Source organism: Esox lucius, chromosome 17 (assembly GCF_011004845.1).
Source record: "Esox lucius isolate fEsoLuc1 chromosome 17, fEsoLuc1.pri, whole genome shotgun sequence".
Classification (NCBI taxonomy): Eukaryota; Metazoa; Chordata; class Actinopteri; order Esociformes; family Esocidae; genus Esox; species Esox lucius.
The window spans coordinates 31,249,325-31,356,243 of record NC_047585.1 but is presented as its reverse complement, the minus strand read 5'-3'; the positions used below and the strand labels follow the sequence as shown (position 1 = coordinate 31,356,243).

Below are 106,919 nucleotides of genomic sequence, written 5' to 3'. Positions count from 1 at the left end.
ATTAAATGTTCTTGTGGGCCCTCTTATTGGCTGACATTCACCCATTCAAACTGTGGTTCTGTATGGGACTACAGAAGGCAATTGGCTGCACCATAACTTAAGTGTGCCAAACAAGTGAATGCATATGAGAGGATAGTGAAGTTAATGGGCTTCATCTCAAATCCTTATTTTAATTGTGCTATAAAAAGATGTGGTTGAATGGGTTTGAATTGAAGCGTGTGCAGAGAGTAACAGGTAGATATCAGTTTCCATGAATAACATAGTAGATGTCACCTCAGAAGGTAGAGTGAAAGAGTAGTGATAATTAATCTGAGATCATGTGACACTTTAATTTCATTCATTCTATTCAATGAATTATGTCACTTCTGAAAGCAGTTGGCAACACCACAGCTTATTTGTGTCAAAAACAGGGTGAATACTTATGCAATAAAAACAATTCGGATTTCTGTTTCTAGTTAATTAAATAAAGATAATTTCCCTCCCAACATTTATATTATGTATTACTTTCTGTACATCAGTGACAGCAAATGTCAGTTAAATCTCTTATTTTCCACACTCCAAAATGTACAATAGTCCTTGGGGGTAGATACTTACGAGATAAAATACATTTATTTTAGGGATGTAGCCGGTCTGATCTGACTGAACTGGGCAATAGAGAGTTGTTTGTGTCAGAAATATAGAACGCATGGATTCTTTGTGGATATTAAATACAGCAGATGAACATTTACCAAGGCACATTCAATCAAGAGACTTAAAGAATGTCAGAGAAAGATTTTTATTTGTTGGGTTCTTGCATTTGTTCAGAGCCATAAATTAACATATTCCTTATCACTGTGTTTTTACTGCCTTTATAAAATGCATTACGCTTTATGGCTTAATTTGAGTTCTGGTGGAATTGCTATGTACAAAACAACTTGAAATACTATTCACAAAATCAGAGTAATCAAATTAGTATACCCTAGGCAACAGAACAACACAAAAGACAGATTTTGCTCATGAGAAAAAAAAAATCATTTATTATTATAAAATAAGAAGAGTATAGTACAAAAATAACGGTAATCAGAATACAAATAGAAATAACATCAACACCATCAACAAGTTAATTTGAATATGATTTGCCCTAAAAAATAAATAAGTAAATAAATACAACAAGTAGAGATTGAGCTGCAACAACCTTGAATGACAGGAGAAGAGAAATGATGAGTCCATAAAGCAAACGCTTCAATGCCACATCACTTCATCCACTGTTCAGCATCGACTTGGTTACTGTACATGGTGGGGCTAAAATCCCTCAGCGGGGCTTGACCCTTATTGGACTGTACGAGGGGCAACCCAGAGAGGCATCTGCCCAGATGACAAGTTTAACCATATGGAAACCCAGTCAGTTGCAGAACAATACAGAATATACTATGATAAAGTTTTAGCTTGGCGTTATTAGGAACTATATGAGAGATATCAGGTGAAATTAGAAACGCAACCATGTGGGCCGTGGTTTGGCCGCAACTTATAGCACAGTATTTCAAGTTATTGTATCTTAAATATGTCCCAAGAAAGCAATGAGTCATGAGATGATTATTGTGAATGAGTGAATGGTCTTCTTGTCAAACAATTGTTTTCATTGAGCAATGGTCAAGATGGAGTTCAAAGGAAGGAAAGCCGTACATATTCTGGAAGACAACCACTTCAACTCAAATGGATCACAGAGGAGTGTATATAGACAGTTACAGTAAGATTTCCATGAAATAACACAGTTGTTATTTATGTTCCTTCAGAGGGTGGAGTGGACAAGAACTGCAGAACAGGCAAAGTGAGATTCTAAAGAACAGGAATGAATTCCAAACCATGTCAGTTTTTACAGATCACACATTTAGGAAAGCTAAGCATTTGGAAGCACAAGGATGTCCAATCCGGGAAGGGGTTTGTGGGGAGTTATGAAACAGAAGGAACTGCTTATGAGGACATAATCAAGCACCCGGTAGGGAGGAGCCCATGTCCTTTTGAGTGTTTATTTCAAAGGTTGCCATTTAAATACAAGTTGCAAAACAAATATGGCCCACTATACATGTATAGCGAATGGAGTTTGATTGACGATGCAGAAAAGTTCCTCGATCTGCTATGTTCTCAGCTTATATTATGTTGACCAAAAGAAATCTGAGATAACTGTACAAAAACAGTATTGCTTACCGGTGTCCCTGCTTTAATTTAGATTTTGTTTAGCTTATAGGTTGACATCCTTGCAGTATTTAGCAATATGTATATGACAATGGACAGGGCAGCCACAACATGAAACAACAAGCAGATTAACTTAAATAAAAGGTGTTTTTTTTTAAGATCAGATCCAACAGCAATACAGTGAAATTATTTTCATGTGTAACCTTTTTTAAATGTCGGATATGTACGCATGTTGTCTTTTTGTATGTAACATTTATACATAATGTTTTTCACTTCCCCGAAAATTAAATAAAGCTGGTGCAACGTATAAATTCTCACTTTAAAAATGAATGTGTTTTTTGTACATTGTCCCTGTCCAAATACACATCATAAATAAACACTGGCAACATCAGTGAAGTATCTGCATGGCAATGGTGACTGAACAATGATCCCTGCCTTTTCTAACAGTTCTATAGCACTGACCAATAAATGTTGTCTTAATTGTAAAACAGCACATTTTTGTGATGGTGTGTCTGTTTGGGTGCAAGAACAACATTGGCCCATTTTGCAGAAGAAATTCAGTGGGTCTAGATTGCTACACAAGAAAGTAGAGTTTTTTTTCTAGGAGCAGAACAACGTTGTGGGTTTAGTTGTTACTGGCAGGGTAAAGATGGACCCTAACTGAAACAAGACTGTAGATGGCAGTCAATTGAATGCAGAATAAAGAATGTCTCATCTCAATGAGGACTTCAAGTTTCAAGATCGGCTGTGTTACAGCAGGAAATGCTTTCAGAAAGCAGGATTCCCGTTAGTCAATAACATTATGGCCCTATCTGTGGTAAAAAAAATCATGGATATATTCCAAAAAATTTCTTGCTGATTCTTGAACGGATTACCATCCCACACAGAGTTTCACTGATTATTTGCCCCCTCTATTTCCTCTATTATTGCATATTTGTCACACTGCTAACTAGGAGAGACATTAGTGCTTGTCTCACATTGGCAAAATGCACATTGATGACCGACAAGCGTACAGCAAACACAGCATTTCACAATTAGAACATCATCCTAAACATCCAAACATGGTAGTGTGATGATGTGGGGATGCTTTGCTGTCTTAGGGCATGGAATACTTTGCTGTCTTAGGGCATGGAATACTTTGCTGTCTTAGGGCATGGAATACTTTGCTGTCTTAAGGCATGGAAGACTTTGCTGTCTTAGGGCATGGAACCATGAATTCTGCCCTCTACCAGAAAATTCTGGAAGAGAATGTCTGCTCATCAGTACATGATCTGAAGCTGAAGCTTAATTAGACTATGCAGCAGGACCATGATCCTAAACACAAGAGTAAGTCCACCTACAGTAAGAACATCAACAAAAAAATAATTACTAAATTATGACTGAGAAGTGGCTTGGTCAAGATGCTATGGCAGGACCTTAAACGAGCAGTTCAAGCAGCTCAAAGACCCTCCCATGTCACTGAATTACAGCAATTCTGCAAAGAAGTGTGGGCCATGATTCCTCCACAGCCATGTGAAAGACTGATGTCCAACCATAGGAAGCATTTGGTTGCAGTTGTTGTTGCTAAACGTGGTGCAAGCAGTTAGTAAGTAAGGAGTGCAATCCCTTTATCACACAGGGCCAGCTGGTGTTGGATAACCGTTTTAAATAAATACAACTATCAATTTTAAACTCCGATTTTTGTGTTTACTCGGCTTCTCTTCGGCTTTTAATGCAGTTTGTATTAAGATCTGACACCATTCAGTGAGAAAAATATGCAATAATAGAGGAAATCTGGACGGGACTTTACTGTACATTACTTCTGTGAGCCTTGAAGTTGTGGTACTCAGTTAGGTGAGCAGCATTGAGCTAGCCTGCAGTGTTGGAGGAAACCCCCCCCATGTAGCAAGATGAAGACACACCAAAATGACCCTTCAAGATCATGGAGAGCGTCACTGAGATGTGATGAAATCGTCGATGGCTTTGTCCATTTTTTTCATGGTGCGTTTTAAGCAGTACACTTGACAGCTGACATTTCCCCAGACGTTCAGAGATAGGATTCAGGGTAAACACAATGCAAATCAGATCAAGCATAAATCACTTTTAAAAGTATGTAATAGTGTGCTACACTTCATAAAGGTATAAAGTTCATGGATTCTGTCACCTGATTAGACTCTCTGCTTGTCAAACTCATTTTGAGTATTTTACGGCAGCTCAGCTGAGAACTTCTTTATGAATGGTGGCAGTCACAGACTGCCCATGCTATTGCACTGGCCATATTCCTGACACAACTGTTTCACTGTGTAAAACCGAATCTTACAGTGGACTGAACACATGTAAAACATTTGACTCTTATTGGAATGACTAACCATTTCACTGTTCCTAACACGCATGACCTCTTGGCTGTTGTCCCGACGTGCCTTCTGATGTTAGGACATTTCTGCCAGCGTTACAGTAGGTTGGGAGACATTACAGTACATGGCAGCAGAAAGGAAAGTGTCAACATCTGTCATCCTGCCAAGATATCACTGACATGGTCAAAGCTATTGTGAAGACACGGAGCGTATAAACACACATACACACACACACTGCAGTACATCCAAACCCACACAAACACACCTCTTTCTTTAACTTAAAATGACATGATATACAATATACCATGTAACATGTTAACAACATTTTTATAAAAAAAAAAAACAACAACAACATAAAAACTGAAAAAGGATGTCTATGACATTGTATTTAAGTTCGAACCCCACATTGGGACTCCCTTCAAGTGGGAAATAACACAATCATTTTTTTGGCATGAACACAGACGTCCACATCGGGTGTGGACAAGATAAACCCCTGATTCCAGTCATCTCTTGGGGACGGCCTAAGGGTACATTATTTAACAAGGGTTTTAATGAGCCAGACCGTGGAGGGCGTGCGGCTGTCTAGAACAAAGTGAAGTCCATGCATTTCTTCTGTGTATCTATCTTTGCGTGTGTTTAGTTAACTGGTCTGTCATTGGTTGGTGCCGGCATCCTGTGCAGGGCTGTTGCAGGACTGTTGCGGTGGGAAGACAACAGTGTCCAATTTTGAGTTTGTGTTTGAATGTGAACATGAGTCAACCTGAGAGTGAGTTATCCAGCAGTACTAATCAGATCCCTGTAACAGAGATGGACATCAGAGAGAGGTGTGTGTGTGTTTGTTTCTTTGCGTGCGGGTGTTGTGGAAGAGGGAGGAGTTGCTTCACCCCGGTCTGCCGCTGGGACTGGGCCACCACTACTTGGAGTGATGCATCATTAGTAGCGGTTTAAAGGGTGTCAGTTGGACGGTATCTCTCTACTCCCCATTATGGGTCCTTGGGCCGGTCAGCCCTGGCTTCCACAGGAGGACAGGCTATCATAGAGGGAGTCGCTGAGGGAATCGGGCGTCTCTCTCGGTGACAGGATGTCCTCTGATCTTTCCTTCACCAGCTCCAGGCCTACGTCCTTCCCTGTGTCTGTGGTGCTGGGTGTCCTCCCTTTACCCCGCCAACTGATCCCTGTCTGGGCGGGCGGAGGGAGGTGGCGTGATTCAGCGGCCGGGAGACCCTGGGGGGCACACTGTTTCAAACTCTTGGGGGAGAGGAAAGGGGAGCACATGAAGAGGTGTATGGTGCAGTGGAGTGGGGAGGTATCGATGGTAGGGGGGGACAGGGTGACAGAATGATGCTATAGTTAGTTATTTTAGGACAACAGGAGACTATTTGTTTCTAAGCCTTGGGAAACATGTGCATTGTTGTATTTGCACTTCCCAGTGAAACTCCTCCCTTAAAGTGGCTCTGTGCTCCGGCATTGTGCATCTGAATGCAACTGTTAGTTATGAGCCAACAGAACAAAACATCAACTATTATTTGTGGGCATTTCTATACGTACATATATCAAAAACTATTGATGTACCATTTAGAAATAAAAGCACTTTTTGCATCTAGTCTTCCTACTTAAATTAGAAATACTAAAAGTATTTTCACAAATCAACCTGAAGGGAATAAATGTAGTGATTTTTTTTTCAAGTACTTGTTGTGGGGGTGTAAACAAAGTGCTTTATATTTTCAAGACACCATGAAGCACAACTCATAATTTGCAACAAATCAGTGTTATAGAAACACAACTCCGTTGTAGCTTTTTTGTACTATGTTAAAAAGTTAGCTTGAAAATCTTTAGATGGAAATTTAGATAGCAATATCCCCAGAGAACGTGCAGTTAAACAGGGTGAATTTATAGTCCAGGCTGCTATTAACACAAAGCATTCAGAGGGTGAGTCAAGTTATTCAAAACCCTTCTTGTTTCCAGAGCAACACCCTGCATCCCCCAAACCATTACCCGAGAAGTGGCAGAAATAGCAATTATCTGTATTTAGATCAAAAGACACCTAACGTTATTTTGTTGCAGTGCAGAACTTCTGGATAATACTGCTGGTTAATGGGACTCTGGTCTAAGGTCAAGGGCTGACAAGGCATGAATGGCAGCTGACAGAAGCGAGTGATCAAGGCCCCAACTGTCTTTCTATCAGTCTAATCTCAACATCAGTAGAGTGGAGCTTTAATCATTTCATTTCCCATTGTAGATGATCACACCATGGAATGTCTTGTACATTTCTCATTAGGATGTACTGTAAATGAACTCGGCTCTCAAAATGCACTCACCCTTCTGGAGGGGGTCCCTTGGCTGCCTGGCTCTCCCTGCATGTCCAGGTAAACATCACTGGCTCCCGTAGAACCTTTCAGATTGGGAAAGGTCCAGTTCTTGGTGGTGGGATTTTGCATTTGAGCACCATAGGAATCTATGTCTGCATATGAGCAAAATGCACAAAATGTTTTGCAGGTTTGTTTTGTTAAAGATCAAAGCTTGTGTGGGTAATTGTTTTTTGGGTGATTGACATTGCATTAACACAACTTGCTAACCCATCTGCAAGCACTTACGTAAACTGTCAACAGCGAGTCCAAAGAAGACAAAGAAATACTTACCCTCATGAATAGTGTTGGACACGTGCATGTTGGGCCCCTTTCCTTCCAGCCCTGTGCCATACAGAACAGACGAGTTGACCTCATCCAGAGACGACAGCTCTCTTTCCAGTGTACGGGCCTTACGTGGAACCTTCATTATAGCCCCATGTTTCCCCTGGGAGCCAGGACACCCTTGCTCACCCTGCAGCTTCCCCTTGGGGATGCTCTTCCCTGCTGCACTGCTTGCGTAGTCTGGCATGGGGAACGTGCCAATGCCACTGTCGAGGGTGCGCATGGATGCCCCAGAACCTAAACAGCGAGAAAGGAACAGTCAAGTGAGACTAGAATCAGGGGGAGACGGGGGGGCGGGGGGTTAGTCTAGGGAAATGGATGAAGTGCACATATTATGGTTCAGCACAATCCTGCTCTCACCTGTAAAGTGCTGGGAACTAATGGACTCTGCAAAGCTTTCGTCTGATGCAACCTCATCCTTGCCGATCAAAACGGAACCCTGAAACAATAAGGGTTGAACAGTCCACGTTAGACCGAATCCTGTCACTGAGACTACATGCTCCTTTAAAAGACAATGGGAAGATGGATTACCTGGTCCATCTCATCCCTGCTCTTGGTGTGGCTGATGCCATTCCTCTGGTGACTAAAGATGGGTTGTGACTTCTTTGAGTCAAAGGAGAGGCGTCTGTGTGCCATTCCAAAGGGGGTAGGAATCGCTCCCCTCTCATCCACCCTGTTTCCAGAATAAGACGTCGAGGGACTTAAGAAGGAAGACGTTACAAGAAACTCATAGGGGTCCAATTTGATTAAATATAATCATATGAGAACGCTTTGAATATACCTCTGACCAAGTTAAGTATAAATATTAATTAATCACAATTTATTATGCTTGTGTCATTGGGCAAAATATTAATCCCAGTGTAAATTCTATCCAGGATTTGGAAGTATTCAATTTAATATCAGGGAAATTGTCTAAATACTTCATGATGAACATAACTGTTACCTGTTGAGGAGCTGCTGCATGAAGTTGTCTGTGGTAACACCTCTGTACACGAGGGACAGTTGACCTTGAGCCGGGTCCATGGCGGAGCGCTCCATTCCCACTCCGTTTACATATGCCCGCTCCTCTTCCAGCGCCTTCCGAAGGTCCTCTGCCTTCTCCATCAGCTTGGATATGTTCAGGCTCTCCACCACCTTCCGAGGACCACCTGTCTTAGGGTCCCTAGCCACTCCGCCAGCGGCAGAGGACAACGAAGAAGAGGACGGCATGTTGATTTTGAGCTTGGACACCTCTGGTTTGCGGCTGAGGGCGGGAAGCTTACTCTTCCTCAGGCCAAACCAGCTGGCGATGCCGTTGGATGCCTTATGTTTGGGCTCAGCTACCTGGCCCCGGTCCTGCTCCTGCAGCTTCAGCATATTCTCCTCAATACCGCGCATGACCTTCTGCTCGATGGCTGAGTGGGGCACAGATGGACCAGACGAATACGGCTTCTTGTCCTCTTTAGCGGTGGCTTCTGTAGATGACCGCGGTGGGAGAGGAGGAGGTGGAAGGCTCTCTGCATGGATGAAGGTCTTCTTGCCAGTACTGACCTTGCCTTTGTCCTCTGGCCGAGCCTGGTGTCTCGGAGCTAGGGCGCGCTCCTCGTGAATAGGTTTGACTCCTCTGGGGTAAGAGGAAGCCTGGCCAACCTTCGAAGGTGACTTTGACGGGACTTTAGTGGGACTGTTTTGGGGGCTGGGGGCAGTTTTAATCTGGTGGCTCTGAGTGATAGGGCATTTCCCATAGTTCCGTACCACTGGAGGGGTCTCTGTGTTAGAGGATGATGTGCCCATTTTGATCTTTGGACCCTCTGCTTTCGCTACATACATTCGGGTAGGAAACAATGTCTCCTGCTCCTTGGGTATCGATGATGAGGTAGCTGATGATTTGGTGCCTGATTCATGTATTGCAGCAGGCACCCTAGGGTGAATGCTAAAGCTAGTTTTAGGGTAGGGTTTCCCATCCAGGGAGTCAGTGTATTTCTGATTTTTGTACTGCTCTGCACTAGTTTTCTCACTCTGCCTTTCAGCGGTCTTGCTCTTCTCAATATTGTTAGTGGGAGGTTTACCAACCTTACTTTGTGCATCCTTCTTGTCCATGGACTGTGTACCTCCTGACAGGTCCTCTGTGGTCTTCAGTTTCCCTAAAGCAGCTAGGCGCTCTTTGAAGGGGTGGTGACTGGACTCACCATGGGGTTTGACCTGTCTCTTGGGGGTGGAAGATCCAGGCGATGGGTCACCTCGCCTGGTAGCAGACTGTGTTGGCGGGGCAAGTTCACAGTTCTGCGGGCTCAGCTCCAGAGCTGTGCTGTGCTCCTGCTGCATGTCCCTCATGCTGGAGTAGCTGGGGCGTCTACTGGGCGCTTTACAGACGGCGGATGAAGACAATGGGAGGCTGAAGTGTTGATGGGACTTGTGCCAGACAGGGCTCTCTGAGTCAGTGTCCTGGTCTGTGTCTTGGTCAGAGAAATCCTGGTCAGCCATAACCTGGGATGAGTCAGGGGGCTGTGGAGATGGGGGGCTGAGGAGTTTCTCATCCTGCTGCTGTTCCTTCTCTACAGGCCCCTCGGGTTCGGGATGAATTAGGTACTGAGACGTCCTAAGACCTTCCAGAAACCGAGGCGTCCCATCTGATGGGCAGACATTCTCATAGTGGGGCACCTTCGCTGAGTCCCGGTGTGCCTGAGAGGAGGTGGAGGGGTGTGCCTTTGTGCTGCGGCTGGGTTTAGGAGCAGAGTGGCTGCTGAAAGCAATCTCCTTGGCGGTGGAAGGGAGGCTAGGGCACTCCTCTTGCTTGGGTGGGGAGGTGGGGGCGGAGTGCGTAGCAGGGTAGGGGTCTGTTTTGGAGGCCGAGGAGTAGGATTGCTTCTCCCTCTCCATGGTGGTGGCTTTGCGGTTCAGGATGGGCGAGTGGTACACCTCATAGTTGTTGTTGTTCCTGCAGGGGATCTTGGAGCTGCGCGTGAGCTGGGGACTTAGACGGAGGGGGTTGCCTGGTTGTGGCTGGTTGATTCCTGTTGGGATCTTCAGGAACTTGAGTAGCCGGGATGGAGAGGAGATAGGGGAGGGCTTCACTTCAACCAGGGCTGGGGAGGGAGAGGGAGGGCTGAGCGGAAGCTTGCTCTTTCCAGACGGGGGCAGGACCTGAGCTGAGCTGATCCTATCAGGTACTGGTGCTGGAGAGTATGACTCCACCGCCACCTTCTCTGAGACAGATGTCTCACTGGAGGAGAAGTAGAGCCCGTTGCAGTTCTGTTTGCTCACTTCCTGATCCTCATGGTACCCTGGGTCAGTCTCTGAGGCAATATTGTCTGTGCGTGAGGTGGAGGTGTGCGAGCTGTTGGTCACATTGTGTGCTGCTGCCGCCTCTACTTCCAGGTAGCAGCACTCCTCTGGACTGTCAGCGTTCTGGCTCCGCAACGTTGCTGTAATGGCCTCTCTGTGCTTAACATCTTCACTCTGAGAGAGCTGTACCTCTGCCCGAGGTGGAGGCAGAGGTTTGCTGGACAGATGCTTTTCTTTGTGTCTCTGTGCCTTTCTGGGCTCATCCGCTAGCATCCCATTGAGGTTGGCCTGGATTAGTGAGGAGAAGAATGAGTCGGAAGAACCCAGACATTCTAGAGGATGTTCTACAGAATCCAATGCTGTTTTGTGCATGTAGCACTGGGTTGTGCTGTCAGTAGAGAGGTGGTGGGGGAGAGCTGGTGCGTGGGGAGGTCCTGAGCTCTGTGCTGAAGCCCCCTGGTTCTCTTCCCAGGCCTGGCCATTTAGGCACTCGACTCTGGCTGGCTGCATGACACCATGGCCCTGGGCACACTTCAGAAGGCTGTCCAAGCTGCTCTTCTGGGAGAGCATCCGACACGACTGACAGCCCTTGTTTTGTTGTTGAAGATGCCGGGCATGGTCTTCCTGGACAGCCCCTTCTCCGTTGGCGTAATCTTGGATGTCCGAGTCAGAGCTGGAGTGGCGGCAACGTGATAAGAGGTTTCCAACCTGCTGTGGGGCGAGTAATCCCCCAGGGGACATTTGGTCTCTCTCCATGGAGACCAGTGCCTGACCCAAGTCATGGTGGGGGAACAGGCAGGTGGAGGAGTGAAACTTAAGTGGGTCTGACTCCTCCAGCTGGCGCAGGGCCTCTAGGATGTGTGCTTTCTTCTTGAAGAACGGAGACAGGGCCTCCATGGAGTTTACTGGAGCCCGGGATGAGCTGGCTGTCCTGTTCTCAATGCGGTCCCCATTGCTCTGCATAAGCAAGGAAATTAAGTTGGATCTCATCATCAAACCACAAACTAACAACAACACTTCAAGTTAACTAAAGACGGCTGAAATTTAAAGAATAGAAATAAAGAAATCAACTTTGAACACTTTGAGCACAGCAGTCTTTTCACGGTAATTGGAACCAAATGAAACCTGCTTGGATACTTTTTGAAGGGGCCTGCAAAGCATGTTTCAAGGGAATGTACTACAGTGTTCTTACTGTCCAAGTTGCCCGTGACTCAAAGCACCAGAGGACATGCTAAGAATTCTGAGCAGGCCAGTCCTGATGAGAAGGGGCGGTGGGAGTAAATGATAGACAGATTGAGAATGAGAGAGGAGCAGAGAGACGATGGCCGGCCAACCAGCCAACCTCTGTTACACGTGGGCAGCCAACCTTAGGAAGCTGTCTTTATCTTTAATTAAAGAAGCAATTAATTCTGTAATCAGTGAGAAAATTCTCACTGATTATTCTCCTGTCTTTCCGCCCTCCTCCTCATCCCCACTTCCTGGAAAGCTGCCAATCTGTTAAAGAAAGTAGTTGGGACCTCCAGGGATTCTTAAATTAAGACAGGTGATGAGGGGTGTGGGACAGAGCTCAGTGTTTAGCTAATACAGGCCATTCATTGTCTTCCACTGTCGTTATTCCTACTACTACACCACTGGTGTTTCACAAAGCCTTGGCATGTCAATTTGATTAATCTAGGCGGCAGGCCTGGTTTCTACAGGAGGGACATTTTGATTACCTAAGCATAAACCGCACATTGTTTTCGCCTTTTCAATCTCCTTTCGTCTCTGCCAAGTGGAGCCATTGCGTGTCAATTTGACAAATCCAGTCAAGTGGGGTGACTTTGAAAACCCTTCTCTGCCACGTCGCAGAAGTGCCTTTTCTGAAGCAATGATTTACGTCTACCAACTAAATTCAGAGTCTACACCTGGGAGCTCTGATAAGACCATATATATGCAGTATGTATATAGAATCTGTATGGGAGCGCCAATTGGATCAGAGGAGCCTAGGGGGATCTGGGAGTGACGCAGACCTTAGCTCAGGACATGGGGGTGGGAAAACAAACTGTTTGGGATTCAGTCAGGCAGTTAATACATTTCTTTATTCTACTCATGGTTCATTAAGACCACAGACACTGGGGGGGCAAGTAGTACTGCATTAGCTGGTCATCTGAATCTCTGAAAAAATAAATAAAAAATAAAGTAATGGATTGAGATAAAGCTAAATAAAAGAAATACATGATAGTAGTAAATGTAGGGTATAACGTGTCAGAATGGTGATTTATGGGCATGGAGGGTGGGACTTCCAGATTGATGTGACAGGTGGGCGGGACATCCGGTTTGTATGGTGGGACTTCCGTTGTGACGTGTGTTAGGGTGGGACTTCCTGTATGACGTATGTTAGGGCGGGACTTCAGGAGTGACGTATGCATGTCCGGTGACTTTGTGATTCATGATTACATTGATGTGTCGGTGTTTGATGTTTTACAACGTCTGATGCGCAAACCAGACTAGTGTTATAACAGGTGGGTTATGTTTGATGATTAACAAATGGGCCTTAGGGTTCTGACACATTATACCCTACATTTACTACTCATGGTCAATCCTGGGAGAAGCTTTATATTCTAAACCAGCCTTTTGATCATGAACTCCATTAACATGTTTGACAGGTTAGCGTTATGGACTCAAGGGGAAGTGCATTAACCTTAAATTGACCCAAAATGTCCCACATACTATATTCATCCATATGACCCTAGGGATAAATGGAGGGGGCACAAAATGAAATGGAGTCCGTGGAATAGGTTGAGTTTGCTTAAAGACTTTGGGGCAGAGAGAAATCATCACCCGAGGAAAACACATTTGTCTGATTCAACTAAAGCCTCCCTCTTTAAAATGAAGGAAGAGAGGAGATGAATGAAGAAAAAGAAAGGGGGCAAGAGCTTCTTTATAGGTGAAACTAAAATCTATATTCAATTTGACATCTCCTGTTCCTGCCTGACAACAAGATACCAGTGGACCTCAGCTTCGAGTTTACAGGGTCTCTTTCCTTTCTTCCACTTGTTTCTCAGTCGGATTCTACAGTTGCAGAGTTTTTACACCCCTTTGGTATTTTATAAGAAAGTAACTTGCTAAAAGAAAACTATGTTTTATTTCACAGAAATGTTCATACATTATGTTTACTGAAAGAAATCTCAGCCATCTCAAGAGGCTAAATGGGTGACTATTTAATGCCTATTTAATGGATTTTATGAGCCAAAGAGTGTAACAGGTTGACAATTTCATATAAAATCAGCCATTCACTCCTTTCTGAAAGAGGAATGAAAGCTTGTTATTCCTAACAGGGAGTATCGATTGCATGCAGGCTTGCTCCATATAAGCTGCATATAACTGACATTTTTAAATAATTTACAGTTTATTTCTTTTTATCTTTTCATGTGTAACATTCTAGACATATATAGCCTAGTTTACACAAACACTAAGACACAAATACTTTGAGAAGGAACCTTACAGAGGGGCTTGGTTGGGGGAAAATATGAGGAACTTAAACCTGTGGTGTGGTGAAGCAAGAACACTGGACAAGACTCTTAACATTTGTTTGATTTGTGGTTGATTCAAAAATAAGAAATGGGAAGGCCAGTGTTAGATCACTAGGGGAGTTAACATAATAAATAAAATAAAAAATATATATTTTATTCAACGTGTAAAGCAACCAGCTGCTAGAGAATTGTGATTTTGTTTGTTGAAACTTTGATTCAATTGCTATACAAACTCAAAATATAATCCAAGCTTGTTGTAATACAATTGTATGTGGAATTAACCGTAATGCCCTTTGGTCACAATTTCTTGTAATTCCTATTAAAATCTATCTAACAACATGCCACAACCTATATTGAGAATTCCTGCCGGGCCAGCAATGACTGATCATCAAGACTATATCATATAAACTGAATGAGCCATTTCAGTGATTGGTGCTATATGTACAAACACTAGCAGATTGGATTTATCCCAACAAAAAATATTTCTTCTTTTGTTGCATGATGATTGATTAACCATGTCATATGCACTGAGAAAAACAACCCTGAACATCCATTTGCAATAAAGCCTGCTGGTAAATTATGGGTGTGATTTTGACTGATTTGAAGCAACAATACTGTAGCTTTGTAATTTTATTTAATAAGCTTGTTCAAATTTTAGCCTTTTTAAAAAAATATTCAAATGTAAAATTGTTGATATGCTGTACAATCAGCTGCAACAGAATGAGAGTTTGCGCAACATTTTGGAATATCATTGAACCTACTTACAGGGTTGCCTTCCTAAGGCAAATATCAACACGTAATTTTACTGAAGAAGCTTTTTTTTCTAAAACAGTGGTATTTTTGAGTGATGAAAGTAGCGTACCAGACAGAAAACCGGGTGGCATTTAGGACTCCACCAGTGGAGTGGGTTTAGGTTTAGTGGTTTGTTTGTGGGACAGCTGCTCACCTTGAGATCCCCCTGACTCTGGGCCAGCAGCAGTCTGTCACTGCCCGTGGTCAGGGTCTCTGTGCTGGGCTGCTGGACTGACACCACTGGCACCTGGAACAGTACGGAACAGAGAAAAAGGAATGTAAGTAAGCATCATATCGAATACGGTCCATCTCTGGACCCCCTCCGGATTTTCCTTAACCTGTCTCTTAATACGGAGAGAAAATGGAATTACTGGAGTAGGCTGCCGTATTTTCATTCCTATCTCAGCTTGAAGTAATTAAATTGCTTTGGAACGGAGATGGCATTGGGGTTTTCTTATGGTTATAATATTCATCACAAAGAGAGCCGACAGCAGGGGAATAGGCACTCACTCTGAATGAAAGGGGACCTCCCCCCACCCTCCTTTACAGGTAAGAGATGCAAAGAAAGAGCAGCTGAAGGATACACAAAAATGGAGGCAAGGGGGAGAAGGGAGGGAGGGACAGTTTCAATTTTCATTTACAGTAATAGAATGTGCCATTTCGCCCCCTGGCAATTACAGGGCACATTTGTTTAGATTAAATGCTGTATTGAGATTTCTGCAGCAGATTGCTTCTCCCTCTCTGCTATCCCCTCACTAAGGAGGAGCAGTTGGAATACTAAAAGAGCTGATAAGAGAGAGAGAGAGTCGGTGTAAACAAACAGAGCTGTAGAAAGGAGGAGGGGGAGGAGGGGTACAGAGGGGTACAGAGGGGTACAGAGGGGACAGAAATGGGAAGATGCTTTGCGTGTGAGAGAGGTGCCCCATGTCGTTCACTTCTAAGAAATTAAAATATAAGACCAAGGTCACGTCATCAAAGACAAGCTCTGGTCTTTTGTGGACAAATTCACAGAAACCTTTCAGCAGGGGATTCTAAAACCTGGTACAATGCCAATAGTTGTTTTGTCCTTGCTTTTATTAAAGAAGGCCAAAATGGATAGAACGTTACCTCCGAGTTCAGACTCTAAACTCGAGTCCACTTTTACATTTGTACATGTATTATGTTCTGTGTTTGCTATCTATTTGTGTATGTTGTATTTTCAGTTTTGTTGAATGTTTTTGGTGGACCCCAGGAAGAGTAGCTGCTGCTTTTGGATGTAGCTAATGGGGAACATTATACATTTTATTCCTAAATGTTACAATTAATGTTTCAAATTAATCAATTAATTAATTAATCAAAGTTAAGCATTTAACATGCATTAGATTTTTATTGGTCTAAATGTTTTAGTTGCCAATAATCACACTTCCAGTTGTATTTTAATTCATAACTGTGCCCTACAGAAATAATGTCCCACATGTTAAATATGATTAAAAAAGGCTATCCAAATGTAAATAGTTTTTTATCAGCAAAATTTAACTCAAAATATAAAATTCAATATTTAACTGAAGTAGTACTGGCTCCTTTGCATCGAAATTAGCCAGTTGAGGTGGTTCGGGCATCTGGTAAGGATGCCCCCAGGACGTCTCCCTAGGGAGGTGTTCCAGGCACGTCCAGCTGGGAGGAGACCTCGGGGTAGGCCCAGGACTAGGTGGAGAGATTATATTTTGACACTGGCCTGGGAACGCCTCCGGATCCCTCAGTCAGAGCTGGCAAATGTGGCTCAGAAAAGGGAAGTTTGGGGTCCCCTGCTGGAGCTGCTGCCCCCGCGACCCGATACCGGATAAGTGGATGAAGATGAGAGAGTATTGCTCAAAATAATTTTTTTTATATTTTTCTCCAAAACATGATTAGTGTAATTCTTATGAACCAAAACAAATAGTAGTATCATTCCATCTATTTTTTAAATGTTCACCTGAGTCATTAGGAACTATTAAGTGGTCATCCATCATTTCCTGTTTCACTGAGGTATGAATATGAGGTGACACATATGCCAAACCTTATTCATCTATCTACATGGGGAAGGTAAAATAACACAAAAATGAAATCAGATAAATTGTTGTTGACCTTCATAAATTAGGCAATGGCCATGAAATAAAGCCTCAAAATAACCCTGACTATCATGGCAAAAAAGTTTAAACTAAATGAAGCTGTGTAGAATGTGCCTTGAAGAGGACCCCTGTGTATTTAGCCCCAACACATAGCGAAGAGGATGGTTCAAGAGGTAAACAAATTATCCAAGGATAACAGTTGAAGAAATGCAGAAGTTAGATTTCACCTCCAAGCCAACAAGCTATTTACTTCATATGAATTTCCAAGCCAACAAGCACCTACAACCCAACAATCTATTTACTTCATATAAAATTACTAAGATTTTTTTTCAGAACTGTATGTATTCATTGATTACAAAGTTGTTTTTGAACAATTTCACCTCAGTTAAAGATTTGATTTCTTTCATATCTTGAGTTTAAGACCAAGCCTATAAAAAAGTATTTTTTTTATCAGTTTATACAGAGTGGGGCAATAATCCTGGATGGCACTTTTCTATAAAATGAATTGGACTTATTGCCCTTTTCTATAAACCGCAATGTTGTTGGTTGATTCTATCCTCCTTTAATCCCATGTATTATTCTTCTAATTCTGATGTTTGGCACCCACTTGGGGGATGCACTGCTGCCAGTTTGCACCATCAGGTAGCGATAGATGCAGTTAAGGAATGAATAGGTAGCAAAGCGCATTTTCATCCATATACCCCTTTGAAGCGCGCAACACAAAGCATTACTGAAAACCGTGGTTTTGGCCACTATCATTCAAAGCAATTCACACTTCAGCAGAGGCAGTGGTTTTAGACCACTGGACTACCCTAATCCTCTAAGATAACCAATGGACCACCCTAATCCTCTAAGATAACCAATGGACCACCCTAATCCTCTAAGATAACGGCTGAACATGGCTGCAGGAAGATTTTGAGCAGGGGGTGCTGATAATGGATGATTGCGTGGCAGAATTTAACAGTTACTAAACGCACTGGGGACTTGTGCCCATCGGCCACAATGAAATAGGTCAACACAAACAGACCACACATGCCCAGTGGCCCAAAATGATGTGCGTCACTCCAACCAACAAACAGACTACTGGAATGTTGTCAGGGGGGTGCTGAGGCTGCGTCAGTGGTGCTGCAATGCCTATGACGCTATAATAACCACTGGACCACCTTAAAAACACTAGGATAATCATTGGACCACCCTAAGATACTAAAGATAACCACTGGACCACCTTAAAAACACTAAGATAACCACTGGACCACCCTAAAATACTAAAGATAACCACTGGACCACCCTAAGATACTAAAGATAACTACTGGACCACCTTAAAAACACTAGGATAATCACTGGATCACCCTAAGATACTAAAGATAACCACTGGACCACCTTAAAAACACTACGATAACCACTGGACCACCCTAAGTTAGTACATATAACCTCTGAACCACCATAAGATACTAAAGATAACCACTGGACCACCTTAAAAACACTAAGATAACCACCGGACCACCCCAAGTTAGTACATATAACCTCTGGACCACCCCAAGATATTAAGATAACCACTGGATAACCCTAAGATACTAAAGATAACCACTGGACAACCATAAGCTACTAATGCACTTGCAGTGCTTTGGCCTTCTTTCCTGCGAGGTGCATAAACTCACCGACTTTGTATAAACTGTGAGATGCTTTTAGTTGCTTCCCAACAATAAAATACATATTTTTTCAGATTCTGTTTATGGAGCCAGAATGACTTCAAACGTGTTCAACACTCATTCCACTCTAACAAGCATTGAGAGACATACAGTCTTTAGTCCTCAGTAGCCTATCTGTCGGAATAGTAGCCCATGTTACCTCAGTTTTCACAGTTTACATTATCAGAAAGTTACATTATAATATCTGATGCAAATCTGGCAACATGTCTCGTTCATCTAAATAAAACTATTGTAGTGTACAGACGCTCTTATAGCTGGTGGGGGAAAAAAACATTCTTATCTTAATTCTTCACCTCAGATAGTTTCTCATTAACAGCCTGACAAGAGAGGGCAGATGAACCGTCATACAGTAAATCCTTTTTTTGGTTACACTTCCAAATAGTCCGTAATATGATTCATTCTCTTATCTCTAGTCAGATTCTCAAACAAAGCAACTGAAATCAAATGAAAAGCAAGTTGTTCATTAATTCATATTTTGTAAATCCTCACTGAGAAATCTATCATGTACACACACACACACACACGTGCACAAACCATTTGACAAACCGTTTTCATTACTTTTCAACAAACTATTCAAAACCCTAACCTAAAAACTCAATAACATATGTTACAAACGTATACTTACAAATTGAATTAAGAATGTGCATAAGCACAGAAAAAATGGCATTCAATCCTACAACTGTTGAGTTGTAGGATCATCACTGACAAATACAGCTTGTTCTCAGACTCAGTGCTTGTGCACGACCATGGCTGTTTGCATGAAACACGCCTAATTAACCCTACAGTATATGGTCAAAATCACTCCTTCAACCCTGTGGGAAATATATTGCCGAAGCATGAAATACAGCACAACAAAAATATTGAAGAACTTCTTTTTCTGAGATTGACATGTATATATATATATATATATATATATATATATATATATATAGTAGGTGCTAGAGCGTAACATGTTGAATGCATGTCATCAATAATAATTTGGCCCGCTCTGTTGTTGCTCACTTGACTAATAAAAGCTAAAAAGGACAGTTAGAACAAATTAAATGTATTTTGCATTGGGGTATATGTTGTTCTTTAAAAGTGTATTTAGCAATCATGTATTATTTTATTTTATCTCTCTGTAATACCAGAAATATTAGCAAGAATATTGCAAAACCATATCTGCTTTCTGCAAACAGGTCCCGTCTGTCTCTAATAATATAACTCTCTGAAATACATTGTACGGTAAATCTTAAATCAAAGAATCAGCCTCCCACTCCATTTCCCATTGACTCAGTCTGTTAAAATAAATCAGCAATGGTCTAACATGAGGCCAGTATAATTAAACAAATTAACACTTCATATGGATTCTTCTCATTACAAATTAACTGACGTGGTTAAATTACAATGGAGAAAAACAATGACTTCGTAACATGATTTAATTCATTTTCAGAAAATGTAACTCACACATTTCTAAAATATATTCTCCACATTCACAAGACTACATTTCAGTGGCAGTTCCCTTATTCCACCACTTGGCACTGTGCGTATGCACGGTCTCTGCGTAGAAAGGACATGTTGTACCTGGGGCAGGGGGATGGACTGGGGATGTAACTTCTGGGCGAAGAGCTCAGTCAGTGTTCTGTTCTGTCTCTCCAGGTCAAACACACGCATCTTGAGCTTAATGCACTCCTCCCGTAGGTCCTGGTATCAACACGCAAACAACAAACATTAGAAAGACTTCCCACTGACATCCACACAGACTAAACTTGTGTAAGATAAGTCTTGATATACCATGGTTTACCTTTTGATTTAGAAGGGCCTGTACAACATGATTGGCCACCTGAAATAAATGTATATGGTATTAGGTCATAAAACTTCAGAAAATTGTTACGCAGCGTGGACATTTGTCTTTGGCTTCACCAAGCAAAAACAGATTTTTAAGATACTAAGAAACTGGGGTCCAGTTTTTTCATTACTAAGACATTGAGGTACATTTGATCTCCATTATAACAGTTAATCATTTATCACTGCTGTAACACACAATGCAAATGTTAAGCATAGGTTGTAAAACTATGAACACTCTCTACAGAAGAAGCAAAATATAGTTGAGTGTACAGGTCAAACAAAATGAAAATGTTTGGTCATAGCTGATACAAACTACTCCCTTTTGAAAGTATACAGAAATTCTTTGTGCAATTGTCAAATCAGCTATCAGCCCTTATTCATGCATAATAGAGATTTATATTTATTGGGGCATTGTGTAATCATGGATTAAATAACATTTATTGAAATAGCAAGATATACGTTTTGGATGCAAGTAGATGATTTTGTGTCATGAACTTTTGAGAATCTTAGTGCATTTTGCTAATAAAATGTGTCTTTTGGGCCATTGAACCTGCATGATAAATGTTTTTAAACAAGAAACCAGCCAAGCCTCGTTCTGCCGGCCCGTGATTATAATGAATGAATGTTGTTGCCCTGGCAGGATTCGATCCGCAATGTCCTATGTGACAGACTGTGTCTTTAATCACTACGCTATTCAAACAGCGGATGTTATTGCACGTGATACGTGTGTAGAGATGTGGTATCTGTTTACTTCCTGCATTGTCAAACCAATTGGTTGAAACTCCACTGTTCTAGTTCCCTATATTAGCTAACATTCAAACCAACAAGAGGTATAACAGGAATGCAACGCTACATTCAACAAGTTAAATTAGGAGATAACTGTAGATGGGTAGCTAATAGCTATTCTGTACCTATAATGAAAACAATGACTCTGAAATGGTACTTTTCGGTGCAGTTCGTCCACAATATAACTGAACAGCTTTACTTTAGGCTTTCTATAATGTAGCTACTGAAGCTCGTAGTCAGCAAACCTAATGCCTTCTTTGTTTAGTCTGTGATGAGGATCAAATCCTGGTAAGATACATGGCTCAGTCAGTCAGTCAGGCACAAAGAGACATTTGCAGTTCTTAACCGGCTACGCTTACGCGGTCCGGCAAAAAGTGTATGCAGAAAACCTCAAGCAGTCAAGAAAAAACGTAAACACCCTCAGGAGGTTCTTGGTAGAACACTTAAAATTATAAAATGGTTCCTCTGTAGAACCTTTCATTTCACCATATCACTTCATGGAACCAAATAACACTACATGGAGGTACTTAGCACTTAACCACTTGGCTTATGTTTTAAAAACTTACAGGGACAGACAGTGTGAGAATGTCAGTATGACCTTCTATGAAAGTACACTGCAGCTGAGCTCTACATATGAAAACTTACCTCATCTAGACACCTTTCATAGGCCTCTCTCTGGCTCTCATTCGCAAGAGCCAGGGCAGAATTCTCAGCCTAAAAAAGAGAGAAAGAATTGAGAATGAAGAGTAAATAGTGAGGCACCAAATCTGTTTGTCTATCTATTATTTGACAACAAAGATCAACCAAATTAGTTTAATCGCAATGCAATCTCAGTGCATTTTAATGTCTACAAATATAAGAGAAAGCTCATTCTGTGGCCAAAAATGAAACATTCACTCAATCTTATCTTAAAATACATTCTGTTTAATTCGGGGCAGAATTTCTAATTGTGAAAGAATAGTAGAAAAAGCAAAAGATAGATCTCGATGCAGGGGTTTGTGTTTTGACACAACTGAAAAGGAAAAACAAATAGTGTCACCACCTTCTTATTTGCCATGATCAAAACTGGGAACATGTCACCGTGGCAACAATGACATTAAAGGTGTGAGTGAGTGGTGGGAATGGATGAACAAGGGAGGGGCAAAATGGATGGACAATGGATGGACAAAGGGAGGGGTATTCTGAAAGACTGAGAGAGGGTTGAACATGGACGAGATGAAGGGGGTTAGTGTTGAAAGAGAGAAAGAACAAAGATGCTGAGTAGAACAACAGGAAATTGAGAGCAGTAGATGGACAGAGAACTTGAGAAAGAAGGAAAAAATGCCTGCATAGAAACACCGGCACCTCAGCCACCCGTGGTTACACATCAAAACAGCCAGACATTGAACGCTCCCGCTACGCGTCACCATAGCTGTGATCTGTCCAAGTTTTCAAGGAACAGCGGAGGGTGAGGAGGGAAAGGAGACCAAACACTTTCCATGCACTATCGAGTCACATCTCAACCAAGCAGGGGAAACCGTTTTCAATCTGCTTGTCTATGAGGTTTTGAAGCAGAAAAGAAATGAAACCGAGGCTGGCTTATGTGGCTCAATGAGTGTCCCTTAATCAAAAATCATTGCCCTCTCGAGTGAAGGACTAAATTTCGTGTGTGTCTGTGTGTGACAGACAGAAAATAGAGGAAGGGCTGTGGAGATGAGGGCGATAGGAAGGAGAGAAAAAGGATGAAGGGAGAGGAGGAACAACAGGCACACAAAGAAACCCAGGGAGAAAGAGGAAACATCACAAAGAGCATTTTAAACAAGAACCCATATAATATAGCAGTTAACCACCAGCAAGCAAATACTGTCAAAACTATGAAAATCATGCAAAACAGGCTTCAAAGCAAACATTATCTACAAACCAAACACACAGGTTCACTCCAGGGCACTGAAATAATTTGGAGAGAAAGAGTGGGCAAGCCAGTTCAACTCAAGGCAGATCAATGCAATGATTGTTTCACTTTTGGACCGTAGTAAGCCTACCTCCTAAAGAGATGAACAGATTTACATTGTGCTATGTATAATCTTATGGAAATTGGGTTATGCCTCTTATTTACCTCTCATCCATACCGATGACAAAGATACTAGCCAGAGACCCTCCAGTAGGTCAAATATACTAACCAGAGACCCTCCAGTAGGTCAAATATACTAACCAGAGACCCTCCAGCAGACAAAGATACTAACCAGAGACCCTCCAGCAGACAAAGATACTAACCAGAGACCCTCCAGCATACAAAGACACTACCCAGAGACCCTCCAGCAGACAAAGATACTACCCAGAGACCCTCTGGCAGTCAAAGATACTACCCAAAGACCTTCCAGCAGACAAAGATACTACCCAGAGACTCTCTGGCAGTAAACGATACTACCCAGAGACCCTCCAGCAGACAAAGATATTACCCAAAGACCCTCCAGCAGACAAAGATACTACCCAGAGACCCTCCAGCAGACACAGATACTACCCAGAGACCCTCCAGCAGACACAGCCGTGTTCACATGTCAATGTGCTGCTGAGGTAAGGGTAACAGTGTGACTTTCTATTCAATTGAAACTTTGGGTAAAACTGTTTCTGAAGCTAAATCCTTGTAGTGTGTATTTAAACATGCCCATCTGTGCGTTGTTTTCCTAATGGCACGTCTAAAAGTCCATCTGTCACTCTACCCAATCAGACAGAAAGGGGTTAAAATACTCCGAATTTTGTCCTCTATACAAAGTGTAGTCTAGCCGACAGGAAAAAGATAGGATCATCATCTGATTTTGCAACACCTTTGCTGAGGAGATTTAAACGGTAAAAGTGATGGCACACTGTCAGTGCGGCTTGATTATGAAACACTAAATGCTGTTTCTGAGATGGAGAAGAAGCGTTTTAAAGCACTTTCTGTCCCACTTCACATTCTGCCACTCATGAGACAAGGTCAAGAAGAGCTGGGTGACTTCAAGGTGTTGTGAAGACTTTTAAAGTGCAGCAGGGGTCCACTGTGCCACTTTGGAAGACACTTAAGGCTCTAATGGCAGAGCTTTTTAGACTAATCGATAAAGTAAAGGCCTAAAAGTAGGTGCAGGTTACTCAGTCATGTGATATTTCTCCTAGTGCTAAGCTGAGAGAAGGGAGCATGTCATGTGATATCTGTCCTAGTGCTAAGTTGAGAGGGGGGAGCATGTCATGTGATATCTGTCCTAGTGCTAAGTTGAGAGGGGGGAGCATGTCATGTGATATCTGTCCTTGTACTATGTTGAGAGGGGGGAGCACCTCATGTGATATATGTCCTTGTACTAAGTTGAGAGGGGGGAGCATGTCATGTGATATCTGTCCTAGTGCTAAGTTGAGAGGGGGGAGCACCTCATGTGATATCTGTCCTAGTGCTAAGTTGAGAGGGGGGAGCATGTCATGTGATATCTGTCCTAGTGCTAAGTTGAGAGGGGGGAGCATGTCATGTGATATCTGTCCTTGTACTAAGTTGAGAGGGGGGAGCATGTCATGTGATATCTGTCCTTGTACTATGTTGAGAGGGGGGAGCACCTCATGTGATATCTGTCCTTGTACTATGTTGAGAGGGGGGAGCACCTCATGTGATATCTGTCCTTGTACTATGTTGAGAGGGGGGAGCACGTCATGTGATATCTGTCCTTGTACTAAGTTGAGAGGGGGGAGCACCTCATGTGATATCTGTCCTTGTACTAAGTTGAGAGGGGGGAGCACCTCATGTGATATCTGTTCTTGTACTATGTTGAGAGGGGGGAGCACCTCATGTGATATCTGTCCTTGTACTAAGTTGAGAGGGGGGAGCACGTCATGTGATATCTGTCCTTGTACTAAGTTGAGAGGGGGGAGCACGTCATGTGATATCTGTCCTTGTACTAAGTTGAGAGGGGGGAGCACGTCATGTGATATCTGTCCTTGTACTAAGTTGAGAGGGGGGAGCACGTCATGTGATATATGTCCTTGTACTAAGTTGAGAGGGGGGAGCACGTCATGTGATATATGTCCTTGTACTAAGTTGAGAGGGGGGAGCATGTCATGCAACCAAGCTAGTGTACAGTGTATCAATAAACAACCATTTCAAAACCCACCAAGAGTGACAAAATGGTTAATTAGCAAAATGCAGTGAGGGATCCATGAGAAATTAGAAAAACAATCCTTTAACATTATTTAGTAGACACTTAATGACATATTGATTCTCAGCTGACTGCTATAGCCTCCCCACCTATCAGTACAAACAAAAGTGTCCCTTTTATTAGACTCTTATTTTATTGGAAGAGGGAGACACCTAGTGGCCAGTGATCCTTCCAGTTTAAATTCCCACCTGAAAGACAGCACCTTACGCAGGGTGATACAGTGGGGAGAACCAGTATTTGAAACACTTTTGCAGGTTTTCCCACTTACAAAGCATGTAGAGGTCTGTAATTTTTATCATAGGTACTCTTCAACTGTGAGTGACGGAATCTAAAACAAAAATCCAGAAAATCACACTGTATGATTTTTAAGTAATTAATTTGCATTTTATTGCATGACAAGTATTTGATACATCAGAAAAGCAGAACTTAATATTTGGCACAGAAACCTTTGTTTGCAATTACAGAGATCATACGTTTCCTGTAGTTCTTGACCAGGTTTGCACACACTGAAGCAGGGATTTTGGCCCACTCCTCCAAACAGACCTTCTCCAGATCCTTCAGATTTCGGGGCTGTCGCTGGGCAATACAGACTTTCAGCTCCCTCCAAAGATTTTCTATTGGGTTCAGGTCTGGAGACTGGCTAGGCCACTCCAGGACCTTGAGATGCTTCTCACCGAGCCACTCCTTAGTTGCCCTGGCTATGTGTTTCGGGTCGTTGTCATGCTGGAAAACCCAGCCACGACCCATCTTCAATGCTCTTACTGAGGGAAAGAGGTTGTTGGCCAAGATCTGGCGATACATGGCCCCATCCATCCTCCCCTCAATACGGTGCAGTCGTCCTGTCCCCTTTGCAGCAGAAAAGCATCCCCAAAGAATAATGTTTCCACCTCCATGCTTCACGGTTGGGATGGTGTTCTTGGGGTTGTACTCATCCTTCTTCTTCCTCCAAACACGGCGAGTGGAGTTTAAACCAAAAAGCTCTATTTTTGTCTCATCAGACCACATGACCTTCTCCCATTCCTCCTCTGGATCATCCAGATGGTCATTGGCAAACTTCAGACGGGCCTGGACATGCGCTGGCTTGAGAAAGGGGACCTTGCGTGCGCTGCAGGATTTTAATCCTTGACGGCGTAGTGTGTTACTAATGGTTTGCTTTGAGACTGTGGTCCCAGCTCTCTTCAGGTCATTGACCAGGTCCTGCCGTGTAGTTCTGGGCTGATCCCTCACCTTCCTCATGATCATTGATGCCCCACGAGGTGAGATCTTGCATGGAGCCCCAGAACGAGGGAGATTGACCGTCATGTTGAACTTCTTCCATTTTCTAATCATTGCGCCAACAGTTGTTGCCTTCTCATCAAGCTGCTTGCCTATTGTCCTCTAGCCCATTCCAGCCTTGTGCAGGTCTACAATTTTATCCCTGATGTCCTTACACAGCACTCTGGTCTTGGCCATTGTGGAGAGGTTGGAGTCTGTTTGATTGAGTGTGTGGACCGGTGTCTTTTATACAGGTGACAAGTTCAAACAGGTGCAGTTAATACAGGTAATGAGTGGAGAACAGGAGGGCTTCTTAAAGAAAAACTAACAGGTCTGTGAGAGCCGGAATTCTTACTGGTTGGTAGGTGATCAAATACTTATGTCATGCAATAAAATGCAAATAAATTATTTAAAAATCATACAATGTGACTTTCTGGGTTTTTGTTTTAGATTCCGTCTCTCACAATTGAAGTGTACCTATGATAAAAATTACAGACCTCTACATGCTTTATAAGTAGGAAAACCTGCAAAATCGGCAGTGTATCAAATATTTGTTCTCCCCACTGTATCTCTGTCCCATGAATGATTACACAGTACTAGTGATGGTGTTCATTGTAAATATCGCTGCTGCTCCAGCACTCTGCTTTGGAGCATCAAAAAATGAGTTTGTTTGGAGTTTGGTAGGTGCAACTCAGAGACAAAGCAACCAAACGCATCAGTTAAACTAAGTAAACTAAGTTGTTCCTATTGATTGCTTTGGCTGATGCAGCTCTCAGTTGGAACACTGGTGAAGAAGACTCTAAAATCTGTGGGTGTCGAGTAATGTTTGGGTGGGGCAAGGTGCCAGACTAACCAGGCTAACAGGAGCCCTGTGTTCCTCCTCCCTGTTATCCCCCTACCTGGACCTCACCTCCAGCTCCCTGAGCCTCTCCATGAGCTCCCTGCTCCTCTGCGGCTCCAGGTACGGCTCCACATCGCCCTCTTCTGACTCGAAAGGGTCATCACACTCCCTCAGCTCTGAATCCTCAGACTCCATCCCCACCTGCCGTCCAGAAAGAATGTCAGGGCCACGGTTAGTTTTGGTGTGTGCCAGGGGCATCGAACTTATCATCCAAGATCCAAGGCTTTCTGGTCTTCCGTTCAGAGTCGTGTGTGAGGGGTGTAGGGTAAAGCTGCACCGAGGGGAAATGTCACCTTGTGGACATGGATACCATAGTGAAAGTGAGAGGTTGTGGACATGGATACCATAGTGAAAATGAGAGGTTGTGGACATGGATATCATAGTGAAAGTGAGAGGTTGTGGACATGGATATCATAGTGAAAGTGAGAGGTTGTGGACATGGATACCATAGTAAAAGTGAGAGGTTGTGGACATGGTTACCATAGTAAAAGTGAGAGGTTGTGGACATGGTTACCATAGTAAAAGTGAGAGGTTGTGGACATGGCTAACATAGTAAAAGTGAGAGGTTGTGGACATGGTTACCCTAGTAAAAGTGAGAGGTTGCGGACACGGTTACCATTGTAAAAGTGAGAGGTTGCGGACACGGTTACCATTGTAAAAGTGAGAGGTTATGGACACGGTTACCATTGTAAAAGTGAGAGGTTATGGACACGGTTACCATTGTAAAAGTGAGAGGTTGCGGACACGGTTACCATTGTAAAAGTGAGAGGTTATGGACACGGTTACCATTGTAAAAGTGAGAGGTTGTGGACACGGTTACCATAGTAAAAGTGAGAGGTTGTGGACATGGTTACCATAGTAAAAGTGAGAGGTTATGGACATGGTTACCATAGTAAAAGTGAGAGTTTTTGGACATGGTTACCATAGTAAAAGTGAGTGTTTGTGGACCCGGTTACCCTAGTAATCCAGAGAGGTTGTGGACGTGGTTGGTAATGTCAGAGCAACATCATCCTTTTGGGATTCTCTAAAAGTTTTACTCTCGTCTCAGGGAGAAATAAAGAGGCTTTTGTGTTTTCACTCATATTTCTCTACTCTGCTTTAGGTCACAGGATTAACTAATGTAAAGGAAGAATCATACAAATCTGTACATACTGTTTTATTTTTAACATCCCTGAGCAGAGATGTAATGTATAACATGATCACATGAATGAAGAAAGGGACGTTCTCTAGAAATTCCAGTTTGAAACTTGCATTGCCTGTTTTCATTAACATACCAGACTCATTTTTTTCATCAAAGTCCATGTTAATGGAAAGTCTGCTGTGATTTATAACCATTGATAAGGAAATATTCACTAGAAAGAACATTGGGCTTCAGTCTGAGATATGTAAGAAATGGTAGGCCTGAAAACAAATGATACTCACATATTTATATGGAACAGAGGAAATCTCCTTTGATTTCCAAACACTTCCTTTTGAGTCTAGTCCTACCTCTAAATTTAGGCCCTACATTTTAAAATGGGAACCATGTCTTTTCTCCTCTCCCTAGTTTCCCAGGCACACCCCCTCAGGCCACAAACCAACCACTGTATTGTATCGTGAGGACGGCGGGTAGACAGGCCAGTAAATTAAACCACATTCGCCCCAAATCTAACCCCCTTTTGTTGGCCATCCAAAACAACCTATTGACCCCTTTCGGTATGGACCAATGGCTCTGAAGAATGGACTACGTGCTAAAGACTGCCATCTTCTGGTCGGAATGAATTTGTCTTTATTGATGGTAAAGCCTGCAATAAAATGAACAGGGCTTATGAGTGTTGTTATGCAAGTGTTGTTATACAAAGCCTTATTACCACAGACTTTTGAATGCCTTAATTACTAAATGTCACCAAAAAGCACAACAACGATAGTGAACAGAAGATTTAAACAGGGTATGAAATCACTGAGCAGGTAAGAGAAGCTCTCTCAAATTAAACAGAGGCGCAGCTTTAGAAAACACTTTGGAGACAGTGCCGGTCAAATCAGGGCAAGAGTTCTGGGGGCAAATCAGGGCTACGTTTATGAGAGACTGCCATGATTAATTACACAAGTCTTCACAAGATGGCGTTTCACAGTGGCCACATCCATCCATTCTTAATGTGACCTATAATGTGAACAACTCAATTGAAAAACAAACTGAAATCTTTAAGGGGGAAAAATGAAAAATAAAAACCTTACAATAACCTGGTTGCACAAGTGTGCACACTCTCTTATAACTGGCGATGTTGCTGGGTTCAGAATTAACCAATCACATTCAAACTCATGTTAAATATCATTTAAAGTGATTCTGATTAATCACAAATAAAGTTCAGCTGTTCTAGTAGGATTTTCCTGACATTTTCTTAGTTGCATCTCAGAGCAAAAGCCATGGTCCACAGAGAGCTTCCAAAGCATCAGAGGGATCTCATTGTTGAAAGATATCAGTCAGGAGAAGGGTATAAAATAATTTCCAAAGCATAAGATATACCATGGAACACAGTGAAGACAGTCATCACAAGTGGAGAAAATATGGCACAACAGAGACATTACCAAGAACTGGACATCCCTCCAAAATGTATGTAAAGATGAGGAGAAAACTGGTCAGGGAGGGTTCCAAGAGGCCTACTGCAACATCAAAGGAACTGCAGGAATTTCTTGCAAGTACTGACTGTGTGCTACATGTGACAACAATCTCCTGTATTCTTCATATGAATGGGTTATGGGGTAGGGTGGCAAGATGGAAGCCTTTTCTTACAAAGAAAAACATCCATGCCCGGCAGAAGTTTGCAAAAACAAACATCAAGTCCCCCAAAAGCATGTGGGAAAATGTGTTATGGTCTGATGAAACCAAGGTTGAACTTTTTGGCCATAATTATAAAAAGTTATGTTTGGCGCAAAAACAACACTGCACATCACCCAAAGAACACCATACCCACAGTGAAGCATGGTGGTGACAGCATCATGCTTTGGGGTTGTTTTTCTTCAGCTAGAACCTGGGCCTTAGTCCGGGTGGAGGGAATTATGAACCGTTCCAAATACCAGGCAATTTTGGCACAGAAACTTCAGGCATCCATTAAAAAGCTGAAGCTGAAGAGGAAGTTCACCTTTCAGCACGACAACAACCCAAAGCACACATCCAAATCAACAAAAACATGGCTTCACCAGAAAAAGAATAACGTTTTGGCATGGCCCAGCCAAACCCCAGACCTGAATGTATTTGAACATTTGTGGGGAGATCTGAAAAGGGCTGTGCACCGGAGATGTCCTCAAAATCTGACAGATTTGGAGCACTTTTGCAAAGAAGAGTGGGCAAATATTGCGACGTCAAGATGTGGCATGCTAATAGATTCTTACCCAAAAATACTGAGTGCTGTAATAAAATCAAAAGGTGCTTCAACAAAGTATTAGTTTAAGGGTGTGCACAATTATGCAACCAGGTTATTGTGTTTGTTTGTTTTTTCCTCAAAGATTTCAGTTTGTTTTTCAATTGAATTGTTCACGTTATAGGTCACATTAAAGGTGGAAACAGTTCTGACATGACTTATCTTTGTCTCATTCTTTTACATCACAAGAACCTGGCATTTTAACCGGGGTGTGTAGACTTTTTGTATCCACTGTATAAATACACTTTTCTATTTACATTTGCAACACAATTGTATTGCACCAACAAAAATAGTGATGGGTGGAAAACAGCACCTTGGCCAGTCCCAATATTATCTGTTGCTTTGGGCCTTGGGGCCAGATAGCTGGCTAACTTGGTTAAGTTTATTGTCTATTTAATTATATTAATCAAGTGAGGTTTGATTTCAACAGAACTACACGTGACCACAGTTACATGGATTACTGAATCAATCCTAAGAATACAGAAAATGACTGGAGTTTCTGTTCATTGTCTACAGGATACTATCCCAAACACAAAACACAACATTTTTATTTGAGATGTCAATTTAGAAGCAAATTGATATGTGGAATAGTTTTAACGAATGCGTAATCTTTTTTTAAAGTGTAAATAATTGTAAGCAACCTTTTAAATGATGTTGCAGTCATTTATGCTCTTACCACAGAGGGTACATTAATCTTAACATAGCTAGGTGGGACAACCACACAACCTAGTAACAGTACATATACTTTATTCAATGGAGTACCTTTCAGCACAGTCAGTGCCAGAGTTCGGCAAGAACCTGACGTTACTTCATTCCTGTGATAATGCCTAACATTATACCCGGGGTGAAAACACGTTGCTCAACTTATTGGCACAAAATATTTGAAGGAAGAAAAACATAACAATAAGCACAGGACTACCATCCATCAGAATAGACACAGTCAGAAAGACTCAACAGTGCATGTGTGTGTGACATTTGTGTAAGAGAGGGGTACCCACCTGAGAGGATGGCACAATGTGCAGGAAAGTAAAAGGTCAATAATCACACCCTTGAGCCACACTCCGCAATCTACCTGAGAAACACATACAAAAAAATATTATTCTCACAGTAAGTCACAGTTAACACTATTTCCTAAAAACAACATTGTAATCCCCCAAAAGCTTAAGCATGGCATTAACAAAAAAGTCACACAAAAGCTAAACATCCTTACACTACATTTTAAGCTATCCTCATTGAGTGTTTGCCAAACCATAAAGCTAGAAACCCAAGAGATGGGTTTTTATGAGTGAACAGATTGTCGTGACCTGTTAGTACAGCTGAAATGGTCAATCGAGTCAAGAAAATGCAATGCTTCTCAATATCATGAACCTTGTAAAAAGCAGTACCTAACTAATTCAAATCTCCGAGTTTGCTTTTAACCTGCAGGGCAAAATTCCAAGTGATAAGTAAACTAATGGTTATGCGGGTGTGGTAAGTTAGAGATTTAGTTTGAGATTTGATTGGGAGTGTATCAGATGTTTAGGCTTAGGTGTTGGCCCAATGGAATGTACAGCGTTCACTCGTCAGCAAAGAAGAATTTGTAGCAATAAAGCATTGCCAAATATGGTATTATGTTACCTATTGTGAGTGAAAAGCTGATTCATCAGCAATGAAAGCTGATAGACTAGTGTGAAAGGAAAAAGCAAGGAAAAAGCAAGAATCGAAGGAAAACCTGAAAAAATATGCATGTCACACATTTATTTCGACACCCACTCTTGTTCCTTTCAAGGTTTGTTCCATATAATTTCTGACAGACAGTTCCCAGTCAGCCCCCCTCCCCCCCCGGACTCATATTAACCCCATCAGGGGCCAAAATATGATTACCACCCCCACAATAATTAAGATTAGGATTTGAGACCCTGTGTTTATCCACCCAGGGTATCCCTGCCTACAGAGCCTGTCTATCCAAACAGGGTATCCCTGAGGATTGGACGTGTGTCAACACCACCACAACAGGTGCTTCAGAAGAAACTCTCATAACTTCTGTCAGTCTTGACCTCAGCTGCTGTGCCTTGACAGACATTACTATGAATGCCCCCTCTAAGGTCATGTTTTAGGTAGCCCTGTACTTGTGTTACTGCGGTGCTCTCTCTACTACCACTGTCCAGAGATAATTATTACATCTGGAAAGGGCTTAAGTGTAATGATTCCTAAAGTATTTGATACACTGCCGATTCTGCAGGTTTTCCCACTTACAAAGCATGTAGAAGTCTGTAATTTTTATCATAGGTACTCTTCAACTGTGAGTGACGGAATCTAAAACAAAAACCCAGAAAATCACATTGTATGATTTTTAAGTAATTAATTTGCATTTTATTGCATAACATAAGTATTTGATACATCAGAAAAGCAGAACTTAATATTTGGTACAGAAACCTTTGTTTGCAATTACAGAGATCATATGTTTCCTGTAGTTCTTGACCAGGAATGCACACATTGCAGCAGAGATTTTGGCCCACTCCTCCATACAGACCTTCTCCAGATCCTTCAGGTTTCGGGGCTGTCGCTGGGCAATACGGACTTTCAGCTCCCTCCAAAGATTTTCTATTGGGTTCAGGTCTGGAGACTGGCTAGGCCACTCCAGGACCTTGAGATGCTTCTTACGGAGCCACTCCTTACTTGCTCCGGCCGTGTGTTTCGGGTCGTTGTCATGCTGGAAAACCCAGCCACGACCCATGTGCAATGCTCTTACTGAGGGAAGGAGGTTGTTGTCCATGATCTCGCGATACATGGCCCCATCCATCCTCCCCTCAATACGGTGCAGTTGACCTGTCCCCTTTGTGGTTTTAAACCAAAAAAGCTCTATTTTTGTCTCATCAGACCACATGACCCATTCCTCCTCTGGATCATCCAGATGGTCATTGGCAAACTTCAGACGGGCCTGGACATGCGCTGGCTTGAGAAGGGGGACCTTGCGTGCGCTGCAGGATTTTAATCCATGACGGCGTAGTGTGTTACTAATGGTTTTCTTTGAGACTGTGGTCCCAGCTCTCTTCAGGTCATTGACCAGGTCCTACCGTGAAGTTCTGGGCTGATCCCTCACCTTCCTCATGATCATTGATGCCCCACGAGGTGAGATCTGGCATGGAGCCCCAGACCGAGGGAGATTGACCGTCATCTTGAACTTCTTCCATTTTCTAATAATTGCACCAACAGTTGTTGCCTTCTCACCAAGCTGCTTGCCTATTGTCCTGTAGCCCATTCCAGCCTTGTGCAGGTCTACAATTTTATCCCTGATGTCCTTACACAGCTCTCTGGTCTTGGCCATTGTGGAGAGGTTGGTGTTGGTGTCGTTGTGGAGAGGTTGGTGTCAGGCAACGAGTTCAAACAGGTGCAGTTAATACAGGTAATGAGTGGAGAACAGGAGCGTCTCTTAAAGAAAAACTAACAGGTCTGTGAGAGCTGGAATTCTTACTGGTTGGTAGGTGATCAAATACTGGTGGTTGGATTGATTTCCTGCCTGTTGGGCCCTGTCCGGGGCCTCCCCCGGGTAGGGCCACAGTGTCACCGGACCCCCCCGTCTCAGTTTCCACGCTGCTATATTATTGTGCTGGGGGACATGAGGGATGTACTACTAACTTTTCTCAGTTTCCTCCAGTTTTAAATTTTAGAAGGAGATGAGGTCCTGGTCCACACCTGCGGATTACCTGGTTTGGGGGGCCCGTTGCTGTCCCTGTTCTTGTCCACCTGGTCATACTTCTGACCTAGTCTAAAATCAAATAGACTCTGGATTTAGCCCAGAGAAATGTATTTATTATTCCAATTGGACTCTTAATATCTCACCCGGCACAGCCAGAAGAGGACTGGTCACCCCTCTGAGCCTGGGTCCTCTCTAGGTTTCTTCCTAAAATTCGACCTCCTTAAGGAGTTTTTCCTAGCCACTGAAATTCAACACTACTGTTGTTTGCTCCTTGGGGTTTAAGGCCGGGTGTCTCTGTAAAGCAATTTGTGACAACTGCTGTTGTAAAAAGCGCTTTATAAATACATTTTGATTGATTGATTGATTGACTTATGTCATGCAATAAAATGCAAATTCATTACTTAAAAATCATACAATGTGATTTTCAGGATTTTTGTTTGAAATTCCTTCTCTCACAGTTGAAGTATACCTATGATAAAAATTACAGCCCTCTACATGCTTTGCAAGTAGGAAAATCAGCAAAATCGGCAGTGTATCAAATACTTGTTCTCCCCACTGTATGTACCAAGACAATACCGTGAAGTTAATCAATTTGAACATGGTTTTCATGTCTATAAGAGTTATCATCCAGTACTATTAATGAACCACACCCATGTAAGGGGAATCACTTTTTTAAGGAAAGAACAAATTATACAGTAAAACAAATGTTTTGTTTTATCAGCCGTGACGTCTTCATTAAAAACAAATAAACATAATACTACCTACCTACCTATAGCCCATATACCGTAATCTAATCATTAATCTACAAGGTCAAGTCTACAGTGGGCCCTACCTATAGCCCATATACAGTAATCTAGCAGGTCCTATAATCTAGCAGGTCCTATAATGTAATCTGATCAACAAAGAACTTATTTAGACCAATGTGCATCATTTAAATAACATTTACATAATACACCGATCAGCCATAACATTATGACCAGGTGAAGTGAATAACACTGATAATCTTGTTATCATGGCACCTGTCAGTGGGTGGGATATTTGGCAGCAAATTAACATTTTGTCCTCAAAGTTGATGTGTTAGAAGCAGGAAAAATGGGCAAGCATATCTGCGGATCTGAGCAACTTTGACAAATTGTGATGGCAAGATGACTGGGTCAGAGCATCTCCAAAACTGTAGCCCTTGTGGTGTGTTTCCGATCTGCCGTGGTCAGTACCTATCAAAAGTGGTCCAAGGAAGGAAATGTGGTGAACCGGCGACAGGGTCATGGGTGGCCAATGCTCATTGATGCACATGGGGTGTGAAGGCTGGCCCGTGTGGTCCGATCCAACAGATGAGCTACTGTATCTCAAATTGCCGAAAAAGTTAATGGTGGTACTGATAGAGAGGTGTCCGAACACACAGTGCATCGCAGTTTATTGTATAAGTGGCTGCATAGCCGCAGACCAGTCAGGGTGACCCCTGTCCACTCCCAAAAGCACCAACAATGGGCACGTGAGCATCAGAACTAGACCACGGAACAATGGAAGAAGGTGGCCTGGTCTGATGAATCGCGTTTCCTTTAACATCACGTGGATGACCGGTTGCGTGTGCGTCGCTTACCTGGAGAACACATGGCACCCGGATGCACTTTGGGAAGAAGGCAAGCCGGCTGAGGCAGTGTGATGCTTTGGCCAATGTTCTGCTGGGAAACCTTGGGTCCTGCCCCTCATGTGGATGTTACTTTGACATGTACCACCTACCTGAGCATTGTTGCAGACCATGTGCACCGTTTCATGGCAACGGTATTCCCTGATGGCATTGGCCTCTTTCAGCAGGATAATTGGCCCTGCCACAAAGCAAAAATGGTTCAGGAATGGTTTGAGGAACACAACAACGAGTTCAAGGTGTTGACTTGGCCTCCAAATTCCCCAGATCTCAATCCAATCGAGCATCAGTGGGAAGTGCTGGACAAACAGGTCCGATCCATGAGAGGCCCCACCTCGCAACTTACAGGACTTAAAGGAACTGCTGCTAACGTCTTCGTGACAAATACCACAGCACACCTTCAGAGGTCTAGTGGAGTCCATGCCTCTACGGGTCAGGGCTGTTTTGGCGGCAAAAGGGGGACCTACACAATATTATGCAGGTGGTCGTAATGTTATGGCTGATTGGCGTATGTAAATACTATTTTCTATTCACACTTTATAACGAGAATGTCTCCCTGAGCACAGCGCTTTGGCCTCCTGACCTGGGAGGACTAGAAACTCACTAAGTTGTTTTCCTGGTAACTAACATGGAGCTTCACATTGAACAACTGCTATTGCTGGTGAGGTGCCAGTGCAAGATTTTTAGTTGCTTCAAAATATTTTTTTGCGGATTCTGTTTCTACGTGGAGCAGGACCAGACTTCAGACATCACCGCTCATTCCGCTCCAACCCACAATGAGTGAGACATCGTCATGAGAAACCATGGGATTTTCACCCACAATAGTGAGCCCTATGTATAGACAATCTAGTCTCTGATCTACAATGTAAAGTTGACAACCAAAAAATCTAACCTCTGACTTACAAGGTAAGGTCTATAGTGTTTCTGTATCTTGCAAAATACAGACAGCAATTACAAGGGCTGGGCCTCACATGCCAGGTTTCCAGGCTCTCCGACACGCATGGCTGGTGAACAACACTACGTATGAGCTGATTTAAATGCTGGGACCTCATGAATCACTGCAATGGTAATATACCCTCAGGTGTCAGCAGACACTGCAAGAGAATGAGGACCAGACCTACGAGGCTTGCCTTCACCAGCAGCCTCCACAGAGCTGGGCTAGACAATCCGAAACCGCTCTGTGTCACCACCACGCACCTGGAGGCTGGTAAAGGGGGGTAAGGCGGCAGGAGGCGGGACATTCTTTAAGCGTTAGTTTCAGGGAGGGTAATTCCACTATTGTCTGGCATCACAGATGGAGGCTCTGTGGGTTTGCAGCCTTTCAGAAGCAGTCGGTGTGTAGAGTCGCCAAAACAAAAAAGACAGAGAGGAAGAGAAAGATGACACAGAGACAGTTGGAGAAAGGTGACAAGAGTGAAGTGGAAAACAGAAAACGGTTTAGAAGGAGAACATTAACAGGGGACAAGACAAGGAGAAGAAAGAATGAGACGATGAACGGACAATATAAACGGAGTTCGAGGTGGGGGTTGTGGGGTTGGTGAGATAGATTTCTACCAGTCTGAATGCAATCCAAAATAATTCTACCCTCTGGGGCATTTGTAATTTCTTGCCAAGAGCCCCCCCTAAACCGGCTCAGGATCTCCTCTCCCCAAAGACAGGGTTAGGGTACGATCACAGAAACAGGAATATCAATCCACACGCACAAGCATGAGAACTCCCATTCCACCATAATTAGCGCATCAAAACAACTCAAATATATGCAAACGTTAATGAATCAAGTGCTGGGCGGGTAGAAAGGGAGGGGGGGTCATGCCTGAGAAAAGAACAATCTAGCGCTTATAGTGGTAAAAATAGAGCAGATTAAACAGTCAACCAGCCAAACATAAATACATTTGATCCGAAGGTCCTTTGAACATGGCGGGGCAGGAATACTGCACATTCTCCGAAACACATGACAATCAGGACAGAGCAGAGCTGAGCCGAAATAGTACATATACAGGGAAAAGCCACGCAATCACTACTGCAGTAAAATGGCTTTGTCAGTTTGCTAGTAGTCACAGGTTGAATGGCAAAGTTTGCGTAACATGTACACTAAATTATTCCCATCGTTAAACAAAATACAGAGGCCAACATTAATAGAGAATTACAAGGCCTTATCAAAGGCCCATCAGACATCACTCATAAACCCTATGTTTCCCTCTGTTTTGCCAACTCTGCAGTTGGGCACATGAACAGACAACCCCAAGACCATGTTTCTCACAGACCTCAGCCAGATACAGATTACACTCAATAAGCATTCCAAATGCCTCCCTATTCCCTACACATTACATTTCCTTTGACCGGGCCCATAGGGACTATGAATAGTGTCCCATTTGGGACGCATTCTAAAACCAGTTAGCCAGGTCTAAAGTTTCACCATCTCGATCAACTTTACCTTAAAAAAAATAAAAAGAGTTTGATCTCCTCTGAGAGTCACAGCCTCTCTCTGACTTAGCACTGTGACATTGCAGTAGTCAGCAAAGTCACCAGCCAGAGCGTAGCAGAAAAGAACTTTAGGCTGGGCTGCTGAGGAGCTATAAAACCCCCGATGGTCATTAAGAAGACAGATAACCTCATATACCTCAAACTGGCTTCTCGACAGAAAAAGCATCTGTCTGCACTTTGGTGGAATACTCATTGAGTTCTGGCTTCACAGAAAAACTATATTAAAATATGAAACATTTTACAGGCTTTGTAAGAGCCTGGTAAATTCTAAATGTTCATCCTGGGATCAATTTGAGCCATCCCTTTTCTGTGAGTGTTGGTTGGCCATTTGTTAAGGCACATGACCAAGTATGCTGGCATGAACCAAAAAGCAATCTGACAAAACTCAGTCATAAATGGATCATCAAAGGTATGGTTATGATGAGACGTCTAGCTCTGAGACAACACCCAACTACATGGTATAAATACATGGCATGTACTGTACCACACTGGCCAGCCATCTGGCATGAATACTGGAAGCTTAGAGGACTCATGAAAAAGAGCAAATTCTGTGGATTTGGCATCGCATGCATTTGTTAACAAGAGCTCTATGTCTCTTTCTGGTCACTTTGAGGAGACCAGAGCTGGTCTTTTCAAATCTGTGTTTGATGTGGACCGGACTCAGTCTGAGAGCATTTCAAACACCACTAGTCCAGTTGTTATCATGATTCAAAACTCTCAATACCTAGTGAGGACAAAGTAGAAAAAAAGTGTTGAAACATATCTGCAGGAGTTTGAGGTACACACATTTGGGCATGACCTGTTCGAACACATCAACAAACAAGAACAACACTACTGTCCTCATGTCAAGATTGGGTGGATTTTGTTCAGCCCAAAAGTACAGTCATGTCGGAGAATAATTATTATAACGAGCCTGTAGTGTAAACAGAGCATGTCCTAGCCCACCCTACTCAGTAAACAGTAGCTTTAAGCTTTTTACACACAGTATAATTCCCTTCTGCTGACTAAGTAGAACGGCAGCATCAAATGAACCTGACAATTCCACCACCCCAAAGATGGATTAGTCCCCCTGAGTGCGCCTGGTAATGACTACGCTAAGTTAGGTATTTGGGGCTGGTAGCTGATCAATGCCTACGGGTGCCAGCAGCTCCACAGCAGCCCAGCTGTTCTGCCTACTGTCCCGTTATCCTCCCCCCATCATAACGTAGCTTTTGATCACTGCCCGCCACAACAAAACCCCGACCAAAGCCAGCCAGCCTACGGATTAACAGCCCACTGACAGAATTAGACACAGCGAAACAACTGTACACCAACAGAAAGCACGGAAAAACACCAATGTATCAGTATATATGTACGGTACAGGGCTGATCTAGAACACAAAAGCACACTTAATCTAAAAAAATGTATCCATACGCGTACAGTACAGACAGAGAAATGTGCATGAACACAGCAGTAAGCTACACACTTCCCAGGGAAAAAGTAGGCCAGCCTCGTCTACACACCAAATAAATAACTGAAACACACCGGCCCACGTTTCAGAGAGCTCCTCTCCACATTTACAGATCCTTGACCAAATAACATCCAAAGAACACACAGTTGCCTCTCCCTCCTTCCTTCAAGTTTACCTCCTCATTTCTCCCGTCACAAGCTCACAGGGAAAGCATCTGGTCTACATCCCAGACGTTCCGGAGATCCTGTTCCCACTGGGGAATGACTGGGAATAATGTGCAGGTATAGATGATATCCACCGCTCGAGTCCTAGTGTCAGCTGAGCTAGACAGCAGAGATGCCGGCTTCCCTTTTCTCACCGAGACAGTGGGAGCGGGAGGAGAAGTGGCGTGTTTCGTTTCCAGATCTTATATCCGAGTCTCAGGGCTGACATGTCAGGGTGTCCTAGCAGAGCAATAGCAGGGGGAGCAATAGCTACACTGTCGTACTGAGTGTGTCTTCAGAGGCGACTGCCATTGTCTGGCAGGCTGAGTCAACAGACAGAGAAACAGAGTACTAGACTAGCCGGAGCTAAAGCACATAACAGCATGCAATAGAGATAAGAGGAAGAGCAATAACGACAGAGTGAGAGAGAGAGAGAGAGAGAGAGAGAGAGGCAGGCCTTCCTCTACTCACAGACAGACCCTGCCTACCATAACAGCTGCCGTGGACGAGCCCCCCTTCAGCTCCTCCTCTCCTTGTACTCAGAGTTAACTCTGGAGCTCCTGGCTGGCTATGAGGGAGCAGGAATGAAGGAAGGGGGGAGTTAACGATAGAAAAAGGGTTTAATGTTTCCGAAAGGGGACACAGAAAGCCTATAGACAAAGCCTGGGGAGGGGAGCATAGTCTAAATCCACCAAGCTCCCTCCACAGAGGGGAACGGGGGCTGCCAGCTAAGAGGATTTCCAGCCTGCAGTCTTATAGTCACACACAAGGAGCTAAATTGGGAAGTAGAGTACTCCCAATTAACAATCGATAATTTAACATTTCATTTTTATTCTGTTGGGAATTATAAAATGCAGGGGACACGAAAGGGAGTTAGATTAAACCTATAAAGCAAATACCAGGCAGTTACTTTTAAAAGGTGAATGAAATATGTGTTTTATGAGCTGAAGACGTCAGAGGATTTCTCCATGGGTCCGACTTTAAGGGTGCTGAGATGGAACTAGCCTGGTGTGGAGAAGTTTTGTCCTCATCAGGACAGGGGGCTACAACCTGCCACTCTCTTTACCCTAAGTGTGTTTGATTGTGTGTGTGTATGCATGTGTGTCAAAGAGACAGATTGTCAGCCTGTCAGTGTCTGAAAGAGAAGTTCCCACCCCACCAGCCCTTAAACATGCCTGCTTACCACAAACATACTAACTCCTACAAGCACACATCCTCCGACCTAACCACCCTCCCTGTCCTCCTCTACCTAACCACCCTCCCTGTCCTCCTCTACCTAACCACCCTCCCTGTCCTCCTCTACCTAACCACCCTCCCTGTCCTCCTCTACCTAACCACCCTCCCTGTCCTCCTCTACCTAACCACCCTCCCTGTCCTCCTCTACCCAACCACCCTCCCTGTCCTCCTCTACCCAACCACCCTCCCTGTCCTCCTTCTACCTAACCACCCTCCCTGTCCTCCTCTACCCAACCACCCTCCCTGTCCTCCTCTACCCAACCACCCTCCCTGTCCTCCTCTACCCAACCACCCTCCCTGTCCTCCTTCTACCTAACCACCCTCCCTGTCCTCCTCTACCCAACCACCCTCCCTGTCCTCCTCTACCCAACCACCCTCCCTGTCCTCCTCTACCCAACCACCCTCCCTGTCCTCCTCTACCCAACCACCCTCCCTGTCCTCCTCTACCTAACCACCCTCCCTGTCCTCCTCTACCCAACCACCCTCCCTGTCCTCCTCTACCCAACCACCCTCCCTGTCCTCCTCTACCCAACCGCCCTCCCTGTCCTCCTTCTACCTAACCACCCTCCCTGTCCTCCTCTACCCAACCACCCTCCCTGTCCTCCTCTACCCAACCACCCTCCCTGTCCTCCTCTACCCAACCACCCTCCCTGTCCTCCTTCTACCTAACCACCCTCCCTGTCCTCCTCTACCCAACCACCCTCCCTGTCCTCCTCTACCCAACCACCCTCCCTGTCCTCCTCTACCCAACCACCCTCCCTGTCCTCCTCTACCCAACCACCCTCCCTGTCCTCCTTCTACCTAACCACCCTCCCTGTCCTCCTCTACCCAACCACCCTCCCTGTCCTCCTCTACCCAACCACCCTCCCTGTCCTCCTCTACCCAACCGCCCTCCCTGTCCTCCTTCTACCTAACCTGGAGAAGACTGGATCATCATTGATTCTCTGTGTCACCCACCCACAGAGGGCTGCCCTTCCTCCTCCCAGGGAACAATGGCAGGCTACAGCACTCACAATGTTCATAATCTACCTTAAACAAAAACTGCCCCACCAGCTCCATACACACACTCTGAAACAGATATTACATTCCTGTGAAGAGAAGAGTATTCTACTGTGACCCTCGTTTTGGCCTGTTGTCAGACAGCAGCGGTGGGCTGGAATCTTCCCAGTGATTTACAGGCCATGAGGTATGTTGGGATTGGAAAGGGGAGGTAAAGTAATATCTTAGAGCATTGCTGTTGTTATACCGCCCTCCATCTACCTCCTTCCCTCTGGCGGAAAAGAGAATGGAATTTTGCAGGAAATCGTCCAGTGACTAAAGCACCTATTAGGGGTGAGAGGGAGAACTCACTTCTGGGAGAGGAAGAGTGAGGTCAGATTAAACGCATTTAATTTTGGGACACCTTATTTAACACCTGGTTTATCTACCAAAAGAACCACTCAATAGGTGGTCCAGGTCCGCCCAAGACAGGTGTGTGCGTGGTGGGGATTTGGGTGTTCCACATGTTCTCTATTGCTCCTCTACGGTTCTTCAACCAAGAGGAAGACGATGACATCAGCAGGGACCATCAGACCAACTTATCAAATGCCCTTTTCCGTGTTCAGTCGTGTCTAAAATCTTCAACGATTTTGAAAATATACATATATATCCCATTTATTGCGGTTCATTTTCTGTACTTGTTATATTGCTTTTCAATAGGTAAAGAGAATACTAGCTGGATGATATTTTTCAAAGAAGCAACCTATAGTTTCTAAATGCAAACAATGGTTCTCTGTTCTTTCAGAGTTGAGTGTTCCACATACGGTTGGCGTGTGACTTACACTGTCCTAATGCTTAAAGACCCTCTTCAATACACACAGTAGACTCACTAAAGGAAAAACGGTTCAGAGCTAGAGTAGACAGCATACCACATCTGAGACCAGTATAGTTGATTAAATAGGCTAATAAAAGTAGCTGCTCTGGAGCTGATTAAAAGTATTTAAATGCTGATCCCCAAAAATAACTACATAAAAACTATGATTAAAGATCTCAGAAAGTGACTACTTCTCGAAAACAAATTAATTACAGATCCGAGTTTGTCCTTTTTGAAATATCAATTCTCACAGTGAACATTCTGCAATTCATGTTGCTCGTGAAAATGTACTTGGATGAGTCCCGAAAGCCTGGATGAGGCAACGTTGATGACAAGTGAAGTTCATGTTGCTATGCCTGCCTCCCTTGTCTTAAGCACAACTTTAACTGTCCAAAGGAGAAAGGAGAAGTCCCTTCACTTGCTTTGTTTATTTGCAGACTCTGATGTGACCGACACTGTTCCACCTTGATCGTTTGATAGAAAAAGCAGAATCGACTTGTCACTACAACAACTTGCCACAAATCCCTCCGCTTGGGGTTCTCACAGAAGTGTTGCCATGGCAACGACAGTGATCCTGATAGATTGCGTGCAATTTCAGCGTGACAAGTGTACAGCCACACAGACTCACTGCAGGGAAGTCAAAAGCAAGGGTCGAGGGCATAGTCAAACAAACTTGACTAGTCATCTACGAGAATCGGAGTTGAGGTCACAATTCTCTAAATGTCTCCTCTGGCCATTTGGGGGATTTCTACAATTAAACTAAGTACATTTTACAATAAAACTGAATTCAATCTGAACTGAGCCATGGCTGTGACTCTCTCAAACGCATCCATGGAGATGAGTAATATGTGAAAATGGTGATGGAAATGCCAACATGTACAAATACTGAGAGAATAACAATCATATCAAGGAAAACATGGATTACGTTCTGCAGTCTGTAACCAAGTATGACTCGGCAAACTGGGTGGTCTTTGTCAGTGAAACTCCCGATTCAACTGAGGTTTCAGTTGCCCTATTAAACCAACCCTTCAGGGGTGCAGAGGGCACCACAATGGGGGCTCAAGAACTAAGAAAAACCGTGTTTCTCAGGGGCAGATTTTTTTTTTTTTAAGACAGTATTTTCAGTCATTTTCTGCTTTAGTGGACAGGGAAGTGGTAAAAGATGCAGGAGGTCGCTATAGATTGAACCCCACACTGCAGCCGTACACACGCAGCAGAGAGAGCATCTAGGACCCATGGACCTGGTTAGGTCACAAAACCACACTGTTCATTTGCCTTCGCAGTGGTTCAGTCTAGCGGCCTATTTGGTGACTGGTGAGATTCTCCAAACACTAGGCTACCTGCTGTCTGATGTGCCCCAACAATCACACCTCTTTCAAATTCATTCAGTCCTCTTTCAAATCTAATTTTGGCAGTATTCTGTTGCTATTAGATCAAGAGACTTTTCTTTTACATTCTAAACATTTCTATTCTCTTAAAAGAGGCTGTACGAGTAGACAATTAAGTCCAAACAAAGATTAAATGAGTTGTGACACTGTTGATTCATTCAACATGACACAGATAATGTTGGAAGACGTGGCCCTGGGTTGTCCAGCAGTCTGTCCGTCCGTGCACATGTTATTGCCGCAGTGTGGTTCCAAACCAAGCCCTCAACCTTTTCTGCAAAAACTCATTTTCCCCACTGTCTTTATCGAGTATAGCATAACAATTCCATCCAGTAAAATATACCTCAAAAACTAGAAGTCTGGAAGCTGCTATTGTGAGTCTGTAGTTTTTGGAAACCAACTTGCTGTTTTTAGATTTCTGCACTAATATAGGATCCGCTAGGCTCCTAAATACACCCGCAGTTCAGCAAAACTATTACTGTGCAGGCAATTGTACATAAAACCGTTCAAACAAATAGTTATTTGTCTGCCCTAACAGTCTTCTATAGCAAGCATACGCACTACACTAGTGGTTGACCTTCAACCACTGACGTAGGAACTATTTCAACACTGCATTTCTGAGCAGGCATGCAATTACTCGCCAATTGTCAAAATCGTACAAACTGTAGCTTTAACAAAAGAATTTCAGGCAAAATATGAACATTGAAATCTGAAAACCCTCCTGATGAATTTAAACAGTATCGGAATGGTATGTGTGCAAAATTGTGCAACATTTTACATTTTCTCATAAGACCCACATATTTTTGTTTCTGCATTTCACTGGTAGAAACAGGCCATCTTCACTTCTGTGCTTGTAAGCGCCCACAATATCCAGAATTTATAACAATATCACAGGGATTTGCAAATATCACAGCAGCCATTGTTTTGCTATTTCAAAAAGACTAGCTAACTAGTGAGCTCCCAACAATTTCTGAAAGCTAGTACCGCCCCTGTTTTGAAAAGCCCACCTTCGAGACTGTGAACAGAATTTGACAAGGAAGTAGGGCTTCCATCAGGCTGTAGTCTTTACAAAGCCCCTTGCACAAAGCTACTTCATTGAGTAAAAACAACTTACTAGACTGTGTGTTTGTCCCACTTAACTATTTTAAGATGAATTACACCAGCAAATAAGTCAGAAAAAAGGTTTGTGATATATTAATATTATTTTATTATCTGAATGAAATGGATATGATTGTCAATGTAGCTGGCTGTATGAGCTCCTTTACTCATACACTTGTTTAGGCACACCTACATGTAGTCCGACAAGTCCACGTTAACACTATCATTACTGAAGCATTTACCCACATACCTCAAGACACAGTTTTAACCAGCTGCTACCTCCTGAACTCTGTTATCATACCATATATGAGCCATTTGTAATGGAAATGTAGCATGTGTCAACAATTAGGGATGGCATATAATATATTTCTGTGGGAACAGAAGGATGTCCACACAACCAAAATCAATCCAGTTTTAAATGTATTTATATAATATTTTTCTGTGGTAACAGAAGGATGTCCACACAACCAAAATCAATCCAGTTTTAAATGCATATAATATATTTCTGTGGTAACAGAAGGATGTCCACACAACCAAAATCAATCCAGTTTTAAATGTATTTATATAATATTTTTCTGTGGTAACAGAAGGATGTCCACACAACCAAAATCAATCCAGTTTTAAATGTATATAATATATTTCTGTGGTAACAGAAAGATCTCCACACAACCTAAATCAATCCAGTTTTAAATGTATTTATATAACATATTTCTGTGGTAACAGAAGGATGTCCACACAACCAAAATCAATCCAGTTTTAAATATATTTATATTATATATTTCTGCCTACATCAGCACAAAACAGGTACAAAAACATAATTGTTTTGTGAGAATTAACATCAACAACAATACGACAAAACTATTATGAGTGGAGTTCTTTTAAAAGCAGCATGACCAACAATCAAACAGAAACTATAGTTTCTCATACAATAGGAAGAACGGCAATAACAAGATGCAACGCTGTTCCTCATTTGGGCAGGCTCAGAGAAACATAAACCACCAAAACACAAGCCAAACATAACTTCCCTTTTTACAACTGCAATATTACATTACTAACAAAAACGCATCCGTTAGCATATTTTGTTTCATAATACAGCCTGTCAAGCAGAACAGTGTTTTTTGTGATAAAACTGAAAAATCGTTCCGTCTTGGCACTGCTGGCTGATGTCTGACTCCAGTCGAGTGTGGTATAACCCCCCTGCACCTCATCCCTGGAGGATTACCAAGGAACATCCAGAGAACAAGATAGTAAGGTGGAGAGTAGAGAAGCCCATTGAATGTGAGTTAGAAGTAATCAAAGAATAGTCTATTTGATGGACCTGACAAAACATGCATCTCAGCGTGAGCAACACGTCCAGGCACACCCACAGTTGCCCTGTTCAGTCGGGTCTGCCTTGGCGTAATGAAGCCCCTCAAGGGAGCCACAAGGACACAGAGACTGGTGACAAAATCAATGAGGGTTTAAGCTCCCCTCTCATTTAGAGATCCACAGTCTGAATTATACATCGGCCCTCTCTCTGCATCACACAGAGAGAGAGGACAGGGCGTTTCAAACTCGACAGCCTAAAGATAGATTTACATTACAGAGATGCAGGGAGAACAGTTACAAGCTCCATCCGACACAAGATAAGACCACTTCAGACTCATTAATAAGAGACAGTATTACATTATTACGTACAAGGTAGACTTACATCTACTTTTAAGGGGAAGGTAACAAGTTCAATTGGTTGGTTACAAAAACTGTTGTTTCGGGGTTTTCATATATCTTCAGAACTATCCACCATGCTCTACTGTCAACTTTATGAGGTGAACCCCTTGAGCTGAGTACTACTACTCAAACTAGCTTCAGCTGGTTAACTCAGGCATTAGAAATTAATTGTTTTGTTGAACAATCACTTCTACAATACATGGCTCTGGATTATGGCAATCTAGTTACGTCGGACATAGCTGCTGTATATTAGGTATTCCCTGAATGTTGAATTCTTGAAAGAAAAGGAGAAGGAAAATGTTGGAGTACTCAAAGAGGGGCTTTTTCCAAAAATCCCCACTACCGCTTCAATAATGAATCTTTAACTTTGTCCCCTTACCTGAAGTCTCCTCCCATCTTCACACATTTTTTCTCAATGCTTGGAAGAACGAGAATATTATATCCCTTTTAGTGATGTTTGCCTTCAGCACAGTAGTCTGAGCTTTTGGATTTGACTGAGTTTGCACAGCACGTTGGCTTCGCCTCTTTCCCTGGCAAAGGATTGCTGTTTCAGTAGTGTTCTGTGAGTTCCTAAGTCTAAATATTTTAGGTAAACCGTGGGATTTTGCTAGGTTAACCAGCTAGCAAAGCTAGTTAAGCAATAAGGACTCAACTGGCTAGCTTTAGAGCTACAATGACAGGAGAACAAAAAAATCACAATACAGCAGCTTCGACAGTGACAGAATGCCCTCTGCTAGGCCATTAAACCTAATGTAAAACTTGCTACATCTCCATCGCAAAGCTCTGGAGGAATCCCACAAAACTCCCAAGTTAGAAGCACAGCAGTGCACTCGTGTAGCCAAATTCTCCTACAGTAAAGACGTATAGAAATGTAACTTATGATTTAGATATTATATTGAGTGTTACAGACACACAGTGAGATGCACTGATCAAACAAATTAAATCATCATCAAACCTGTCATGATTAATTGTAATACAATTTCAATTCAATTGATGTATTTGTCAGTTTTTGCTGTATTACATTGTCCATTTGCGGTTTAGATGGATGGATGACAGCTTGCGTGAAAGGACTTTTCTGTCGTTTGGGTAGAGTTCAATTAATGTTTTTACCACATCTATTGAAACTGAGGCAAGATAACAAGAACGCCTTATACAGATTTTAAATATTTGCATAAGATAAAACAAAGTCTGGTTTGTTTTGATGTAATTAGCTATCTATTTTAGCTACTTATTACAATATAATCAAGACACTAAAATAGCTAACTAACTAGATACCTTGATGCCTTCATTATTTATTTAGCTTGGTATCTAGCTCTGTATAATGCATTGGTATTAACCTAGTCATATTTCTTTTAGCAAATACTTTTATCAGGCTATTGTCAGACTTGTTCTGTAATGTTAGTCGGCAAATAGGGACAAATATATTTCTAATAAGTAACGAATAAGCAAAGTTCAATTTAATTTAAGCCCAAATAAAAACATGTAATCAGCTCCCTTCCTTATTACAATTTGAAAATTGAAGTGTCAGCAGATATTTGTTAGTTATTTTAAACGAGGGAATTATAGTGGATACATTCCAAAGGTTTATCATTACACTACTGAACCAGCAAATACTACATTCTGGGTGTTGTTCACACTGCCTGTTATGATTATGTTTTATTGCAAAAAGAAATCACGTGCTTGTATGGTCATAACATGGATATAAATGATGGCCCCACTTGGCGTGCGCCCTGCTGATACAGAGCCCTGCTGTTTAATTTTCCCAACTCAGTCAGTTTATTCAAATTTTGAGAAAGAGTGAGAGGCGAGGATGGCAAAAAAAGAGGGAGGGCTGGCAACACCAGCGGGACTTCAATCCCTGCCTGGGGAGGGAGTATGAATGAATACATAAATCATAAATAAGAGGGGCTCCATCAACATGGCATACATCAAAGGGAATGGCAAAGCTGTATGCACTGTGTATCTGCTGAGAGTGTGTGTGTGTGTGTGTGTCGATAAACACACAATGTGGGGGGTAGAACGCCTAACACCCAAACTAGCGGTACCAAACCAGGGTTGGGGTGAGATCTGTTTTGGGGATGCGCGATGGGGGGTGACTCTAATGCATGTGGGGGGTAGAGTGTCTGACACCAGGGCCAGTGGGACAACAGTACAGTAGGCTGAATTCTGACCCCGGGGCGTATCATGCATACACCCCAGATGACAAACACTCCTATTCAAACAAAGACACGTTCATTAATCAGCACTGTATGATACCCATCTATCAGCTAACACACACATCTCCAGGCATTTGGGAAGTGTCTGTCCGAGTCTGCCATTTGCCCACTACAATAGCAGAGTGAATGACTGATCGTGGCCTACATTATCACCTGATAGTTTTACGTCAGGATTTCTCGATATTAACCTACTCTTCTCCACTTCATCTGCAGGGTGCACAGATGAAGAAAGTACTGTAGCCATACAGACAGAGATAACCCAAAGAGATAAAAGCCACGCTGGGCTTTAGCCAGCAAAATGATTGAATACTTTAGTGCTTTTACCTCCCATATAGGTAGCATATGTTGTGGAATTGTGTAGAAAGACAAGACGTGACAATGAAATAACTTAATGTTTTAATTCTGTGTATTTTAATTCCAAGGTTTTTATTTAACCTTTATTTAACCAGGAGAACAAAATTGTGTCCTGGCTAAGATGGGTATCAACAAACAAAAACACATTTTAAACATACAACACAACATAGGGAAATCAAAATACAGCAACCATACCATCCAGTGCAAATAAATACAGATACAAATAAGAAAAGATGCACAAAGCACCGACAACTAGATGAGCCCAATATTTTCTATTTATCTTTAAACACACCCAGTGCTACAAGCACTTTCAGTTCAGATTGAAGACCATTCCATGCAGTAGGTGCAGCAACCCTACACGCTTTCCTCCCCATCTCTGTGCAGACAGTGGGATCCTGTGATCGTAAGCAGTAGCCATTAGAACGTTTTTCCCCGATAATTACGCAAAGGTAGGTTGGTGTCAAACCAAGAATAATTTTGTATATTAAAAAGTACCAATGAGAGAGCCTACGTGCCGACAAAGAGAGCCAGCCTACTCTATAAAACAGAACACAGTGATGAGCGAGCGATCTACAATGAGTAAACCTTAAAGCACCATGGTAAACAGTGTCCAGATCATGTAAAAACCGACAAGAAACATGCATGTAAATGTAATCACCTTCATCTAAAACAGGCACCGAAGTACAAGTCTCTTTCTAGCTCTAGCAAGACTTCTCTCTAAAATAACAACCCCATTTAAATCCCAGTTGTCTTTTTACCAAGTGTAGAATGTGTCTTAAAGAAGAGAGTGTCATCAATTAAAATCCCATATATATATTTGTATACAGATACAGACTCAACTATATTACCCTGCAGAGTACTAAGTAAGGGAAGTACTAAGTTTTCTTTGAAAACAACATGTATTTCGTGTTATCAGCATTTACAACTAGTTAAAGCTGAGTAAATCTTTTTTGAACAATATTGAAAGCAAGCTGTAACTGAGATTTCTGGTACATAAATCACTGGTGGCTAATCTATTGAAATTTGAAAAGGCATCTATTTACCTTAGAACAGGGAATCGACTCCATAACAGTAGATGAGATAATAAGATATGTTTGGCTGGCTGGAAAGGTGGTCAATGATGGCACATCCGCTGAGTAACAGTGAGCTTGATTCTGGTCAACAAACTACATCACTGATCTCATCATCTGTGAAGTAAAATCTAATCAAACATCCTCCTGAGTTATTGTGAGGAAGCAATGTAACAATGAGGTGCAAATGTGTGATGCCAGAGGTCTAAGTGTCTAGGGAGTTCTCATGCGTAATAGACAGATATTTAATCCAAGCAGACAGTGAGAGCATGGCTGACCCCTCTACAGCATACGTCACACACGCACGGTAAAGGACCTGGACACCCTCAATAACAAATACCCACCATAACAAATCTGCACAAACACAGACACACGCATACATGTGCACATACACGTGCACCTCCATGAAGTGCACTAACTAACAGACAGACACATGCACACACACACTTCTCCCCAGATAATTGAGGAATGTGAGATCAGTTGTCATAGGACGTTAATCCAAATGAACATCCAAAGAGTAAGAGTGGCAAATGGGCTACAGGAAGCCTCCAGGGGCTCAGTGTTTCCCAGAGGGAGGGCCATTATGGAGAACCAGAGTTCACATCCAGTAGTCACCTTGTAATGGGATATGGAGGTGAAAATAATGATAATTTCTTGGAGGTCTTTTAGGGTATTATTTTGAGTGTATTATTTTTCCCCAGGTTTAAAGAACGTACACGAGACTACCAAAAGACTGAACTACCCTGTATCTAACAAATGTTAGTAAAAATAAAAAAACTGACAAAACGTAAGTCTGTTTAACAGTTGTTGATATACAAAGCGGAGTCAAAATACCAGTGTGTGGACTGATATACCTTAAAATACAATATATTGCCCACGACAAGAACAGAGATATCTGTCAACACTGCCCATAGTATGCCCACACCCCTTCTCTCCACTGGAATGTTTTCCATCCTGAGGGGCTAGCAGTTGTAAGCATGTGTGTCTGCAACTGTCAGTGCTGTTGGTGCACCTGCTCCAAAAATGTGTCTCTAAGACACAACAGCTATTTGTCAATATGTCACTTTACACCCATCAATTTTGATATGGAAGACGGGCAATCTATACTTCAGTTATTAGCCTCTGTTTCAGAAAGGCAACAAAAAAAAGGTTGATAAAGAAAAATCTACAATTTTACTAAGCCAAGATAGCCAACAAACTTTCATTTCCAATGGGAGAACAAGTTAGTTAAATCCTAATGGATTTGCCACATAAAATACATATCGATATCCATAGAGGATCTTGCTCCCAACCTATCTGTGCTAAAACATCTGTTCAAGGAAAACCAAGAACGTAACATGAAATATAAGAATGGATTAGAAATATATTAATGAACTACTGAGACAAAGGGATAGACTAAAGGATAAAATCCTGTGCAGCGATGTATTTGAAATCTAATTAAAAAGTAATTTACCCACAGCATCAGAAATGAATAACATTTCATGACTTGAGCGTTGTATCATGGATTTAAATAATTTCACAGCGTATTACCAGCACATCAGAGCAGTGAGGTTTGGCATCATTACTGTCCATTAATTGACATTGGAAAGAGCCAAATGATCCAGGGAAATATTACACCTCTTAGACACTAGAGAAGAAAGGAAAATAACAAATAAAGACAGAGAGAAGGAGGAAGAAAAACAGTCTACCTTTCAAAGAGACTTGAATAATGAATCAAGGAGAATCTGACATTCAAAATAATTATATAAACAGATGGCCTGTCTATTTCTCTCGTTTCTTTCCCTCTCGTCACTTCCCAGCTCTGTCACTCACTCAAACTGGCTCTCCTTTGGCTTTGCATGTCCTCTTTTTGCCCCGCTTTTCCCTCGTGCCATGGTGGACTGACCCCAGGACGCTGGACCGATGACTCCATTCACTTTCGTTGGTACAGGCCAGCCTCAATGGAGACACATGAGAGAGGCTCACTGGCCACTAAATCTCACGGCTCAACAGGAGCTTGGGGGGTCTAATCCAGCTAAGCCTCAAGTATTGTGACGCTCCACTCTCAGGCAAGGTCCACCGTTGTAACCGATACCAACGGAATGTCATTAGCAGGACACACTCAAGGTCACGGCGCAGATGTCAGACTAGCTCATTCTAGCAGCCAACATCAGCTAGGGAGGCATGTTCACTGCAGAACGCTCCCACTGAACTCCTTCTAAACACCAATTGCAAAAAATATTTAAGGATTCAATAAATAAATATTTCACTTTAAGCCATTGAAACAAAATGAGGTGCTGATATTAACAGCTTTCTTTATAACAAGTAATGACAGGCATTGTTTCACGGATATCGATATAAACTAATAGAAGCATGTGTGCGGTATCACAGCAACCACACTACACCTGTACTTTCTCTCTCTAACATTAACCCTGTCTAGAGGTTTTACAGCTCTCAAAGAGGGTCATCCAAGTTCAAATGTCTGTATATTTTTACTGTCTTGTGGAGAACCTCCTTTTTTATCTTCGGGACAAAGTATGACAGTTCTTCAGTGAAAGGCAATTGTACAGAAAAAGCAAATACAGTTGAAGGTGAGGAAAAGGAATTAATGACAATGTTTTTTGGCCCAAAACACCTACGGACCAGCAAAACCATCCATTCAAGCCAGCATGTGAGGCATGCCTTGAAGTAACACAGACCTAAGAGTCAGGGGCCACTCACCTCAGAGCTGCTTGGTGTCTATTGTGTGGAGCTCGGGACCTCAGAGTCTCAGGAATAAGAGTGTTGTCTCGGTGGGGCCAATCCCATGCTTTATCCCACCCACCTGGCAGGCGCCACTGGCTCATTGAGGTTCTAGTATCACATCATACCGTATTGAATCACCAGGCATGAGAGAAGACGGAGACTGTGTGAATCCTGTTTACAAAAGAGAGAGAGATGTATGAGTCCCGCTATGACAGCCTTTCTCAAACTAGGGGCTGCTTTGTTTGAAAATGGGGCCGCGAGCGAAACTCTGCAGAAAAACAATAATTGATTCATAGAGACTTGTTTACAAGGGTGACACATTGTCCCATTTTACATCTAGGTAAGGGATTTTGTGCATCAATGTGCAGTAATGTGTCATGAAAGCTAGCATGCCATGATTTGTCCAACATTGGCTAGCTAGCTAACGTCAACTTAGCTTGCCGATGGGGCTGAGCAAGCCGGTCAAACATCACCTGGAGCAAAAGGGAATAGGTACGCGGCAAACCAGTGCAGCATAGAAACATTTGAGGTGTTTGATGAAATCACAGTTACTGATTGTTATTCTATAAAGACAGGACCGGTTAAAAAATAACACCTGCCGATCTTCCCTAATGTTTTCCTGAATTCCCAATTCTGCAGTCTTCTTTGCAATGACAGCACTGAATCATTTGAATGATAGTGTGTATTAGCAGTGAGCAACCCTGCCCAACATCCCTCCTATCCACCCTAGACGGTGCTAAGCCAATTCAAAACGGTCTCAGTGGACTCCTGGTCACTGTGGGCATGCCGTGATCTGGATTAGAACCCAGGTTGCAATGAGGTAGCTGCACAGCAAGGCAGTTTAGTTCACCGCTATGCTACCACAGTAGGTGCCTGTCAGCCAGTGATCTTCTACCTTAAAAAAATTCTCAATAAATCAAGTGTTCCATCTCAGGTTCTAACCACCAAATTAAAAGCAGGACCACCCTGGTCATGAGAACTCAAGGTATTTGTCAGAGAACCCCAATGTATGAGACACCAAAAGCTGCGGCATTCAGGCTTCCAGTTGTCCAGGCAAGGCATGAGAGTAAGAGACCAAGAACATAAGTGGTCGACAAAATCAATGTACAAATCAGTTATTTACTTTACCAAATAAAACAATAATGACCACTGTTTTTACCTCTTCTATAAAAAGCAACAACAATGTGAATAGCCCTAGTCTTGCTATCAAGCAAAGGGTCGAGTAACCTATTTGGTAGACAATTCAAATACTCAAACAAAAATGTAAAAGGAATAACGGAAGAAAAAATCTATTTTTTAAGACTCACTTAGACACGTAAATTGAATCCAAGTCCTATCCAGTCTCTCCATCTGTTAAACCAATGGTTCTCCTTTCTGCCTCTGCCTCTTTTACTCCATTCCAATGCCACCAACGCATCTTTCCTCCCTAAAGGCAATGAATGCATGATCAAGTAGCCTAGCATCTCATCTGACCTATATTCCTACAGCAACACCAGAGACTTGTGTGAAGTTGTCACTGATCCCCACACTTTACCATTTGGCATTTTAATTAATCAATGCTTTCCTGATAACTTCTGACACTCTCCCAGAGATAATACCAGATGCCATATGGCTTCTTTGACTGCCATCCACACTAAATTAGGGCATCTGCCCTATTACCATACGCAAGACATTATAAGATGCACAACATATAGACGCACATGCATTCGGGAAAGAAAAAGAGACAAAGGGGGAAAGAGTGAATGAGCGAACGAGTCAGGGCAAGGCGCATGAAAGAGCTAGAGAGATGTACCTTGGTAGAGGGAGGTACAGCTGGCCACATCTGCATGGCAGACTTTGCAAGTCAGCATTAGGTGTGCTTTAGTACCCTTTAATCTGCTTGAGAATAACAAAACCATACACACAGGCATGCCCTCGTGGTAGCACCACCATCGACAGTCAACGCCATACCCCTGCCACCCGTTCAAAGGTGTAAGAGAGCTAAGCTGATTTTTCTTTGGTGTATATGCCACCAAATATAGAGCTAAAAGAAACAACAATTAGACCCCCCCCCCCAACAAATGGGAATATATCCAAGAGAACTCCCCATATTGCACTGCTCTCCAGCCCCACCCTTTCTTCCCCCCCTGAGGGCATAGCACACACCTATACAAACATTCCCTCTGCTCGTACACTGCTGACCAGGGAGATGGAGGCAGGAGAGAGGCAGGATGGGGGGAGGAGGGTGCCTTCACATCTGCAAGTAATAATCTATAGTATGTGAATGCTTGTGGGTTGGATTAGCGAGCCTGTTGTTTTAAAAGCACAGTAACCCATTTTTGCAGGGAGACGTGGGTCTTAATGGTGGGGCAAGGAGGGAAAGAGACCAGAGGCTGATAATCTTCTTATGCTTTTGCCTTGATTACCAAACCACTGCACTCTGACCCAGATGACCTCCTTCTCACTCGGGCCCAGACACACAGAAATATTCCATAGTTCTTCCTTCATTCAATCAGAAACACATATACAAACTGAAAGACGATTGATGTGTAAAAGAGGTTGTTTCACCTTATATCAGTTGACAGATATGGATCTAGCATGAAGACATTCATGTTTTAGAATTATTAGATTAGCAGGGGTTTATGTCTGGTTAAAATGTATTAAAGGGTGAAAAGGTTAAATACTTAATGCTTAGTATAGTAAGACCTACATAAATGTTGCAATGAACATTTTACAATGTCAACTCAAACAAAGTCAGAGGATAATGAAAACAGAAACTCTTAGTGCCACACTGCTTTTATTTCCCAAACAGTTGATATCAGCATTGAATGTGACGATTGATCTATTATACAAAGATGGGGAAAGTACTGTAACAGTGACATTTTTTGTTTTACTCGCTCTGTATTCCAGCACTTCAGATTTGAAATTATTACAATGAATACGGAGTTAAAAGTACAGGATGTCTAGTTTAAAATGATGGTATTTTTATCTTAATCGGTTTAACTATCTAGAAATGACAGCACCCTTGTACACATTCCGGCAATTTTAGGTTACCAAAAGCATTTTGAACAGTTATTATTTTGAACTGTCTTATTTGCCAGGTGTGTTTGTTTGGGACATTCACAGACTTGTCCTGAAGCTACTCCTGTGTTGTATTGGCTGCGTGCTTAAGGTCGTTGTCTTGTTGGAAATTGAACCTTTACCAAGGTCTGAGGCCCTGAGTACACTTGGCATTGAGGCCAAAGAGTTCAATATTGGTTTCATCAGACCCGAGAATCTTGTTTCTCATGGCCTGAGAGTCCTTTAGGTGCCTTTTGGGAACCTCCAAGCTAGCCGTCGTGTGCCTTTTACTGAGAACTGGCTTCCGTCTGGCCTCTTTACCAGTGTTTGCGGTTCTAAACTCCTTCCATTAAAGAATGATGGAGGTTACACGGTACCATAGCAACCAAGGGGTTTTTCAGAGACAAAAACTGAAAGTGTTCACAGGCAAAGTCAATCACCCGATCTGAATCAGTTTGAGCATGCCTTTCATATGGTAATGGCAACAAAACTCCAAAACAAGCAAGAGTGGAAGATGGAAGCAGTGGAGGCCTGGCGGAGCATCACCAGGGAAGATGCCCAGTGTCTGGTGACGTCTATGGGTTGCAGACTTCAGGCAGTCCCTGCGTGTAAAGGATACTGTACAAACAATTTTTGGGGACAATAATGTTTATCTGACTAAATACTTTTGTTAATCTACAATGGGCAGACAATGTACAAAACATGTTGTCATTTTCTAATTATTATTTACCATAATAAATGAAAATACCCAGCGTTAGTCTGCACATCAACCCCATTTTCATGTTATCAATTCAAAGTGAGGGAAAACAGAGCCAAAAAGAAACCAAAAATGGGTCACTATCCCTTCTTGAGTCCATCATACCTCAGTATTTGTAAAAAAATAAAATAAAAATTATTCTTTATCAAGGATGCCAATCATTTCAGAGGTGGCTGTACCCAGCTCTTGGTAGTAAAAATCTAAAAGAAATACCAAACCAAATCTCTGCTGCTTTGATGGGGAGCCATGGCAACCACACTAAGACGAAAGGGGTAAAGAAAGAGGATGAGATAGAAGAAAAAAAGATGAGACAGGAAGGAAGCCTAGAGCGACAGGGGGTGGGGTTCAAAACTGTTAGCTGTGTATGTTGTGTTTGTGTGCTGTTCTGTTTTTGTTGTGTGTGTGTGTGTGTGTGTCATGCATGGACTCGCGACAACTTGCTATTCCAATGTTTCCATATGACATCTTAAAATAGGACAGGATAACTGCCAGGACTAACAGAAACCAACAGATAGCTGAAAGAAAAATATTCCCCCATATCATTCTACACTCTTTACTTCTGGTGTAAGAGACATTGCTTAAAAATACAAATCAGATTTTAAAGTTAAAGAGATGCGAGTTGGATTTCATAATACATACACCAATGTTAGTCATTTCAATGAGATCCACAGATACACAAGTTGACAGCAGAGATTTGGGTAAACAACCGTATTTATAAAATGTGTATTCACAGACATGCAGTGTCAACACAGCTTTAATCTTACAGGCTCGATATTTAGGCAACAACGAGATGCTCTATAGAGCCAAAATGCTAAATATTGAAATGTGCCTCCTTGCCACCCACCACTGCAAAGTCAAAGTGAATGTGAAATTTGGCAACTCCTTTAAAACACACAATTCAAAATAACATTCACTGTGACATGGTCTGCTCTGCACTGCCCTTGGTGAACAAATCGAGGACGGTAGGGTGTAGTGAACACCCCCTCACTCATCTCTGCCTCTTTGTGAAAATTACGAAATCGTCCTCCACTGTATGTCAGTGCCCATTTCCCACCCTATCCACATTACAGATATATTACTATGCACATATATTTTACACAAGTGTTTAAATATTAGCCAGACTACCGAGCCAATCCCCAGCCTCCCGGGTACAGCTTTGCATAATTTGGGGATAAGGCTCGCTCAGTGTTCTATGTTTCCCTGGCTGTACAACACTGAAGACCAAGTCAACAAAGAGGCTGTGATATTCATAATGTCCCAACTTGTTTTATTCTGAGCCATTTCTGCCAGTGTGTGTTCTGATGTCACCTGTGAGTGACCCATGAACATTAGGGATATGGGGATGGGGAACATAGGGATATGGGTATGGGGAACATAGGGATATAGGGGATGGGGAACATAGGGATATGGGTATGGGGAACATAGGGATATAGGGGATGGGGAACATAGGGATATGGGTATGGGGAACATAGGGATATAGGGGATGGGGAACATAGGGATATAGGGATGAGGAACATAGGGATATAGGGATGGGGAACATAGGGATATAGGGATGAGGAACACAAGGATATAGGGATGAGGAACACAGGGAACATAGGGATATAGGGGATGGGGAACATAGGGATATGGGTATGGGGAACATAGGGATATAGGGGATGGGGAACATAGGGATATAGGGATGAGGAACATAGGGATATAGGGATGGGGAACACAAGGATATAGGGATGAGGAACACAGGGAACATAGGGATATAGGGATGGGGAACATAGGGATAGAGAACATAGGGATATAGGAATGAGGAACATAGGGATATAGGGATGAGGAACACAGGGAACATAGGGAACATAGGGATGAGGAACACAGGGAACATAGGGAACATAGGGATGAGGAACACAGGGAACATAGGGAACATAGGGATATAGGGATGGGGAACATAGGGATATAGGGGATGGGGAACATAGGGATATAGGGGATGGGGAACATAGGGATATAGGGGATGGGGAACATAGGGATATAGGGGATGGGGAACATAGGGATATAGGGGATGGGGAACATAGGGATATAGGGGATGGGGAACATAGGGATATAGAGGATGGGGAACATAGGGATATAGGGGATGGGGAACATAGGGATAAAGGGGATGGGGAACATAGGGATATAGGGGATGGGGAACATAGGGATATAGGGGATGGGGAACATAGGGATATAGGGGATGGGGAACATTTCTTATGACAGAGAAGCAGTATGTAGAGAAGGGTAAGTAAGGAGGACATGAGCAAAATGGAATCAAATCTAAAATGGAGTCTCCATACCAATGTTCAAAAAAGGGGGAAAAAGTGGGTTATTATTGCCAGGGAATCTACAATGGTCAGTGCAGTACAAACAGCATTGCAAACAGCTTTGCCCACCAATCTGTTGCAAAGATGAATCCAAACACAATGAGAGTATGTACTTGTAAAGATGATTCTAGACAATGAGAATATTCACTTACTGGCCACTTTATTAGGTACACCCGAGATAGTTTACAAAACAGTGAAACAGCAGATCATGTGGTATGCAGACATGGTCAAGATGTTTAGTTGTTGTTCGACCAAGAATTAGAATGGAGAAAAGACATGATCTATTTTGACCATGGTATGATTGTTTTCATTAGTGTTATTTTAGCAGCATGATATTATGCTGGCAGCACATTTCTTTATCACAGTAAAAGATATCATTGAAATTTATATGGCAATATAGTTAACAAGCTAGTCTGTAAAAAAGAACAGACACAAACAATTAAACATAAAATGTACAGACTAGATTGCTAACTATATTGGCTTTATAAATTTCAATGATGGCTTTAATTTAGAAAAATATATTCTCAGTTAGCGCTGCTAGTATAATATCCTGCTGCTAGAACAAAGGTAATGAAGCCTTGTACGGCCATCACTAGCCAGATCTACCCGACTCTAGATGGGACCTACCCGACTCTAGATGGGACCTACCTGACTCTAGATGGGACCTTTCCAAAACTACTGTAGGCGGGACCTACCCGACGCTAGACGGGACCTTCCCCGACGCTAGACGGGACCTTCCCCGACGCTAGACGGGACCTTCCCCGACGCTAGACGGGACCTTCCCCGACGCTAGACGGGTCGTATCTGATAGATAGGTGCATGTTCTGTTCCAAATTGCACCTATTTGATCCCTGCTTAAAAGTAGTACACTGTATATAGAATAGGGTGCCATTTGGGAGCTATGATCTCCCTCTCCTCCATCACGTCAGGTTACACATCATCACTAATGTATATTTCAAAGGCTCGGCTTTTATTATTGGTGTCTTTCTCACCCAGGCCTGGAGCAGATGTGCTGCTGTTACATAAGGCTGTACGAAAGAGCAGGGAACCTAAGCTATTTATAGACTGCACTTGTTGTTTGCTGTATGTGCCACTTAACAGACCAACTGCCCTTTTTGTCCTACTTTTATCTAGCAAAAGTGATGAGATACAATATTGGGCTAATCAATTAAATATTCAATTAAAATGACAGAACTAAAAGTTATATTCTATACCTATTTAGCTACAAATCTAAATGGAATTAGAAGGGGAGAAAACATAGAGATAAAAGTTGTGCATTGAAAATGTATTCTAAATTAACTAAATTAACATAGCTAACGTTAGCTCCCTTGCTTTGATCTGAAGGTATATACATATTTTTAGATATTAAATGACTATCTATAATATTAAATTACTTCAGCCAACCCCATGTTACATATATTTATATGGTGTCATTTAAGGCACATAATAGTTTCTGAATTTCTTCCATAAAAGAGAGAACCCTTTCAAAACCAAAGGTTGAAATGAATGCGAGCCTTCATTAGGAAAAGAAAAAACACCATAGGTTTGACTAAACATCACTTGCAACAACAAGTAAATCCACTCACTCCATCAATCCCACTCAGGCCTTAGAGCAGGCAGCTGATGTTTCTGCTGTGGTCGAGGGGCTGGGACAGATCCCTTAAGCAGGATTTGGGGTTTCAGTATGATTAGAAATGAATGGCAGACAAGGGAGAGGAGGAGAGAATATAGAAACCAATCCCAATGGAAGAGGAGCTGGGGTGCCAAGGGCTGAGTAATGGTATAGCATTCATGCTAGTGAGTTTATCAGTGATCAGCAAACTATCAATCTCATTTGACACATTGTACATGTTCCTAATTGTCAAATAACATAAAAATCAAGAAGTTTAAATCAACTAAAGCTGTAATTAAATGTCCTGAAAGAAAGACTCAAGTGTTTTTGCCCCCAAGCACAGTGAAGAGGATGGTTTGAGATCTTTCACAGAAGGAAGATTGCACAAGTTGGTTAAATGTTTTTGTCACCATGCCCACTAAAACAAGGTGGGATTTTCATAAAAACAGGGATGGGCATGGAGTTTTATTTATATCTTCCCACTATAAAGTAAGGTGGAGGATGTGTTCTGGGGCTATTTTGCTTCCAATGGCACTTAGAATCTGGTTGGGTTAGATTTATAGCAAAATCTGTATGCCTCTGCCAAGTAGATCAGGTACATTGTTGGTTCTTCCTATAAGAAGTACTGAATGCGTATTCCATTTTGAAGTACTGAATGCGTATTCCATTTTGAAGTACTGAATGTGTATTCCATTTTGCCACTGTACCATAAAGGCCTGATTGATGGGCCGCTGCAGAGATGTTGTCCTTCTGGCAGGTTCTCTCAGCTCTGCAGAGAAACGTTAAATCTCTGTTACAGTGCCCTTTGGGATCTTCATCCCCTCCCTAACCAAAGCCCTTCTTGATCAGTTACCTACTTTGGCCAGACGGCCAGTACTAGAAAGATTCATGGTGTTTCCAAACTTCTTCCATGTCACAATGATGGAGTCCACAGTGCTAAGGGGAACTTTCACTGCTTTAGCCATTTTTGTAAACTTTGCCAGATTTATGCCTTGACACAAATAACACAAATCCCAGAGGTCTACAGTACCTAGAGTTCCTTGGAGTTCATGGCTTTGTTTTTGCTCTGACATGCACTTTGACATGTCAAAGTGCATGTTAAGATAAACTGTTAAGATAAACTGGTGTGTGACTTTCTTAATGAAGAACCATCAATAGAATTTGCCACAGGTGTATTCCAGTCAAGTTCTAGAAACATCTCAAGGATAATCAAAAGAGACAGAATCCATCTGAGCAAAGAGTCTAAATACTTTGGTAAATACCATATATTATGGCACATATTATAATACCATGTTTTTTATGGCACAAATGAAATAAATGTGACCTCTGTCATTATTTTGCATTCTGTGTAGACTAATTGCAACAAAGAAAAAATTGGATCTATTATACATTCAGTGTATAACAAAATGTTGAGAAAGTGAAGTGTTTTGAATACTTTCCAAAGGCACTGTAAATGTCCATTTATGTGAGTGTTTATATAAAAAGCCTTAGACACCTGAAAGTAGAAAAAAATATGTTTCGAACATTTTTGTAAAATAACCTTTTTAGATTTGATTAATGATTATCTATTGGGTGATTTATTATGTTGTATTTGTAATATTTATTTTTAAACTTGATAACCAAGCATGTGTTTTTTTTTTGTTAGCTTTGTGTGCTCTCTTTTAGTATTCAGATATTGAAGCATTTTTTCTTTAACTCTATGCTCCAAAATTACTGTGCAGTCATTTGACGGTTTTCGTATCTCGGGGATCCAAAAGGATTGGGACTGGGGCAATTGTTTCTGGTTAGTCAGGTGTGTTCTGTCACATTATTTTTGAAGGCATATGATGTCAATGACATGATTTGATTCTAGGTTTTGTGTTTCTATTTGGAGACTGCTATTAGTTTCTGTGAACATGTGGAAGCCATTATGAAAAATCTGAAGAAAAAAAATCAGACACATAGATTAAACCTTAGTTTTACTAGAAACTAAATTTTGGAGAGTCAAAAAAACAAACTGGCAAGCTCAGCAACTGACGACCTGGTAGGTTAAGGGAGACCTGTATAGTAGATGACCAAAGGATGCTAAACAATAATAACTAATAAAACTACCTGGATGGTCAGGAACACTCTCCAGGAAGTAGGCATGGATGTGTCAGCGTCCACCATCCACAGAAGATTTCACAAGCAGAAAAACAGGATGGCCATTTAACAGTTAACTAAATAGTACCTAAGAGTCACTTCAGAGTACTGACAAAAAGGTCTGGTGGACAGATGACAAAATGAATATTGAGACTGATGACAAGAAAGTGCAGAGAAAGAAAAGGCTACTGCCCAAGAACTATAGCATATCACCTAATCTATGATACATGGTGGAGGGGGTGTTTGTCTTCATTGATGATTTAACTTAAACATCTCACCTGCCAAATGATACATGTAGGGAGAAGCTTCCAAATTCACTGGACGCCACTTCCTCTTACAATAAGACCGTGACTTCAATCATACTGCCACATCAACAAGGTAGTCAATCTCCAGATCTACATTTATTTAGACCTGTCTATCATTTGCAGGAAAACAGAGTTAAGGCTATAAAGAATCTATACTTGAAGGTCATAGGAATTGTTTGATTACATATCCACGTTTGGACTTCAGAGCCGCAATAAGAAAAATGCTTCACTGTAAATTAGTGGGTGACCTATAGCATTTTACTTTCAGATTGTTCCTCACCAGGAAAGTAGTCTACTGGCCAAAACTGTAATCCATGGTCAGGTTTTCTTTAAACAGCCATAGCAATTTTCAGCAAACTGCTAGCTAAAAGCCTATGCAATGTACTTGTGTACAGTTTCTCATGAACCATAGGCATTTTTCAAGATGTGGAACCATCTAAAAAATAAAGGGAAATATGCTACAGCCTGTGTGAGTGCCTCCAAGAGACCCCAGAACAAAGCCATATACTAATGCAGCAAACTGATAGACAGTACAGTTCAACCACAGATCAGTGAGCTTAATCCCCCTTAACATCAAATAAATCATTGCACAACACTAAAACCCTCTTGACCCACTCAAATTCTGTTCTCTCCGCTCTGCTAAAAGAGCACGTTTACACCACAATAGTTTCATTTGCACGACCGAGGCTTGATGCCAGATGTGTCTGCGATAAAAATAATGTGCCGTAAACGGGTGAAAATGTCACGTGTTGCACGTCACCTTCCGAACTTACGTAGGACACACTGGCGACAGATACCCCGCAGCTACTGAGATCTTAAGACGACGTCTTGCTGAATGTTTATTGGAGTGGAATGAATGGGGATGTAGCAACTCTGGTTCTGTAGGTCCTCCCAGGTCCATAAACCGAATCAGAAAAGAGAAATGGACGCATGTGTGGCGCCCTATGGCGCAGCTAGAGTTTTTTGTTGCAAGTGTGAATGGAAAAAGTTATTTAAATCTTAGGTTTATGTTTATTTTATTTATTTTTTTATATTTTTTTCACAACTATTGATGTAGTCCAAATAGGAGGCAAATAAATCTCTCCAAGAATCCGAAAACATTCTTAAAACAAAGAAAGAATATCTGATGAGCGGGGGCAGATTTGGTTGGGGTGAATCTATTAGCAGAACAGAATGAGTAATTCCCTTTTAATGCTCTTTAAGATGTTTCATAGAGTAGTGAGAGAATAGGCTTGTAAAATAAAGTGAAACACCAATTACTTTTTATCTGCACACTGACAAATTGCACAGCACTAAGCCATGAAGGGGTGGGTGCACTTTAGTGCTCACTCCAGATGTTCCTCATATAATGTAGTGCAAGAGCCCCAGCCCCAACCACACTTACATCATCAAAGTGAGACAAAATCAAAGGAACTTACATTTAATTGCTTCCTCATTTTTTCAAACTCTCATACCTTGACCGTTTGGGTGGTGACAAGCTATAGGGTGATGCTCAGAAATGCCACAACATGAGTATGTGACTGTCTACTACCTGGATTTAAAAGTAACCAAATTAAGTAATAATCTTGATTTTCAGATATACCTGTAATCTAATTAAAATATTTTAGTATTAGCAATGGATTATACTTACAATTTTTGTAATCTGTTTCTCCACAACAAGTTTATTTATATAGCACAATTCATACATTGAAGCAATTCAATGTGCTTTACAAAGAAAAAGAACAAATATAAAAATACAATAACATAAAAATAAATACTAGATTGAAAACATCATCTTAATATTAGAAAATAGAACAACATCATAATAATAGAAAATATAAAAAGAATAAAAACAGGATAAAAACATAGGAAGCTGTAAGGCTAAACAGTGTGGTTAAGTTTAAGTGCTCAGTCATATGCACGTGAATAGAGAATTGTTTTTAACCTGGATTTAAAAAGTGATACATTTGTGGCACGTCTAAGTTCTTCTGGTAGTTTATTCCAGTTGTGTGCAGCATAAGTGCTAAACGCAGCTTGACCATGTTTAGTTTGGACTCTGGCCTCTACTAGCTGACCTATGTTCATGGATCTAAGAGCCCTGCTCGGTTTATATTCTTCAAACATATCAGAAATGTATTCGGGTCCTAAACCATTCAGAGATTTATAAACTAAAAGCACCACTTTAAAATCTATTCTGTAACTGACTGGAAGCCAATGCAGAAATGTCAGAACCGGAGTGATGTGCTCTGTTCTCTTGGTCCTGATTAACATTGTAGCAGCAGCATTCTGAATGAGCTGCAGCTGTTTTACAGTCTTTTTGGGGAGTCCAGTTAAGAGACCATTACACTAGTCAACCCTACTAGAGATAAAAACATGGATGAGCTTCTCTTGGTCTTTTTGGGACACCAAGTCTTTGATTCTGGCTATATTTTTTAGATGATAGAATGCTGTTTTGGTGACCACTTTGATATAACTGTTGAGATCATCAGAACACCAAGATTACGCACTTGATCCCTGGTTTTAAGGGCCCGAGAATCCAGCTCTTTACTTATACTTGTTCTTTTACTTTTGTTGCCAAACACAATACTTTTTTATCTTGATTTAATTGTTGACAATTTTTGGTTCATCCAGGTATTTACGTGCTCTATACAGTGACACAGAGAGTCTATTGAGCTGTTGTCAAACGGTTCGAGAGACAAATCATAAGTTAGGCTTATAACAATCTCATGACAACTGATATCAAAAATACCATAATTGTCACAGCCTTACATAACAGTTTATGATAGAAGAACCAAATCTAGTTTTGAAGCAGGTCAGGTTTAAACCTTGAGCTGTGTTACATGCATCTGAAATGTCGCACAACGTCCAACACCAACAGGGCCGGCCCTGGACATTCTGGTGCCCCTAGGCAAAACAAAAACAACACAGCCGATCAGGGGCACCGGAGGGCTGGAGGGAGGCAGCCAGTTGTCAGGCTGGAGGGAGGTAGCCAATTGTCAAAATGCCACCTTAAATTCAAGTGCAGCCATAGGTGGCTGCCTAATTTGCCTAATGGGAGGGCCAATTACGGTTTAGTTGAGTTCAGAACCCTTCAAGGCTACAGGAAGGGTTACCTATGGGTTTAGAGGTGTAATTTTTCCCTGTGCCCCCTGAATCTGATGTGATGATGTGATGTCTTACCTAGGTACCAAATGGGTAAATCTCCCAATGTCTGAGACAAACAGTGTTTGATTCTGGAAATTGTCCTCTCAAATCCCTAAAAGCTGGATACAATTAATTGTGTTCCCACTATACCGGTTGTCTACGTGGTTGGTGCTGGAAGAAATCTGAGGCTAAATATCCACTATTATTACTATTATTACTAAATTAGCATTGCCAGTTCAGCCAGGAAACCATAGTGGTAAATGTGGCGATGCATCAGTTGATATCAGAGCACTCCTATAACAATACGAGATTTCATACCTGTCTACTTATCCGTAAAGTTACTCACGTAGTCTGATATGCAGATGGTCGTACTAGCATTGTGTGCAAATCCACCCACCACCCTTGCCTCTACCTGTAGGGTTCTGTGTTTCCCTTTCATCAGAATCAGAAAGTGGGTTTTTTGCAGAAAGTATGTTTCAAAACAAACAAGGAATTTGTTCTGGCTGTTGGTGCAAAAAAGTATACAAAGATGTACACAAACATTGTCATGGGGATTGGTACTGTGTACCTTGCTCATTGCCTATGGGGATTGGTACTGTGTACCTTGCTCACTGCCTATGGGGATTGTTACTGTGTACCTTGCTCACTGCCTATGGGGATTGGTACTGTGTACCTTGCTCACTGCCTATGGGGATTGTTACTGTGTCCCTTGCTCATTGCCTATGGAGATTGTTACTGTGTACCTTGCTCACTGCCTATGGGGATTGTTACTATGTACCTTGCTCATTGCCTATGGGGATTGGTACTGTGTACCCTGCTCATTGCCTATGGGGATTGGAACTGTGTACCTTGCTCATTGCCTATGGGGATTGCCATTAATAATATTACGGTGATGTTCTTGTTGATATTATCATAAACATGAGCAATGAGTTATCCTAGAAGAGCAGAACAAGACACTGTATTCACATTGCTGGGCACTGTACTGCAATAAATGTTTTAACTAATATGTGGCATTTTCTGTATGAACTAGTATTAGGGGCAAGTGTAAAATGAGTTATAAAGACAGCAGTAGGACTTTTACGTACTTTTATTTTAGCCACTGTGGTTTATTTCCAGGACCAAATCTGAACCAATCACTGCTGTTTATAAGTGCATGATCTATGTGTAGAATCACTATCTGCAGATAAATATTTAATTAAAAGTTTGAAAGCCAGTGGGTTTGATTACATGGGTCATATACTGGCATATATATGACATTGTTCACATAAGAACCCATTTTGTCTCGACAGCAAACAAGTGTGGCCTACAGTGGCCGAGGGTGACAGTGGTCAAAGCTGATGCCTCTGGTGCCCATGTGTGGTGAGGGTATTTCATCTATTCTACTCCTCTTTCAGTGAAAGCTGTCCTTTATCTTTCACCACCTTGCTGCTCAGTAAAGCAGAAAATGCCTGATAAAAATCAGAGGTAGATTTTACCGAACAAAACCATTTTTGTAAAACCAAGTCAGAGTTAATCTTTAAAATCAATGTGTTTTGTTTTCTATTTTTATTGTGGAATTGCCCATGGCAGATGTAAAGGTTTTATATCAAACTATCAGGAGACATTGTTATAAACAGCCACATCAGCAGTGACTCAAAATATCATAGGCACTAATGAATGTGGTGATGTCAGAAGCAGTTGGAGTCATTGCTGCTGACACACATAATGGTCCTATTGGACCAAGAACTGTAGGCTCAAGTAAATATTTGAATAGGCTCACAAGGTGCTGCCAATGCCCAGAATATACTGTAGCCATTTACTGTACAGAACAAGCTATCCAAACCAAAACAACTATTCTGAAAAAGAAAGGATGATGATTTCAAGATGTGTGCATGTATGCTAGCTAATTACGTTAACTCATTCTTTATCATCTTGAGTTAAGGAAGGATAAATGTTAGCAGGATTTGCTAGTAACAAAACTAAGACACCACAGACGGTACTTAAATAAAAATGTAAAAAACGCTGATCTGTAATCGTACCTTTTTTAATTTAGTACAGCCACCGCCATTGACTTGGGTCTTACGATTCTCACAAAAATGAACTTTAGAATACTAACTGGGCACTTTGCAGCCGACACTTCTAGAGCAACAATAGCAAGTGCATACAAAGCAAACACATATGTAATCAAAACCAATCGCAACGTAATGGATTGCTCATTATTGGTAATGTCTGTTCTTTATTGTTATAGCTACGTTCCAGAACTCTAAAGCCTGAATGAGGCATGTTAACAGTTACTCTCCCGCAATGTTCATTAATCCAGTACAGGTTTGTAATAAGCATATCTATATCCTTGAAATCTTCAGATAACATCATTAACAGAATTGTGACGAGTTTTGGTGTAATTTAGATGTGTTGTCTAAGGTTAAAGGCTGAGTAAAATGCACATTATCTTGCCATTCAAAGTTAATGAAGCTACACTTGCTGACTAGTTTTCAATATAAATCTGTGAGAGAAAACGGCAATCACGATATTTTTATGTAAGCAATATTAAATGTCATTGATAGCAACCGAAATAGTGTTGGCAACGTAACATGGGCCTAACCTACGTTAGGATCAGAATGTCGTTACTGTAACATAATATAATTGTTCTATTGGCCCGTATGGGAATCAAACCTATCACCCTGGCGTTGCAAGCGCCACTCAAATATGTGCTTTCAGTGAAAAAAGCAGTTGGGAGACTAAACTGCGGGATACTAGCTAAGATTCTATTTAGGAAAAGGTTGCATGGTTGTATTTTCATTAAAAGTATGGTGTTTTTAGAACTCACATTTTTCAAAAGTTGCACCCACTGAGGAAAGGACGTTGAAAAAACGTCTGTCAACTTAATTTGCTCAGTTGACAGTGAGTTATTCAATGTTGTTGCTAGCAAATCCTGCTAACACTGATAATTTTTCAACTCAAGATCGGAGCTAGCTGCATACAGATAAACTCGAGAATGACTGTATAGTATTCATAGTTGAGGCAAGGACGCACGGTTAATGAGAAATCCTTAAGATTCAGACTACATGGCTGGTTTGAGATGTTTCGCCTGTGTTGTCCTTCATGTTCTGTAGCATAAGAGTAGAAGCTTATCAAGTTTTTATCATTGGAACATTATGTTTCTTAATGGGGAAAAAAATGGTAAAGCGCTTCTATTTATTTGTATTCTGATATTTTGGCAGATCTTTAGAAATGTCTAATTCATAACATGTTTTAATTTGTGATATTATCTATATCGCGGTCTGAGCGCGATCAATCTTGTTCGCTGAGTAACCGGTTTCCTGCTCACGTTTAAAGCCAATGCACGCAGCGACATGAACGTCACATAATAACAGTTAATGAATGGTTCATTGTGTTTACATAGAGCCACGTACTAATCACCGCCAACTACATTGGAATATCATTAGCCTACACACCTATGAACATAGCGTCCCCATGAATGTTTGCAACGTTCTTCACATTAAATATCCAGTCTAAGGTTTGTCCCATGCAGTCACCACACTACTCGTATGCATTTTTCCAGAAAGCACAACGGTGATGAAAATAACATTCACTTACCTACAGCAGAAAATGGTGCATAGGTAGAAAAACGGCTAGTCATGTAGCCCCACCGTTAAACCGTGCAGGTCTAAAAATACTCATTTAAGTCGATTGAGACCCGGTGCTGTTTAAAAAAAAAGCTGCATTCCTTCTTTCCTCAGGCAGAGAAAGCTTGAAAAAAGACCACGACTATCCGAGGTCTTTCTGCATTTGGAAGCCGTCGTCGTCAGGAAATGTGATGTCATGGCTTTAAATTGCTCTCGCCTCCAAGCACGCTCATTGGGGCTGCCAATGTTTGTGTGGTCCTTACTTATTTTTAAAAAACAAAACAAATCTAACTCCGTTATTTGGTACGGTAGGCCCACATACGTTGATACCGTTATGTTGTTTATGAATGAGTTTTATTCTATATATTTACGTTTTTACATTGAAGTCATTTAGCATACGCTTTTATCCAGGGCGATTTACAGTAAGTGCATACATTTTAAGAAAGCTACGGTAAACATCCACACAGCTTAGCAGTGAGTAAATTCAGTTTACCTACTACCACAATACACTTCAATATAGAATACAATAGGCTATACATGTATTATAACAAAGTATACTTTACTATTGTGTGACACTACACTACGAAACACTATAATTAAACAATAAGGCATGAGGAGGTGTGGTAATATAGTATAATATAGTGTATTTTCCAATACTTACATATTCTATAATGTATTTGCAAGCCAATACTAATATTGTACTGTATGTACTATGTATATTTTCAAATACTGTACTATGAGTACTTGCAAATGCTATAAAGTTACTACTACTTTTCACTGCACATATCCAATAATATATTCCACTACATCTAATCTTCAGACACATGAACGGTATATGAAGTATTATAGAAGTACATGAAGTGATGGTGTGAATGGTTTGATAATGGTGATCTTTACATAATCTTTACATAAATTTTGTATCATGTACGTTATGGATATGCTCATGCCTAGGGAGTTTGTTATTTCCTCACATCTCTTGAATGGGGGGAGATGGGATGGTCTTTTTATTATGGCTAGTCAGAGCCCAGTCTTATCTTACCTATGCAATAACATGATACACATTCCAACCAAGCATTCTTTTAATCTCCAGATAGTAACTAATATATAAGTATACGTGTCTAATCAACCCCAAGGGACATGCTTTCACGTCAAATGTTAACAACAGTTCAAAGTAACCTTGGGCATATTAGGCAATATGCCCAAATTAAAACTATATACACTCACCTAAAGGATTATTAGGAACACCTGTTAAATTTCTCATTAATGCAATTATCTAATCAACCAATCACATGGCAGTTGCTTCAATGCATTTAGGGGTGTGGTCCTGGTCAACACAATCTCCTGAACTCCAAACTGAATGTCAGAATGGGAAAGAAAGGTGATTTAAGCATTTTTGAGCGTGGCATGGTTGTTGGTGCCAGACGGGCCGGTCTGAGTATTTCACAATCTGCTCAGTTACTGGGATTTTCACGCACAACCATTTCTAGGGTTTACAAAGAATGGTGTGAAAAGGGAAAAACATCCAGTATGCGGGAGTCCTGTGGGCGAAAATGCCTTGTTGATGCTAGAGGTCAGAGGAGAATGGGCCGACTGATTCAAGCTGATAGAAGAGCAACATTGACTGAAATAACCACTCGTTAAAACCGAGGTATGCAGCAAAGCATTTGTGAAGTCACAACACGCACAACCTTGAGGCGGATGGGCTACAACAGCAGAAGACCCCACCGGGTACCACTCATCTCCATTACCAATAGAAAAAAGAGGCTACAATTTGCACGAGCTCACCAAAATTGGACAGTTGATGACTGGAAGAATGTTGCTCTGATGAGTCTCGATTTCTGTTGAGACATTCAGATGGTAGAGTCAGAATTTGGCGTAAACAGAATGAGAACATGGATCCATTATGCCTTGTTACCACTGTGCAGGCTGGTGGTGGTGGTGTAATGGTGTGGGGGATGTTTCCTTGGCACACTTTAGGCCCCTTAGTGCCAATTGGGCATTGTTTAAATGCCACGGCCTACATGAGCATTGTTTCTGACCATGTCCATCCCTTAATGACCACCATGTACCCATCCTCTGATGGCTACTTCCAGCAGGATAATGCACCAGGTCACAAAGCTTGAATCATTTCAAATTGGTGTCTTGAACATTACAATGAGTTCACTGTACTGAAATGGCCCCCACAGTCACCAGATCTCAACCCAATAGAGCATCTTTGGGATGTGGTGGAACGGGAGCTTCGTGCCCTGGATGTGCATCCCACAAATCTCCATCAACTGCAAGATGCTATCCTATCAATATGGGCCAACATTTCTAAAGAATGCTTTCAGCACCTTGTTGAATCAAAGCCACGTAGAATTAAGGCAGTTCTGAAGGCGAAAGTGGGTCAAACACAGTATTAGTATGGTGTTCCTAATAATCCTTTAGGAGAGTGTATATGCCTTGGATGTTTTTGTTCAGAAGGCGCCCTCACGTGGCGTAAAATGGAATAGGCTATGGCTCTGCAATGTCGCGTCACAGTAGATCTCAATTGTAATAATATTAAATATTTAGAAAATCTGTCAGCGTTGACTTTAGCCTTTAGTGTTTTGTAAACACATTTTCTTTTGCTCAACGAAGCACAGCCAATCTCAAATATTATTTAAAGTCAGGTAATGCATTTTAGTGAGGTTGTCTCTCTCAGTATATGATGTGAATGGGGGTTTATGTGATTTCCAGAAGTAGGACGGATAACATGGTGCTGGGAGACTGATTCCGTAAACAGGATGCAGATACACGGTATTCTGGCTTAGTCTCAGGGTGACAGGGCTGAAACTTACCCCTGTCTGAGAGCTAAAAATACTTGACCCCAGGAAGTTAGGGCATTGTGCTACTACACTGCATTCCATTGTCCTGACATATGCAAAAATATGGTGGACATCTGAAGTTAACCACAGTTAAATATTGTTAAGGATAGTCAAAATCATTGTAGGCGACAGTGGCCTGTTAAACAAAACCAAAGCATGGATTGTTGTCCTATATGAAGTTGTCCATAGGCTTACAGGGTAAGGAAACAAATGTAATGTTTTGTATTTTATTTGGATATATATTCTTTTTATGTAAGCTAGAGGTTCCTTTTGGCCAATGCTTTGAGTTGAGAATGTTAACTCAATAGTAAAGTCATAGTATCCTATCAGCTATGAAAGGAAGAAAATGTCTTATTCTTATATGGCAACCATATTGCAAGATATTTTTCACCAGGCATTTTATGCTTTATTGGACAGGAAAGTGGGGAAAGACAGAGGTGAGAGTTTTTGATAAAAAAGCAGAAGATCAGATTTGAACTCACCCTGCAGTGGTATATGTGCACCACAAAACCGCAACTTAGATCACTGGACGACCCTAGGCCACTGAAGCCCATGCTTTAAAGTAAAATCCAGAATATGTACTGTTGCTGATAATAATTATATGGAGCATTTTTGCTTGTGGTTAATTACGACTAATAAAATATTACCCACTCACCCTGGAGCTCCCAAATGGTGAAGTTGGCAAAGTGACTGCAGCTTTGCCATTGCAGTCAGAAGTACAAATCCTGGTTATGGCGTGCCTGGGGGCCGTGAAATCAACTTGATGTTAAAAGAAAAATAATTAATAAGCATTGATAATCTTTTCTACACTCACCCTGGAGCTCCCAAATGGTGAAGTTGGCAAAGTGACTGCAGCTTTGCCATTGCAGTCAGAAGTACAAATCCTGGTTATGGCGTGCCTGGGGGCCGTGAAATCAACTTGATGTTAAAAGAAAAATAATTAATAAGCATTGATAATCTTTTCTACACAGGTCTATACATTCTCTCTCTATATATACAGTATCTCACAAAAGTGAGTACACCCCTCACACTTTTGTAAATATTTGATTATATTATATATATCATGTGACTGACATTTTCACTTAGGGGTGTACTTACTTTTGTTGCCAGCAGTTTAAACATTAATGGCTGTGTGTTGAGTTATTTTGAGGGGACAGCAAATTTACACTGTTATACAAGCTGTACACTCACTACTTTAGATTGTAGCAAAGTGTCATTTCTTCAGTGTTGTCACATAAAAATATATACTCAAATATTTACAAAAATGTGAGGGGTGTACTCACTTTTGTAAGATACTGTATGTGTGTGTGCGTGTGTGTGCACTTGTGTGTGCACTTGTGTGTGCACGTGTGTGTGTGTGTGTATACAGTGCCTCAAAGTGTTCAGACATCTGACAAATTCTCTCATATAATTTAATTACAATTTTCAATAAATATTAATGCTTAGCCCTACTTTGCATTTGCACTCCAACTGTTCAAGTCATATATGCTCCTCAGGCCTTGGGAGAATATATGTTTTATTATCTTCACAAATGACAAGCTCCTCATCATCCTATCATATTTCCATGGCTTGACAGAGGTCAGCTGACCCCGACCATCCTACAGATATTGTGAATCACTTACCTGTTGATAAAAGCTTAATGTGAGAAGCTAATCCCTTACAAAACATCCAACAGGAATCTGTCAGGAATTGGAAGTTCTTTTGGATATTGTACAGAATTTTGGGTCCACGTTCCTGTAGGAAAAGCCCCGCAGGTTATACCACAGGATTTTGGGGGCCATTTTTCATGTATGACAACTTATATTATTCCTTTCTTCCTGACTCTGTCATCCTTATTTTGCCAGAATGACTGAACGGGAATCAGAATGTGTCAGATGAGAAATATTTTTCAGTCCTCAGTTGTCTCGTGTTGGTGATCATGTGTCCACTTGAAGCAGCTTCTTGGTTTTAGTTGGTAGAAGTTGAACTCAGTATGGTCTTCTGCTGCTTAGGCCAACCATGGACCAATTACATTTTAGTTTGGGGATGCTGTTCTGCGCACCACTGTTGTACAGCACCATTTTCACTATTACTACGCCTGCTTGTGGCTTGACTGTTAGCTTGCATGATTCCTGTCATTCTCCTTCAACTTCTGTCATCAACAAGCTGTTTTTGCTGACAGGACTGCCACAGACTGGATGTTTTTTGGTTTGTTGCTCCATTCTCAGTAAACCCTAGACACTTGTGTTTGAATAGCCAGGAAGATGGCTATTTCTGCGATACTGTGCACCGATTAGGTCATCCATTTTGCCCAATCTCCTGTTCAATGGAACAGTAACTGAATGCATCAATGCATATCCGCCCATTTTTTATAACTGGCCACGGCCTGGTGACTCATTGTTTGTACACTGTAAAAATAAAATGACTCAAAACGCAATGATTATCTAATGAAACCCTAAAAAGAAATGCGCCCAACATTTGATGTGGTGTCTGAATATAAACCCCAGTGTAAGTCCTACAATACACAGAAATGGTTTTAAAACAGAGCAGAGGCACTCCGAAACACCCAAATGCTTTTATACTTATGCAGTTGTGAAAGATAGAAGAGTTTTTGCTGAAGTGGCAGTGGGCTGTATTCATACCCATGCTGCAGTAGTGCCTATTCTAGAAAGGTAGAATGAAAGATTTCATGTTGCTCAAAATGTAAGTAATATTTAAGTGGATAATCAACAATAAATAGTTGAAGACTGTGATTGCCTTGCATATGCCTTTTTATCTTGCTATATGTTTCTGCTTCAAGTATTGTGGGTAACAATCCATTTGTAAATATTAGAATTCTCTTACACAATGTTTTAAGCATGTTTTAGGAAAGAAAGAAAATACATTCATGTAATGTAATATCATGTAAAATTATCAGGCAAAATTGTGTTTAATGATAAATACAGCCTACCCTAATCCCATCTTTCCTTGATGTTTATAGTAGATAATACAGCAGTGTTGGCCATGGTAAGTCATTTTGGAGGATTTAAAACAGTTCTGAAGGTCAAGCACGTTGAGTATCATCAAGGACCTTTCCTGCAGGAGTCTTCTTTTGTCAATTTTGGAGGATTCCTGCAGGACACATGTACAATTAATTCACAAAGGTTCAAATTCCTAGTGATTTCCGGTATACATTTTTATGGTTAATTATGGCATAGTTTTGAAGATTTCCTCAATTATTTTCAAACATTCAGTCAGTAAATAAATACGAACTAGTAGAAACATGGTCACTGCTTGAAGAAAATGTATATAGCTAACACCAGTGGAGCAACCATACTAAAACCAATTGTGTTAGTCGGTCACTAAATTGATTAAAATAAATATATATTAGTATATTATTTTTTTTGGCAACGTAAACAACAAAATTCTACAAGTGAAATTGTATTGTTGTGATTAAAATAAAATAATTTTTTTGTTGATAAATATTTACATTTTTTGGTGATCGCTATCTGCATTTGGACTGACTTCACTAGATTTGGTGTTATCAGATGGAATGGGCGTGTTTTCCCTCATGTAACTTTTGCCCCGTGGTACTTTTAAAAACCCAAAGACAATAAATTGCTCCAGGAGAAATAGTGCACACATCTCAATGCTGAAACATGAATTGTATCATTTAAGTTGCCTGAAATAAAATACATAGTGAATGTGCAATGTAACATTTTAAATACATGATAACGTTCAAGTGAGGATGTGTTCGTCACACTGTGTACCGCCCCAAACTCCAGGATTACGAAATGGGACAAAGCAGTCGATAACTCCGCTAAAAGACAAAGAAAAACTTGGAGATTTGTCAGGTATAGTCGCAATGCTATTTAAAACAAAGAAAGTATATCGTTTGTTGTGTGGAACGAAACTAGTGTAAGCGGCTCTGATATGACCACTTTGGGGCGCTGTCCACAGATTCCATACGATCGTGTCATCTTTCCTTACGGGACAAACCGCAGCGGCGTTGATCGCTTTTGGGTAGACTTCCTAACTCATTATTACGCATGTATAACGTAGGCGATATTAAAACAGCCAATCATCTATAGATCTCCTTAGAAGTAGGGAATAGTGTTTTGTTATGTTGTCGAGCGGTAGTTAACGCTGTGTTGCAGATAAAAGAAAACGAAAGCCAATTTTAAAGTTATCGTCTGCCTTTGCAACATAATTATTGATTATTTTAGTAAGTGGTGAATATATAAATACGGTTTTAGTAAGTTTCCCAGGCTTTAATGTGTCTTATATATTAATTGTATTTCTCGGATAAAACTGATTATACACAGCAGCATGCAAACTAGAGCGGTGATATAGATTAATTTCGGTTTTACGGGTGATTGCGTGCCATGTTGCCATTATGATTAAGGTCCAGATTCTGGCATACATCTGTTGTTTTTTCTTTTTTTGTCTTTCAGATTTCCATTTTTCATCTGGCAGACGGGTCCCATTGTCCTTGAGAGGGGTACCCCCCTCTCCCCAGCTGTCACTTGAACCCCCTTTTCCTCTATCTTCACACTCAACATCCCTGCCTAATATCCCCAGCAAACCCAAAATCCCCTCACGCAAATACAGCCCTGATGGCAGGGTGCCCACCACGACCTAGTGGCCAGTCTCGATCCAGTAAAACGAGCCAGTTTAAATTGGTTCTACTGGGGGAGACATCAGTGGGGAAGTCCAGTCTGCTGCTGCAGTTTGTCAAAGGCCAGTACCAAGACTTCGGAGAAAGCACCATTGGGGGTAGAGTACCAACCGCAAACAAGAACGCTGTCTGTATAATTACACTTTATCAGAATTATTTTGTTGCACATTGTTCCTATCACTTTCTCCCCACGTTCCTATTTTGTAGGCTAAGGCGTCTCCCTTAATGTTTTCCTTCCCCAGCGGCCTTTCTGACTCAGATGGTGAGTGTAGACGGTGACATGGTGAAGTTTGACATCTGGGACACGGCAGGACAGGAGCGCTACCACAGCCTGGCACCTATGTACTACAGAGGCGCTCAGGCGGCCATAGTGGTTTATGATATCACCAACACGGTATGATCATCTCAGATGATAACATCCCCCTCTATTTATTTAATCCCTCGTTTCTTCGCTAATCCTCATCTCCAGTCCAGTTTCCCCCAATTATTCTCTCCATCTGTTTACCTTTCCTCTCACATTTTCCACTTATTTGTGGTGAAGTCATTCACCAACAATGCTTGATGTCTGTTTATAATTCTCAACAGAAACGTAACTCAGTCAAGAGCTTTGAATCAGAAGTACCAGAAGGACATGCATTTTGGTCTAGCAGTCTTATCTTCCTTCTTCACTGTTCTCTCTTTCCATATCTCTACTCCCGTCTTTATTTTCTGCTCTGGATAGGAGACCTTTGTACGAGCTAAAGCCTGGGTGCATGAGCTCCAGAAACAGGCCAGCTCAAGCATGGTGATAGCCTTAGCAGGCAACAAGGCAGATCGGTCGGCTAACAGAGCGGTGGAATATACGGTAGGCAACAATAATAAAATAAATACAAAAATACATTTAAAAAGTCACAAATACACACACTACACAAATAACAATTTATTGTAGTTTAAATTAATATTAATGGTGGAACTTATGGTGGAATCTTTTTTTTGTTTTTTTACAAATACATTTTTGTTTGCAATAAATCAAACAAAAAGACATTAGAAAATGAACAGCTATGTAAGTCTACAGCTATGAGGGAATCCCAATCTCCACTTAGTTTTACATTTTCATCAATGTCTCCCATTGACATCATTTCAAGAGATACACAAAATGACATACATTTAAGTTAAGATGTGCTCCTTAGGCTCTTGTGTGTATACCTGTGTATAAATCACACCAAAGATACCCAGATAATGGCCAAGTGCCTGTGCATTTGTGTGTGTATATCAGGTCTACATCTCTGGGGTGTTTTATTTTCTTTTCAGGATGGTCAGGGCTTTGCTGCTGACAACAGTCTTCTCTTCATGGAGACTTCTGCAAAGACAGCCATGAATGTCAAAAACCTCTTCCTTGCCATAGGTGAGTCACGTGTCACATTGCACAATCTCAATTCATAGAGTTGAAATGGAATGGGTTATTCTTATTATGTGGTGCCTTTTCTATCCCCAGGAAAATATCAGTTCTTATTTAGTGTAGGCCAACATAGTAAAAATATATATAAAATATATATTTAGTTATGCAGGAAAGTGTCCTTAACCATAACAACATAAAATATTAATGTGATAAGGAATTAAATGCAATTTCTAACACTTGTTTTCAGTGAATGTAGATGATTTTGCCATGTCCCAAAGTGTTACTCATCAACTTCCTAGTTAAAATTTCTCTCTCATTAAAAACTCTTTTCCCATGATTTATTTTTATTATACACTACCGTACAACAGTTTGGGGTCACTTAGAAATGTCCTTGTTTTTCATGAAAACATACATGAAATGAGTTTGAACAGGAAATATATCAAACCGAATAGGAAATATAGTCATTGAAAAGGTTAGAAATAAAGATTTTCTATTGAAATAATAATGGTGTCCTTCAAACTTGGCTTTCATCAAAGAATCCTCAATTTGCAGCAATTGCAGCCTTGCAGACCTTTGGCATTCTAGTTCAAATGTAATCATATCAAACTTTATTTATATAGCACATTTCTTACAAAATGCATTTGAAGGAGCTTTAACAGCCAAGTCAGAATATAAACAGTTAATAACTATTGCTTTGATAAAGTATGAATTACAGTAAAGATACAGATGAAATAAAATGAAAAAATATATAAAATAAAAAATAAGAGGGATGAATTAAAACAAAGGGGATGAATGACTACATAAACTTAATATTAAGACAAGATGTCAATTTGTAGAGGTTATCTGAAAGGATTTCACCGCATGCTTCCTGAAGCACCTCCCACAAGTTGGATTGGCTTGATGGGGACTTCTTATGTAACATACGCTCAAGCTGCTCCCACAACAGGTCCATAGTGTTGAGATCCGGTGACTGTGCTGGTCACTCCATTATAGACAGAATACCAGCTGACTGCTTCTTCCCTAAATAGTTGATGACCTTCCTTCTTCAAGGTCCCTTTTACCTTGTAAAAATCTCCCACTTCACTCCCAGACCATCACATTGCCTCCACCATATTTGACAGATGGTGTCAAGCACTGCTCCAGCATCTTTTCATTTAGTCTGTCTCACAAATGTTCTTTGTGATCGAAACACCTCAAACGTATCTATCCATAACACTTTTTTTCAATCTTCCTTTGTCCAGTGTTTGTGTTGTTTTCCCCAACTTAATCCTTTCATTTTATTGGCCAGTCTGAGATATGGCTTTTTCTTTGCAAGTCTGCCTAGAAGGCCAGCATCCTGGAGTCGCCTCTTCACTTGTGACATTGAGACTTTTTTGGGGGTATTATTTAATGAAGCTGCCGGTTGAGGACCTGTGAGGCATCTGTTTCTTAAACTAGACACTTCTCAAACTAGACCAGGGCCTCTCACTCTTTCTATTCCGGTTAGAGCCAGTTTGCACTGTTCTGTGAAGGGTGAAGTACACTGTTGTATGAGATCTTCAGTTTCTTGGCAATTTCTTGCATAGAACAGCCTTAATTTCTCAGAACAATAGTAGACTGATACGTTTCAGAAGAAAGTTCTTTGTTTCTGTACATTTTGAGCCTTTAAATGAACCCGCAATTGCTGATACTCCAGATACTCAAGTAGTATAATGAAGGCCAGTTTTATTGCTTCTTTAATCAGCACAACAGTTTTCAGCTGTGCTAACATAATTGTAAAAGGGTTTTTAATGATCAATTAGCTTTTCAAAATTATAAACTTCGTTTAGCAAACACAAGGTGCCATCGGAACACAAGAGTGATGGTTGCTGATAATGTAGCAGAGGCCCACTAACTCAAAGAAAACCTAACTCCTCTGATGACGCATTTTGTTTTTGCTGTGGAGTTTACTTTTCCTCTAAACATCAAAGGGATAATGCCACTCTGTAGACACAAGAGGGTGATAGAACCTCACAGTGCCCAATATATGAGCAGCTATCTCCTTGTCTACACTGTTGCTATCTCAACTATAAGCAACACATACTATAATTGTTCTCTGTGGACCCTCAGTGTTGACATAAAATACTGTGATTTGTCGACTCCTCTTTCTAGCCAAGAAACTGCCCAAGATAGAGCAACTAAGTGGGGTATCGGGTATTGCTGGGGTTCGAGGAGGACCTCCAGTGGTCCTCAGGCCGCCTACCCAGTCCAGTCCAGCCCAGTCCAGTCCAGCCCAGTGCTGTGGAAACTAAAGAGAGAAAGAACAGAAGCAAACTGAGTACACAACAGGACCAAATGAGGGGGGAGGGAAGGCTCAAGAGGGAGTGGTAAGTGGCAACTATGTTGAGAAATAGGAGGAAAATAAACTTTCAAATTTATTGTTTTTGTCAACTCAACACCACTGGTCAGCCCCAACCAGATCAAATGCACTTACTGTAGATAGAATCCTTATGCCCCAGAGTACTATGTATTAACATAACACTCCTGTAACATTTTTCTATATTCTCATGGGTTTCAATTCTTTAAAGTCTGATGTTGTCAGAATGGAAGATCAATATAATATTTTTAAATCAATCTACAAGGCTACCTGAAAGCGATAAGGGAGGTGTAATTTACCAATCATTTGACCCTTTTCATTTTGTGTTTGAAGTTAGTAGTAAATGAAATGGAAACAGTGAATGTTACCATGTATGGGTCAGAAAAGGAGGGGTGACCAGCTACTCCAAACTCAAAGACAGACTAATGAGTACCTATAAAGGGATTTTTTACACTCAGCAGTTCTCCTAGTTGGCTACTAAGACCAATGGAAAACATACTGTGCTGTGGGGTCATGAAGTTCTTGGCAAACACTTCCAATCTGAGGACACTTAAACTGGAAGTGACATTATATCACTCTTCCAGGCAGTGAGGACACACTGGAGCAAATGAATTAAAACAAACTCAGAGGCCAAATGTATGTTTGCACAGAACCCAGATATATTTCATGTAGTCCCTAAAAAAGGAAAGGACATCAAATGTATGAATGATATTTTTTTATGCTAAGGTGTTCTCATTTGGGCAATATTCCATACTATAGAAAAGAAAAGATGTATATGCAGTATATAATTTATAGAAACGTTTACAGTACCGTTGACCCAGATGTGTAGAACCATGTACAGTACCGTTAACCCAGATGGATAGAACCATGTACAGTACCATTAAACCAGATGTGTAGAACCATTTACAGTACTGTTAACCCAGATGGGTAGAACCATGTACAGTACCATTAACCCAGATGGATAGAACCATGTACAGTACCATTAACCCAAACGTGTAGAACCATATACAGTACCGTTAACCCAGATGGGTAGAACCATGTACAGTAGAGTTAATCCAGACGTGTAGAACCATGTTCAGTACCGTTAAACCTAATGTATAGAATTACGTACGGTACAACTAACCCGGATGTTTACAACCACATACAGTTAACCCACAAGGTTACAGACTGTTCACTTGTGATGATGGTTGAACAAATCTTTTGTCCAAATACATAGAGATGGCATTAAAAACAGGAAATAGGACTATGAGGAAAACATTTTACTGTGGTCTGACAAAGTCATGATTCAATCACATTTTCCAAATGCCCCATTTGACAAGGGATATTTTAATGGCCAAAAACACTTTGCTCATTTCAGTTTCATGTAATCCCCTAACGGTTGACAGGGTTGGGAAAGGTCAAAGGGCACACTAGATTTGTATGCTCATATAAAACAACTTTTGTTAAACCAGGCCAACCGAGCATGATAAGTAAGGCCTGACCCAAAGTAAATGGTCACACTATTTGTGCTGCCATTTAATGCTGTGATATAAATTCTGGATTCATGTTATGCCTTGTTCTTCTATGTCTTTCAGTCATATTACCTCACTCATTATGCTCTGGTCGAAGAGCCACGGTGGCAAGAGCACTGTAGTAAACAGTTTAATGCTTTCATTTATTAAACACTCACAGGCTGTGATGTTGTAGCCATATATCACTGCACTTATACTTTATATTTTGTACACTAAATATGTTAAGCACTTATGTATTGTGTTGTAATTCATGTAAGGTTTTCCTGGAAGAATGGTATTTGTGTCTAGTTTGATATAGCTGTCCAGTATTAATTATCCAGACGTGTAGAACTGGTGGAAAAGGTGACAAGGTTCCTACATCTTGCGGCCTTGACTGTCTGGAAGATCTAGAAGGCTGATTGTTTTCACGAAAACAGATTGTTTAGTAGCTGCACATTTGAAAAACCCTGGTCCTGGTATAGGCGATTCCTTGTATTTTTATTTTTATTAAGGCTCAGAAACATACGGCCAGTTCTGATGTCATTTATCTGGGGGTATAAAATTCATGTTACGGCTATAATTTCTTTGTAGAAAAAAGGTTGGTTTCTGTGATCAGGGTGTTTCCCCAGGTACCACTAGGTCTATTTGTGAATAAACATATTTTTCTGAACTATCACTGCCACTGACTCTGTCTTCATCAGTCGGTGGGAAACAACCTTTAAATCCTTTCACTGTGTATTATGCTTTAGAAACTATTTAAAAATATATATATATAATCATAATAAGCACTGTAATGTAATGTCATGTTATGTATGCTATATAATCATAATAAGCACCCATCAAATGTAATGTCATGTTATGCTATATTGCATCCTAAAAATAGTATGGTTGCAAATGTTATTAAACAAGCAACACCTACTGCTCTTTCAGCAAACTCTCCACACATTCGTCTTAAAAAAGAATACAAATTGCAAAAAAATATCTTAAAATTAAATAAGTGGCATCCCTCCTTTGTTGGTTTCATTATGCAGCATACACTCCAGAATCATTGGACCCCTTACTAAAGATGAGCTTTTTCTTATAAATAAAATACATTTCAAATAAAAACAATAATTGGTTTTGAGTTCACATTGAAATTCCACTGTTTGATTTTAAAACACTCAAAAGGCAATTACCAAACGTTGTAGTGTGTTAGAAAACTCAGATTATCGCTCTCCCTTGCTTGGCCAAGAACACTCCCAAGTACACTCAGATGTGAAAATGTTGGGTTGTTTACTGTTTCAGTTTTTGTTCCCTCACATGTATACTTCAGTAAACCCTGTCTCAGTCCCAATGTCTTACGCTGCTATACAATTGTGCTGGGGGATTGGGTCAGTTCTCCTTCCCCACTATAAATCGTTGTTGATATGAGGAATGCATTTTCGGAAATTTCCCAGTCTCCTCCCGTTTTCAACTTTAGGAGGACATGAGGTCCTGGTCCACACCTGCGGAGTACCTGGTTTGGAGGGCCCGTTGCTGTCCCTGTCCTTGTCCATCTGGTCATGCTTCTGACCCAGTCTAAATTTAAATAGACTCTCGATTTAGCCCACATGCATTTATTAATATCTCACCCGGCACAGCCAGAAGAGGACTGGTCACCCCTCTGAGCCTGGGTCCTCTCTGGGTTTCTTCCTAAATTTCGGCCTTCATAGGGAGTTTTTCCCAGCCACTGAAATTCAACACTCCTGTTGTTTGCTCCTTGGGGTTTAAGGCGTTTCTGTAAAAGCACTTTGTGACAACTGCTGTTGTAAAAAGGGCTTTATAAATAAGATTGATTGAGTAAAGCAAGAAATCATGGATCCCCAATTAAGTGTTCATAATGAGTAAGACTTTTGTTTTGGTTCATCATTTCTACAGATGCCAATAATTGTGACACGATTTTGAGACAATGTTACCTCACTTTTACCTTAATTCAAAGTTAAATATCTGTAAGAACAACCTGATCTTTTCCAAAGATAAAATAGAGACAAATGGAACTGTAGAAAATATTTATTCTTTAAAATAAATTAATTCAGCAAATACATAAAATGTGTTTTTAAAACATTTGGTGAAAACATTGATAAGCATAAGCATTATCACTCAGGAATTATATATAAATATATAACACATTTTAAAGCATGTCAAATGATGCAGCAAATCCTGTTTGCAAGTACAAACCACAAACTAGTTGTGGAAACCTACTTCAGCATGCTATTGGACACCACTGTGCCGAGACCCTGCAGGAATAACAACTACTTAGATTTTGTATCAAAGATAGATATTTATTGTTTTCAGAAAATATCTTATTGTTCCTAGATAAATTGTGAAATTGAGGAGCTTTAACAATATGACACATAACCGTTCATCATTATAACCAGAACACTATTGCAAAAACTGTAGAAACCTTACAAGTAGAGAAACCTTACAATTAGAAAACCTTTAGAAACGTTACAAGTAGAGTTCATATCTCCTGCAGAAACAGAAATTCAAGCAATAAAGACAATGAGAAAAAACCTATTCACAGTGTCAAAGTAAGAACTCCATTCTGACTTGACACAGAAATCCCCAACATTACAAAAAGTGGACACAGTGTACGATTTGCAACCAAATTCATAAAACACATGCAGCAGCACGGTGTACTTTTCAATAAGAAAAGAGAAAGTCTTAGAAACAGAAGCACTGGAAACTTAAAAAAAAAGGAGGATTAAAAAACATCAAATACATTTGACCTCTCCATCTTCAAACATGTATAGTACAGGAATGTTACTGTATGCACAAACCAAATGGCACTCCACTCCCTTCATAAGGCACCACTTTTGACTAGAGCGCTATGGGCCCTGGTCAATAGTAATTTACTACAAAAAAAATAGGGCACCATTTGGGCTGCAGCCAAAATCCTCTAAACAGGTTAAAGGGCAGCAATGTTTGTAACTCTTCAAATGATGATCTTGTGTTAAAGTTAAGGCGTGGAGACAGAACAAAAACAAAGCAAACATTGCTCAGCAATGTCAAAAACAAAAGAATAACATGTAAGGTATTCCCCAATTCTGTAGTTTCACTACAGTTGTGCAAACATGACCTATACTTACAAGGACTACTAGCATGCAGTACTGTTACTGTACATAGAAAGTATACTCAGGTTCATTACATTTGTATTATTAAATGAAACGCAATTTCACTTAGTATTATACTATGTTCAACTTCAAACAATAGACATGTTATAATATTTAAAGCTTGATTAAATTCAGTAAATTCAGCATGAAAGGCACCATGTCCTTCTTGTATATCAAAAGAAATGTCCCTGTGACGGCCTGTGAGACAGTAAAAAAAACAAACGTGGTTTTATATCCATAAATCAAAAGAACTCCCTAAGAACATTCCCTGTAGCTTTAGTAGCTGGCTTTGTCTGCCTGATGTGATTACAGTCTTGCCTGTATCTGGGACAGTGTACATAAAGCATCTCAGAGTAGGAGGGTCGGTGATATAAAGCTGACCCACACAACTCCATTGCTTATTGCAAACAGATGTCTACCCTTCTGTGAACATAGCATAGGCAGATAACTGGCCTCTCCTACAATCCAGCCATAGACAACAGTTACCTCCTCTTGCCCAGATAGCAGGTTGTCTGTGCTTCGAGCAAGTTTGATTACAACTAAACACGGTGGTGGCCTCAGTAATTGTACATGAATACAAGACTTCCCCGATTTCTGTCATTAATTAACAGGTTGTGATAATACCTCACATCTCACGTCGAGACTACTTAATGTTAGCTCCCTTGGTTGAAGGCATTTACTGTCGACTAATCATTGATCATGAACCTGATGTATGGCCTGTCTTGCTGGTGAAGCTAGTGATCATATCCTCCGTGGAGCTGTGCATTCTGCAGAGGTGGCGCTAAAATGCATCACATTTAAATGAGCTAAAAACAAAACGGATAGGAATTATTTTGCAGACCTACGCATTAGGATACCATACACAGATTTCTCAGCTTTGCAGCTTTTTCTTCAGTGTGCAGTATTTGAATTTGGTCATGAAATCTGTACATCCTACTCAATCACTATTTATAGCTAATGTTTACAAGCTTCCCGAGCAGAATACAGCGTTCCTCACGGACTACATCGAAAGGTCTTTAGAGTCATTATCAACTCACTGGGTTTTGTAGTTTTTTCCACCTGTATCTGGGCTACTGGACTATCAATTATTACACTTCCAGAAACCACAACATCACTTTGACCTTAAACTAAGACTTCTAAAAGTCTGTACATTTCTTGACAACACAAACGCATAAAGGTCTCCAGACTCCCTCTAGCTAGGGACGTTAGAATAATAGAAAACCTGTTAAACCTCACTGAGGATATAAACTGAAAGAAATGTAACTCAGCTCTGCGTGTCTGTTACACAACTCACAGTTAGAGTAGAACAACACAGCCCATGAGTTAATATACAGAGACAACATCATTCACACACACACACACACACACACACACACTAACTGGTGATAGCCATGTGATGAAGTAGATCAATACCTGACCGTGAAGGGAAGAGCTAGATTATACTTTACCATCCAGGCATAACCAAGCAAAATACATACTGGAAAATTGTTCCACAGCACCCACTACTGGGGATTTCTGCAACATTAAAGGTAATATCCCTAATTTGCTTCCACCTTGTGGGAATCAACTGAATTACACCAAATAAAAAATAGAAATTCACTTTTGGTCAACCAGCTTACAAAAGTTGTAAAAACTACATTGTTGAATATTTCAAAAATGTAAAAAGCAATTTGGGTGTAATAACGATTTCCTACAATATTCAGTGATTGCTTTCTTACTTGAAGAGAAATTGAGTGACCTGTGTAGAATGTTAGCAACCCAGAAATGACAGATTTTGCTTGCTGACTTCTGCGTTCGCTGGTTGCTAGTGTGTCTTAGTGATGGAAGAGAGGGGTTGTCACTTTGACCAATAAAAATTCAGTATTTTGGAATGTGCTTTTCTATTAACCCACATCATTTTCAGTGAGCAAATGTTGTGGAACAGTATCATTCCACTATTAGTGCAGGTTTATTATGGACATTTTCTGAGATTACAATGTAGAAAATATTTTCTGCCACAAGAAACTAGCTCCCTGTATGCAGAATTTAATCAAAACCTGAAGCAGAAAATTGGAATGATCCACAAAAATAAGTCCTCTAACTACAGGAAAGTACTGTGTAAAATAAAAGAAAACTTATTCCTGCTTGACTGAAAATAATAAAAATATATGAAAGTGTTTTGATGCAGCTGCAAATTTAAAACATCAATTACATTATCAGGGACAAAGCCATGAACCTTTTTGAATAAAAAAGAATGATCATTATAAACATAACTAAGACTTCTCCCTAAATAGAGATTTTTTCTAAAATGTGTTTGTCCTGAGTCCGCAGTGAACTGCTAGGACCTTGTAACAATAGAGACACTCAAGTATTGTTTTTTCTCGTATCCCTCAACATTGAGAAAATGTTAAGGCCTCCAAAACTTCCAGCTCTCTACTGCACCTTATTCCAACTAAATGAGCGACTTCCTGTGCTTGGCCTTCCTATGTACAACCATATCCTCTGGATGTGTACCAAATACACCGACAGAGGCAGTAATAAAGCTTCATCTAAAAAAGACAAACCTTTACGCAGAACCTTTTAAAAAATAAACTGATGAACAACAGTATATTGAATCTTCCATTCCTCTGAGTTACTAGTAGTTTGCTTTTATAAAGCCATTCCACAGCAACTCACAGGGGTGGTTAGAGTACTGAAAATCTGTACTAAAGCACTGTTACATGAACTGAAATGTACTCACATTTAGAAATACATGTCCACAGTTAGACAATAAACCCCAGGAATAAACTTACTTATTCCTGAAAATTACTTAATTACCTATATCACATTACATGTAACATGTTATAACTCACCCCTGGCAACTCATGCATTCCTAAACACAAACAATATATGTAAAACAGTCTGATTGCAATCCTAAAGGTGGTTAATTACATTTCAGTAGTGTTAAATCATGATTCTTAATAACTGGTCCTCTTTCTTGACCTGCCACCTTCAACAAAAATCGATCACAACATTCATTTGTAGAGACTGGGTAAATGTTTACATGGATAACATTTAGCCCAGTTCAGATTGTATGTTTTTGAAATATATCAGTTACCCTGGTGGTTGGTCTGTCCTTCAAATAAAAAGGTAAATGTCAAAGTTCTGTTTCAGGGCAACTTTTGCTACATCGTATATTTTGGCGTCATTCAGAAACACTCAATCTTCACTGCTGTACAGACCATACAAGGCTGTCCATTTCAATGAAACATAACCAGGCAGACAACTAACTAAATTGGAAGCCTGTGCTTTAGATATAAATGTAAATGGTAGAATCTAGTTTTAAACAAGAATAAAACAGAGAAACTAGTTCTTAGTTCCAAGGACTGACACTGAATGTTGATGGTTTTAAAATAATCTCAAACAAACCTGAAGTACCAAACCGTTACTCTGAACTGGTCTCTATTTTGACAAACATGCAAACCAATACTTCAATAACAGCTTTTTTTAGTTTAGCTTAGTAACATCTGCAAAAAGGCAAATCTTTAGATTGGAAAACGATAAAAGATTGAGTAATCTTTTTTCAGGCTAATTATCAACTAAATAAATCTTCAACTAGAGCTTCAACAAGGCTGATTAAATAACCAGAACTCTTGACCAGAACTCCCCCCAAAAATAAATCCTATCACTGCAGTACTAGCCTCTGAACATTGACTGCCTGTTAGGCTAGGGCTGATTTAAGTATAACTTGCAAATCATTAAACGGACGACCCTGCATGACCAGCCTCTCTCTCCACTTATAAACAAGTCTGAGTCACTGGCTTAATTGCACTTTCACATGCTGTCCCTAAGAGGGTGCATCACAACATGCCAGGGTAATTTCATTATACTAAATGGCATTGTGTTCTGGGAGTACTTTGTGGGCTATACTCAGCCTTGTCTCAGGTTAGTTAGTGTTCTGTTCATGGCCCAAACTCACTCAACCAAGGAGAGTCCTGGACCATTCCTGGCCTGACAACTCCTTGCTGTCCCTTTCCACAGTCTACCTAGTTGTTAATCTAGGCCTAAATTATTCAAAATCTGCACTATGCTTCAAAATCTGCTTTGCTTGTTCTGATCTTAGGCTGGATATCTGTTTAAGCACTTTGTGACAACTACTTATATGTAAGCATGGTTCTATTGCTGAGAATATTTGGCCTTTCTAAACATGATTTATAAGATTACATGGACAGATGAGGTCCTGGTCCTAGATCAGCAGTCATTCCATTTCAGTAAGACAAATGGTCAATTTGAATGTAACTGTTTTTCAGGGATGAAATTTGATTTTTTACTAATATGTTTAATAACAGAACCAATTTCAGAACAATCTGCGATGATGGATGTTGGAATCCTAGTTTTGATGTGGAACAAACATCTTTGAATAGGGCCTTAACCGACTGAAAACACTAAAATATGTTGTTATCTACAAATTACATAATACACCCGTTTAGAATGCTAGAGGTCTTCTGTCTTTCCTAAAACACACAATTGTTCAGTGTGTGCAAACCCTAGAGTTATGAATTATCAGCCACTAAGTAACCAAGGGAGGTGGAAAACCAAACAGCGGGAAAACTATGACTTGCACGTCATCCCAAACATGCCGAGGGAGAGAGATTGATTTTATAGGCATCTGTAAACATTATTGAAATGCCACCCTACCTGATTGTATTCAGATAACTCTGTGTTTACTCTACACTTACATAGGTGTAGATGGATTGTACTGTATGAGAGCCCTGGTCCAGGAAAATATTGTATTTAACTACTTTCTAAAACGTAAAAAATATATATGCACCCATTACTTTAAATGGCATCTGCTGAATGGCATTATATTATCAAGGGAAAGAAAGTAAGAGCAGTGATCTCAGAGCAGATGTCACCCTTCGTGCCATGACACTTCTGTAACTCTTACGACAGAACGCAAGAATCATTGGGGTTTTTGGGCTCACTGCCATTTAAGATAAGTTCCCCCTCAATGTCATCCACTGGGGAGCCTTCATCATGGGGCAGCCTTGGCCCATCGCCCTCATCCAGCTCGGGTGTTTCGGCACAGGCGTCTTCGTATGCGCTGATGCTATCTGTGTCGTTGTTCCTGTCAGGAGACCGGTCACGCCCATCCTCTGCCTGGCTGTCCCAATGGCTTTGGCTTTCCAGCACCAGTGGCCCAGTAAACGTATTGGTCATATTATTTAATTTGAAGCTGTCATCTGCCCTTTTCTCTACATACTCAGAGTCCACAGAGGACCCCGACACAGCTTTCTTGAGAAGGGGGGGCTGGGACAGACTGTCCAACGGCTGCTCCCCATTGGCCTTCTGTAATGACAGCCGGTTATTCGGACTGGGGCTCTCGCTGCCCTCATCCCTGGGTGCATTCCCGATTTGATCCGGTCCTTCCTTTTTGATGTCCATCTCTTGTGCTTGTTGTCCAGCCATCTCCTGCTCCCTGACGAGCATGTGCACTGCTGGTTTGGTATTCTTCTCCTGTGGAACAGTACGATATAACAGATGTATCAACTGGGGTCACGTAAGAATTTCGTCTGTGCCCCAAATAGCACCCTCTATATAGAGAGCAACTCCTGACCAGAACACTATGGGCTTTATACAGGGTCGCATCTCAAGTGGAACCCTACTCCCTTTACAGCGCACAACTTTTGACCAAGTGCTCATTATATAGCGAATGGTTCGAGTTCTGAATTGGCTTACACCCATGATACATGAGACCATATACCATGGGTATCACATCTTCACTTTTTACTCCCTTTGCACTGGGAACCTGTTAATAGCAATATGGCCTCGCTGGGATTTATGGTATATTGCCAATAAACAACGTTGTGCCTAAGAAGAGCTACCACGGCCTCTCATGTCTTATTCTTTAAATATAGGGCAGGAATTTCTTAAGAATAGGGATAATAATAGGAAAATGAATCCCTGCTCTGCAACATATGCTTAATTTATTTAGGTATTTAGAATGCAAGCAATAATAGTTGCTTTAAATTTAGTTTTGTTCTGAATCTAGAAAAACATGCCAAAATGCAAATAAAATTACCCGTTACATAGTCAAAATGAAATTCATTTTGAAATATTTGCATGATCTAATGTTGAGAGGCCTTTACACACAGGCAGAAAAATACAGGTAAACATTTGAAGCATTTCATGGGAACTGACAGAATTGACATTAATCCAATTATTTGCGAATTATCAAGAACATTCCATGCATATCCCTGATACTGTTGCCATTTAAAAATGTATGTAAATTATTGCTAATATAAGAAAGATATTTATGACATTAGTGTAATATCTGGGAACAGTGTACACACTTCAGCATAGCAGGGAACCTGGAATTCAAGTTATTAAATCTTAAAGCTCTATACAGTTCAGATTTGTACACTGTCCAACCAGATGCAAATGTCAACAGGGCAATCCAGGCTAGGAGGTGGCTGATATGAAATCAGTCAAATAATGACTTACACAATATGGATTGCTACTTTTACAAAGAGCATAGAGTCCACTTGATTATTTGACGCACGCACAGCCTTGGGTCTCACTAGACTAATCCAACCAAATGCCATGCTAATACTAACAAAATATTGACTCTGAGTCAATGCAGAAATGTGGACTTCCTTCTAATCAGCCACATGCCTCACTAGCAGATAAAGACAGTGATAGGGAACTGAACTTCAAGTTTTATTATGCTGGGTGCTCTCTTTAGAGTCTACAAAGCACTTTCATAAAACTTTACTCACCATGTTGCAAGCATAACAACATTACCAAACAAATCCCATTCTATAGACTTCAGAATTGAACTCTGCACTGAACAAACCTTTTAACACCACGTGTAGTTGTAGTAATAGTCCAATGGAATAAAAGATCCCTGAAATGTTTCATACAAAAAGCTTACTTTCTTTCTCAAAGTTTCCATCACAATTTGTTTCCATACCTGATACAGAGCATTTCTCCTTTGCTTAGATAATCCATCTAGGCATGGTAAGAAACTAATTAAACAGCATGATCATTACACAGGTTCAGCTTGTGCTGGGGACAACAAAAGGCTACTCTAAAAGTGCAGTTTTGTCACAGAACACAATGGGCTCCAAAATATGCACTTTTGTCACAGAACACAATCGGTCAGATGTCAAAAGTTTCCCAAAAAATGATAGCGGCTGAAAAGGTCCCAGGTCTTCCATGGCCTGCATACTCACCAGACATGTCGCTGATTGGGCATGTTTGGCCTGCTATGGGCCAAAAGTATCTGTAAACAACAGATATCTGTGTATTTAGTGATGTGAAATCCATAGAGTAATGCCTAATGCATGTAATCTACATATTTTCTCTCATAAACTGTAACTCAAATTATGTTTAATTGTTGAATTTATATTTTTGTTCAATGTAATATATTTCAATAATTTACATTGCCCTACTTAAAGGATGGTAATGTACACGCACAGACACCAATGCTATGGTTAAAGGCTGTCCCCCAGGCTGGAATTTCCCAGGAGCTGAAACACTTCATTCTGTCAAGTTCAGTAAAGCAGAGTTTAGCTGAGAGAACAAGAAAACACTCCCCTGACGAATGAACATGTTACGCAACCAACAAGAGCTGGCATGAAGCAACAAGCCATTAGTCACTCTTTATGTCCAAAACCAGGAATCCTGCTGTACTTGTGCCTCTCTGATTATGTAAGCCCCTCCTCCTTGTCCCCCATTACCTCTTCTAACCTCTCCACCGCCTGCAACAGAGAGCTGACCATGTCTTCCAACTTCCTCTTGGACTCCCTCTCTCGCTCCAACTCCTACAAATACAGAGAGACATATGACATTTATGAACCATAGGATTAATGCAGCTGAGACTAGTGGGGTGTTTCTGGGCTGTAGTTCACAGTGTTTTAAAGAAGCTGAAACCACAGTTGGATCAAGGGAAATGTGACATGACTACTGGGTTTCAGCAAGACATACTGTTTTACTTCTCCAAGTCGTTTTTACAAGTACATTTAGGTATATTCGCAGAAACTTTTATCCAGAGTGACCTACAGTGAGGGGCAAAGTAAGTAAGCCTATCATTTATCACTGCAATGAGCAAGTAAATAACAAAATTCTCAAAAAAGCCCCCTCAGCTACTTTGGGAGTGATGACTCCACATACAGTTCCTTGGATTGTGGCTTTGGATGATTCTGAGCCTTGTCACCAGGCTATTGCATTCGTGGCCTTAGTGGAAGTGATTATATGATTCTATGACAGTGACCTTACTACATAGTATTTTTCATCTTTAGATCTACTTTAACGCACAAGCCACAAATGATTGGCTCACTTGAAAAAAGATGAGCAAAAACTATACAGAGCCTTTTGCCAAAATCATGACACTTCAGCTCAAAAACTGGAGGCTGAATCTTAAAAAAAAAAAAAACAGTGGCATTTGGGAAGCATATATTGTGTTTAACTTGGTATACCATGGTGGTGTGGCTGGCCTCTCTCTGGGCCTCGGCCAGCATCTCCTCAGCCCCCTCCAGGGCGTCCTGCAGAACGTCCACCTGGAACAACAGAGTCTCTCGCTGCAGCTCCAGCCCACGCAGCTCCTGCACTACATCGTCATAACTCGCTTGCAGATCAAACTGTATAAAACAGAAATCAGGCTTAGCATTATGCAGCTTCATCTGCATCCAAGCTTCTGTCCCTAGTAACACTATTGCATTTATGGTATGCCACCGCTAACAAAAGCGGTGAACTTTTAAAGAACTTTTAAACCACACATTGTACATTGGTAATTTTAGAGGGTAGTTTCATACGGCCATGAGAAATAAAGGGGGAAAAAGAGGCCAGGTTCACCAAGATGTTCTGGGAAAGTGGGTGTAAAGAGACATGCTCACCCTCATGCTTGATGTAGTCACAGCAATGACAGTGATTCAATTAACATGTGATTTCAACTTCCACTTTTCCATATTGGCTTATGGTGATGTCATTGTTTTAACAGCTATTTATGGTCCTCCTTCCCTGAGTCATTTTTCCCCATATGGCAGTACATTAATGACACAGTTGCGCTGATGATAAGTATATTAGGAAGATAAGTTCTTCCTAATATACTTCTGGGTTATTTTGGAAGAGTGTCATAAAGAGGATGGGCCATTTGGAAAAAAAGTCATTTTTTGCTTCCAGTAGAAGTGGTTATTCTGCTCGAATGGAAGAGAAGGTATCCTGTAAAAAACTGTGATAACAGTTTGTGCAGATTATTACCATTTCAGGGAGTTCCATGATCAGTTCTTGATCCTCGTCAGACTGCTGAAATGAACAAGAATGAGAAAGGTTTACAACACAAACCAACAACATAAGTTCTAGTAGACATTCAGTATGTTTCATAACAGTAGCTCGGTTTCAATTTAATTGCAGACACATTTTCAAGTGAGCATTCTGAAATCCTTATTAATAAAAGAATAGACTAGATGTGGCGACATACCGCCAATAAAATGTACTTTTTTGTTTATGCTGTACCAAATTAAATTCTATGATTTTTGATGTACCAAATTAAATTATGGTGATTCTATAAACATTAGCATTTTCTCTATAATCTCAGATATTTCAATTTATACACAAAAAGTAATGGCAAGCAGGTTGTCCATCATCATTGATAACATTAACTGATGTCCTGTTTTTACACAGAATTACTCTTAACAGAAACATGGTTACTGAAGAGGTAATCATATTTTAATGACAGACAACTATTCACATACATCCCAAAAACACCCAATTTCCTATATAGGGCACTACTTTCAACAACAGCTCTATGGGGAACATGGTCCCATTTAGGACACAGACTAAACATATTGGTAGCTTCATCCGTGATTCTTGTTATACCTGACTGCCACTTCTCCACTTAAAGTTCCCTCCTCTGCTGTCACTGCGTGTCAGGCGCCTGGCCGGACTCTCAGTCTGACAAAAGAACAAATAAATCTCAGACAGCCATAATAATGTTCGGAAAAGCATGGCTTAGACAAGCTGGTCAACATGTTAAGCAGGTTTAGCAGGTCCATCAATAGCACCTCCAAGCCTTTTAAGTGAAGCCTTTTAAATAAATACCACCTCCAAGCAAGTTCTGTGAAACGTCATGCCTTGCACTTTAAGGGAAAGGTTCTATAATGAAAATGATATATTTTTTCACTGATACTGATTTGAAAAATATCCAACCTTCTTTGTGTTCCATTACACATTTTTTATTTGTTTGTCACTGATCAACCCAATACTCTAAAAAACAGAGTGAAAGAGCAAGCAATTTCAGCATCATGCAATTTAAGTGTGCATGCAAACGTACTTTTTACAAACAAAACATTTATTAAAAAAATTAGTTTGTTTTTTCAGGGGACTGAACATGTTAAAAATATGTAAAGGTTTATGATTCCCACAGTTTAAGGTCAAAACATGGATTACCATTTTGAGGATTTTTTTCCCCCATGATTACATAGAGAGGATGTTATGGATTTTACACTCTGTTTTCAGTCATGAAGAATTAAATAGATGTTCAAATCACCTTAGTTTTGCACTATTACAGGCAGCCTAATAAACAATGCCAGGTATCACACCTGTGCATTAGAGGTACATGTACCTTCAGTGCCAAACCTTTCTTCTGGACATTGGATGAAGTCCATATATTGGTGGGGCTTTTGAAAAAAACAACTCATGTTTGTATCTCTAAATAGTGTACAAACTTTCATATTGTAAGTCATCCATTTACATAGTGTGTGTTGTGGCTGTGATGATTATAATGTTAACCCACTATGCTTTAGCTTCCATAGCTTGCCCATTCACACATGTTGTATGTATGTTCTGGGATGTACTATAAACTTTTACTCAGGCTTCTCTTTATTGGTTGAAGAGAGATGTATGGTATCTTTGCTAGTTTTTATGAGTCCAAAATGTCTACATAATCAAATAACATACAGCACAGATGACCATACATATCCTACAAGACATGCCACCAGGGGTCACTTCACAGTCCCCAAGTCTAAACCAAACAAACAGCAACATGGGGTTTTGTACAAATCAACGATCACAAACACCCTTCCTCAATTACACAAGTAAACAGAGAAAATAACATTAAAACCCCAAAATGCAGAGGATATTCCATTTCTACCCTTTCTATCTGTGAATCTATTGTTAAACATACATCACAATGAATATCTATACTTATGCTCTTCTGTATTGTATGGATTTGGGATCCATGATATCATTCTGTTACCGGGTGTTGATCCACTTCAATTAATGTAGTTCAATAACCAAAACGGGTTGCATTTGAGTAGTTCAAATTGCTATGTGTTGATGCACTACAAATATTCATACTATTCAGACTGTCACATGCTGGAGTGTGGAAGGACACAGGCGCAGAGTCGAGATAACGGGGATAATCCATGTTTAATGAAAACAAAAACAAAACAAAAAGCAGCAACCAGTGACGTGGGGTTAACTGATACTCAGGCAAAACCAAAATGAACCACACTGGAAGTGCAAAACAAGGAACTTAAATAGGGTCCCCAATTGGAGGCAACGACTGACACCTGCCTCCAATTGGGGAGACCAAAAGGATTGGAGGTGGCTAGATGTGCCACCTCCTGTCCTGTCCTGACTATGCCCCGAGCCCAGCGCAGAGATGGCTAGGGGCATAGCTAGGACGTGACACAGACTATCAAAAACAAGTAAATACTTGCTAAGGTTGAGATTAGGGTTAGGATTTGAATAAGCGTAAGGGTTAGGGAAAGGGTTAAGGTTAGAGATAGGTTGAGGTTTAAGATTAGGGTTAGTGTTAGTAGATTGTAAAGGATGTACAGCTTAACTGACTACATAGAGACTGTCTATAACAGTTCAATTAACAATCTAAATCAATTGTTACCAGCAAAATTAACCAAAAGTATTATTTGTCATATAAGTTGTCATATCATAGCTGACACCAATTTTTTTTTATTCCTTTAACAGATCTTTAACAACATTTTTAGGAAAAGTCAGGGACATTTTATTGTCAATTCTGTTACTGCATGCACAGTTCGTCAACTAAATGTGTTGGTAAAATGTATAGTCGGGCTAGTTCTTGAACATGTGTGTGTATTTAATTTACAGTAGCTATCAACGGTTTTTCCTTGTTGCTATACACATTTTGAAATTAAAGTATGTAAACCATTCTGTTCATCGTGGATTTGCCCCGCCACAAACATCAAAAGTTTAATTTACATTTGGGTTGTTCATTCAGTTAGACTGAGATAACGTAAATTTAGATTAAGCATGAAATAATGTCCATGACGCAGTATTTACCCCCTATCTCAAAGTAAATTTAGCATAAAGTTTTCTTATTTTAATATGCTCATTGCTGTAATCTACCAAAGAGAAAATATTCTTAATTGACCAGATTAACAACTAAAAACTATTCATACTGTAACAAAGTAGTCATGCTTATGTACGTGTGCCCTAAGGGAAATACACTAGACAATGACTAGAAGAAGCCATTTTCTCTGGTGTTTAGTTAGCAAAACGTGCCGTAGTCTGTCCACCATGTATCATTGCTTAATAGGAAGTCATTGTAACAGTGTAAACGTTATCTCGCCGTTAAAACGATACAATGGAACGCATGCTACTGTAAAAATCGGGTGAGTCAAAATTTAAATAAGGCTAGTAACAGTAAACAATATTTTCAAACATGTAAACACCTAGAAATAAACACTCAGTGTTCTTGTTGAGGCTATAACCTTACATTTGAAGTGTAGACTAGAAAGTAAATAGACTGAATAGAAACATTTAATAGGCCCATTTAATAGACCACAGATAATAGACAATATCCTCGTGTAAACGTGATTTCTCAACGCTCACCTCCTTGATGATGTTGCGAAGTGACTCATCCTCGCTCACTCCCCGAGAAAGCGTTCTTTTCCTTGGCGAACCAGCACTTTCTAAGCTACCAGCATGCATTTCCCTAGTATCCAATACACAATAAAATCGAAATAATGTTCTTAATAACTAGATGATATGAACACAGTCAACACACCCTAGTAATGTTTTGTTTGGAGCAGTTGAGTGGATCGCTACAGAATTAACTTACGCCCATAATGTGGGAGGACGTCACTGACGCCCAGGAAAGAAACGCCCTGGTCAGTTCCGCCAATGGAAATCGTGTCTTTCGTTGGTTCTTCCATTTAGTTATTTCAAGTAAACCTGCAAGTCAGGACCAGGTAACTTAAAAAGCACAATATCTTTTTAAATACATTGGAATAAAATGTAAATACATTTTTTTTAAATTCTGTACAACTACAAGGTTCTCTCAGGGAAGAATACAAGGTTATCTTGGTAATGTTCAATAAACATTTCTGAGAGAACCTTTGAAAAAGAAGCCATGTTCTCCTGTTTCATCTTATACTATTTTACATTAATGTTAGTGCACCAATCCCAATTCTGGGACCTTTAATAGATTTTTGGGGGCTCAGCCGGGATCTGCGCTACACATCAGCACTGCCAGACATTACAATTTTTCGAGTGTAAGGTAAATACAACTTCTGTGGCGCTGGAAACGCTGGCACCTTTCTTGATCTTGAGATGCCTGCAAAAAATTCAAAAAAATTGGAATGGTGAAATTTGGTGAAGTTTTCTTTTGTTTCTATCATTTGTGAGCTGGCCAGATTACTGCCTGGGAAATTCTCCCCACTGGAAGCCTGATGTAGGGGGACCGGCTGAAACTATCAAATAGCGCACCTCTAACTTTGTACAGTACTAAAGCATTTGGTAAAATCAGTCACACTACAAAATGCTACCAAATAAATCACAATTCATTCATAATACTGTGAATATTTAGTTTCACAGACATATTGTTGCATTTTGTTTCTGGTTTGTGCGAAATCGTTAAGAATAATATAAAACCAGTCTGCACACCACCAAGGTGAATTGGTTTAGTATTGACTCTTGGTTGACAGTGCTGGGGGATGGGTAATGTATTGATGCTGGATTGCCAAATCAACAAAAATGGATAAGAAAAGGTCTAAGCCAACAAGCGCCCTGTTTAGGAAAAAAGAGGAAAGAGGAGAAACACGCAAAAGAAAAAGGTATGCCGCTATGTCATCTTTTTATGAGTATGATATTATGCATGTAAGGAAATTGGCAAGTGTAACACTAATGTTTGTTAGTCTACGTTGGGTGCTACACTATTACACATAGTTGTGCTGAGAATCAGCTGCAACTTTTTTTAGTAGGCAAGTTTCCAGACCTCTAAGGAGGCCAGACAAGATTGGAGGTGTGGCCTCGCGAGACTTTTTTTTTTTTTTTAATTGAAAATATCAAAATTCACAAACAAACATGGCTGCATAAATTCGGTTCTTCAGAATAGGATACAGAGAAGATATAGCCATAGGGAACAGCTCTTAATACAAACAGTAAATATATAGTTGTCTTAGTAACAAAAATAGAGATGGTTCATAAAAGGCAAGTGAGACAGAAATATAAAAAAATATATAATTATATATATATATATATATATATATATATATATATATATATATAAAAAATAATAATTGGTCTCGCGAGACTAGGAGCACTGTGACTCCGGCGCTTAATACTCATCATCACCTAGACCACACCCATAATTAATGAAAAACAGCTGATTAGCCCATTTAAACCGCAGCCGGCTCCAAACTTGAGCCTACTCATAGACTGATTGCGCATCAGGTGGCTGTGCATGGTTAGCATTTATCCACCAGAATCATAAGCTCAAAAACCCCATGAACAAAAAAACTGGAAGATTGTCATTGCTTTAGTATAGTTCACCTTTTTACAAAAACCTTAATTATTGGATTATTTTTCTATTCACTTACATAATACTTGTGTACATTTTAGTACATATAGATTTTTTTCAATGCCAACTAAGCATTACTTAACTTGTATTAGATCAAAACATCTTGAGTATCAAAATAGCAATCGTTTTTTTGGAGCACTCATTGTCCCCATACAAAACACATTAGATGGTGGTCTGCAAAGTTATTTTCACATGAACAGATTTAGCAAAAGTTAGGATTCTGCTCCAACTCTTCCTCTTAATCTGACATATGACATCTCTGACAGTTGGAAAAGACCTTGGAAACAGCGATATGTTTGAATTTACAACTTGTTTGCTAGCATGATAAATGTACTTTTAGTTTATAGTTGACACAGCTTGTTTTCTAACAGCCAATCATTGTTGCTCAAAGAATAAAAAGTATGTAAATACATCTAACTTACTAGGACAGGGGTGTCCACACAGTTCCATGGAGGGCCGAGTGTCTGCAGGTTTTTGGTTTTTCTATAAGTTGGTTCCCAGTTCACACCTAAACAACCAGGGGGGGTAGAAACTAACCAACTAGTAACCTAATTAGTCAATCAAGTACAAGGTGAGAGTGAAAACCTGCAGACACACGGCCCACCATGGAACTGTTTGGACACCCCTGATCTAAGACATACTAGTTATTTATAATTTGATAAAAAAACATTTCCACCTTTTCACTCTGTTATGAATACAGCATTAGGCCTGTTTGGTGTAAACACCTTTCTCATTGTGGAAGTCGATCCTCTCCTGTTTGAATTGTAATCCGATAAGTAGTTGAAACGTTGAGGAGACATCAATCCATTTGTAGTTGAATTGCCTTTCCCTGCTAAATAGCCATCTTTCATTATCAATAATCATGTGTATCCTTGCACTTGAAAGAGCCTGCCATTCCCCTTTTAAATCAATGTTTTATCTCGAAAAATGACTTGCATGTCTAATTTTTGCATGTCTGTATTTTTGCACTTTACACAATAATTCTGGGATCCACCCTGTAAGAGTTATTCACACATCAAAGTGAAGACGGACCTTCTCATTTGATTTGAAGATTTTTCCATGGTCACTCTCCTTGCTGCCCCTTGATTATCTTTGACCTTTTGCAATTTCTGAATATAGTATGTAGCGTACACTGACATATTTGTTTTACTTTTTATATTTGCTGTATTTGAGTTTTATACTTTTTATATTTGCTGTATTTGAGTTTTATACTTTTTATATTTGCTGTATTTGAGTTTTATACTTTTTATATTTGCTGTATTTGAGTTTTATACAGCCCGGCAGTGAATAGCAAGGAGTGAAGTAGCAGGCGCTGTCGCTCTCTGTGAATTAGAGAAGTATGCACTTTGACATACTGTCCAACACTAAGTCAAGGAGGTTTAAATGCAAACACATTCTGAAAACGTGCCATTTCTCCCCTTTAAGGTTAATTCCTCGAGGTCATAATACAGTGTCATAGCGAGATTGCATTATTTTCTCTTAATAACCAAGGCTCAATCCATTGACAATGTGTTTCAAAGGTGAATGCACCTCTGTCTGTATTCTTTGGACATCAGTAATACTATGAGGATGATAACATACAAGGAGGTTTACAGCAAACCAAATCAGAATATGGGCACAGTTCCAAAACAGGCTTCAGAGAAAATAATAATTATTCTATCAGCAGGGCGATGCAAGGGAAACAGCTGGTCTGATTCCCAAATTGCACTCTATTCCCTATAAGTTGTTGTTTGACTTTTGAATGGTAGAGATGTTTGGAGCCGTGACTCAGTGGTTACAGAGCACATAACCACTTGTGCCCTAAAGGTTTTGTATGCCAATATACATGGCAGTCATTTAGTTGCAGTGGCAGCTGCAACCTATCAAAATTAATAGCGGTATTTTCTTAAAAAAGAAAACAGAACATAATTTACTTGTTCTAATTTACTTGTGCCACTAGGCACTATTACATACATATGTTTTTATTACCCATATGTACAGGATACACATGGGGCCGCAACATTCCTGCCAGACAATCATGGAAGAAACTATAAAAAATTATAAAAAGAAGTTATCAAGAAATTATAATAATATAAACAAAAGGTATTGCCTTGTAAAGAAGAATGCATGAGCAGAGAAAAAAAACACATACCTATTGTAAAATATGGTGGTGGATCTTTAATGTCATGGGCTAATTTGCTTGCACTAGTCCTGGAGCCTTTTAACCTCAACAGCATCATTAACTATGTCATTTTAGCCCAGAAATAGGCTGCTTCAGCCAGGAGGCTGAAATGTCTGCAAGTGAATCATATTGGATGTCAATGAACACAAGCCCACAGAGACTGAGATGGCCAATGTAAAACACAGATTTTGTGGTTCCACAAGCATTGCTGTTTGTTTGGGATCGTTTGTCTTGTTGAAAGGTCCATCCATGGCCAAATCTTAATCTCCTGGCAGAGGCAATCAGGTTTTGAGCTAAAATATCCTGGTACCTACTGAAATTCATTATGTCTTCAAACTTAACAACAGCACCTGGACCACTTGTAGCAAAATAGCCTCAAAGCATCAATGATCCACCACCATATTTTACTGTCAGATGCTTTTTTTGTATTCAGTCCGCTTTTGTCGTCCAACATGCCGATGGTGAGTATATCAAGCATGTTTATTTATATTGCACAATTCATACATAGAAGCAATTCAATGTGCTTTACAAAGGAAAATAAAAAATATATAAAAATACACCAGCATAAAAACAAATACTCAAATGAAAACATCAAAACAACATCATAATAATAAAACATAGAATAAGAAAATAAAAATAGAATAAAAACGGGATAAAAACATAGGAAGCTATAAAATCTGTAAGGCTAAACAGTACGGTTAAGTTAAAGTGCTCAGTCATAGGTGTGTGAAAAGAGAATTTAAAAATGTATACGTTTGGGGCACGTCTAAGATCTTCTGGTAGTTTGTTCCAGTTGTGTGCAACATAACTGCTAAACGCAGCTTGACCATGTTTAGTTTGGACTCTGGGCTCCATTAGCTGACCTGTGTTCATGGATCTAACCTACAATTTCAAATGCCTGGCAAAGTTCAGATGTTGCAATTTGTGGGTGGGTTCATTGAAGACTCTTGCAACCCATCCAAAGAGCATGTTAACATAGAGGTGACATCTAACAGTTGATTTTCATACTTAATGACCCCAAGGTTCCACTAGTCTGTACCATTCGCAAACTGTGTTCCTTGGATTATTCTTTGCCTTCCTCACCATCTTCCACGGCATGTGTTGGGGCAAAATGTATGTGTCCACTTCTTTTCATACCTGTAACTATTCAAGTCTTCTGAAAACTTTTGATTATTGCCCTGAATGTGCTTAGTGGTATTTTCAACTGTTTATATATGTTTTATATCCTTTACCTGATCTGTGTAGGTCAATAACCATCTGTCTCCCTTTTGGTTTTACACATGGTGATGGATGACTAAGGGATTTTACATGCGTGCAACCATGTATACCCCATGGAAATGGGAGCAGGTGAAAGGCATTAATACTGTTCCTGGAGACGGAGACTAATTAAAAGGCATAGAACATAACAGATTTTCTTTTAGATTCAACTTTATTTTATTTACTATTATCATTGAATTTATTGTCAAGTACAAGTACATTACAATGACATGTAGATGCTACTTTGTTTGGTTTTATTTTAAATATTCTTTAGGGATGCCAATGTTGTGCTGAAAAAATCATATAAAATGATTGGTGTTTCAGAAGGTATTGTGTTGAAATGATAGTATACGGCTCTCCCTTATGTTTGAGCCCAGAATATGTCTCTCTGTTGTTTATTTTTTGCATTTGATTTTGTTCAATTTCATGAAAGGTGCCAATACTTCTTGCGTTGACTGTAGTTCACAGAAAAATTCTGTGAGGAGGAATGGTTTAACATCCCTTCAAAAGTTTTCTCCATAAAACAATAGAATAAGGCTGAGTCTGCACAGTTATCCTTGCAATGAGCATTTACAATATAGCTGAATAACTGTGTTGTTTAATTTATGTGACTTTTAATTTATGTGAGTGAAAATAATTGTGGAGCTGACTGTATATAATTATTTACACAGTCTGTCTGTTTCTATGAGTAAGTGTGTGGATGACTTGTTAGTCACTACGTAAACAATGAGTTACCTATTATGTAGCATTCTTGTGTCATAAATCCAAAATGTTTGGGATCAGTGATATTATTTCTTTATGCATATCTTTGTAGAGACTGGATTCAAATCAAACAAAGTTGCAGGTTTCTCTAATAAAACAGTTTCTTCTTCGGAGAGCTTCATATCATATCTAACCTTTCAAAAAATTGGTATAAGTACTCTTTATGTGAATTCTGCTCCACAGAAAACATTTCTATATTTTTAAGCATGTTCTTGTATAATGGGAATGCTGAGGGCTTTTTGAATTCTGGGAAAAAGTTGACGAATGACACTATGTGACGCTCCTTTGTTAAAATGTTGATTTAGTACTCATACAGAACACCAACAGAGAACAACAGCCTGCCAGGAACTACAGTCTCTAAGATTTTGGTTTAAATGTTTAAGAATTTATCAATTCCGCAATGGCTCCTCACATTCAAAGAACAGTTCTTATGGAATTATCCACAGCAAAGACAAACAGGGCCAAGCCAATCCACTCTTCACACATGGAAGAAACTCATCACCAATGGACCTCTATATATGAATGTGTATCAATAGTTTGTAACTATTTCTAAAGCTATGCCATGTATAATTCTGTAGATTTATTATGTAAAATGTATTTATTTGTTTTTATCTGAGGCTTGATTTTTCATACTTTTTTTTCAGATTGCCTGGGGGATGGGTGAAGGCAGCATTTATTTTAGATTTTTTACATTATATAAAAATACGCAGAAGCAATCCTAAATCTAAAAAATTACTTGGTGTGCTCTACCAAGAAAAGGTTACATATGAAATGTGTCTACCTTGCCCAAGTGAAACTACAACTGCAACTGTATATTTAGCCAGTAGGTGACAGTAGTAAGTTAGTTTTGCACTAAACATGGCTACACAACGGATAGACATGTCATTACCATAAGTGGTGCAATTCTTACCATTAGGAGTAGCCTGAGATAATCACAAACTTTATTAAGAGTAATTTACGATGCTGGGAGTATTTTATGGCAGGCAGAGGTAAGGAACTTAATTTAAAAGTTAATTGTAGTTTGCTTATTCTGTACTGAGGTGCCATCTAGAGGTTCAATTGTGTGCCATCACATTTACAGAGGCCTCACTGAAGTGCTAATAATAATATGTGTATTGGACAAAGATAATACTAATTAAAAGCATCTATAATAAATGTCGGAGGGTAGATCACCTATTGCCAGACCAGAAAAACATTATTAGATCATTTCACAAAATGTTAATCTACAGTTGCACAGCGA

General features: G+C 40.6%; 3 protein-coding genes across 15 annotated transcripts; 1 reads left to right on the top strand and 2 right to left on the bottom strand.

Annotated features, from left to right (window-relative positions):
• Positions 1 to 761: 761 nt before the first annotated feature.
• LOC105016953 (nck-associated protein 5-like) lies at positions 762 to 71,089 on the bottom strand. Of its 11 annotated transcripts, none has more exons than XM_013138268.4 (14): positions 70,855 to 71,089; positions 53,959 to 54,153; positions 31,878 to 31,951; positions 27,491 to 27,622; positions 21,818 to 21,886; positions 20,343 to 20,381; positions 20,123 to 20,242; positions 14,918 to 15,010; positions 8,139 to 11,416; positions 7,727 to 7,895; positions 7,556 to 7,634; positions 7,145 to 7,432; positions 6,824 to 6,966; positions 762 to 5,753 (listed from the first exon to the last, which is right to left on the bottom strand). In XM_013138268.4, exons 4-14 carry the CDS (start codon positions 27,614 to 27,616, stop codon positions 5,508 to 5,510), a joined length of 4,650 nt encoding a protein of 1,549 aa, XP_012993722.4. In that variant the 5' UTR covers positions 27,617 to 27,622; positions 31,878 to 31,951; positions 53,959 to 54,153; positions 70,855 to 71,089; the 3' UTR covers positions 762 to 5,507. The 11 variants fall into 11 exon arrangements, with proteins under 11 accessions (XP_012993722.4, XP_034143175.1, XP_028969893.2 ...); XM_034287284.1 differs by having other exon boundaries at positions 762 to 5,729; XM_029114060.2 differs by having other exon boundaries at positions 6,824 to 6,897.
• A 6,323-nt stretch (positions 71,090 to 77,412) lies between these two features.
• On the top strand, positions 77,413 to 84,244 carry LOC105016952 (ras-related protein Rab-5B-like). Of its 3 annotated transcripts, none has more exons than XM_010881157.3 (6): positions 77,413 to 77,541; positions 78,142 to 78,463; positions 78,608 to 78,759; positions 79,087 to 79,209; positions 79,656 to 79,749; positions 81,874 to 84,244. In XM_010881157.3, exons 2-6 carry the CDS (start codon positions 78,304 to 78,306, stop codon positions 82,011 to 82,013), a joined length of 669 nt encoding a protein of 222 aa, XP_010879459.1. In that variant the 5' UTR covers positions 77,413 to 77,541; positions 78,142 to 78,303; the 3' UTR covers positions 82,014 to 84,244. The 3 variants fall into 3 exon arrangements, with proteins under 3 accessions (XP_010879459.1, XP_010879460.1, XP_010879461.1); XM_010881158.3 differs by lacking the exon at positions 77,413 to 77,541 and adding an exon at positions 77,559 to 77,710; XM_010881159.3 differs by lacking the exon at positions 77,413 to 77,541 and adding an exon at positions 77,775 to 77,912.
• Positions 84,245 to 85,587: 1,343 nt separating this feature from the next.
• si:ch1073-456m8.1 (leucine-rich repeat flightless-interacting protein 2) lies at positions 85,588 to 99,763 on the bottom strand. The gene is made up of 6 exons (XM_010881166.4): positions 99,531 to 99,763; positions 96,537 to 96,611; positions 95,919 to 95,963; positions 95,138 to 95,299; positions 94,400 to 94,483; positions 85,588 to 92,174 (listed from the first exon to the last, which is right to left on the bottom strand). The coding sequence occupies exons 1-6, from the start codon at positions 99,627 to 99,629 to the stop codon at positions 91,602 to 91,604; spliced, it is 1,038 nt and encodes a 345-aa protein (XP_010879468.2). The 5' UTR covers positions 99,630 to 99,763; the 3' UTR covers positions 85,588 to 91,601.
• Positions 99,764 to 106,919: the final 7,156 nt, after the last annotated feature.

Coding starts and splice junctions, on each gene's coding strand:
- LOC105016953 (XM_013138268.4), bottom strand. CDS start 27,616: ATGGAGTCTGAGGATTCAGAGCTGAGGGAGTGTGATGACCCTTTCGAG. Junction 15,011..20,122: donor AGTCCATCCCCCTGCCCCAG/GTACAACATGTC, acceptor GTACTGTTCCAG/GTGCCAGTGGTGTCAGTCCA. Junction 7,896..8,138: donor ATGCAGCAGCTCCTCAACAG/GTAACAGTTATG, acceptor TTCCTTCTTAAG/TCCCTCGACGTCTTATTCTG.
- LOC105016952 (XM_010881157.3), top strand. CDS start 78,304: ATGGCAGGGTGCCCACCACGACCTAGTGGCCAGTCTCGATCCAGTAAA. Junction 78,464..78,607: donor CGGAGAAAGCACCATTGGGG/GTAGAGTACCAA, acceptor TTCCTTCCCCAG/CGGCCTTTCTGACTCAGATG. Junction 79,210..79,655: donor ACAGAGCGGTGGAATATACG/GTAGGCAACAAT, acceptor TTTTCTTTTCAG/GATGGTCAGGGCTTTGCTGC.
- si:ch1073-456m8.1 (XM_010881166.4), bottom strand. CDS start 99,629: ATGCATGCTGGTAGCTTAGAAAGTGCTGGTTCGCCAAGGAAAAGAACG. Junction 96,612..99,530: donor TTCGCAACATCATCAAGGAG/GTGAGCGTTGAG, acceptor TTCTTTTGTCAG/ACTGAGAGTCCGGCCAGGCG. Junction 95,300..95,918: donor TCATGGAACTCCCTGAAATG/GTAATAATCTGC, acceptor TGTTTTATACAG/TTTGATCTGCAAGCGAGTTA.